The 136,992-nt window shown below is 33.8% G+C and overlaps 4 protein-coding genes and 2 long non-coding RNA genes across 14 annotated transcripts; 4 read left to right on the top strand and 2 right to left on the bottom strand.

Annotated features, from left to right (window-relative positions):
* The first annotated feature begins 10,588 nt into the window (after nt 1-10,588).
* LOC106074548 (growth hormone-inducible transmembrane protein-like) lies at nt 10,589-18,558 on the top strand. 2 transcript variants are annotated; one of them, XM_056019022.1, is made up of 8 exons: nt 10,589-10,673; nt 12,422-12,626; nt 12,786-12,897; nt 13,737-13,878; nt 14,023-14,221; nt 14,395-14,493; nt 14,952-15,126; nt 16,399-18,558. In XM_056019022.1, the coding sequence occupies exons 2-8, from the start codon at nt 12,428-12,430 to the stop codon at nt 16,481-16,483; spliced, it is 1,011 nt and encodes a 336-aa protein (XP_055874997.1). In that variant the 5' UTR covers nt 10,589-10,673; nt 12,422-12,427; the 3' UTR covers nt 16,484-18,558. The 2 variants fall into 2 exon arrangements, with proteins under 2 accessions (XP_055874997.1, XP_055874996.1); XM_056019021.1 differs by lacking the exon at nt 10,589-10,673 and adding an exon at nt 10,884-11,015.
* Nucleotides 18,559-19,737: 1,179 nt separating this feature from the next.
* Nucleotides 19,738-36,198, bottom strand: LOC106077486 (cell division cycle and apoptosis regulator protein 1-like). The gene is made up of 23 exons (XM_056019014.1): nt 36,034-36,198; nt 33,237-33,316; nt 32,808-32,908; nt 32,632-32,715; nt 32,176-32,318; nt 31,463-31,568; nt 30,566-30,776; nt 29,632-29,983; nt 29,104-29,329; nt 28,425-28,705; nt 27,749-27,950; nt 27,186-27,269; nt 26,734-26,880; nt 26,206-26,280; nt 25,490-25,681; nt 24,448-24,627; nt 23,887-23,934; nt 23,138-23,168; nt 22,845-23,008; nt 22,210-22,366; nt 21,812-22,036; nt 20,997-21,153; nt 19,738-20,888 (listed from the first exon to the last, which is right to left on the bottom strand). The coding sequence occupies exons 2-23, from the start codon at nt 33,283-33,285 to the stop codon at nt 20,705-20,707; spliced, it is 3,399 nt and encodes a 1,132-aa protein (XP_055874989.1). The 5' UTR covers nt 33,286-33,316; nt 36,034-36,198; the 3' UTR covers nt 19,738-20,704.
* A 6,797-nt stretch (nt 36,199-42,995) lies between these two features.
* LOC129924472 (uncharacterized) lies at nt 42,996-47,587 on the top strand. The gene is made up of 3 exons (XR_008776407.1): nt 42,996-43,047; nt 45,748-46,102; nt 47,568-47,587. It is a non-coding gene; the product is annotated as an uncharacterized LOC129924472 (long non-coding RNA).
* Nucleotides 47,588-51,945: 4,358 nt separating this feature from the next.
* LOC106067969 (glutamine--fructose-6-phosphate aminotransferase [isomerizing] 2-like) lies at nt 51,946-107,596 on the bottom strand. Of its 7 annotated transcripts, none has more exons than XM_056019019.1 (22): nt 107,439-107,596; nt 107,238-107,303; nt 82,585-82,692; nt 77,837-77,938; nt 73,517-73,645; nt 73,192-73,250; nt 72,674-72,808; nt 69,045-69,106; nt 67,921-68,000; nt 66,546-66,566; nt 64,980-65,006; nt 64,333-64,444; nt 62,916-63,079; nt 61,917-62,110; nt 61,546-61,666; nt 59,787-59,944; nt 59,166-59,280; nt 57,761-57,888; nt 57,358-57,486; nt 56,549-56,587; nt 56,046-56,306; nt 51,946-53,560 (listed from the first exon to the last, which is right to left on the bottom strand). In XM_056019019.1, the coding sequence occupies exons 2-22, from the start codon at nt 107,242-107,244 to the stop codon at nt 53,516-53,518; spliced, it is 2,196 nt and encodes a 731-aa protein (XP_055874994.1). In that variant the 5' UTR covers nt 107,245-107,303; nt 107,439-107,596; the 3' UTR covers nt 51,946-53,515. The 7 variants fall into 7 exon arrangements, with proteins under 7 accessions (XP_055874994.1, XP_055874993.1, XP_055874992.1 ...); XM_056019018.1 differs by having other exon boundaries at nt 107,391-107,594; XM_056019017.1 differs by having other exon boundaries at nt 107,238-107,594.
* LOC129924473 (uncharacterized) lies at nt 70,011-72,809 on the top strand. The gene is made up of 2 exons (XR_008776408.1): nt 70,011-70,098; nt 72,098-72,809. It is a non-coding gene; the product is annotated as an uncharacterized LOC129924473 (long non-coding RNA).
* Nucleotides 107,597-111,191: 3,595 nt separating the features above from the next.
* On the top strand, nt 111,192-136,593 carry LOC106054704 (mitotic checkpoint serine/threonine-protein kinase BUB1-like). 2 transcript variants are annotated; one of them, XM_056019012.1, is made up of 29 exons: nt 111,192-111,433; nt 113,566-113,625; nt 114,202-114,346; nt 114,912-115,108; nt 115,595-115,764; nt 115,871-116,067; nt 116,236-116,327; nt 116,514-116,558; nt 118,324-118,526; nt 119,484-119,592; nt 120,274-120,420; nt 121,149-121,306; nt 121,849-122,135; nt 123,126-123,240; nt 124,076-124,280; nt 124,380-125,003; nt 125,810-125,900; nt 126,002-126,151; nt 126,798-126,892; nt 127,658-127,891; nt 128,499-128,656; nt 129,306-129,413; nt 129,504-129,661; nt 130,949-131,035; nt 131,948-132,037; nt 132,275-132,435; nt 132,766-132,955; nt 134,157-134,263; nt 135,223-136,593. In XM_056019012.1, the coding sequence occupies exons 1-29, from the start codon at nt 111,300-111,302 to the stop codon at nt 135,386-135,388; spliced, it is 4,683 nt and encodes a 1,560-aa protein (XP_055874987.1). In that variant the 5' UTR covers nt 111,192-111,299; the 3' UTR covers nt 135,389-136,593. The 2 variants fall into 2 exon arrangements, with proteins under 2 accessions (XP_055874987.1, XP_055874988.1); XM_056019013.1 differs by lacking the exon at nt 124,380-125,003.
* Nucleotides 136,594-136,992: the final 399 nt, after the last annotated feature.

Below are 136,992 nucleotides of genomic sequence, written 5' to 3'. Positions count from 1 at the left end.
TTTTTGTTGCAGTGTGATGAGTGTGAATAGCAGTGGAAGTAGTGGCAGTGTGTGTAGGTCAGTGCGAGCAGTGACATTATCCTCCAGACTCCAGTATGTATGAATTATTACAGCAGAAACAAATACCTTTCATGTAAGTTAATCCTATCATTTCCAGAACAATAAATTAAAATTTGATCTGGTCAAATTCTTGCTTGTGAGCCACACACATTTGCACTTGTTATGATGAGTCACGCAGTGTACACATCAAGGCCAGAGAAATATAAACAGGTCGTTTTGTTACACATTGGCTTCTGTTCGCCACGAGATTATACAAAGAAGAGTAAAAATTGTAGGGGAGATAATAAAAATGAAATTTGTTTATTCACATTTCCGCTACCAGAAGGCTCGACAAGAGATTTGAAAAACTATCAATAGAAAAGACGACCTTGTTTAAGATGGTATAATCTGTACAATGAATCTAATCTCGTTTTATGATTTTAAATTGGAAAATTGAATTATTTTATGTCGAAAAGAAGAGAGTCAGTTCTTTACCAATACTAGAAAAGGTTACCTGGCAATCGGTCTAGTGACTCTGGTCTATGTAATGGAGAAGTAGTATTATACAAAGTATGCAGACCTTGTCCATACCGTGTTGACCATTAACTAGCAAACACTTGCTCTTCACTTACATCACTAACAACCAATTGGTTCAACACTCTTCATGTTGAAAAAGATGTCATCCTCAAACGTCAACATGTTTAAAAACAGCTAACCAGCTCAACAATCACCCAGTTAAAAAAAAAAATATTTCGACAGTGAAAATGTTGAAAAAAAAAACACAACCTCTTCCTCATCTGTCAACATGTTGAAAAAAAAATAACTAACTGGTTCAGTAATCTAGATCTGCGTGTTTATGATGTAAAATAACAGACAAACGCACACGAAATAGGTCTCTTTTGCTTGCAGTAGTAAAGCAAAGCAATACTAGAGTCACATTTCCCATGTATGTAAGTTGATAGATCTATGTATCACCCAAGACGAATCACTCTAAAGTCTAGTCATTATTCCCTGTGTCGCTTCTGAGCCTAAGGATCCAATCCAGTGATGGGCAGTCAAGGGAGAGAGTCAATTTCCTGAGTCAACGAGTGATGATGTGGAATTGAGTTGTAAAACAAGCAGCTCGTGAAATCAATACGGCCATAAAGATGTAGCAACAAGTGAACAGTTTCAATCAGATACTCTGAAAGCTGGAAGAGGTGAAGAGAAAATCTAGAAATAACAAACTTGCCAAAGAGAAAAGAACAAGAAAGCCAAAATAAAATGTATGGAAAGGATCGATCCAAACAACAAAGAGAAAGAAATAAATGTGTTGTTTTTTTTGGTCACGTTGGTGTTCTAATATTAAATACAATGAAATGAAGCTGTAAATTTTAAGTAAATTCCCATTCAATAAGATTAAATTTGAGCAGCATATAGAGTGGAGAAACTTTAATAGCTTTCTGTTTTGTTTATTGTTAGTGTATCCAGTATATAGAAATCATTGTTTTCTTTCTCTTAAATCTCTTGGATGTTACTTCAGGTTTGAAGATACCGGTACTTGTAATTACATCTTAGACCAAACCTTTCGCGGGACGGCGGTGGGTGGCAGAGGGCTGGGTTCGAACCATCGGGACCACCGACAGTCCAGAGCGCATAGGGCCCACCAGTGGCCCAACACACGAAAAAGCAATCCAGAAGAAAAGAAGCGTTGATAAGCTTTTTTTTAAAAAAAAAAAGAGTCTATGATAATTTCTGTGCAGTTTTTTTTTAGCATTGCTCAATCACAATTTTTTTTCTTAGCACATTTGTAGCACAAACTTAAGTTCCATATAGAGGAAGTCTTAGACGTTCTTTCTATGGCTTAAAACTTATTTATAAACAAACTGGCAACTGGGAGATAAGCCTTATGAAGAGAATTAGGTGGTTCTCTAACATTTTTAAACTAGAGACTTTTTTTTCTACTATAAAACCTTCTATTTTTATAAGTACTTGTATAGCTAAGTGGCTAACGTGTCGGCCTTTCATCATAGAAGCTAGAGACCCCGAGTTTTCAGACTCCTCCTAATTTGTCCTCAACCGCTATTATACCAACCTTGAAAAAAAAAAGGTAGAAGAGTATATTTCTTTATCCGTGTGCTATTCGTACAAACGCTCCTTCTTCCCTAGTAGGCCTACCATTAGCGCATAGAAAGAGTTGCCAGAATCGGTCAGCGTTGAAGTCTCTAATTAAGATACACAATAGATACGAACGGGGTTTAATTTTCTTTTTTGAAAGGAACGTCTATTCGGACAACCAAACACAAACAACTTTTGTGCGAAGAAAATTTGTGACAGTGCACTATTTAAAGAAACAAGGAGAATAAGCCTAAGTCAAGCAAACACATCACACACTAAAACGCTCTATCTCTCTCAATTTTTATTTATCTATCTATCTACCTCTCGATAGATAGATAGATAGATAGACAGACAGATAGAAAGATAGATAGATAGATAGATAGATAGATAGATAGATAGATAGATAGATAGATAGATAGATAGATAGATCTCCATTACAGATACATTTAATCTCCAGTTTTCCCACCACACTCTGCTCAGCTTTCACGCTCTGTGATCTACAAATCTGGATCGATGGTAGATATTCATCGACAGGACGAACCGGAAATAGCCACTGCCTGCATCCCCTTCCCCTCCCCCTTTCTCAGTCGGATCAACGGGTCATCCAAGATGCAAATAGTGGCCAACAAATGCATGAGATTCCCCCAGTAAAGTTGTGCTTGGCATTACTCCCGGGCTTTCTTGTTCGTCTGGAACTCTGAGCTTGAGAGGCCGTTTGTCTGTTGTGCCGTCTGTATGTCTGTACGACACTACAAATACCAATGATGTGTTGGCTTAGTGTTGCACCTCTTCAGTATAAAAAAAAGTTTAAGCACTAATAGATTGCATATAGTATGGTTCAGACCTTGCCTGATTGTCTGATCTAAACATTATTTCACAGTATTTCACCAACAGTTGTATAATTTAGATGTTAATAAAATCCGATTGATCAACTTGCTTATCGTCTGTACTAACATTCTTTAAGGACCGCCAGTTTAAACAATTAGTTGAAAACACATAGTGCAATAAATTAATGGATTTGAAAATTAAGTAATTTTTTTTCTACAATAACGATTTAATTTCAACACATGAGAAAGATCTGGTAGTGCTGGTGCTGATGGCATGTTTTTTTATTATATATATATATATTTAGTATTGCCACAAACCCAGGGGGTTTTGAGTTTAAACCCTTCTTCGGCAGGGTTTGAAGGTAAAAAATACCTCTTTAATATTAAAAACATAGAAAATTATACACTTTGAGTGTAGTCAAAGGGGTTTTGAGTTTAAGCTCCCCTCCAGTGGAGTTTGAAGCTAAAAAAATACCTTTTCAATATTAAAAAAAAGCAAATTACACACTCTAAAATATATGAGCGTAGCCAAAAGGGGTTTTGAGTTTAAACCCCCCTTCAGAGGGTTTTGATGCTAAAAAATACCTCTTCAAATAAAAAAAAAGCAAATTACACACTAAAATAATTTGAGCGTAGCCAAACCAATTGGGGGTTTTGAGTTTAAATCCCTCTCCTACAGATGACTTTTTTTTTAAAGTTTAAAACCCCTCCAGATGGTTTTGACTTTTTAATCCCCTTACAGAGAGTTTTGAGGTGGAAAACCTCTATCTTCATATATTATTCTAAAGCAAACTACAGTTACCATGACCGTAGCTAAATGGGGTTTTGAATTTAAAAAAAAAAACAACCTCCAGAGTTTTTTTAGTTTAAAAGCCTCAACAGATGATTTTGATGATAAAACTTCCCCTTTCGATATAAAATCTAAAGCAATCTACAGTCACCTAAATCCAAGAGCGTATTCAAGAGAGTTTACACATTTCTACCAGTGGCTGGGCTCCATTAATAAAGTGCAGTAAATAGTCATCTGCCGAAATTGAAAAACACTAAATGTGGCTCAACAAAGACGGCTAAGACAGACTTTAGGAGTCAGTTTAAGTCAGTTATAGAGATCAGGTCTAAATAAAAAAAATCCTATGCCGAACTGGGAGTCGACCCCTTAGTAAGAATGTAACAGAGTGTCGCATGAGGTATGCGGGACATGTTCTCCGACAAAATGAATTACGCATAATAAGAGTTGCGATGACATCCTAGTACAACTTGGCGCCACACATTCATGGAGGTCCTCAGAGCAGGTGGGAAGAGGCTTCAGACATTACCAGATTTTTGTAGAAGCAGCTTGACGGCAATGCGCTGAACAGCAAATGTGTGTGTGTGGGGGGGGGGGGGGGGTCTTAGTCAGTAAGAAGAGTTTTTGATATAAAACTTTTTAATAGCAGGAAAATGCACTGTAGATAAATCAGAATATGCATTTTGTTGGCTTTCAATACCAGAAATAGTGCTTGGCGGCGGGGCTCCGCCCCGCGCTGGGGGAGCTTCTAGCGCTCCCCCAGACCCCCTCACTGTCAATGGTGGAGTGCCTACAATTTTTCCTTTAACTCCAGGAATAACTATTCTAGGGAACAATAAACGTCTTCCGAAAAAATGAAGGGTCAGAATTAAATAACGAATATGTACACACACACACATACATACAAATAAAAAAAAATTTGGGGGGGGCGGAGAAAAAAATCCCCCCAAACCCCCCCCCCCCCGAAAAAAAAAACCTGGCTACGCCCATGCTTAGGTTTAATACGTAGATCTGTTATTACCGCTATATTACATTATTTGACAGAAGATCATAGCATAGATCCATGCAATGGTGTATCATGGTCTGGTAATCATGGACTTGGCGGTTAGTGTGGCTTGGCTTAAGTTATGGCAAAAGAAGCAGCATTTCAGACTACAACATCCTGAGCAAAAAGTCCAGAAATTTCATCTTCGTGTGAATAGAAAGAAAACAGTCATGAGCGTCTGTTTGTGTAATCGACTTAGTGCTAAACTTATGTGTTCGCCTTAGAACAAAACAGAACAGAATGAGTACAACACATGAACCGTAAACTGAAAATGGGAGCCCTTGCGGAGTGTCTACAGAGAATGCTGACTAAGACTAAGACTAAGACTGCTTTATTGATCCTTACGGAAATTTGTTGTGATTATAAGGACTCGTTTCTCATATAAAGGCAACACAACAGAAAAATACACATAAATACAACAGACAACATAAAGAGTTCATTCAGCGACTACACACAGGTATCTTGGTGCATTTCATGTTCCCTGACCAATGAGTGGCGGTGATAGAGTCTGACCGAGTGAAGTACGAACGAGTTTTTGTACCACTTCGTTCTTGTTTTGATTGACAGCAGTCGCCCACTTCGCGACGACCTGGCGTAGTTCTGATGGAGCGGGTGGCCGTTGTCTTCCAAGATTTTTTCGATTTTTCTTAGGCATGTTTGTTCAAAAAGTTCCTTTAAATGTGGTAATGTTGTGAATGTAATTTTTGATGCTTTTTTAATGATGTTTTCTAGACGTTGCAACAGTTTAGATGAGGCGTTGCCTTGCCAACAACTTATTCCGTATGTTAGCAGATTGTGTACAGTCGCGCCGTAAAATGTCTCAAGGATCTTCTTGTTTAATTTAACTGTTGAGTTTGTATAGAAAAAAGAATCGCTGGGCTGTTTTCTTTGTCAGAGTTCCAAGGTGGTCTTCCCATGAAAGCTTGTTGTTGATGATAACGCCTAGATATTTATATGCCTTTACTTGTTCTATAGATGTAGTGTTTTTTTGCAGTTCACGTATAGTTTGTTTTTTCTTTCTAAAATCTATTATAAGTTCTTTAGTTTTTGTTACATTCAGTTCTAGAAAGTTGTCGGTGCACCAGTTTGTAAACTCTTCTATCGAGCTTCGATACTGAGTTTCGTCTCCTGAAATAAGACCGACTATGGCAGTATCATCAGCGAATTTAATGAGTTTAACTGAGTCATAGATGCTTCTTATGTCATTAGTGTAAAGAGTGTATAGTACAGGAGAAAGTACACAACCTTGTGGAGCACCCGTACATAGTAATCGAGTTGACGATTTGGTGTTGTTGACTTTAACATACTGGGGCCGTTGGGTTAAAAAGTTTAGAACCCATGCTTGTAAGTAAGACTACATCCATCAAAGCAGCATACTTTATCGATAGGCCGGAACAAGATACTGGCCCCAGAAAACTTTGTCAGTACTTTTACTGGACTAAATAGGGGTACTTTAAAACAATATGACTTCAATAACTGCAGATCGATTATATAGTTAATTAATTTATTTGAAACACAAAAACTCCAACTATTTTTGAAATAATAAGTTAAATTACTATAGAAGAAAAACTGCGTGGTAGCAAACAAACAGCTCACAACCAGTCACAAAACAGCTCGTCATACCTCTAACTCAAAAACATTCAGTTCACATCATGTGCAAGCTGTTTACATTCATACCCTGGGAATATAATGATAATAATAATAAGGCTTGTCTTCGAGTCCAAAGATTAGTGAGGAGTGCAGTATTTCCCGTGGCTGCGCAGCCCCAGCTGTGACCTACATATTTTGCCACATCCAGGGCAAGCATAACCATTATCCTCAGATGGTCGATTTAGATTTTTTTTCGCCGTCTGCGTTTGTCCTCGGCAGCGCATTTTCTTTTGGTTTCAAATGTGTATCCCGCGGCCTTCGTGAGCGACCTCCAGCTGTCTCGTTCTGAGGCCGCGTGCAACCAGGTGCCCTGTTCTATGTCAGCCAAGGAAAGTTGACGCCTAAGCTGGTCTTTGAAGCGTTTCCGTGAGGCGCCTCTGTTACGTCGACCATCGACCAAAAAAGACTACCTTTGGCATACGTTCGTCTCCCATACGGGTTACGTGCCCTACCCAGCGTAACTGCCGGACCATAAGAAGTCCCACTATACTGTCCATACCGGCGTTAGCAAGGACATCGCTGTTTGTAGTGAGGTCTTGCCACCTTATGTCCATGTGAATAGATAGACAAAGGGATATAATTCTTTCATAAATAACAATAAAGAAATAATGTATCCAATCTCGCCATACTTGCTACTGAAATTTCTTATAAGGCAAAAAAAAATAAATAAATAAAGAGAGCTGTCTCATAATAGGACTGCTTGTCTGAACATCTCATAATAGGACTGCTTGTCTGAACATCTCATAATAGGACTGCTAGTCTGAACATCTCATAATAGGACTGCTAGTCTGAACATCTCATAATAGGACTGCTTGTCTGAACATCTCATAATAGGACTGCTTGTCTGAACATCTCATAATAGGACTGCTTGTCTGAACATCTCATAATAGGACTGCTTGTCTGAACATCTCATATATAAGGACTGCTTGTCTGAACATCTCATAATAGGACTGCTTGTCTGAACATCTCATAATAGGACTGCTAGTCTGAACATCTCATAATAGGACTGCTTATCTGAACATCTCACAATAGGACTGCTTATCTGAACATCTCACAATAGGACTGCTAGTCTGAACATCTCATAATAGGATTGCTTGTCTGAACATCTCATAATAGGACTGCTTGTCTGAACATCTCATAATAGGACTGCTTGTCTAAACATCTCATAATAGGACTGCTAGTCTGAACATCTCATAATAGGACTGCTTGTCTGAACATCTCATAATAGGACTGCTTGTCTGAACATCTCATAATAGGACTGCTAGTCTGAACATCTCATAATAGGACTGCTAGTCTGAACATCTCATAATAGGACTGCTTGTCTGAACATCTCATAATAGGACTGCTAGTCTGAACATCTCATAATAGGACTGCTTGTCTGAACATCTCATAATAGGACTGCTTATCTGAACATCTCATAATAGGACTGCTTGTCTGAACATCTCATAATAGGACTGCTTGTCTGAACATCTCATAATAGGACTGCTTATCTGAACATCTCACAATAGGACTGCTTATCTGAACATCTCACAATAGGACTGCTAGTCTGAACATCTCATAATAGGATTGCTTGTCTGAACATCTCATAATAGGACTGCTTGTCTGAACATCTCATAATAGGACAGCTTGTCTAAACATCTCATAATAGGACTGCTAGTCTGAACATCTCATAATAGGACTGCTTGTCTGAACATCTCATAATAGGACTGCTTGTCTGAACCCTCCTAATGAGAATGATGAAGATGACAAAGTATGAAATTCGGGCAGTACGGCTGAAAAACTAAAGGGTAGGGTAGGGCTACCAGCCTACTTCGGGGCTACTGCCTGCTACGACCTTCAAATAAAACAAAATGTCGGACCATGCAAGCAACCATATTAACACAGCTGTATCAATATATCAACATGATATTGACATACTCGCCATCGCGAAGTATACCATGAAAACATGGAGGAATCGCATATCCTCGCATTAATGTAAATAGAATTTTCGGTTGTCATTTATTCTTGACCTTTGGGGATTAATTACATTGCAAATGTGTCACTGAATCTAAATAGCTAAGTTTAATAAACAGAGATGGGTTAGGCCTAGGGTAAAAATAGATCAATAATGTCCCTTAAATACACTAATAATAAGAAGAAGAGAAAGAATAAAAAAGCTACCATTATTGACATCGACGTACCACTATCTCATCATTTATGAAAAACTGTGTTGGAAAAACAACGAAAATATGCGAACCTAGAGATTAAGCCATAATTAAGCGTTTATGGAAGTTATCTAAAATAACAATATACCCATTATTATATCCGAGGGGATAATAACAACTGATCTCACAGATAACTTCAAGGCCATTAACATTCCTAGGAAGATGCTCGTTGCCTGTCAGAGGGCGGTACTGCTGCAGACCTGCCACATCACCAGAAAATTCCTCAGTGGAAACTGATAAAGGGACTAAGATGAATTTTGTTTCTCTTTAGCGAAACTCGACCCTGGCAGCGCCAGAGAATGAATACTCGTTCGTTTCTAACATAATAATAATAATCTATATATATAAAATTCTCTTCATGGCTCAAGAGTTTGGACACCAAGTAATGGAAAGATCACTCTTTTATTTCTGCAAGTTGGACGGACTAGAGTTGCCCCACAAAATTGTTTCGCGGTGTCCAGCTTGGATAGGGATACGGATAATAAGTGAAAATTAAGTGTTTGTATTAGAAAATATAGGCCTATTCGAATTTGCATTTTATTCATTCTTTACTACGCACAGAATTACTATACGAGCCTTGCGTGTAGCGAAGTCATACATTAGATCTATATCATGAAAATTCTGTTTCCTACATAGATCACGCTCAATAGCAAAAATTAACAAATGTTTCAATCTATCTTTGAGAATTGTTGACCTCGAGTAATTCTTCATTAGTTTGAGGCGCCAGAAGCATCTTTCACTAGATTCCACAATTACGTGATAATGACGTTTTTTGTTTTAATCACGTGTAGGATTGACGTTTTCCATAATGAATGACACCCCAAAATTACAACTTTTGTGTATATATTTCAGGAGATTTGTATGAGTTTTCAAAAGATTGTAATAAATGTCGGATATTTCCAGGACTTTTTCGTATATTTTGCAATTTCGGGAGATTTCCAGGAGCTCCTTGTAAATCAGGAGGCCGCGGGAAATCTGTTATAAGTTATAAAATGGTTTAATTTAATAATTTATACACCTAGAAGTAGCGCGGGTCCTATGAAAGTGCGGGGCACACTGCGGTCGCATAGGCTGCAGTGGCCTAAGGCCGGCCCTGCAAAATAGCGGCGTATGCTACGCCGCCGGTCGACTAGTAATAAATAAATAAATAAAAAGCTGCCTACAAAAGCTGCCCTAAACATGAAGATCAAAAAATAAAGTTAAAATGTGGGCCTTTTGATCGAAAAAGCCAAATATGAGAGAGGGAGGTTCCGGCCAAAATAAACAATACCGGTAATGTCAGGTATATTACATGAGAAAAAAAAATCAACGGGCATAGCCGGTAAGTAATGGAAATCTGAATATAAATACAAAATACATGAGCATCGAATTGGCGACACAATACCACAGTGACAAAAACTTTTGTTTTTGCTAATGTCAAAACCGTTAGAATATATATTAGCCTATATATAGGCCTAGTTTTTGTTTGTTTGTTTGTTTTATAATATGGTGTCTTTCTATGAAAACTAAATAAATACCTTACATATTTATTTTTTTTACAAAAATCACTTTAGGAAGATTAAAAGGTAGCTGTAGCACTAAAACTTTGCAAACTTCAAAATATAATGAAATAGGAAGATTCTCTTTTCTAGTTTTTGAGATTTAAACGTGACAGGCGAACAGACGTACGGAGAGAAGTTATTACGTCCTACGAATTTCATGTGTCATTCTAGTCATGCATACTAATCGATGCCTTAAACTCTGCTAAGTCGTTGGTTTTCTTAGCTGATTGAAGCAACCTACAATCTAGATTTATTTCATTTAAAATTATTTTAAAATGTTCAAAACAAACGTATTCACATACGAATATTTAATCTAGAAATTATCTAGATCAAAGACAATGACGCTAGAATAGAAAAACTAGAACCTTCTGGAAAGTCATTCCTAGTTTTGTAATACCAGTTTCGTTTCAAGGTAACACTTTTCGATATTTCTACTTTCTGTTTGGTCACAAAGTCAATACACTAACAGTGAAATAATTCGATGTAAGACTAAGTAGATCTACAAAATGAGACTTCTAGATTCTAGATCTAGACTAAAATAGAGATATTGTCCATAGATCTACCTAATCTAGATCTATCCTTTTGCCTTTTATTTCCACTTTTAGATTTTGAACTTTACTAGATCTAGACTCCAGTACTAGATTACGTGATAAAATAAATATAACTAACTACGCACTAACGCAGATTTCATCATTTGTGTAGATTCTACTGAGACTACTGATACTACTGTCACTGACTGTGTGATAGTGATACTGATTTATGATTTAGATTTACTCATACTTACTGATCTAGAGTAGAGACTCTGAGAGTTATAGTACAGTAAAGGTATTAAATTAGACAGAATTTCTCTATTTCATGAGATGACTCAAAAAGGTTCTACTTCTAGTAGTAGATCTACCAGCCACACATTCAGTGACATTGTATTCAATGAATTGTGTGCATTCTTAGTTCTAGATCTAGAATCTAGTTACTAGTAAATAGTTACTGTAGTAGACTCTTCTGTCTAGATCTAATTTAAATTTTGTTCTTTAATATCTTTTTTATCTAGAGTCTAGATCACAAAGATTCTAATAAATCTAGTTTTCTACATCTATCAACATCATCAATCAATTCAATATGTATTTTAATTTTACAATTATATAAATACTAATAACAGACTCTAGATAAACATCTAATCTAGAATAATCTAGATCTATATCTAATTAATATTTAAAAATTGACAATAACTTTTAAATCCTTTTTATTATTTATTTTAAGTTTTTACAAACTCAATTACATTTTAAACTAATTTCTTCAAAGATCAGCGAATGGATAGCGATGTTACAAGTTCCGTTGACACGCCCACTTTTTCAATTTAAAAACTGTTTCCATTTTTTAGAATGTATTTGATGTGTCTCTGAAGCATGCGAAAAATTAAACTCACTAATTGAATACTTAATTGTAATAGAGTAATTATTTTACATATATATGTCAACCAATGATTGCATGACGCGAAGTAACGTCTGTATTATATAAGAAAAAAAATGAGATTGTTATTAAAATAAATCCTTTTGGATTTGGGAGGGGGGGGGGCGAGAGGTACTTAGTGCTACAAAAATTCTAGAAGGGGTATGCATAGATCAAAAGTTTGATAACCACTGATCTAGATTAAATATATACATATAGCCTGCGGGCCCTAGTTTGCCTATTATATTTTAAATAAAGTTTAAGCAAAACATCTCTTTATACCTTCCCTGAGAAAAGCTACTGATTTTAAAAATTGGACAATAAATGATCTAAATTAGATGTATAGTTAAAAAAAATTCTTATCATTCGAGCTCTCACTCTCTCTCTCTCTTTAAATAAGAGTAGAAACATTATTTTCAATCAAATTTAGACTTCTTAGAGTCTAAATCAACTAAAACATCAATCAAGGTTTATTACAACCCTGGACCTACTGTATACTTTCCTGGTTCCCTTTTTTCGTTGCAAATTTTCAGAAATTTGTTTTGGTAAATCTTCATCAATTCAGTTTAAACACATGGAGGCAGCTATTTGCAATGGCTAGTCTGAAAGTCTCACCACATTTCGTTAGTTCTTGTAGATTTTCATGTGATTGTTCTTCATAGGGTAAAAATTTTCTCTTTATTTGGTTTTACGTTTATTGGAATGCTGAGCTGACAGTCTGGTGGTGTTAAGATGTATATTTCTTTGAAATAATTTATAATAACTTGCAATATCTTTACTTTCAGCTAAATATGATGCTCCTAAGTCGACTAGTTTGTGGCAAAGTCCCTGTTAAAGTTGTCTTGTCAGGGTTAAGCCGCCAACCAATTAAACTTTCTGCACTTAACAACAATGTTCGACTGTATGTGTCAGAAAGTAAAAGCGGCATTGGGAGGTATGCGAAGAGGAAGACACTGAAAGAGTCATTGATGTCCCCTGCTTCTGAAACACGTGAGTTGATTGCTCTTTCAGTCCTAAAACAATTTATTATTAAAATGTGGTTTTGTGAGAATTTAAATAAATCTGCAAATATTTTTTTTTAAAGTAATAGCTAATTATTTATTTTTGTTGTTGCTTTGATTCTTATTTTCTTTTTCTTTTTTTTTTCAGCTTTTAACCTTGGAAAAGGTTTAGTAGCAGGTGGTGCAGTGGTTGGCATTGGTGCTCTTTGTTTTTATGGCTTGGGTTTGTCCAGCTCACCAGGTGCTTTGGATAGAGCTGTGTGAGTAATGTTTAGTTCATCTCATTTTATTTGTTGTTTTTAATTTGGTAGTTGTTTGACTTGGTAGCAGACTTGTGAGATTTAACCAGAAATTGGGGATTTTCCCCCAAGTCCATCTTTCTATACTAGGTTTAAGTGGAATCTCATTTGCCTTTTGTAAACCATGAACTTGATTTAAAAAAAAAAGATTGACATCATGGTGGGGTGTGTGGCAGATTGGCATATAGGGCTTAGCTACCAATCCTGCTAGTAGGCTTAATATCAAATTCCAACTTGTGTTGTGTTTGCTGAACACCTAAAGGCAGTATGGAAACATCCTAAGATACCACTCCCCCACAAAAGAGATTGGATTATAGCGCACTGAATATGTTATTGCATGAAACATCTGCTGCACAAAAGCAATTTTTAAAGATATATATATATATATGTATATATATATATAGTACAGTAGAACATCAATAATCCAGATTAATTGGGAATAGGTTCTGTCCGGATATCCCATTGTCCAAATAACCGAATTCAGAATATTATAAACAGTCCTTTTTACCACATATATATAGAAAATTCATATGTGGTATCGCACCACACATAAACATAAAATGTAAGTAAAATATACAGGGGAACAACATGTTATACATAATAACCTACCTTTATGGAGAGGAATAATCACTGATCTTTCGCTGCACCAATGTGGATCTACGTGCTAAAGGCAGCCCAGATATTTGGCATTCCCGATAACTGATGTCTGAATAAAGGTTTTACTGTATTTAAAAAAAAAGAGTATTTTAATTATCATAGTAATAAATATTCTGTTTATTTTTTTGTTTTGTTTTGTTTAGTGTTTGGCCCCAATATGTAAGGAAGCGCATCAGAGATACTTACATGTACTTTGGTGGAAGTATTGCTGTAACAGCCCTCGCAGCTGTAGCTGTTAGCAGAAGTCCAGCTATTATGAATTTTATGATGAGCAACTCTCTCTTAGTAAGAAAATATTTTATCATTATTTTCATTCCTATTATTTAAAAACAAATGTGTATATTTGACTATTTAACAAATTAATGCTAAATAAGCATGCTAGGATCTTGAATCTTTGTAAGTCTGTTTTCCTACAATTGTCTTCTACAGTCTATCGGTGGTACTATTGCTGCTATGATTGGAACAGGTGTGCTTTGTAGGTCCATTCCTTACAGTCCAGGATTTGGGACTAAACAAATGAGTTGGTTGCTGCATGTTGGCGTGATGGGAGCTGTTGTTGCCCCTTTGACACTTCTGGGTGGCCCCTTGTTGATGAGAGCTGCCTGGTACACTGCAGGTGTTGTAGGAGGTAGGCTATTCTATTCTATTATGCAGTTAGTCTAATTCACAAGCATTTGGTCATTTCCATGATTTGACTCTCTCCACATACTAATTAATGAAGTTAACTAAGTTATCAGACTTCATCATGAATGCATTGAAATAAATAATCTATATCCATATAAATTTTGTTTTCACTTCCAGGCTTGTCTGCTGTTGCCGTCTGTGCTCCAAGTGAAAAGTTTCTTAACATGGGTGGATTACTAGGAGCTGGACTGGGTGTTGTCTTTGTTGCATCACTAGGTAAATCATGCAAAATTTGAATCAGTTATAATTTTACAAATTAATTATGACAAATCTTACTGCTCCTTTTGCATCACTAGGTAAATCATGCAAAATTTGGATCAGTTATAATTTTACAATTTAATTATGACAAATCTTACTGCTCCTTTTGCACAATTATTCCAATGATTCATGTAAGACTTTTTTTTTGCTTCATTTTTCTTAATGCTGCTGTTTGACCTATTGCAATGTTGTTAGTTACAACCATCATCTCTTAATACAAGATGATCCATACAACTAAATATCTCTGCAGTAATATTTACCTTAGCCACATGCTAAATGGAGACTTAGCATTTTCAAGTCTCATATACAATCTCAAAATGTTTTTTCATTCATAGTTTAGTGTTTTAAATTATTCTCATTGTGGACAACATTGACATAAAACTTTGTTATTGAGTCACTTTTCTGTCTGTCTGCAGGTTCAAGCTTCTTCCCACCAACCACTGCTCTTGGTGCCAGTTTATATTCAATCAGTATTTATGGAGGTCTGGTACTCTTTAGCTTGTTTCTACTCTACGACACACAAAGGGTGATCAAAGCAGCTGAGCATCATTCAGATTCCTATAGTGGACGCCCTTTTGACCCAGTCAATGCGTATGTATTAATATTTAGTTATTCCTTTTCATTAAATCTTGAGGAGATTTCCTTGTGACCTTAATTTCAATTTTAAAACCCTAAATTTATTTTTAAATCGTTTACTAATTAGCTTTCAGTTAATCTTTCTAAACTAAGAAAGGTCATGCTGAAAAACACATTTCCAGTGTGAGTTCTTGCATGTTTTTAGACATTGGTACAAGCACTCATCTGGTCACTATTTCAAAAAATTTAAAGTAGAACAAGACTACCCTGAGTGTTGGGCTGTCAAAAGAAAGCTAAAAATATTTTTGTGTTTAGTGCAAAAAACAAAATGTCATTTGAAATGTTAAACAAGTGAAGCCTAAATAAAATGCTTTATTTAGATGTAAAATTAAAAATGTATTAACTCTTTTTTATCTCTGTAATTATTTTTCCACGTTCTGACAGAATTGTTTATTTTTCACATTTGTACATTCTACCCTGTTATGATTAAACTTCAATAACATTTTTGTTTGTAATCAGAAAACATTACTTTTGGTATAGAATTATAGGAGAATGCATGCACTTTTTATATAACACAAAGTTTAAAAAGCAAGAAATTAATTTAATTTAATAAGGTATAATCAATGATGGTATAGTTAATTAGGAGAGAAAGAGTTAATATACTAGGTGTTATAAAGCAGTGGGTTTCATTTTTAAAACATTTAGTAGCAAGACTATTCTCTTACATATACTATTGAATACTAACTGGCTTTATGGCCATTTGAGTTGTTCAATCCTTTTTACAATATTTGTATTACAATATATATTTTTAAACTAGATACTGCAGACCACTTCTATCATCCATTGATGTGAGGGCTTAGGGTTGCATTTCTGGGCCTTTGTATGTGGCTTGGAAATTTGAATGTAGCTGAAGACTGTTTTTTCATAGCATTTTATTTTGTCACTTTTTTTACCTGGCTAATTTGATGGTTTCTGCTATTCTGGCACCAGTGCATATAGCACAGTGCCATGGAGTTCTGTCACTTGCTCTAGTCTTTATGCAGTCTGTATTGAAAACTGTCAAGAACAGAACATTGTTTTAGCCTGCTTATAAGGATCATGAAATTATTTCTAAATCCTTATAGTAGCCACTTATGTCATAGATTGATATAGTCACTTTCATGTCATAGATTGATATAGTCACTTTCCAGTTGAATAGATTTCTAAGATTAGTTGAGGGGACATTGTTCTTGATTTTCTATCCTTAAAGAATTGCTCATAAATGTTCAATGTTTTTTTATCTTCCAGGAGTATCAGTATCTACATAGATGCCTTGAATATCTTCATTAGGATTGCTATGATGCTGGCTAATGGAGGCAACAGAAAGAAATGAAACTCTGGAACGTGTGAAGTCCCCAATTATTGATTGACATGATGCTAGCATATTGACTTGTTGAATTTTGTTTCTGTATTCATCATTCAACTCAAAGACATCTGGAATCATTCACAAAATGTAACCACTTTGTGCCACTTGAGATACAACTTACTGTAAATAAGTTGTATAGGATCAAATTGGTTCAGTTCAATGTTTGTAGCAAAATCTTCCTTATCAGTACCATATACTATGAAATTGTTTACATCTGTAAAATAAAATCCTGTCAAAGAATTATCTTATTCAATCAACCAAAATGACTATGTATGTTGTTTCCAGTTTGTGAGATTCTTTGACATTTTAAATAATGAAATTTAGTTTGGTTTTTTATTTATATTTATTTATTACACAATTTATTTAGAACATAATATTATTATTCTATTGTTGCTTATTATGATTAATTTCAATACGTTACAGTGATATACAGTGAAAAAAAATTGTACAAATATAAACTATATGTCAAGAATAAAATGAATGATTTTTTTTTTTTAATTTTGTTTTGCAAATATTTTTTTTTTGAGTTGAAGTTTGTGATTTTTTTTTTTAATTGTTAAAAACTTGCTAGCATTTTAGTTTACTACGTGTGAAAATTTACTTTTTTCACTTGGCAAATATTTATCCTTTATGGGCAGTTCCTTTTAGTATAAAGTTGACAAAACTTTTCATTCAAGACTCACAATGAAAAACCCTATTGCTGGTGTAAAGGGAGGGGGGGGGCATATCTAATTTAATTACATTTTACATAAAACAAGGTTACAAAGACAGTTTGTGTGGAAACATAAACTCAAAATCAACCCCTGAAGTGGTCCACCCAGGGAGGTAAAAAGGCAGGTTTCAATATTTTTAGAAAGAATATCAGAATGAAATTCTATCAAAGGAAAATAACAGAAAAATTGAGAAAGAAGGTTGACAGATCTTGTGTGGTGCCCCAACGATTCAGCAGACCAAGGGATAGGTGAAGGTGAAGTTAGATGTGAACATGGCCTAACTGATTTCATATAATGATTATCTTATTGATCAAATTGTTTTGTATTGTGTCAATCTCTTTTCAAAGCCATATAAGAAAAAACATTCTTGGTTAAGTGTCCTTCAGATGCGATATCACCCTGCAGGTTACACCATAAAATGAAAAACTACTTATTTATTTTTGTTTTAAATTGTGTTCTACTTATATGCATATTAAATAAATTTTTTTCTCTTTAAAAAAAATTTAACTATTTTTTAGTAAATGAAGTTAGTTGACAGAATTTACATAACTTAGCAATACATCTAAAATCATTTGCTTAAATGTCTTAAAAATGTGGTAAATAGTAATCTCCCTTACTAAATAGCCTCCTATGTTTGTTACCATTAATAGTGAATAGTTGTAAAAATGTATTTTTATGAAAAAACTGCTTGCATAGTTGATTTTAAAAATTAAATTTTTCACTTTCAGAAAAGAAAAGAGTAGCCATTGAATCAAAACTTTGAAAGGTCTAAAATATCATAATATCGGATTTTCAATATCTTTTCTAGTTTACGAGATAACGGGACGGACTGCCAGACATTTCACACAAAACTAATAGCGTCTTTTGCCCTTTTGGGGGCCGCCAATAAAAATACAATTAAATGATGATAAATGTAACTTTGTCTTATCTTCAAGTTATTGCACAATTATTTTAGAATAGAACTTAAATAGTTTTGTTTTATTTATTTTTGTTGCTAATGTAAGCCAATGAATAATAATAAATCTAGTTTCAGTACTTGGATGAAAAACAAAGAGAATTATGTCTGAAATGATTGACCATGCACAACATTTGATGTGTATTTTATTTTTGTATTGTCAATTGGAATATTAATTTCTTGAACTTGAATATCTTGCATTTCCCAAACCTGAACAAAACTTTGAATTGGTTTCTCCCATGACTAGATTGTATACATTCAGGGCAGGTTTACAAGATGAGTATAGTTTCTGTGACGCATAGCTAAAGATGGTGTTTTTTGACCAGCATAACGACCAAATCACTTTTACTTTTCCTCAACTAATGTCAGGTACTTATCAGGTCAGAGGCGCCCTAAAGATCCCAAAATAAAAAGTCCCAGCCTTTACCAGGATTTGAAACTGCCCCCCCCCCCAACACACACACACACACCGGTTTGAATGCCAAGCACTTTTCAACTGAGCCAGTTGTTGCCCTACCATATTCCACAATAATCCAGTTCTTTAATAGTTTTTAACAATTTAGTACTAATAAGTGTACTGTATCCAATATACCTAGCTGACTTCCTTGATAAAGAAATGCAATTATTTTTAAAAATCTGTTTTAGACATTTAATGTATTTTGTACAGAAGACCTGTCAGTGAAAACATGTTGCTTGATGGATTTGAAAAAAAACAACATTAAAAACATAAAAAATACTTTTTAAATAAAAAAACAAACCTTAATCAAAGTGTTAATTGTATCAATTAGTTTGGAATTAAATTTCTAATAGATCTAGACCAACAACAATAAATCTGTGCGATTGGAAATATTTTTTGGTAGGTTCTGATCTTATCTATCTAGACAGCTTTGTCAAAATTAGTAAATTTTTTCTTCGTCTTCCTCTAAATTGTCACCGAAAACCAATTTTTTCATAATGCAAATAGTCAGTGAATTGAAAGAATCTATAGCTTCCTAACATTTTTGAAACATGGCTTAGAAAACATTTGTCCTGTAATATTTTTTTTTGTTAGAGATTGCATCTCTTCTCATTGTTAAAGATTGTTGATTGTCACAGCACAACTTTTCAAACTGAAATAAAAGCTGAGGCAGAGATGCACTTTCAGTTCTGTATAGTGGGGGGGGGGGGGGGGGGGGGTCAGTTAACCCCCCCCCCTCTCCTGGACATTTGGATTTAGTTAATACCAAAAATGGATTATCCTGTGACCATGACCTGTAGGATCTTAGCTTCAAATATTTTGGGGAAAAAAAATTGAGTTAAATTCAGAGACTTTCATCAAACAAAATGTCCTTTCCCATTAGATTGCTTGCAGTCAGTTGTAAGTCCACCTCTGCTTTCCTCTACATCTCGTCCTATCCCAAAACTGTGTTATCAAGTAAATAGTGCAGACAGGTTACATTTGTTTAAAATCTTAACCAGAAGACTGGTCATTATTTCATGACTCATAGAAGTAAGCCAAAAGATTGTAGATAAATGCCTATTAAATGCTCATTATTTTATCACACAACCAACTATTGAGTTCATAAACTTCATTTATTGTGATTTGTTACAATAACCTTTTTTTTTTATACAAGACAAAAATACTGTATGAATGCCAACTAAAAAATTTTAAACAACAACAAAAAAAAAAAAAAGATCTGTACAACTTCAACTGTCAGAAATATTACATTTAAACAAAATTCAAAAGGAAAATTTCTCAATCAAAATGCTGATGTGGGATTCATTGAAAATAATAGGAAGTTAACTTTCTTTCTTAAAAAAATAACCAAAAAACACTTGACTCATGCACAAAGAGAAACAACTGTTGAAATTAAACATGAAAATAATATGAATTACTACCTATTGGTAACAAAGTTTCTTGGTTTAAAAAAGCTCCTTAGGTGGAACTTCCCTGCCACAAGTGCAGCATGATGCATCCATACTAACAGACCAGTCTTAGTGCTAGTTTCTATGCATTACTAGAAAGGTACCTACGCTGGTTTCCATTTGGTACAGGTTCTAGTTGGTCAGTAACTAAGAATGGCTAGTAATTACTAAGAAGTATTATTGGCCAGCTACTGATATATTTTATGAAGTACTTGGGAATGTGGTGGTTACGTGGCCATGCCAGCACAGTGGTAAAGCAGTTAACTGGTTCCAATAATAATGAACATTGTGGTTTTTACCAAGGCTTTTTGAATGTTCCTAATTCTACCTAGCTCTACCCTGACATCTGCTGTGAAAGGTGGTTGGCCATTGTGTTGAACATATAAAATCTTCATAAATGGCTGTCCACAGACTTTTAAAACTCTTTACATTTTCAGTTTTCAAAGGGAAAAAGATGCACATATAGATCTAGGGCCTGAATAACATTCAGCTAATATCCCTATGAGCATAAACTTTGAAAATAACACCCACACATTTCAAGGTGGAACATTGACACACTAACAAAAGAAAGCCAAAAAACTCAATGTTTAACATAAAAGTCACTCAGTTGCAAATTCAATTCTCCATAGTTTCCACTTTGATCTCTTTGTCCTCAGTCTGTTTCTTAATCTCCTTCCTTTTATGCTCATCAGATTTTGATTTGTAGTCATCTCCCTTGGACCTGTGCTCTTCACTTTTCCCTTTGTCCTCCTTGTTCAGCAATGTGTTGATGCTGTTTAATGCATTCATCATGTAGGACCTGAAACAGGACAACAAATCATTGACACAATTAAGTGTTGTTGTTTTTTTTTCTTGACTCTGCAACAATTTCTCAACACTTGACAGACTGATAAGAAATGCAACCTACCTCGACTCAACAGCTGTTTTATGCCATTCTCTGTTGAGAGAATCTGCTGCAGAATATAATGACCTTTCTTTGTCCAGGTCGCTGCGCACTTTACGGAGATCATGTTGGAGTTTTGTAGTGGTGTTGCCCTCTTCTACTAAGTTTGATTTAACAGTTTCTGAAAAAATTAATTCAAATGTGTATGTAATTACTTCTAGTGCCGGAAGGAAAGCTAGATGTAGAACTACGTAGCCATGTGAAATACTTCACTCCTCCTTATGTTCAGATACAAAGCCAAGGTTTATATATTGCTTAGCTTATGTACTCAAATAATCAAACCCATACATTTTTTTATTTGTAGTGTAGTTTGGTGCATTATAATTAATAAAACCATGGCATTAATAAATAGTTGTGTTAAGAAGCAGAAGAAAGTTCATGTAGACTGACTCTGTAACAATGGGACACTGAGAATTCACTAAAATAAGGCAAAGGATTTATGGTGACTGGAGAATAAGAGCTTGCCAATCAATGCCATGGCGGTGAAATAGAGAAAATGTGAGGTTAGAAATGCAAGCTCAATAAATTAATACTAGAGATGTATCCAAAATGGTCCACGAAAAAAAGTTTCTAAACACCAGACAGTAAAAGAAAGGTGAACATTCCTAGAAGAGAAAGAAGTAAAAATGGCAGTTCAAATCTGGAGAACTTTGCATTGTCCTACATGAATGATGAGAAATAAACAAGTCTCTCAATAGAAAGAAGAAAAGCAATTTTTTTTATTCATTTCATGCTTGCGCTGATATTTGCACTAACTCAAGGGTTAACAAAAGACTTACCCAACTCTCCAGTCAGACCCTGTAAATTCTTCTCTAGAGCTGTGCGAGACTTTTCACTTCTGTCTAGTCTTTGCATTAGAGATTCTATGTCCACCAGAGCTCCTTTGTAGTAGACAAAGTTAGGATTGTCTGCGTCGCTCACTGTTGAGGAAGCCGCACCCTGTCCAGTGGGTTCAGTTTTAGTTCCAGACAGTTCTAACAGTTTACGCAGACTCTCTTTGTTGCCTAGGTTAATTTTTTAAAATAAGGTTTTGGAGATTAGAAGTTGTAAGGAAGATTTTTTAAAATACAATCAGCAAATGAATCAGAGGACTACTAAAATTTAATCATGGCAGATCAAACAACAAAGATTATTTGAAATGTGCACAAGATATTTCTAAGGAGAAATAAAACTGCACCTCTTGCTAAGAGTTCGCTGTCAGGTTTATTCGTCTGATTATTTTCTGACTCATCCATTTTGAAAATCACCACTCCGTTGTCATCCACTTCAGCATCAGTAAGTTGGCGATATTTAAAACTTTCTTTCTGAACAATTTTTTGCAGAATTTTTTTAATCTGAGGGAAAGCAAACAGCAAGGGATAAATGTGATTATAATTTAAAGAAAATCAATGCAAATATGTTTAGCTTGAAAAATAATTAAAAAAAAAAAAAAGATTCAAATGTGTATAATTTGAATAATAATTTTTATAAAAGAAAAATGTTTAGTGTTTATTTATAGGTAAGTGCACACAAACTTTTTTCCTCCCAAATGTTTTTAATTGCTTATAATTTAATCTTGAATAGTCTTCCTTTGGAATTTTTTTTTTTTTTCATTTTCAATGTGTTTTTACCAAAAATGATATTTCTAAAGACAAGGGGGCTAAAAAAGTGATTTAATTTTCCATAAAATGTAAACATTAGATAGTGAGCTCATGACAACTAATTGATATGTTTTATATACACATTATATATAGATTAAGTTTTGTGAAAATATGAATAACTATCCAACAAACTACATTTATTAACAAAAAAAAAATTTCCAAGGTTGTGTACCTGGGCCCGAGACAGCTTAAGTCCAAGTGTATGGATAATGTCCTCAGTGTCTTTGTCAGTCAGGTAGCCACAGTGGTTTTGATCAAAGTAAGAGAATGCCAGGAGCAGCCCAGGGTCAACAGTCTTCATCTTTTTCTCCTCATCTTTCTTCTTTTTCTTGTCATCTTCACAAATAACATTCACATAATAAAAACAAATCTTGTCAAACTTCAAAACTAGTTGTTGTTTTTTAAACTAAAGATTGTTATTACTATGACACAACAAGTTTCAAATACAAATCTTCAAATGATTACCTCTATCTCTCCTGTCATCATCATCACGCTCCTGGTGGATGGGAAAAGAAAGTTGGTAAAGACACAAAGAAACTGTTTATAGCAATGAAAGTTTTGTTCACGTTTCATTCCTTTTGGTCTCAAAAGATCATTATGAATTCAGTGATAGATATTCATTCCTTTTGGTCTCAAAAGATCATTATGAATTCAGTGATAGATATGGTTGAATGAAACAGTACTCATGAGGTCATTTGAGATTGATTAATAGTTTTAAAGTATTTTTGTTTATGATAATCAATTGGTTTTAACAAAAATTATCCAAATATTGTTTAATATTATGTTAGAGGCGCGGTGGCTGAGCGGTAAAGCGCCTGCTACCGAAACGGGGTCCGGGGTTCGAATCCTGGTGAAGACTGGGATTTTTAACTTCAGGATCTTCGGGCGCCTCTGAGTCCACCCAGCTCTAATGGGTAGCTAACGTTAGTTGGGGAAAAGTAAAGGTGGTTGGTCGTTGTGCTGGCCACATGACACCCTCGTAAACCATAGGCCACAGAAACAGATGACCTTTACATCATCTGCCCTATAGACCTCAAGGTCTGAAAGGGGAACTTTACTTTTTTTTTTTTAATATAATGTTAAACATTTAATGAAACTATTATGTGCAAATATCAATTATCAGGTTTGATGAAAGAATGTTTCAATGCATGTAAGTTATGTCATTTGTTTCTTCAAGTCATTGGAATGATAGGTCAACACATGTCTCCCATTACCTCATCCTCATCACTGGCATCATCATCTCTTCTGTCATCTCTATCATCCTGAATGGGGATAAACAAACAAAAAAAAACTTTACAGCTTTTCCTGACATACACATTAAACATGAGACTATATTAAGAACATATGCCAGCAAGACTGCACTAGAAGATAGAAGAGAGCACCTGGATGCAGGCAGCTTTGGAACAAGACAGCTGAAGATCACTGCCAAGGACATGTGTAGACAGCGAAAAGAAAATCTAAATTGACCACCAGTGGACCATGGTTATTTCTGCGCTATGTAGGTCGCAGCTGTGAATGCGTAGCCACGGGAAATACTGCATTCCTCACAAATCTTTGAATTCTAAGACAAGCCTTATTATTATTGTATCAAGAGTGACAACTTTACTGCCTTTTCTTGACATACATGATGGGACCTTGAACTTGAGGCTTTTTTTTTAAGATTGTGGGTTACATGATTTTTTTCCCCAAAAAATTTTATAACAAATTTAGCTATTTCAACGACCCAACCTTTGCACCTATATCTATAAAAACATTTCTTCTGTCATTCTACTTACATCACTTCTGTCTTTGCTACTTTTCTTTTCTTCTTTCTTATCTTTCTCCTCCTTATCCTTTTTGTCTTCCTTTTTCTTCTCTTCTTCTTTCAGTGGTGGGGCACAGGCAATAGATTTGTATATTTGAAAGCCAAAGTCCCTCATTAACATTTCATTGAACAGCTCAGCAAACAGGGACACCTGAAAATTATGACAAAATTAATAAATATTTTAACTGACTCAGTGTCTGAAGTAGGTGACCAGATCTATATAAAAATAACATTATCATAATAACAAAACAAAATCACAAAATCAACATAACAAATGTATGGAAAAGATTGAAAAACATTTACTACAATAATATCTGATGCATTTCATTTAGCAGCTCTATTTATCAGGGCTTAGGGCTTGCAAAGACCTTCCTTCAGGGAACAGTACCAGGAAAATGAAGAAGATGCAGAGAGAAAGTCAACAGAAAGGAATGGACAGGCCTGTCATTGAGGGAGATTCTGTCCAAGGCAAAAGAACGAGAGGGATGGAGAAGAACAGTCAACAGATCTTGTGTGATGCCCCAACAGTTCAACAGATAGGTGAAGGTGGTGATTCAGCAGCTGTGCATCATGGACTCTTTCATCTTAAAGCTTTGTGGTCTAAGGCAAATAAAGATGTAACTCAATATATACTTGGAAAAGAGTTAATTAAACCTCGACCATATATTAGTACGCTAACTTTATTACTTAGTGTACACAAAAAAAAAAGTTTACTATCTCCTTCAAGTGGAAGTGTCCATGGCCCACATTCTAATGACTGTATTATGTGGCAAACTATATGTACCCATAATTTGCCCAAAGATGACAGGTTCCTACAGAATTGGAATAGGAAGCACTCATGAAATTCAAATCCTGAATAAAAATCCAAGTCTCCAACATGATATAAAACCAGCATCTTCGGCTTGGCAGTCAAGCATTCATTTAACAAAGCTACAATGTCCTATTAAATTAGTTTCTGAATACTTCTTCGAAATAATAAACACACAAATATATTCAATGAAAGACAGCATTACCTCAAAGGAATGTTCCTTATTGTCTTCAGGTCTATAGTCCAGTAACAAACTAAGTGACATCACAGAACAATCAAACTTGCCACTTTTGGCAGTTGGTGATGGATGAACCAGCACAGAGGGTATTTCTGGTAGTTTGTAACGACGTTCAAGGATAGCCTTTTCTCTCTTCTCTTTACGCAGCTGCTCTTCATCCTAATCAGATTTAATAATAATAATTGATAATTATAGCAGAAACATAATTTAGGTTCAACGTTCTTTGAGAGAACATTAAAAAAAAAACAACAGAGCATTCAAGAAGGTAAACTAATCTCTAGGTAGGTCTTGAGGTTTTCCTAAAAAAAAAAAGTGAAGCATGTGGTCTATTGAGGTTTTTCTTAAGATCAATGTGGATCAATTTCCAAAAGATCAAGTTTAAAGATTTTTAAAAATACAAATAGACATACATGTTATGACCAAAGCCCAATATCAGACCATTCAGGAAGTTAAAAGTTGTTTAGCAAAAACCAATTTTTGTGCAAGCTAAGTACAAACAATATACATTAGTCTATCTAACAATAGACTATCAAAATATAATAATAATAATCTTTATTATCCCTAAGGAAATTTATCTTACAATTTGTGCATTACACCAAATAAAAGATTATAACTATAGAAAAATATTCTGCACCATTTCAAAATGCACTATTGCTGACAAAACAAAAATTATTTAAACTCACTTCTTTCTTCTTGATGTCATTTTTTTCCTCATCTTCATCTTCATTTTCTTCTTCCAATTTCGAAGCTTCTTCTTCCTGGTAGTTGATGAAGAAATAAATAAAACTGTGACTTAAACATATAAGTAGATGCAAATGATTCATTTAGAAACATGCTTTGTATGTTCACTTTCCAATCATTGAGATTTGCTAATTTTATAGTTGAAAAAAAGTAAATATCTTCCTTTTCAGATTAAGTCTATAAAACTAGATTACATGACTTGTGAGCTTAAGAATTTTAAGCAAAAAAAAAAGACTGACAAACTGAGATAAACAGGTCATTTGTTTTAAACTATGTTTGTAATAGAATGAAGATATAAAGTTTATAAAGTTTATGACATTATTTCTAGAAAAAAAAAAACCCCGACATCCTAGTCAAACTTTCTGGAGGGTAACAGCAAAATTTAACTTGGGAACCAGAATTCAAAGCACTTACCAGACATCCAAATAATAGAGCCTACATATTAAACTGGATTTTAAAAAACAACTTACTGCTGCCTTCTCTGCCTCAATTTCTTTTCCTTCTTGTTCTTTCTCTTGTTCCATTTTCAAAGCTTTAGCAAGTCTCGCAACCATTTGAGACTTTAAACCTTTAGGGGTTATATTTCGGAGTTCCAACTCTTTTCTCAGTTCACCTACCTATAAAATTACATGCAAACATTGTACAGATGATTGGCTCCTTAATAAACATAGTCTTTTTAAATAGTGTCTGAACCAACAAGAGATGATTTTATAAATTCCAAACCAACAGGACACTATTAACTCTTCAAGCCAAGACATTTTTACCAACAAATAACCAAACACAATGTTTAATCAAACAAAAGGTTATTAAATAGTATTTGACTAGATGAGGTTACAATATTGTATCTTTCTAACCATCTTTACATCAAATCAAATATAACTAACACAAGACAGACAAGAGTTCTGAGCTAAGGTCAACATACCTTCATCACTTTTGGATCAAGAGTTGAATAGTGTGAGGGCTCTGCTTTATCATCAATTCCCTGCATCTCACTCTCTTCCTCTTCCTAGACCAAGGAAAAAAAAAATCAATGTCAGATTGTGTTGACACTAAAACTTCCTATTATACACATACATGTTTATACAACTATCACCTCTTACAAGCTGGATACATCCTTGCTCTCTTGAGAGGACATATTAAACACATAGTAACAGACTAAAAAGCTCTAGATAGATAAGGTAGAAGACATCATATCTAACAAAGAAACTCTCTGATAAAAACACCAAGGCTAATCAATTAAATGCAGGGCAATCTGGTGCTAAGTTTCTGGCTTCTAATGGCTCAACCCATCTTGAAGACATGGTAAAAATACAATTTACAATAGTTATCAATGCAACAATTATCCATAAACTGGAAAATTCAATTGTTATAAGAAAAAAAATGTTTCTTGCAATGAGATCTTGCTAGAGAGGAGAGACCCTTCAAGTTTATCTGTGAATGGTAACATGGAAAGTAAAAAGGGACAATTGCTAGTATAAACAGTGCCTGTTGCTGAGCAGTGTCTGGATTCAGTGTCTGCTGGAGCTGCTTCTGATAGGCCGCCTGGAGGGAGTTCCACTCCAGACGGGTTGGGTTGCAGGTCCAGACGTCTGGTAAGAAAAGGACGACAGTTTCCACCCGGGCGGGCTGAACCCGGTCTTTGTGCTTACTCTCTGGTCTGAAGTAGCGAATCTCTGCAAATCGGTACCTGTCAAACAGATAGATATGGATGGGCACAGAGGGTACAATGGCAATTGCCAAATTTTAAAATTAAGTCCAGGAACAATGAAGGGGCTAGGAATGAGGCTCAGACATGGACCACAGACAAACAAAATAGACAATGACATTAGAACAATAGGTAACAGCACACGAAGTGATGAGTTCTGGTTCTGCAAGTAGAAGCTTCAGATTGGCCTCACAACAATGGCAAAGTTGTGCAGAAACATAGACATATTGAAAACACACTAATTTTGTCATTGAATGATACATCTTAATGATGTTCACACTAAATACAAAGAACTATAACAAATAACAGACACATACACATTATGGTGATCTTCCCTCTTCAATAGAAGAACAAATACTAACTGCTTAATAACACTTAGATAAACACAAAATTATTTGAGTTACAAATAAAAGTTTCATAAAATAACGGAATGACCTAAAAAAATCATGAGCATACCACTGAGTACATGAGCTGAGATCTATTCCAGTCAGAGCCTTAGTGGTGCGAATAGCTGTTTTGATGAGCACCAGTGGATTTGTGTGAGGATTGGGGCCATCTAATGAAGGAGACCACGGTCCACCGATGGCCATGGGCTCATTCTTGCCACGGGTTCCTACAAGAAATTGTAACAATCTGGTTGGATGCTGGAAATTTTCAAAGGCATCAGGAAGATCTTCAGCAAGGCAGCAGGACTTTTTGTACAGCTCTTCTTCAGATGGACTTGCCAACAACATAACCTGTTTTAGTGGAAAAATATTTCTTCTGAAAACATTCCTCTCCATTCTGTTTGACTCCATAGAGGTATTAAGATAGCAGACACAATGAAAACAAAGTCTTTTCTTATACACTATGCTGAAATAAGCTTTCTAGATCTGGACTCAATGTAAAATAAAAAGAACAGCCAATTTCCAGGTTAATACTAAAACTAAACATTATAACTTCTAACAAAGTTTTCACAGTAATATTAAACTTTAAAATATTTTTCTAAGTCACAAACAAGCTAAAGAAAATTATAATTAATAATTTTTTCTTATATTAGCAGTTGGTATTTTAAGCACATAGAGAAAGTGCCCTGAAGTTCAATATAAACAAGTTTGACTGTAGTACAATGTACAAAATACTTTAAGAAATTTACCTTAGCACTAAAAAGGTGATCAGTGTCACCTGGATCCAGTACAGCTGTCACTGGCTTGATAGGGGGCACATCTTTGTGCATGACATGAAAATTGCAAGCCTGGCCAAGGGTGAAAGGTCTAGTCAAGGGGAAGTTCTCCACCCAGGAAAAGGAAGCGTGGAAGAAGTCACTAGGTATGTACAGATTGGTGTATTTGTTCTTCAGTGACACCACACAAGTATCTTGGCTGTTGAGAGAGATTAAATAGAGATAAAGATAAATCTTAATTAAAGAGATTTGAAAAGTATTTGTATAAATTTTTACTGAAGAGCTTTCTCTTTTTTTACTTGAGGAATAATTTACTGTCAGCTTTCTAATGGCTAATTTGTTGGTTTTTATTTATTTTATTTTAAATATACTATTCACAATTTAGTCTTAAAAAATTCCATGTTAAAAGAGATAAGGATGAAATTGAATACCAAGGTAACTTATATAAATTATGACAGCAAACACAATAGCCATTAATGATTCTAGAGAACAAGTTCTTACGCGTCTAAAAGAATTTTCGGCACTTGAACCACATATCTTGGTGGAGGTCGAGGTACTCTCCTTTTAGGAGGAGGACTGCGAGGACTTCTAGCCCGTGGAGGAGGTGAGCGTGATCTTTTTGGAGGAGAACGGGATCGTTTCACTGGAGACCGAGATCTTTTGCGCCTCGTGTCTCTTCTCTCACGCCTCTCCCTTTCTCTACGATCTCTCTCTTTTTGTGTCTCACCAGAAGACATACTTCCCACAGTCATGCCTCGTTGATCTTTGTTGGACATGAGATTCCTAGGCATAGGATCACCCAACAAACCAGGACCAGTGTTGATTCCAGAACGATTCCCAGAGTTGAACATACCTGAACAAAGAAACGATAAATTAGCATTAGCGATGACTTTCAAACTATAAAAAACAGATGGGATTTTGCAGAAATAGCAGAAAATAAGAGGAATCAAACCATTAATGTAAGAGAAATGCAGATTTTAACAAACATCCCACATTTGAGAATCATTTATATAGAGTCAAAATGCATTTACATTAAAGTTTAATTACATTTAACCTTTCATATGACATGGGGGCATGGTGGCTGAGTTGTAAAATGCTTGGCTTCCGTACCAGGGGTCTCGGGTTTGAATCCTGATGAAGACTGAAATTTTTAATATCGAGATCTTTGGGCGCCTCTGAGTCCACTTATCTCTAATGGGTACCTGACATTAGTTGGGGGAGAAGTAAAGGTGGTTCGTCGTTGTGCTGGCCATATGACACTCTCGTTTACCATGGACCACATCATCTACCTCTGCCCTATAGATCGCAAGGTCTGAAAGGGGAACTTTACTTTATGACATGTAATGTTAGCATTAAAGTGTATCCAATTAACACACAAAAAGGGACACAACAAATGTGTCTGTAAAGAAAAATCGATTACTATTGAATGACATACCTCCACTTTGAAACTTGCCCATCCCCGGCATGAGAGGAGGAGGGCCTTGGTTGCTAGGCAAGTTACCCATGCCACCCATTAGGCCAGGGACTGCCATTAGACCAATGGCCTGCTGCTGTATGGCTTTTAATTGTTGCTGTTGCTGCTGCTGGTGTTGTTGCTGATGTTGTTGCTGCATTGCCATCATTTGATTTCCACTCAAGGCATCATGCTGAATAAAGGAAAAAGATATCCACTAATTAAAAAAAAAAAGTTGACGTGTATCAACAAATAAAAACTTAAGCATTGATGACCTAGAGTCAGGGGAGTTGTATAAAAGGGGTTTCCATTTATTAAAAAAGGATGTGTTTGAAAACTAACAACATGATAAAAAAGCAACAGAAAAAAGAATACTTTTGAAAAACAAAGTTTATCTAAATGAAAGAGATGCTAATTACTGCCATTTACTAAAACTTACATGCTTTAGTTCCCTTTCTGCTATATAAAACAAAATTAATTAATTAGTACTAAATGATGAACTAATTGATTATTTTTTGGCTATTTATTCGTGTATGAAAAAAATCTCAACTTGATCATAGAATGGGAAGTGGGAGAAAAAATGTGTCAAAACGTAATAAGGAGATTTAATCCATGTATATATCCACATCTCTCATTAAGTAGCATTTATTTCCCTTATTTCAATATCAAAGAAAATAATTGATCACCAACAATTAATTAACTAATTGTTTCATTTTTTTTATTGATTCATGTCTCGCCAGGTTCAATGAACAATTGTGCAAAAGTTTTAACTAGATCCGAGAATGGCAGATGGGAGAAAAAACGTGTTCAAACTTTTTACCATACAGAGTGAGTTGATAAAAGCTTTGTAAAATTAACTAATTTACTTGGCATACATACTAGGGGAACAACTCGGGTAGCATTCCATTTGAAAGGCATGTTAGCATTGTAAGAGGCTTCCACAAGGACTTTATCTCCAACCTTGGGTAGCATTCCTTTGACACAGCTGAAATAAATATATTTTTTGCATTGTGTCACTAACAAACAAACATGTCTGATACTTAAAGTTTTATTAAAACTGCATCAATACAGTGAAGTAAAAATGTTACAAGTGTTATTCTCTATACTGATGACATAGGGCTATCAAACACTACTAGGAATTTCACAAAGATAAATCTTTCAATCATAATTAACTCTTTCTCTCTGTAATTATTTTTCCACGTTTCCACTGCATTTTTCATTTTGCTCATTACTTTTTCACTTCCCTGTTAAGCTTCAACCGATTAAGCTTCAATAACGTTTTTGTTTGTTATCAAAAAATGTTGTATTTGGTATAGAATTAAAGGGGAATGCATGCTCTTTTTATATAACACAAATAAAGTTTATAAAATTAAACATTATTATAATTTAATGAGGTCAAATCAATGATGGTATCATCAATGGGGAGAGAAAGAGTTAAAAAGGAAGCTTACTAAATACATTTGTTTCCATGAATAGTAAAGATAATGCAAAAATTAAAGGAACAAAAGAGAAAGCAAAACGTTTAAAAAAAAAAAAAAAAAAAAAAAACAGCACATAAGAAAGCCTTTAATTTCAACATTTTAATACTGTACCTGACTTGAAAGAACACTTCTTCATCCACAAAACCAAAGTTTTCATGCATCTTTGTAACATTGCCAGTGAATGTCCTTTGTTTCTGGTTAGGGACAGCAGCAGCATTGCCTGGTGGTTTGATGGGATAGCTAACAGCACCAACCTTACACACAAAAAAATCAAGAAATTAACATTATTTATCAAAGATACAGGATGTGAAATGATTAGCATTGCTCTTAAACATAATTCAACAGAATTCTTCATGAACAGTTTTATGTTGATTTGAATGGTGAATAACTCTTCAAGCGTTTGACTACAGTATTTAAACATGATCTCTGGTCCTTTGACTGTGGTTTGGACCATAATAGATGGGTACAATTAAAAAGGTTATAGGGTTTAGGGGAGAGAGCGTGAGTGGTGGCAGGTTAGAGAAAAATATCAATCAAAATACTAAAATGTATAGTCATTTATTTTACCTGTGCATTATTTCCAGCTAATGAAGGTTGCATAGGGAGACCTGGTTGGGACAGAAGAGCTCCTGGGGCGGCTTGTAAATTGGCCTGAAAACAAAATTATCAATATTTATATAGAGAATGTGTTTTAAATATCTAATTTGCTTAAAACAAAAGTTTACAGACAAAAAATGTCTTACTGGAGGTCCTATCTGTTGTTGAGCAAACTGTGTCTGTCCCTGATTATAAGGATATGCTACATTGGGTTGCATGATTCCAGCAACACCTTGATTGCCATAATCTATAGCAGAAAGAAAAAAAACAACACAATGTTAGCTTGACAATCTTTCACTTAAAAAACAAAATGATTAACTTTAAAACATTAATTACCAAATGAGCCATTTAGATCTATAGCACTTAAATCTATATCATTTAGAAATAGAACAAGAAATTAACTTGCCAGAATTAAACAATATTACGTCACATTTTATTTAATTCAATACAAATGTAGCAAAATAAACAAATGTGTGAATTAATTAACAAAGGTTATTAGATTTTAAGACATTTAAAAATAAGTTCATTTATATATTCAAGAAATCACTGTTTGTTTCTGTTTAATAAAGTTTTACCTTGCCTTGCCCAAGGTGGATTTTTATTACCACTAAATTGATTATTCATCTCTTAATGCCTCAAATTTGAACAAGAACATCTGAAATTAAAATGTGTACAAATAGCCACAGTTCAATGCTAGAAATAATAAAAAAGACAATAGGAGTCTGAAGATAATGGTTGAGAGTTAAATATTACATGGTTATAGTTGTGATCTGCATATTTCATCACACCTTATTCAGAAACAGTCTTTGCATTACTCTTGTCAATGTTTACACATGTGCAATTTGGTCATCTCTCAAGCAGTACAGTTAACAACTAAGCATTCTCGTCTAACCCCATAGCCATTCACTTGGATATTATTTGTCTTGACATTTTATGTCTATGCAGCACACATACCTTTGGTGAAATCCTTCTATTACTTACAGAGATGCTTTCAATACAACAATCATGACTCAGAGATGTACAGATGGATTATGAAAACACTTCCTAGTGAATGTTAACATTTGTCAAAACATTTGAATCTTTCTTTGGATGTCCCATTCGAAAGCAGCCAAAAGAGCTGTCGTGTAGTTGTCAGTTTCTCTCAACAGTTAAGAGTCATGTTGATGAAATATTTTTCTGCCCAGATAAATATATACATAGCTACTATATTACATGAATGACATTTAGTTTGGACTGTAATTTTTATGAGCCAAGTTAATTCCACTCTCTAGTACATGAAATTGTTTTCTCTGAGTAATAATTCAATAGTTTAATGATAGATATCACTTAAGTGTGGTCTAGAGTCTATTGGAAGACTTCATTATGTGCAAGGAATCCAAAGTGAATGCCTTCATCCATCCATCCCAGTGGCGCTACAGCCCATAGAGGGTACCGGCCTGCTTCAGCACATCTCTCTATTGTGATCTATCCTGTGCTTTACGTCTACATGCAAGAACTTTCAGCCACTATAGATCCGCCTCTACGTCCATTTCCAGCCATAGGTCATTTTCCGTTGTGATCAGTCTGACTTTTCATATCTGTTTTACTAGTTTTAGCTTTTGTAAATATATTTTTATATAATTGGGTTGTTAGCCCTGCTGCCCCTTTCAGCATAAATGATTTAGATGTGTAGTATTAGATCTAAATGAGGTACTATCAAAATAATATGAATAGTCTTGTTTCAAAAAGCTCCCTTTAGAACTCTAGACTCTAAAGAGAATTACTAGATCTAGAATTAAGTTTAATTAACTGTAACTGTAAAGTAAGTTCAACAGTTTGACTTAAGTCTTAGTTTGAGTTTTAATTGCAAATCTAAAATCATAAATTCATGTTGATTTATGATGATAGCAATTTAGTCTTAGTAATATACTTCAATTAAGTTCAATGACATCATAGGTTCATACTCATACTTGGTCATACTACTCATAGTTATAGTTAAGTAAGTCGTTTATACTATTCGGACACCTTCAAAGTTTGACTTTGACAGTGCATTATTTGATAATGGTTCGACATAGAAAAGAAAATGAAGTATCAAAATCTTCTTTAGTTTAAGGAGAATAAGGATGACTACTTATATTTGTACCCCTAACTTTATTTGTTATTATATTTAAGGTCAAAGAGGCCTTGTGTTTTCATTTAATTCAAACAAATTTGACCCACATTACTTGATTCCGGACACCATAAATTTATTTCACACAGTCTCTATATTTAGGCATCAATAAATTCAGATTTTAATTCTATATTAACGTTAACTAAATTTTAAGATCCCCAGGCATAGCACCTCACATGAAATCATTAAAAAGATATTTTCAAATTATGAATAAATACCAACACAAAAAATAAAAATATGAACACACTTATTCTACCAAAATTAGGTCTCTGGGATAGTGACTTCTACACAGACTTTTAGACTTATTTTATGTTTGCATGATTAGATGTGTGTTGAATGTTTGTATTTTTTGTTTATTAATTTAATACATTTCTAGTACAGATGATCTTTTGTAGTATAGTACAGGTTAGGATAGCCATTGTTGCCTAAATAGCTGAATCCTCTATATATTCTCTCTATATAAATCTAAAAAAGATCTATCTAGTAGGTCTACTCTAGATCTAGGCATTTAACTTCATTCAATGTACCAAGCTCACTCCAAACATTAGCCCATTTATTCTCTATAAAAAAAAAAAATTACATAAGATCATTAACATTGATGTCTAAAACTGGCAGTTTGAAATAAATTTTGGTAAGAAAATCGTAATATAATTCAAACACCCTATTAATTTTTTTTTTACATGGAATCAAACAACTTGGGTTATGAATCAAATAAATCAGCTCTAAAAACAGAATAAATATTGCCGGGCTCATTGGCATAGACTTAGCCAACCAAAAAATATAGTCTTAACCCTAGGAAGAGGTTAAAGTTAAAGTCATCCGGGTAACATAGGAAAAAACAACACTAACAGGAAAAAACAACAACCTTACACATTTGAAATTCCTTTTTCTTACTTAAAAAGACAGCTAAATGGAAGGAAATTGGGTCAGAATCACTGGAAAATGCCTTAAATGGACAAGCACATTTATTATGATTTATACAGCACGCTAGATTCATATTAAATAATAAATAATTAAATATCAAAATAAAGATTTAATTAATGACCACAAAAACAGCGAGTGTCTGAATTCATGTAATGTTCTAAAACTACTCTCTCTAGTGACTCTAGTTATCACAATGATGTGACAATATTGTTAAGTGCCACTTAATTTTAATAAGTCATATAAATAGTTATAATAGTATATTAAGGTATAATATAATATATACTTTATTATATACTCACTAAATACAATCTAGATCTATTAGTAATTAGTAGTATTAGATTATTTAGATCTACTGAGATCTAGACTTTGTATTTAGATCTAGATCTTGAATGTTTTATATGTTATATTCAATCTGACATCTAGTCTATACTCTAGTCTAGATTAGATTATAAATCTAGACCCCTCTAGATCTAAAATCTAAATTGGCCCTTGACAGGAATTAAATTACATCCCTTGGCTTGCTTAATTTAAACTCTTTTTGTGTATATAGCCACTGTTTTCAAAACATTTTTTATTCATTATCAAATAATTAATATAATTATTATAATATCGCTTCTTATATGTTTATAGTTGTATAATTATACTAGCATTACCCACCGGCTACACCCGTTGATTTGTCCCAGGCCCCAGGCTATATATTGTTTACATTGCCATGGACCCCTTCTTTTTTTCTTACATATAACTTGGACCGGCACGTAAATTCGAGTATCACTTAAAAATCCCCCCCCCCCCGAAATCTCCAGATCTCTATATTATATTCTTCTGCTTTTCATTATTTTGAAATATTGGATAAGCTCTATGATATTTTTTGGCGTGGGCCTCTTTTTACATTTTGCAAATCGTAATGTTTATTTTTTCACTCTTGCAATAAAACTTTTCGCATTTTAGCAATACCCTTTTTGGAATTATATTCTTGTAGGCCTAGGCTATGTGATACGTTACATTTATATAGGCCTGATTGGAAAGGCCCGCTTTAAAAAATGCCCTCCCAAACACACTTCTAACCTGTAAATTCAATATTAGGCCTACTTTTCTCTCCTTCCAACCTTTTCGCTCCGCCCCCCGCCTCCCATTAAAAGCTTGAAAGCTTAAAAGCTAGGCCTAATTGGCATGGCCCGCTTATAAAACACTACCCCTCCCTACCATATGGGCCTACTTTTACCAGTGAATTCGATTGCAAATCAACTAAATATTAAATTGCCTCCATCCCTCTCCATGTTACCCATTAGGAAATATAGGCCTATAGTCATACATACAATCTCTAAGTATTCAACATAGGACTAATTGATAATTTTTCAAAAGGTTTAGATAATAGCCTAGCTAGTAAGCAAATAGATGCTATCTTACTAGATTTTTTCCAAGGCTTTTGACAAAGTTCACCACCATAGTTTGCTTAAAAAAAAACTAAAATATTCTGCATTAATGGTCCATTGCATCAGTGGATTAAAGATATTCTGATAGGGAGAGAACAAACTGTAATAATAAATAGCTCTAAATCAACACAAATAACAGTAAACTCAGGCGTACTACAAGGAACAGTCTTAGGTTCACTACTATTTTTAATTTACATAAATGATTTACCAAATTGCATTAGTTCAGGAACAAAATTCATATTATTTGCAGACGACTGCATAATATATAGAACAATAAAAACAACACAATAAGACACAGACAAAATACCTGGTGTTATAATAAACGAAAAACTGTCATGGAATCCCCATATATTATTAATGAAACTATTAAAAAATCAAACAAAGTTTTAGGGTTTATTAGAAGAAATTTCTAAACATCAATTAAGAACATAAAACTGAAATGTTATTTAACCTTGGTTAGGCCAATAATAGAATACGCATCCTCTGTTTGGGACCCCCAGGGGCGTAACTAGGGATTTGGGGGCCCGGGGGGATTGACCTCTTTGGGGGCCCCTTGCATTTTGACATTCGACATATGACATGAGATAATGTAAGCAAATATATATAAGCCCAAAATCAAATTGGTTCAGTATATCAGTAAACTTAACAAAAAAATAATCATGAAGACTCTTTTAATGAATATTGCCGTTGTTTATTAGTTTAATAATGCACAAGTGACAACTCTCAATTGATATCGCTTCACGTAGTGCATTCTGTGCATCAAAGAAATCTATAACAACATCTACATCGATACTTTCTAGTATTTGTGACTTCACTGACAATAAAGCCATGATAAGCCTTTCTTGCGTCATTGTGCTCCTGAGATAGTTTTTGATGAACTTGAGCTTTGAGAATGATCTCTCACATGACGTAATGGAAGTGGCCTGAGTTAGCGGTATTCGGAGGAGGTTGCAGAGTTTGAGCACACGTAATTACCATAAGAAGCCTTTTTCCTAAATATGTCTATTGGTGATTGTATTACTGGTTTGTTGATGAAAAGTGCTCGTGCATCAATGACATCATTGAAAAAGCGATTTTCCATTTATTTCATCATACAAACAGGAAAAGTAGCACAGTTTGTCATAAGCGTGTCTTCATCTAACAGGTGTCTTGGTTCAAGAAGAACCCCAAAGGTATCCATTTTCTTTCCAGCCTTTGGAATCTGCCCATCATCTCCATATGAAATCTGTCCATCACTTCTGTCGCAACACGTTTGAATTGCAGTTCTATTGACAGTCCTACATTAGAACTCAACTTCCCATCAAGTCTTTTCTTTCTTCTGGTTGTTTTGATTACAGGGAATCCATAGTATTCACTACCTTCTTTTGCTTTTTCGATGGATTGGGTTTTTGTCAGTTTCTCATCATTTTGCAGAAAGCATGAAAGGGTGCTAATTTCTTTAGCAGCTTCCCGTATATGCAGTCCAGACTTTTGTAGTTTCTTCTGAACTTTATTAATTGGGCGCAGGAGCTTTGACCAGAATTCAAGATAGGCAAAAAATTCTTAATTTTCCACTGCATGAAGAGAAGATTCTGTGCTAATATTGTATGGTATTACGTCATTGTTGGTTGTTTATGTTTTGTGCGAAAGCAAAAGGATTCAGAGCATACAAAAGTGGGAAAGATCCATATCTCGTTATGCTCGAGTATAGAAATACTCCGATAAGCGGACTGCCGTATTCACCATCACAACTGCTGACGAGAAGACTCAGGGAATCATTCCAACTGATCACAAACTATTGAAACCATCGGTAGCTGAAAATGCAGAGACATTACTCAACGAACGACAGATGAATAGCAAAGTGAAATACGATGCAAAAGCTAGACTACCTAAATATTATTCTGTCGGAGAGTTCGTCTAGGTCAAACATGGCAGAAAGTAGTTGTCATAAAAAAAAACATTCAGCACCCAGATCTTACATCATAAAGACAAACGATGGAGAAACATACAGAAGAAATCAACGCTTTTTGAATAAGAGTTTCGATGAAGACATCTCTGGGTACTATGATACCGATGGAGACAATGAACTGCAAACTGTTGGAACAAACGAAACAGACAGTTAGAGACCAATGTCTAGAGAACTTGTTGTGCCAGTCAAGACAACCAGAAGTGGACGAATAGTTAAAGTTCCTAGTAGACAGAGCCGGCCTTAGGCCTCTGCAGCCTATGCGGTCGCAGTGGGACCCGCGCTTTCATAGGCCCCGCGCTAATTCTAAGTACTAAATTAAACCATTATAACGTAAATAAATTAAGATTGTTTTCGCGATCTCCTGATTTTCCAGGGCCTCCAGGAAATCTCATGAAAAGGCAAATATGCGATAAAGTCGAACTTTTTTTAAAATTTATTCAGATCTCCTGAAGAATAGACCAAATTGACATTTTGGGGTGCCAATAAATACAAAGTGGCATTGTGAGCTTTCATTTGATAAAAATTTATTGCAAAGACGAAAGTAGGCCTATTTTCAAAATAAAAAAAAATAATTTTGACATTATGCTTATCCCTACCCAGACTAGGCACCGCGCGATCCGTTTCGCATAGGGCCCCGCAAATACTAGGGCCGGTCCTGCTAGTAGATATCACTCTTAAAAACTTTAAAAGGAAGGGTGTGATAATAACTTCAAAAGGAAGGATGTGTTAATATTATATGAGATTACGTCATTGTTTGATGTTTATGTTTTGTGCGAAAGCAAAATGATTAGATGGAAATAAAAAAGGAGTTTCCATTGGAATGAGGAAAGATGAATAAAGGGGTAATAACTCGAGTGTGAAGTTTAATTCTGAAATTATAGACGCCAAACCCGAATAATGGACTATTTTCGCATTATTAAGAATAACTTTTAGATCTGTTATACTCGATTCTGTAAATTTTGCTTCAAGGTTAATTAGTGTAGCCATAAAATACTCGCCATTTAGATCTATTATTAGTAAAGGTAACAAGATAACTGGAATTCGCTGTATATCATGCAGTTTTATTCGTGGCAACAAAGTTTATAATGTAAAACCAACTTTAAAAAAACTTTGATCTCTGTGGGAAAAAATATTTTTAAAAACAATGTCAACGTACTGATAGATCTAGATCTAGGTTTAGTCTTTGTGATAAATTTAATCTATAAATGATGAAAAAAAAAAAGACACCTGTTGACACTATTTGTCAATCAAATATATTAATTTATGTATTTACAAATTTATTTCGGACACCCATTTGGGGGCCCCCCCCCTAGGTGGGGGCCCGGGGGGATTTTAAAATTCTCCCCCCCATCCCCCCCCCCTTAGTTACGCCACTGGGGACCCCTCAACTCAAGAAAACATTAAGAAACTGGAACAGACACAAAATAGAGCAGTGAGATTCACATTTGACTAGAGTAACACCTTTAATAAAATCACTAAATTTAAAAAGCCTTCAGGATAGAAGACTTAAAAGTAAAGTAGCAATTATATATAAAACACTGAACCATAATCTTCAAATACAAAAACAAAAATTTAATAAAATACTCAGAAAGACACAAAGATAAAGGCACATTCCTCACCCCATATGCTAGGACAAATTTGTACAAATACTCTTTCTTCCCTAGTGCTATTAGAGCCTGGAATGGGTTGCCTGAGCTAGCCAGGAAAACCAGTGACTTGGCAGAATTTAAGTCATTGGTTAATATGCATGACTGAATGCATGACGCGTAGGACGTAATCATCTTCTTTTTTTTTTGAAGTAACGTCTGTATATAAGATAAGATAAGATGCTCTTGGAATTTGGTGACTGTAGTTTGCTTTAGATTTTAGATTACAACGAAAAGGGAAGTTTTATCATCAAAATCATCTGTTGGGGGGTTTAAAAATAAAAAAATATCTCTGGAGGTTTTTTTAACAAATTAAAAAAAAAAAAAAACCTTAGCTACGCTCATAGAATATGGCGACTGTAGTTGTTAGTTGGTTTTAGAATTATATTGAAGAGAGAGGTTTTTAACCTCAAAACTCTCTGTAGGGGGATTTTAAACTCAAAACCATCTGGAAGGGTTATATACGTTTTTTAAAAGGCCTCTGGAGGAGGGGGTATTTACTCAAAACCCCCCTTAGCTACGCTCATAGCATTTTGAGTGTGTAATTTGCTTTTTTTTATATTGAAGTGGTATTTTTTGGCTTCAAACCCCGCTGAAGGGGATTTAAACTAAAAACCCCTTTAGCTACGCTCATAGAATTTTGACTAATTTGCTTTCTTTTATATTGAAGAGGTATTCAAAATTCAAAATCCCCTTAGCTACGCTCATAGAATTTGGCGGCTGTAGTTTGCTTTAGAATTATATTGAAGAGAGAGGTTTTCAACCTCAAAAACTCCCTATAGTGGGATTTTAAACTCAAAACTATCGGGAGGGGTTTTAAACTTTAAAAAAGATCTCTGGAGGAGGGGTATTTACTCAACCCCGCCCCCCTTTGGCTTAGCTACGCTCATATAATTTTTTGTGTGTAATTTGCTTTTTTTTTTATATTGAAGGGGTATTATTTTGGCTTCAAACCCCGCTGAAGGAGGGTTTAAACTCAAAATCCCCTTAGCTACGCTCATAGAATTTGGCGACTGTTGTTTGCTTTAGAATTATATTGAAGAGAGAGGTTTTCAACCTCAAAAACTCCCTGTAGGGGGATTTTAAACTCAAAACTATCGGGAGGGTTTTAAACTTTAAAAAAGACCTCTGGAGGAGGGGTATTTACTCACCCCCCCCTTCTTGGCTTGGCTACGCTCATATAATTTTTTGTGTGTAATTTGCTTTTTTTTTATATTGAAGAGGTATAAACCACGCTGAGAAAAAAAACAGGGGGGGGGGTATTTACTCAAAACCCCCTTTGGCTACGCTCATAGCATTTTGAGTGTGTAATTGGCTTTTTTTTATTGAAGGGGTATTTTTTTGGCTTCAAACCCCGCTGAAGGAGGGTTTAAACTCAAAACCCCTTTGGCTACGCTCATATCATTTTGAGTGTGTAATAACACATGTTCCGGAAGCTCAAAAAATTGGAACCAGTGAAATCTGCCCATTTGGAGTATCACCAGAAAATGCCGACCACGTCCTCCAAAACTGCTCTCTCTACCAAGAGGCCCGTATAAGACATTGGCCCCAAATCACCCCAATAGAAAGAAAACTATATGGAGAGCTCCCTGATTTGGAAACCACTGCGCAGTTCATCTCATGTATTGGTCTAGTCATATGAACACTCCAACATAACAATGAGAACGATGAAGAAGAAGAAGAAGAGTGTGTAATTTGTTTTTTTTTTAAATTGAAGAGGTACTTTTTAGCTTTAAGCTACGCTCATAGAATTTAAAAAGTGTGTAATTTGTAATTTATATTGAAGAGAGGGTTTTATCGTACATTTCGGAGGGGGGTTTCAAAATCAAAATCTTCCTTAGCTATGGTATTAGAATTCGGGGATTGTCGTTTGCATTTTTGTTTTGTTTTATAAAATAGGGGGTTCAACTGCAAAACCCTCTGGTAGGGGGTTTTAAACTCAAAACCCCTTTGGCTGCGCTGGAGCAAGTGATGGTTTATTATTAAAATCTCACCAAAAATAAAGAAAATCAAAGCAAAAAATCAGTCAATAAATTCCGATCCCCTCCATTTCGGGAGGGTTTGCCCCCCCCCCCCCCCCCGGCCGGCTACGCCCACGAGATAAACCACATGGATAAACATTCCATTAAATGAAAAAAAAAGCGAAACTTAAAAAAAAAAACGAATTTTTCTGTTTACGCGTTGTTTTGGATAGCACAAAAGTAACTTCCTTTTTGTTGAAGTTCCGGTTGGAAGAGGTTGGTTTCTTATGGATTTTGAAATAAATTCTCAATCTATTCTAATCTAGTATTTTAGCGTTTTAAAATTACTCACTTAATTGTTGTTTTAAGTCTTAGATGAATATAATTAGAGCTGCTTCTTAAAACAAGACATAATTCATTTTCTAGATTAGGATTATCTAATTTAGAAATAGATCTAGGTCTAGCTAGATTTTTAGTCAATTTACTATTTAGACGTCTATCACTTGTATCAGTGGCTTAAAATATATCTCTATTGACAGTTATGTGTAATGTAATCTATATGTCAACAACCAGCATTTTTGCTGTTTCTTTTTTTAACGCTGCTGTCTATAACAAATCGTTTAGTCTGGATCCTACAAATACGATTGTTTTTTTTTATAATTTATAGAGAATAAAAGGATTAAATGTAGGAATGTTACAATTTTTTTCAGAAAAATTATTTTAAGAATCTTCTTGACAGATATGTTGTAGATTTGAATGAGCCTTCTAAATTTATATGAATTATGTCTGTATGATTCCTGGTTGAAAGAAAATAAATTTTTTATGTGTGCTTGTCCTTATCATAGCAACCAATGGGCACGATGTGAGGAGATTTGAATGTGTTGAATAAATATGCTTGCCATTTCTTATATATTAAACAACTAGTCTAAAAACATGTTTCAAAGGAAGGTTTATTGTTTTTAAAATCTCTGAACACTAAGCTGCTTATTATATACCCATTAGATCTAAATCTACATCTATTTCAAAATGCGTAACTGCAGAAATAAATCAATGTCAGCCATTTTGACATCATTTCAGTCTAAGTTTTTTTTAACTGCTATAATAATTCAACCTATCAGAAAATTATTAGATGTCACATGACCAATCTGACCAATCACTATTATCTTGGCATGTAAACAAGATGGCTAAAATTACAATGGTTAACAATGGCCTCCAGTATTAGATTCAACTGCTAAATATAAAAAAATTAATAGCATCCAAAGTGCTCATTATTATGTGAAAAGTAAAGCACTGAAATTTAGCCAGAAAAATGCTCTACAATACTGGAGAGTCAAAAGGCGTGGGAATGTTGAGCTTCTTAAACAATACACAGGGAAATCGAACCTTTTTTTTAAGTCTAATAATTGGTAACCTTCTACTCCACGTGGGAAAGCGTAATTTCATTCCCGGAAGCCATTTTTATTGGTCAATCAAAAACTATAACTCTTTTACAGAGAAGTATTCAATTAATAGGTTAACAAAGTGCGCCTTTAAGGTGTGTCTAAAAAATGTCAGAAAAAAGTCGAAACAGTTTTTTGATTTAAAAAAAAGGGGTGTGTCACCGGATATTGTAACATCGCTATTAAATGGGCAAATGTTTGGTCAGTTTGGAGAGAGCTTGATTATACTTCTACTTGATACATTGAATAACATTGAATCAATGAAGTCTTTGAATGAAGTTAAATTTTAAATGCCTAGATCTAGACTATTTCTAGAGTACTTTAGATTTTAGATTCTAGACTAGATTAGATCTAAAATAGAATCATTAATTACAATGAAATATGATGAGGTAGTTCTGAATCTCTGACCTACTTTGACTTTTTTTTATAAAGAGTCACGTGACTGTGGTCTTGTACATGGCAATAATGGCAATATCTTCCTATGATAAAATGTAGACCTAGAATGACCTAGATTTAGTCAATTTAGTGCTAGCCTAGATTCCTAGATCTAGTAGACCTACTAAATAATCATAAAAATTAGTGAATTATTGTAACATATTTTTTATTACTTAAACTAAAGGGAAACTCGGATGGTTTTTCAAATTTGAGTTATTGACATATTTAAATTCTGCGTAAAAAGTTGTAATAATAAACATTTTACCATTTTGTATTTAAATGCTTAGAAACATTTATATTTAATAAATTAGTCAGTAAATTCTTGACATCTAAAAAAAACCTGGGGTTCTATGAGATTTTGTTTTAAGCTAGTTCATACGTCACTTCCCTCAACAATACTGAAAGAAAAACTAGATTTGACCAATCATAATTCATATCGCTTCATTCTTACAGTTAGCTGTTAGGCTTAGTGACAGCCTAGTCCAGAACTATGATACAGTTATATATATATATACATACATGTATAGATAGATCTAAAAGCATTCATTAGGATAATCAACTCGAGAAAAAGAGTAACATTTTCATCAAAGCCTAACTCTGTCCCAAGAAGTAAATAGATTGTGTGTCTGAATGATTCGAACAAACTGGTCAGTGTAAGGCTAGTCGAGACTATGTGTAGTCGGTCATGACAAGACAACCAAGCGATAGTGTTTGTTGTGTGTTGAGTGGTCTGGTGAGAAAATACACACTGCCGTGGTTAGTCAAGCATGTAAATCTACTTTTAATACTAATTTTTCTTTGCTTACAATATCCTAGATCTAACTGCTTAGACCAAGATATATTTCTTTTACGAGAATGTAAACTTTGCTGTATTGTCTCCTGTTATACAATAAGTCAATAGATTAAAACGCACTTGTGACGTCACATAGAAACCCGGTGAAAGTCTGACTGTTTTGGATGCGCAGGAAAATTACATCGGAAAAACATCAATTTCTAAGTTATTATTGCAAAAAAAAAAAATCATATATTCATTATCTGTTAATCAAAACACATATGTCAAAAATTGTCAAAACTATCGTAGTTTCCCTTTCAAGATGTATAGATTTAGACTAGATCTATTTTCATGTTTAAATTTCAATGAAATCAATGAGGTCATTAATGTAAACAACACACTCACGTGACTGAGAAGAGATCCGGAACTACCCCATAATATAGATGTAGATCTAGATTCTAAATACGCAGTCATCAGTCAATGTGACAATGCCGATGTTGGGTCCAACGACCAGGGGTAAATAAACAACACAATAGACTTGAATAGACTGAATGTAACAAACCATAAGACAAGATAGTTGATTTTTTTTATTAGTGTTGAATTTTTGAGAACTTAGGGATTATCATGTATACTACTAGTATCTAGGACTTGAAACTACACAATCAAAAATTGTCTTAAAAAACATCAAAGCAGTGATGACATATAGAACTTGCCCTCTCTTACTTGTCATAATGGTGAGGAGTTCTTTTGTGTACTCATCTGAGCTTTGTTTAGTTGTGAGAGTAATTGATCACAGAACCTATTTCTAGCTACACACTTTGCACTAATTCAATTTATTGCCAATCATGTATGAAAAAGAGGTTGAAAGTGTTTGATAATTAAATAGGAAATTAGAATGTCACCGTCTTACTATAGAAACTGTATATAAGGGATTTAGTCTTCCGTATAGTTTACTTGCATATGTCCTATGAATATGATAGGTATGACAGGTTTTAGACAAAAAAAAATATGTTTGTCCAAAATTGTGCAATAAAGAGTTACACCATTATAGATAAATAATAATAGAGTTACACCATTATGATAAATAATAATAGAGTTACACCATTATAGATAAATAATAATCAGATTTGGGGAGAAATTTCAATCTTTACTAGCTTTTGCTATTACAGTTTACTTTTTGACTTAAAATCCACTAGTTCTAAATTGACTAAATAGTAAGACTTTCAATGGCTACACTTAGGGGAAAATCTTTTTTTTTTAAGGCTAACCATAAATCTTTTTTTTTTCAAAACGATTTCCAGTGTTTGTCTTCAGCTTTATTGTTTCGATTACTTGATTTTGATAGTACAAAGCTGTGATGACATATAGAACTTGCCCTCTCTTACTTGTCATGATGGTGAGGAGTTCTTTTGTGTACTCATCTGAGCTTTGTTTAGTTGTGAGAGTAATTGATCACAGAACCTATTTCTAGCTACACACTTTGCACTAATTCAATTTATTGCCAATCATGTATGAAAAAGAGGTTGAAAGTGTTTGAAAATTAAATAGGAAATTAGAATGTCACCGTCTTACTATAGAAACTGTATATAAGGGATTTAGGCTTCCGTATAGTTTACTTGCATATGTCCTATGAATATGATAGGTATGACAGGTTTTAGACAAAAAAAAATATGTTGTCCAAAATTGTGCAATAAAGAGTTACACCATTATAGATAAATAATAATAGAGTTACACCATTATAGATAAATAATAATAGAGTTACACCATTATAGATAAATAATAATCAGATTTAGGGAGAAATTTCAATCTTTACTAGCTTTTGCTATTACAGTTTACTTTTTGACTTAAAATCCACTAGTTCTAAATAGTAAGACTTTCAATGGCTACACTTAGGGGAAAATCTTTTTTTTTTTTTTTTTAAGGCTAACCATAAATCTTTTTTTTCAAAACGATTTCCAGTGCTTGTCTTCAGCTTTATTGTTTCGATTACTTGATTTTGATAGTACAAAGCTGTGATGACATATGGAACTTGCCCTCTCTTACTTGTCATGATGGTGATAAGTTCTTTTAGTGTACTCATCTGAGCTTTATCTATATATAGTAATAGTTGTAAGAGTTTACATTGTCTAAAACTTTTATATTTTTATATATATATATATATATATATATATTATTTTTTTTTTTTTTATTATTTGACAGGAACACAGATAGTCATCATGGTAAATACTTTATTATTTGAATGTCCTTTAAACTATAACTACTTAATGAATTCTCTTCAATACTGATTATTTGAATAAAAAAAAAATTACCTACTTATTTATTTTTTTTGTTCAGCCTCAGCAGATCCATGAAATAAAAGATTTTCTTCTCACAGCCAGAAGAAAGGATGCTAAGTGTAAGTTAATATCTGCATTTTTTTTTTAATCTTTAACATCTTCACAGATTTGTGAATATCTTGACAAATATTTATTGCAAAAATTATTATGTATTCTCTTAATCTAATCTTAAACTGAACCTTAATATTTATAATAAAAATAATTGGCTTAAAAAAAAAAGAGCAATGATGACACATAGAACTTGCCCTCTCTTACTTGTTATGGTGAAAAGTTCTTTTTTGTGTACACTACTGAGCTTTTTTACATTTTAACTACACTAGAGAATATTTTGACTAATGATTATGTTAAATCTTGTGGTAAATAGTTTTAAACTGTTTTAATTCATTGGTTACCTCAAATGAAATTAGACAAAAAAAAAAAAACTATTCAGTGTTTCCATAACATAACTTTCATTAATGGTTTATTAGAAAGATATGGTTAATATCAAATATTACAAGCACTGCAATGTTTCTGGAGCTATACAATAAACTGTCACATAATACTGGCATAGTAGTAAGTATTTATGTGCATGCTTAAAAAAAAAGTAGATGCCAAACAATGGTATATCATATGTACATTATTAAAAGTCAGAAGCTAGTAATGAAGTAACACAGATATAACAACAAATTTCTTGTTTTTTTTTTTTGAAACAAGATTCACATTTAAAAACGACACATAGTTAACATGACCTTCCGACACTGGACACACAGAAAATAAACAACTTAGTTATACTACACGCGTCAATTAGAAAAAAAACGTTTCATCTATGATTTTTTATTGATTTATATATGTATATATAATTTCCAGCTGTTAAGATCAAGAAAAACAAAGACAATGTGAAGTTTAAAGTTCGTTGCAGTCGCTACTTATACACACTTGTCATTCAGGATAGAGAGAAGGCAGAAAAATTGAGGCAGTCTCTACCTCCAGGTACTAATTATACTGATGCTTATGCATGCAGTTTAAGGATTGAATTTTTTTTTTTTTTTTTTTTGAGCTTGAATAAAACAGATGAGAGGCTTTAATGGCTGTGAAACATTGAGGGTCACAAGATAACCTGAATTTCCATCTAGCCTGGTCTACTCAAATCCAATCTAAGATGCTACTTTTAAACCTATTGAATATGCATGTGTGCTGCAAGATTTTCTCTTTACATTTGTACTGTGCATGATTTTGCAACTCTTGAGTTGAACCTTCAATGTTGCACTATCAGGCTTGCTTTTACAGTTACTGGTACTTAAAATTTTTAGCTTCTGAATGTTTTCTAAATATTTAAGGCTTGGGCTTTGTTTATAAGAGTTAAATACAGCTATGCTAAGAGTCTAAAAAAACAACAACAACAAAAGCACTGCCCACAGCATATTTAGAAAAGCTTCATAGAAATTATGATGCCATTTTTAGGTCAGTGTAAAACAATAAATTGCATCATTGTATTAGAAAATACTACTATTACTCCAGGAGCTCCTTCTCATATCTACACTTTAAGCCTCTCAACAAACTAGATATATAGTTAGTCCATCGTGGTTTGATGAAGACCACTTGTCATCCAGGGTGCTGAGGGCTTTGCACTTGGGTTTATGTTTTCAATGAAGACTACTTTTGTCGTTGTGCTGGGGTTTGTGAATGTTTGGCTGCTCACTGGGGACGTTATTTCAGCTGGGGCATGTGTCATGTCTTGCTTTTTTCTCTGATGCTTTTCTTCTGCCAGCGCTGTATTCTTGTCCTCTGCTATTTGTGTGCCAGTTTTTTACAGCACCACGCCATGATTCAATACCATGTGCTTTCGTCTCTCAGGTGGCAGGGTCAATGCTGAAGCAGACATGCCTACAGTCCCGCATTATGCGGAACCGTCCCGCAAAAGCATCAAAAAAGCTCACATGTTCCGCCGTTCCGCATTCACGATTTTTTGTTCCGCCAAGTCTGAATTCCGACACAAAAAAAAAAAAAAAAATCGCCAATTTTTCATTATTTATTAATAATGCGAAATTAAAATACTGAATGCAAAATAAAATATATATAGGTCTGTGTTTATTGTTTACATTTCATCTTCTCCCGGACCCGGTGTGTCCTAAATTTACGAAGATAATGTTGAGCTAGATCATAGTAGATCTAGACATAGATCTAGATCTAGTACTCTAGGTCTAGATACTAGATCTATTCTTAGAATCTAGTTAGTGCTTATAAGCCAAATGTTCCATTCAAATCCCTTTCTTTTTCCGACAATGGCTCTACTACTAGTCTAGACTAGTCACTAGATGAGATCTAGACGTCACTAATAGATCTAGTTAGTAATAGGATAATACTCACTATTCAAGTGATTATTCTAACACTAACTCAACTGGTTTCTTAGGTTTCTAAGTAATCTAAGAAAATGATTTTTAAAAAAATACGTTATTAAAGACCTAGATCTAGACCTAAATGTAATTAATTAACTTCTAAAAGACACACTGACACAGTAACTGAGTAAGGTAAGGCTAAGGCCTAAATAAGGCTACAGTATAGATCTAAATCTACTATTCTACTTAGATCTAGAGTCTAGTAGTATTATTTAAATTATTACTTAGTCTAAATTAATTATTAGTTTATTTTCTAGATCTAAAAGTAAAAGTAGGAATAGCACTAGATTTGACGATGATACTAAATCTAGATCTATCTAGAAATAGACTTGGAAGGTGATACATTATTAGATTAGATTCTAGATTTCTATGTATCATTATCATTATGTAATAAATTTAGTTCTCAATAAGTTGAATAAGTCTATAGATCTAGACATTAATATTTAGATCTAATCTAGATCTATAATATTATTTTTATAATCTGTGTTCTTAGACTTAGAGGACTTATTAGATGTAGGTCTAGACTAGTAAGTCAAATGTAGACTCTTAAATTATTTTAGATCTAGAACTAGAGACAACATCTAGAGTGATTAGAGTAGAGCCCTAGAAAAGGATAGATAATCAAGTAGATCTAGAATAATCTAGATCTAGTCAGTACTAGTAGTAACAAATAAAAATAGATATAGTAACATTTGAGTCTAGGTCATTAGAATACATTTTAGTTAGAATTCATCATTTAGGAGTTAGAACTATTGATTTCAAACAAAGGACATAATTATGAATGAAAGGTTTTCTTACTTTTAATTATTAAAATATTTACATCTAATTTATAAGAAGCAAACTAGTATTGTTATTTAAGTAATATAATTGAAGTTTTATTTATATTGCGTACAGTATTGCTAACAAACGCGTTTATGTTCCACATTGGGGCCCAAAATTCCACATTTTTAACCTGAGTGTTCCACATTCTGGGTCTTGGGGGTAGGCATGTCTGCTGAAGGCTTTCAGCTTTGAGGGTGTCCCTGAAGTGTTTACTTAACAAATTTAAGTAACATTGATATCCCAATGAGTTACATCTAATGCCCTGTTTTTGATAGTATAGTAGGTATGGAAACATTACTAAACAAATGTGCAATTTTGTAATTTCTGGACTGAAACATTTTTGGATTGTTTGTACTATCTTTTGATAGTAAAATTGTAATAAATGACTTATTATGTAAACGAAACTGTAATTATTACTGTTCACTAATTTCTCATGTTGGCACAGGGTTTATAAAATTAGTTAGTTGATTTCAGGACTTTTAAGTTCTGTATTAACACTTTCAGTGCGGTGTTACTCTCAGCAAGTAACTTGGTATATAATTTTAATTTCACTATCTTTTTTTATGTTAAACTTTTTTTTTTATTATTATTCTCCGGATATGAGTTAACAAGTGGAACATTAGGGAGCCATTTTTTTTTAGTACAATTTTCCACAGATGTTGCACGTCTTTGACAAAAATTTGAGTCTCTTTTAGAGCTAGTTGTTCTGTGGAATGTTAGTTAATCTCTTGTCAAATACGCTTTCCCCATCAGATCAAAATCCCTGGTTAAGAGTGTTGTGATACAGTACTTTTTTTGTGTGTGTTAAATTGCATATATTTATGTATTCTTAATTTCAATTTAGGCAGGTACTATAATTATTTTTTTTCTTTCTCACCTCCAGGCTTGGCAGTCAAAGAATTGAAGTAGAATTTTGTTTAAAAAAAATAAAAAATAAAGACTTGTTATGGATTTCATTGTTTTTTTTTTTGTTTTGTCATTGTCTGTATTAGCTTGCTTTTTTATTTTTCTCTTAAAATAAATAACAAGTCAAACTCTTTCAAGTAAATATTTTATAAATATTTATTGTCTAATAGTTTACCTATAAAGCTTGATGTCCCCAGTGTACTTGCATGCACCAGATTTTAAAAGTACACACTAGTTGAGCATATGGTGTTTTCTAAGTTACATAATTAAAAAATCCCAACCTAATACCTTTAAAAAAAAAAATTAAAAGAACTTTAACAAAAGCTTTTAAGGACAACATATCACTTTAAAATAGAAATACAAGTGATTAAAATTAAGCATTAACTGATTTTTTATATCTTGTAATAAATTTATACATGATGTCAACAAAGTATAATATAAACATTCAATTAATTTGAATTAACAAATTGAATACTAATTCATTGATAATGTGAACATTATTTAAAATGAGATGATTGCACCAGCATTTTGAATGGTCTCTCAGAGATTGTTAAATAATGATTGTTATTATCACAGATATCTCTGGGTCTATGTCATGGCACAATCACTTAACAATGTCAGCAGCAGTTCTGAATAATGGCTTGTGGTAAAGGACAAAGCTAATTTTTTAATAATCAGATAAAAAGTTTTTAAAAAAAAATCTCAGATCATTTCAAGGTACAATGAGTTTCGACAAAAACATTTTTTTTAAAAAGTCAAAATCTTGGAGATTACAAAGGAATGTTGTGTACAATACACATTTGGTGATATTGTCAAATCTGCAACTAAAAAATATTCTGTAAGAGATATTTTAAATTGTTTCATGATTGTAAGCATCATGCCCCTCCCAAAGAAAAAAAATCTAAATAGAGTAATGGAGGCTTTGAGTTATTTATACTAATATTAAAAGAATTATGAAAAAAAAAATGTTAAGTACAAACTATTTTCCCACATAATTAAAATAAAAGTACAGTATTAGATGAAAGCACAAATAAACCAATCATTTAATTTAATATGTACACAATGTTGATAAATCATGACAACTCAGTAGTAACAATATATATATATTTATGTATAAATATAATTATGTACAACGAGTTTTTTTTTTTTTTTTTATTTATAAGCAACCAGGAAGAACATTTCATTCCTAGCTACAATTTATCTTCAAATCAACAAACCATCTCAACTTAGGCAATAAGCTAGGAACTAAAGCTTTTTCCGTTTATTCTAGTGTAAGATAAATGGTTTAAGTAACCAGACTAATTAGTGTATCTGTAAAATATTTTTCATAAAGGTTTACAGTACATATTTAAAAGCCTCATAATACCTTTACATGGTATTGGGAGAATGTGTACATTCTAACAAGTACAGCTATGGGGCAAAATTTGTGTGTTTTAGTACCCAGGTATCAGTACCGTATACAAAAGATTTATCAAGAATATACCATCAATTTATTGAGAATCCAGGACATATTAATAACCATCTATTATAAAACAGTTGTAAAACAATTTTGTCCACTTTTTTTTTACACAAGAAAAAAATTTACCAAGCTTGAATATTTGAACAATTAGGTCTACCGGTACTTAATAAGAAAATCTTATTGTTACTTGGCCCACATTGGCTTGCTTACAACATAGTTAACTTACAAATAAGAACAACAAAAGGTGACTTATTCAACTGTAACTGACTTGGCCAGATTTCTTGGGCAATCAACCTGTTAGGAAACAGCACAAGAAACAAAATTAGCAACCTAAATTTACTTTAAATATATTACTGATAACCCTATATCTTTTGTAGACAATCATAATGCTGTTATTTAGCAGTCTCTAAATAAAACTTAACATTGTCTTAAAAGAGTAACTTAATTCTATAAAGACTTCAACTACCAGTACTTAAAAAGATTATGTAATTATTTTTTAAATTTCTTTAACATGGGAAAATAATTTCACTTTTAATTGAAATGTTAATTACTTAAAAATATTTCTAAGGTAACTAAATAAATCTTAAATTTCTAAGGTACCAGTAACTAAATAAATAAATATCACAATAAATATATACTGGTAACTGTACTGTATATATTTAAAATATGGTATTTAAAGGTAAAAAAACATTTGCATTAGAAAATAAAATAATTAGTGCAATAGAAAAACTAAATGTGTGTAGAATTATAAAAGTTGAACAACAAAATGAAGTCAAATATCGAATACACTGAAATGTTGAACTTAAAAGCTTATGGTAGTTTTTATTCTTCTTACATCATATCCTCTTAATACAGCTATATGATAGGAAAGGAGTTGCATAGGGACAACAGCTAAAATTCCCTGAAGGCAGTCCACACTGTGGGGTATATCAATGTACCTAAATGCTTGTTTCTGGGTCTCAAAATCATTCTGGTTACAAATGATTATAGGTCTGCCCTAGTAATTAAAATGTAATAGATAAAATAACGAGAACAATTAGGATGGTTTCTGGTGTCATGACATACGGTAGGACAAAGTAACATTTTTAACCCTACAAAAAATTTAAATAACTAAAATACCTGGTATAGTTAATGATTTTCACTAGCTTATAAACATGGATAATAATAATTTTTAAAAAGTGATTTCATGGAGTTGTCAAATGTTTCTAGACCTGATATGTCTACTACTTGTGCCATACATAAAGTTGAAATAATTTGCTCTATATATTGTTTTACTTACTGGCCCATTTCACAAAAGCAATAAACTGAGTAGTGATACATAAATAATGAATATACTAGCCTTGCTATAGCAATTATCTAGTGAAATAAAAGCATTGTGGATAAGATTATTAGATTAAAAAATGGTATAAATTTACCAGCCCAGCTAGTGCAAAAACAGGCTAAGAGATATGCAAGGATAAGTCAACATTTAGCCGCACTGAGGTAAAAAATTTGTAATACCAATAGGAAACATACATTATTTCTCAACATAGCACTTGGTCCATTATGGCACCAACTTCCTGAAGCCCTTGAAAAAGGTTTTTGGTTAAGCTGCGAGCCAAAATTACACCACTTCTTTCACTACATCTGAGGTAAAGCTACAGCCCCTAATGCATTCTTGTGTGGGTCAAATGCGGCATGGTCAGGACTATACGGATGAGCCAGTACTTTTAAGTGTTCAATGATTTTCAGGTTCTGGTACACTTTCACAGAACTTTGTTCTCTTTAGTGCAAACAGAGTGAAGAGCAGCCATGATACTTTCTCCTTCAAATGACAATGGAACTAGCCATGCATGCATCATCTATTGTTTATGACAGTACTACCAACATAAAAAAAATATATATACCCGGTAACCACTTTGAGGATAATAAATTACTTACCCTCATATTCATAGTGGTACCGGCATTGTATAGATTATTTCTAAAACTAATACTTAATTCTCAAGTAATAAGCCACCCTACAACCACCAAAAAAAAAAAAATCCTTGCCATCTCCACATTTCAGCATGAAGGTTGATAAAATTTGGCATGGAAAGCTTTACTTTTTTTTTTACTGGTGTCAATAGCAACATAATGAACATGTTACAAATGGTGACCTTACCTACTGTTAATTACTACTACAGTCTATGCCTTATGCTAGTTAATGAATTAATTAATTTAAACCCCACTGGTGACAGTGATCATGTCTAGTGCTTTGTAAAGTACTGATAATGTTAATTTATCTTTGTGCACTCCAAAAAAGATCAGATGTGCAGACTAGCTACTTTCACTTTTTAAGAAATGGTCAAAATCTTGGGTAAAAAAAATTTAAATTAATTAGAACTAGACATGGTTATGTTGCAATTGGTTTTTAGCTCTAAAAAGAAAGTTAAATAATTAAACGTGCACCAGGATTGTACATTAAAAAAAGCTATTGATCTCTTGAAAAAAAAAAGTAGAATAGAAAAAAGAATTAAGTGACAATTATATAAGAAGAACATTTATTTGACATGGACCAAAAAATATATATAGAGAGAGATTAAACATAGTTAGTATGTAGAATATGATTAACCAGACAATACAACATTAAATAAGCTTCTAAAAAGAACAGTAGGCCTAACAGAATAAAAAGCAGGCATCAACCAATACATGTTAAGCATAGAAGAGTGCAGCAGCATGCATCAAGCAGAAACACAGATACAAGTGCAGACAAAACTAAAGCAAAGCCTTGGCTATGATAACTAGGGTAATGATGCCTTACATCCAGCTTTCTCAACTCTGCGATATGCATGGACAGGAGCTGCATGGGTATGACTGTGAGAATACCCTGAAGGCAGTCAATTGTCTTAGGCACTTCCAGGGCTCTGGATTTTTTTAAAGGTTTAACAGTAGTTTTGGGTGTGTCCTCATCTCTGTCTACACCATTGATAGCTGGGGTGGAATCACCATTGCACACAATTTTATCTGATTCACCAGTCAGATACTCTCCATCCCCAGCGTTACAGATTATAATTGGAACACCCTGAACATACAAAACAAAAATAGCATGTTGCCAGGTTTATGCACATCTAAGAGTGAAAAATATTAATTTAATTTGGTTTAGAGTAAATTTCCCTATTAGAAGGATAACAGATTTTAAAAAAATTAATTAATTAATACTTTGTAAATATACAAAATGATTCACATTTTTAAAGGGCATGAACCTTTCTAAAGTTCATCTCTTAATATAAAAGTAACTAATGACCTAATTTTATTGTTACTCACATGTCTTGCTTTAACTTGCTGTAAGGCATTTTCACATTTCTATATTGGCAGACAAAATTATAAACATTAATATTTAAAAAAAGAAATTTTCAATTTGTATTAGAATAATAATAATAATCTTCATTGTCCGTAAGGAAATTTGTCTAACAATTTGTGCATTACACCAAACAAAACATAATAACTATAGAAAACCAAGATGTACATTCACACCAGTCTCACTCATAATTTACATGTGAAAAGTTTATATCAGATTGTTTCTATTTAATGATTTGATTGCCAGGGGTACAAAAGAGTTTTTGTGTCTGTTTGTATTTGCTATCAGTGTCTTGTATCTCTTTTGTGATGGTAAAATCACAAAATCCTGACACAACAGTGATTTTTTATTTCTAGAATCCTTTTAGCTTTTTTATGAATGTTTGTCTCAAACAGCTGCCTGGTGGGGGTTGTTTTTGCCAATTACGATCCTATGGAGTTTATTTTTATTTCATCAGAAATAAAGTAAACCACTAAGGATTGCTATTTACATAAGATAGAGCACCAACAAAAATGTTGTGTTTTCAGCTTATAGTATTAAAATCCACCTTAAAGAAATATTTTTGGAAAATGTGGCCACTAGATCTTATGCATTCTTGTAAACAGAATTATGCTGTACTGATCAATAACAAGCAGATGTAAAGTATGGACTAAAAATAGAAACACTTTTTAACGTGAACATCTGCAAAAGTAATTTGATTTTTAAGCCCATAGAAGAAAAAAAAAGGTGAAGTCTTACAATCATAAGCCTACACAAATTTATAAGAAAAACTTACAGAGAAAACATTATCTCTGGTGCAAACCATCAACACTGGCATGGCTGCATCAACCAGTGCTAATGGGCCATGTTTCAACTCCCCCGCCATGATGCCTTCAGAGTGCATGTAGGTCAACTCCTTGATTTTCTAAAGAAATGAAAATTATTCAACCATAACAAAATCAGCATTACTGACAGACACAATGATAAAAAAATAACCGTCTAAAAATGAAAACAACTCTATTTCTAGATTGAGTTTAATTTTAAGAAAGTATACTGCTGTCTTCTGCTAAGATTTTTAATATACAAAATATAAAATAAAGTATAGAATTTAAGCCAACACCAGACATATATATGAGTGTGGAACAATTAGCAGTGTTATAGAGAATATCCATACATTTTTTTCACATAAAAATACCCACCAGAGCACCTTCCAAACATGTTGCATAGTTATATCCTCTGCCCATGACTAGCAGAGACTTCTCTTCATAAAGTTCCTTGGCCAAGTCCAGAATTTTGTCATCCATTGTTAGAACTTCCTTTATCTGCTCTGAAAAGTGAAAAAATATTTTCAATCATAAGACAAATTGTAAACTTCACAAGACAAAAAGTTTAAGGAAAAGAACTGAATCTGGCCAACTCTTGGATACGCTGAAAATGTACCGGAAATAATCTTTTTTATTCTTGAGGTAATTATGTATTTTAAGACACAATGTACACTTCAATCTCAGAGATAAACTGTGTGCATTGGACTTCTTGTTTTTGTTGAAGGAGCTCGAGGTGAAATTCTCTAATTACACTTAGCTTTTCTCTACATACTAATTCTTTCCGTTCACCTATCACTGAAAACTGCACATAATCCTTAATCTAAACTATCCTTTTCTTCACATGGACAGGATTGATAACCTCTTTCAAGTCACATATTTTTCATTCACACATCCCACCTCTTAAATGGAAGATAACAACATATATAGAAGCGCACTTATCCAGACAAAAAAAACAAACAAAACATTTATAGATTATGAATTAAGATCCTGTTGTAATCCATTTTTCTTAAATGTCATCAATCTTTCTTGTAAGCTGTATAGATTAATAAAAAAACAACAACAACAACTCATAGCTAACTTAATTATTCTAAAAGTTGAATAAGAAGTTTAAATTCGATACTAAATACAAACACATTCACACAATAAAAAGTACATACCAGTGATAGTATTATATTTTTAAAACTTTTGACAAAAGTATTTTTTCTTCTTTGGTTTTTATCAAATTTGATACAAAAAAACAAACAAACTGAGGCTCTCAACAAAAAACGTATTTGTTAATCTAGGTCAAAGGAAACATTTGTCATAGGCTTGCAAGCTACACAAAACTTTGTTCAAACCTTTACTTAATACACATTTTTAACATTCTTTTGTCATTGTAAATATACAAAAATTATAACTTAAATTATAAAAACCTGTAAATGTTTCATACAGGTACTTTTTAAAATTTGGATACCATTTACTGCCAGTTGTCCCCTTAATGTTAACATAAAAGCACTCAGGACTAATTGCTTAGTCTAATTTATTTGTATGCACTTTAACCTGTCAAACTCAAGAAAATGGGTAGAAGAAGGAGTAAGGAAATGTATTAGTATGGCAGTCTATAAGGACTCTAATCTGTCCTCCCAGCCTAATAGAAATGTAAAAAAAATCTGACAAACATTTACAGAATAAATATCCTTTTTTCTTTTAAAATGGAATTCTAAAATAATGCTGACACACTCTTGTAAAGTTGTAGATTATATGCCCAAATCATTCAAGCATTTAGGTATGTGAAAAGTACCAGGTATTTCTTTGAGTCCTCTAATGATTTCTTTTCTTCTGTTCTGTAGAGAGATTCTGTCTTCACTCATCATCAGACCAAACAAAACTAGAGCAATGAACTGACTTGTGTAAGCCTAAAGCCAAAAAGAATAAAAAAGAATCTCAAATTATTAATATATCACCATAATAATTTTAAAAGATCTTCTCTGATCTAAATTATATTTTTCCTTTCATTAAAAACAGTTACATTTTATTGACACTTTAAAACCTTTTTTTATCTAATTAATTTTTTTTTGAAATTTAAGAGAATCTAATTTTAAATAAATACATCTTGATAATTATTCAGATGTCCCAAAAATTTAGCATATTCCTAATTCCATATGTCAGGACTTAGTAAATATGTTTAAAAGAAATACTAGTGTTATTGTAGCTCAGTTAAAATTTCAAATAAGCGGAAGTGCCCATTTCTCAAATTTAAAAATTATCAGTATAATTATGAGCAGGGAACATAACTATTTTAAATAATGAGAAAAGTCTGTAATCAAAATTTACAAAGAACTTAGAAAACAAAAGATGCATTATTTGTAAATGTAGACAATAACAAAAGTGCGTTTTAAAATGTTAACTAGTGAATCCTCACCTTAGTACTGGCCACACCAATCTCTGGACCAGCATTGAGGTGAACACCACAGTTAGACTCTCTGGAAATGTTAGAGCCCACTACATTGGTAATGCCTACAATAAGGGCACCACGCTGTTTGCAGTAGTGAAGTGCATTCAGGGTGTCAGCAGTTTCACCTGGAGGAAAAAAGGAAGTCAACTATTGATCTAATGTTATTAGTGCAGACATAGTAATGTAATGAGGTGTTTAGACTATCAATGATGATGTACTTTCTGAAAAGTCTCAATTATCTCAAGGCCAGGGTGAATAGAAAAGGTTATTACATAAATCAACCAAGTAGAATCTTATTACAATGTAAGTATTCCTATCACTATCAAGGAATCTCTCTTGAAATTTTACCTTCTTCCTTAATTATTATTATTTCATTTTTTAAAAAGTTGTATGTAAGTTATTAAGGTCACTGAATTTTACACTTTAAATCCAATTTGAAAATTTCCTGAACTTAAAATGATTTGTCTATGACAATTGTTGAAACTGTTACCAATGCAAAGAGTAAACTTTTATTAACATAGGAAATTATGTTAATTAAATTAAGCAATAATCACATATGGTTAGAAAAAGTAAATGTTGCCAATGCAAAGAGTTAACTTTTATTAACATAGGAAATTATGTTGATTAAATTAAGCGATAATCACATATGGTTAGAAAAAGTATATGTTGATAATTTTTTGTTTAACTTGCGAGATGACTGATAAGCACCTGGGATCTACTGCACTTTTCAAGAGTACTGTCACAGTCTCAGTTGACATTGCATGATCTAATATTCACGTCATGTTAAGAGTTTAAAAGACACATGGAATTCCTGATGTAGAAAACAGGAAGTAGAATGAATAAAGCTGACTTTGAGTTCAGTCAAGTCAGTGAAGTCAAGTGGGATACTTTGGACCGTGTGGTCAGTAAAGTGTTATCCTCTGTAGGAGGCAGTCTAGTATATTTTAGTCCGCAATGGACAATAGCGACTTAGAAAAGTCTGTAGTAATTGCAGTTAGAAAGTAACTTGTGGGCAGTTGTTGCCAGTGGTCTTTTCGATACATGTATTAGTTAATCTATATTTCTGCACTGTGTTTCCCGCTGAGATGCGGACGTGATTTGCAATTAACGCATTGGATATATATTTGATATCGCTGTTGTGCGGATAGGATTGTTTATTATTTCTTGACTTGTAGCACTAACAAGGAGTGCAGTATTATTATTATTGTAGTAAAATAAACTTTATATTTGTCTGCTGAAATGGACTTAAGTCAGTTTATAGTATTTGTCTTGTCAAGAGTACTTCAGGAGGCAAGAACCCAGCATTACACCACATTCGCATTCTGCAAAGTTACACCATTTAACCTACATTTACAAGTACCCACCAGCCAGTTTTAGCAAGTTGTAAAAATCTAGTGCCTGAAAGGTCAGTCTAGTAGATGTTGTGAAACTGTTTAACAGGCAAAGGAAACTTCCTATTTGTGTCTTAGTACCATTGGGATAATTAAAAATCTTTAATTAAATACTGCAGTCTAAATGTTGCACAATCATGAGATTAAGATATTTTTTTTTATGTCATTTACATTGTACAATATAATAATCTGTATGATTGAAATAAAAAATTTTCATCTAAAGGTGTAAATGAAGAAAAAAAAATCTTTGAATACATTAGATTTATCCCCTGAATAAGATTGTGTATACTGTATTAATGAAAATCAGCATGTAATTCCAAATTGTTCCAACTGACCAGATTGACTGATGAAGAAACAAACATCATCTCTGAATATTGGTGTGCTTCTGTCAAGGAAGTCACTTGCAAGTTCTACCATGACTGGTAGTTCTGTCAATTCTTCAAGGAGCTGACGAGTCTGAGGAGCAAGAACATTTTTTTTTTTACATATAAGAAAGAAAATAGTGGTGAACAAAATAAAGATAGGGTTACATCCTATCAACTTATTAACTTTATTTAAAATTTGCAACAAACAATTTTATTAACATATATTTACATGTTAAAACATAATATTACTACAATGATGATAAAAATATTTATGCATTTAATAAAATAAAGGAAGGAACATTTTATTGGATATATTAAAAAATATACATGTTGTAGCTTACTGCGATGGCACTGTGATAACTGGTGCCACAGGCTATGAACAAAAGACGTCTGCAGCGCCTGATCTCACTCATATAGTCCTTGATTCCTCCCAGCACTACAGTCTCCTTCTCAAAATTGACTCTGCCTCTCATTGTGTTCACCACAGATTCAGGCTGCTCAAAGATTTCTTTCTGCATGAAAGTTTTGAAGTTTCCTGAAACCCAAAAACAAATATAAACCTCAATTACAGCTTTCAATTTAATCAATGTATTTAACAATCTTAATTCTATCTTGCAACTGAAAATCTGCCATAAATAAATGAGTCCGGCTATCTTATTTTGTTTTCAACTTTAGACAAGAAAGTGCAAGAAAGGATCTTGCTGTTATTCTTAAGATCCTTCTCGGCCATCACTGCTGAACCACATTAAGTCTCTTTCCAACCTCTATGGATGGCTACTATGTCTCGCTTGCATATTGGGCTATTGTGTTGATGAATGTAATGAGGAGGTGGATCTGGATCATCAGGCAGATTGATTTGTTTGATCAGATAGTTCGTAGTTTTCAGAAGAGGGCTCCTGCTTTCCCCATGTGACATACACAATGTGATGTGCATCTCCATTGCTTTTGATAAGGCTGCCTAAATAGGTTAACTGCTTTATTTGTTCAAGCTTTGTACTCCCAATGCTGGTGGGGGAACTTGAAGCCAATACACATTACTTTGGTTTTATCAAGATTTATAAAGAGGTTGATTTTGAATGCGTCATTATCAAGGCTCTCCATTATCACTTGTCTACATTTACTTGTATTCCCAAGTAGTGCTATATTTTCTGCAAACTCCAAGTCCTTCAGTCGATTTGATTCATGTTATGGGATACCGAATGCAGCCTGATTCATTTTTTTTATGACTAAGTCAATGACTAGCATTGCAGAACTGAATTATTCCATCATCTGTTCTCTACAAATGTGCTTAAATCAATAAATGTACCTTCCTCCTTCAAAAATAATGTTTGAAACTTTACCTTTCATGATTTGTTCAATGGCTATCTTTAGAGTTGTAATTTCCCTAAAAGTTTTTTCATCCAAGGATCTAGTGGCCTGATGAATGTTGAGTGTTCCTTCATGTACCTCAGCCACATCATTCTCTTCCAAGAATATGACTTGGTCAGTATGTTCTATGATAGCACTGCCATGAGAAGACAATAAACAAATGAAATTATGGTCTGGTCAGAGTTTTTCATGATAGCATTAGGTTGGTGTAATTAAGTAATAAATACATTAACTTATAAACTATATAATAAACATATTAACTGATATTTCCATATAAAAACTACATTCCAGTGTTCATATCCTAGTAGAAACATTAATATCAGGATTTTAGAATCTCCATGAGTGCAACTAGATTTTATTATTAATTGTTGGTAAAAATACAAGCAGGTTGTGTTAAAACACATTACACCCTTGTCAATCATCATTGGCTTTGGAAACTTCTGAACTTCCCTGCATCTGACACTTTTAAAACTTCTAATATATTTCCTTTTTTTTTTTCATAAACTAAAACATGTAAACCTAATAAGTTTTTTTTTTTTTTTGGTTTTGGCTAAAGGAAAAAACAAATAAAAATATTCTTTTTAACTAAAAATCACATCTCATGGATCTACACATTGTGATAAAGTGAGACCTAGTAATACATGAAGGCCTATAATACTAAAAGACACAAACATGACATACTGAGGTAAAATAACATCTCAACTAAATGCAAATGAACTACTACACTGTAGATGCATTCTAGTGTTACATATTCTTTATGTCAAATATTCCTGGGTGCTTGCAAATAAAGAGTTTTGACTGCAAAATGTGCTCTTCAGAATAAAAGCATTTAATGCTTTCAATCCAAGGCATCATATGTACATTGGTGCATGAGCTATATATCATCTGTCTTGCTTTCATTACTCTCAGCAGCTGTGATAGAATGGCAGATCTTCCTATTTGACACTCAAATGTATCAGTTTTTTTTTGTTTTGTTGATCAAGGTCTTTGAACTTTACCTTTACAGACTTTTTTGTTTTTAATTTAAGTCTGGCTAATTGAACTTGGAAGTATGTGCAACAAATTTGAATGCTAACACATTTTAAGCTTTGCACATTTTGAGCAGTGATGCATTATAAAGGTATGTTCTATGCAAATAAAAATAGATAAATTTGTCAAAGTCAGTATGCTAATAAGCAGAATTATTCTATTCACTCGTAACAAATTATGCAATGAACTTGGCAGTTTGTTGAAAGTCAGGCCATGTATTCTCCTTCAGAATGTATCAATGACAGAGCAAATCATGTATTGAAAAGAGATAAGAGGATTTCATTGTATGAAAACAAATTTGTAAAATCTTAGGCTTAATGGATATGTTTTCACCAACAATGTTGAACAGGAACACAATACCTGGCATCTGAGGCGAAGTAGTATTCAATCTCTTTGTGAGGCCCTGTAGTGTGGTATTGTGTCTGCTCTTCAGCACGACGGCCTTGACTACTGCCTAAGAATCCACGATGATCTAAAATACAAAAATTAGGACTTCGTGAACTTCAAAAGCAAGACAGAAATGAAACAAAAGTGAGAAATAATTAAACTTTGAAAAGAAAATCTCAATATAATATTTTTTTGTTTTGTTTCATTTTTTTTTTATAAAACTCTATTGATGCTAGGATGAGAAAATGTTTATGAATAAATTAATGTCCAAAAAATCAACAACAGAGTTGTTAGCTCACTCGGAAATCTTTATTAATCCAAAGATTTTGAAAATGTTCAATTTTTATTTTGATATTGTTGTTAAATTTAATTTCATTGTCTGAACAAAATAAAACATTGCAAACAGAAGAGTTACAAAAAGTTGATAATTTTAGCATCTTACAAAAAAAAAAAATCTTAAAGCTTCTACTTGAGTTTAAAAAAATGAAAATGAGTCGTCTTATGGATTGTATGGTGTATGAAGAGATTTTTGTTAAATGTCCAGCACTGCATGCTCCCATAACTAGTAATGATTCTATAACCGACTCCATCATTAAAATGTTTTAAGTAATTTGCCTTACAGTCATTGGTATCAGTTGAGTTTAGAGCTTAAAATAAAAATGTTTCAAAATGTTCATTTCAAATAGCTACATTTGAATGTTTTATAATAGACACACACATAAATATAAATGAAGGAAGGCATTAGGAAAATATAAAATACACATCAGATGTTTATATATTTACTTATTTTCAGATAAAATAATGCAGAGTACAATATTGTAAGGAAAATCAAAAAATGTAGTATTGGTAGCAAAGAATTTTTTAAAAAAATTTCTACGTTTTGTTTTTTTTAGTTAGTATTGTCACTTCTTCTATTACACCACTTGTAATAGTTTGATCAAAATAAAAATGATAAACTCTAAAAGATTTTTTTCTAAAATGTCTTTTTTTAAAAAAAAAAGCATTTTAAATTTCAAAGGGAAACCACAATTGTAAAAAAAAAAAAACAAAAAAAAAAAAATTTAAATTTTACATTAGTTTAAAAATACCATACTTTCAGGTAACTCCACTATTAGGTAATACTGCATAGTAATCATACAGATTAGCTCTTTGCAGGAATGCTAAGTTCAGAGGTTTAGATATTTGTCATAAACGTTTAGGCCTTAGGGACCAAAAGTATTAATGCTTCAGCTCCTGACAGTTTTATTCAATTATCAAAAAGTGAAAAGAGTCTATGTATAACTTCCGGGATATTTCACTCATTTAACAAAAGAATTACTTTTTAATTATATGTATTTACAAATATGTAAGTTAATTGTAAGATTATTTCAGGGATAAAAATATACATTTAGATTATATGATCTAAAACAACAATGAAGCATTTATTATTTTAAAAGAAAAGTAATAATTAAAAGAATAATGTAATTTATACAAGTTTTGGGTATACATTTCTCCCCCCATCCCCTTTTTTTTAAAATTAATTTTTAGAAATCTATATCTAATTATTATAAAAAAAAATCTCAAGCTCTGAGACTCCAATGACTAGTAATTTTAAGATCTGAAACTCTTCACATCTCAAAAGACATGCACAAGTAACTAAGTGAGTTCTAACCCTTTCCACAAAAAGAAACTACATCTAGTTGGCTCAGAGTCAAGAGATTTTCAGAAGAAAACAAAGAAAGATATGTTAGCATGTTTTGTTTTTAAACTGAGGCCAACATTATCTACTTAAAAATTGATCTAAAAATGCTTTATCTAAACCTTTCTTTTGTATCAATGTGAAAAGCAAATATTGGCAAAAAGCTTATTACCATAAACTACATTTAACAAAAAAGCTTTAAAAGGTAATAAAAAAAAACAGGTTTCTAGAAAATTATAAACTTTCAAAGCTGAAATGTAATTTACTTAGGTCCAAACCAGCGCTAAATATGTTTGAGTAAAAATATGTGTTCAAGTTGCTTTTCTGACACATTAAAACTATTTGTGTGCCAAAATGAATTAAAATATCAAACAAAAGAAGTTGGATAAAACATGTTTTAGCACTGGTATTGAATACTTAATGCATTATTTAAAAAAATGACAAGTATTAGTGAACTAGTTTGGTAAGTTGATTAAAGATAAGAAGAGATACTGGGTCCTTCAAGTACCTTCTTTAAAGTCTGTGAAACCTGGATTTATTGGATAAGCACATGTTGTTAACATACTAGAACTACTTCTATTACAATATCATAGGTTAGAGATTAACAGTGGTTAAATAACAGTTAAACAATATTATAATTTAGCATTATTTCTAAGTAACAGTGTTTCTTTCAAAAACTCAGAAATTGTAGAGGAATCAAACCCACTAAGGAGAAGCAATAGTATTTCAATTGATTCTCTTTATACAAAAATTAGTTTGAAACTATTGTATGTGTTATCAATGTCAACAATTATTTAAGACGTTATGTCTCCTTGGGCCTATACCATAAACAAAATCTGTTTTTTTGTTAAGTTTATTTTGTTAAGATAAACAAAATACAGCCCAACCCCCATCCAAGGTTTTGTGAATATTTCAAAGCTTCGAAAAATTACTTTGGCAAGAAAAAGCTAATGATGACATGAAACTATTACATTTCTGAGAATCACTGAACTAAAATAAATATGTGAATGATGCCAACTAAACTAAAAATGTTAAATAATGCCAACTAGACTAAAAATAAGAATCAATGCTAACTAGACTAAGAATGAGAATCAATGTTAACTAGACTAAAAAGTTACATGTGAAACAGTTTAAAAAGATTTGTTGCAAGCATTATAGACCATGAGTCTGACTCATTCAATCTTTGTTTGAAAATTACAAAGTTTTCCAAGTGGATTTCATGGTGTTTTAGAGAAGCCCAACACGAGTTCATGACCTTCAAAGAGGCTCCATTACTCGCTTATGACCTTTACCGGAAGAATTCAAGTTAAGCTCTTAATTCTCAAGAAAGTGTTGCAAATGATTTGCAAAACAATTTTTTTCCTTGTTGGAATAAAAATAATTTGGCACTTCAGCAAAAAGAGACTAGAAGCTAATAACTGCTAGGAACTGTGATATCCTCAGTGTTAACTTTTGAAATTAATCAATAAAATATATTTTAGTTCAGTGAAAAACACTGCAACTCTCTAAAGACAGATTTTCAAAAAAAGCATCACCCAGGACTTGTACATAAATTCAATATAAAAAATCTGAATTTAAAAATATTTGCATTTTCAACTTTGAAATAGTACTGGAATAAAATACTTGGAGGCCTGACTAACAGCCGGGCAACTGATAACATTATTCAAAGAGAGTGTGTCAGGCAGAATGAGAAACAAACAATAAGAATATAAAATGACCATACCATTATTACCAGTATGGAAAAGCCAATTATAATCTCACAACCTTTTATAAAACTGAATATAATATTACAACAGAAAAAAACAAAAACATTTGAATATTGAAAGAGCACCAAAGGACCAAAAGAACCAAGTGAAATAAAAAAGATAAAAAAAAATCTTCACCTTTGTTAAATAAAACTGGAATATGATCTGTGCTGAGCTTGTTCTTGCTTTTCACACCTATGATGAGTGGGCTGCCCCTTCTGAAAGTGAAAAAATGGAAGTATACTTTTTGTGAATAACTTGAAAAAAAATCTGTTTTCTATTTATTTCAAACTATTATGGCTGGACATTCAATCAAAAATAAATATCTGTACTCATGAATTCAGGCTCAGATGTAAAACTTTCAGTTTAACAGAAACTTAACACTGCCTACTGTTTTCCTCTACTAAACAAAAAAAGTTGTACAGGCACCTAAGCCAGTAAGTTTTTGGAAGGAAGGGCTTGTTGGCCTAGGCTGGCTACCAACCTAGTAAAAGGTAAACTCTGAATCCAAACATCTGCTACACCCTGAAAGAAGCTGCAAAGCTGTTGGTCCCCAACACTATTGGGTATCTGCCATTCCTTGGGACACATCAGCTGTGTGGAGAGGGGGGGAACTGCTGTGTGGGGGACATAGTTCTGACCATAGCTAATGCCCAGACTTTCATCTCATTTCTATGAAATGAACAATAGTGACTGGAGGCCATATACAGCAACCCTAGTATGTTTATATATTAAATATAAGAATAAATAAGGAGGCATGGTGGCTGAGCGGTAAAGCGCTTGACTTCTGAACCAGGATCCGGGGTTTGAATCCTGGGATTTTTTATTTCGGGATCTTTGAGCGCCACCCAGCTCTAATGGGTACCTGACATTAGTTGGAGAAAAGTAAAGGTGGTTGGTCGTTGTGCTGGTCACATGACACCCTTGTTAGCCGTGGGCCACAGAATCAGATGACCTTAACATCATCTGCCCAATTGACCACAAGGTCTGAAAGGGGAACTATTCTTTGATTGAATAGTATTTAAAAACTTTTGTTATATGTTACATGGATGGAAGAGACGTTCATTTTTTTTTCATTATTGTCCATACAGAGCTAGCCAAACATGGAAGAGACATTCAGTACTGTCCATACAGAGCTAGCCAAACATGGAAGAGATGTTCATTAGTGTCCATACACAGCTAGCCAAACATGGACATTCATTAGTGTTCATACAGATTTAGCCAAACATGGAAGAGACATTCATTAACAAACATTTACTAACCTGGTAGTAACAATGTCTCCTGGGTAATGTTTACTGATTACTGCCAATGCAAAAGCCCCTTCCTAGAAAAAACAACAACATTAGAAATGTAAAAGAAAACATTTTTTTTTACCTCCACTTTTATTTGTTTGCTGAATGGTCAAATGCGAGCGTGATAGTAAACAAATATTGGGAATGTTTTTATCTTCATTACCTAAACAGACCAATTTCAACTATTTTGATTGTTTTTATGTTTTTAAATCATAATGCTTTCAATGGAATAAACCAAAATGTTTATTTTTTTAAGTTCTTGCACAAATATGTAAATGGTCAAAGTGAATCACAAGTAAAAAAAAATCTGTTCTTGTTATTTGTGAAATTCCACAATAAGTTTCCTGATAGCTTTTACTTCATCCTACTGAATAGATCCAAATATTGTAATCACATTGCAACCAAATATCTTGGCTACTGCATGCATGTTCTTCAATGTAATTTTTCATCTGGTCAGCAATGTGCACTAAGCATGCTTTAAGATTGAAAGTTATGCTAAACAAAAACAATTAATACATATATTTCCAATCACATAAATTTATTATTTTTAGTCTGGATCTATTAAAAATTAATTGCATGATTGGTTCAACATAATTGAAGCAGTTTAACTCAATATAAGCTTTGGGTTTTTTTTTAAAGTATTTTTTTTTTAAATTAGTTTATTTTAGTAAAACCTTTGCCTATGGAGAACACTTCTACTTTTCTATTTCATGTTTGATTTAGTAGATTAAACTAGCTTGAAAAAAAATAATCGTCAAGTTTTATAAAAGTTTGAAACATGTGCCTAAATAAAGAAGAAAATAGAAATTGAAATGGAAAAAAAACAACAGTAACATAGTCTCAAAATAACTGAAAGGATTGATCAAAATGTCACTAAGTAAATGCAGCAATGAATGCATTGTTGAATGTTGCAACTGTAGCTAATATTTTTTTTCTACTCGAGGTTTACCAGCACTGACACATCATTGTGTCTATCTCTCTAAGAGAGAGAGAGAGTGTTTCAAGGGATATAGTTATGGCTCAGGTAATTACACATGGGATATACTAAAACTGTGATTTACTTAAACAATCTGCGCAATACATACACTAACACAAGTATTGAGGGACAGCCTTTACCTACTTATACACACAAATCAATAACTAAATCAATGAAAAAGTAATAAAAATGTAAGACTTTTGCAGATGTGATATATATTTTTTTTTACTTTTGATATTTTTGTTATGGCTAGATATCAAGTTTTTTTCTTCTTTTTCTTTTCCTGAACTTTTTTTGTTACTATTTAATTCAAGTGTTAAACATTTTTAACAATAAAAAAAAAATCAAACTGATAGAAGAAGAGATTTTGTGTGTTACTCTTGTTAAGGAAAAAAAAAAGATGAGTTAAAATGAATGCCTATGAGTTTTTTTTTTCTTCAAGTTTCTAAGCTATGAATAGTCAGCCCTTGAAAACAACTGCTACCAATAATTTCTGATGAAACAGCCCAACAAAAACAAGCACATTTCTGTTAAATAGCCAAAATACAACAGCTTGTACAAATACAAAGTAACAAAATTTTACACATAAAAAGTCCAACTGAGGATCAATATATATACATCTATATGCCTACATAGGTACACACAGCTGTTAGGGTCTCCAGGTCACTGTATACTAGACTCACATGAAGGGGGGCACACTTATGACTAGCCTGCCATGTCTTCAGAAGACAGACTTTTAAATCTTGCAGTAAACAAGACAAGTAATTTACAGCTTAGTCCATAATACACTAAGGGCTTTTGAGGTTGAGTGAAAAAGGGGGGCGGTAGTAAGACACCAAGTCATCTGACATTTCCTGTGACATGCGAAGTAGAGGCACTTAAAAACTAACTTACATAGATACAGACATATGTCAGAAAATCAGCCAAACAGTTATTTAGAAAGGCAAGTTGAGTCCCAGCCAAAAAGCTGTGACACAAATACACACTAGGATCAAACTTTTGGAAGTATGCAGCTAGCCAATGCAGTCTGTGAAGTTCAATTCAGTGGGGTTTACAAGTCTCTAAAGCTTCCCCACAAAAAAAAAGTGTACATAGATTCATCATATAGCCCTTGAGAAATGTGTGGAAGCCTGACTTTTAAAACTCTCTCTATAAAGCATTTTGCAGCTTCAAAATGTATGCCACAATAAAGTACTAATTGAAGGTTCACTCAAAAATTGAGTGAATGAAGTTGTCATTTAGGTTTTCCCCACCCCCCTCTTTTTTTAACAAACAGAAAGAATGTATAATCCCTTTTGTGCTGAGATCAAATCATATTGCATGTAGCAATGCATTTAAATATGAAGCTCAAGTGATCTAGAAAACCAAAATACATTTATCTTCACAAAGGAAGAGAATATTTTGTGCGAGAGAACTATGAAAGGTGGTAAGGGAAAAGATTTAAAAAAAACAATTTTTAGCAATAAATTTATTTAAAAATCAAGTAGGAAAATAATTATCTTTTGCACAAGAAATTAGACAAAATGTGCAATAAGTCAAAGTGAAGAAAAATCCATTCCATTTGGTGGACATAATTTAAGATTCAGTGTTCTCCTAACTATATTTATTTATCTATTCCATTTGATAGACATAATTTAAGATTCAGTGTTCTCCTAACTATATTTATTTATCTATTCCATTTGGTGGACATAATTTAAGATTCAATGGTCTCCTAACTTTATTTAGAATTCTCTGTATACTTTTAAGAAGTACAATTGTTGATGAAAATTTAGTATAAAAAAAATAATGCAATGATCAATTATCAATTTTAAGCAGATATTTACTTCTTTAGATTCCTTAACCCTTACACTGACTGATTTCTATCATTTAAATATGATTTTACTGTAAAGCCAGCCATATGCTGCACAAGTGATTATTTTAAATCAGTGAATACCTAGAGGCTTAACACGATGAAATAAAGGCTTTTATGTTAAAAAAATTAAGATCAATACGTCTTCAAAAGAGACCGCAAATAAAAAAAATAAATATGGATTTTATTTATTTTCAGACACACCAGCTTTGACATCTATTAACTTTAAGTAATTGAGGACCTAATTGTGTATCAAGTGAAATGCTGTACAATGTTTTGATATAAGTAAAGCACTTCTGAGTCAGAATTGTATTATCTGAACAAAACATAACCATGCTAATTGACTCTGCTAATTACAATGAGAAAAGCAAAATGGGCTCTTAACAAACACAAGAACTGAAATAAGATGTCTAAGAAAGGCAAAAGCAGTGGGAATGAAAAGGATTGTTGGTTGCACATCGATGAGTAATTTTCAATGAAAATATATTGATTTAGACAATGATAACAATGTCACTTAAAGACACTTCCGAGGACATACAACAACAAATGCTTGGGATTCTGATCAAATTAGAAGATCAAGAAATACTAAATGTTATTGCATTTCATCAAGTCTCACATCTTGAGAGAGATTCTTATATCAAGTTTTCCCCCTAACTCTCAGGCATCAGAAGCACAAGACAAACTTGTACATTCTACACTAGCTGAATTTACCTTTTTTTTTTTTGCTAGCTAGAGTGTCTATAAACTTAGCATACATAACGCATTTAAACTGACCAGTTGGGCCACTGTAAGCTCCACCAGTTCTCTGAACTTGATCTTCTGCTCTTTGTGAGTGTCATACAAATGCTTCATCAGCTTGGCAATGACTTCTGTGTCTGTTTCAGTCTCAAAGATGTGACCATTCTGTGTCTGTGGACAAGGCAAGAAAAAAAAGTATCAGTGAGCAGTTGCTTGAAACCTTAAATGCTTACATCGAAACTAACTTTTTTAAAAAATACTTTTTTTTTTACAAAATTTACATGTTCACAGTTTTAATAAATTAATTAGAATTTTTTTTAGCATCAAATGAATAAAAAGCCAAACAATGACCAAGATAATAAAATCATTTTGTCAGATAATATAAAAAATATTGAAAGTTGTAGTTTAAAAAAAAGTGAATCTATCATATGTGAATCAATGAAATTCAATGCATATCAAATAAATAGCAATAATAATCATCATAAGATGATGGATGAATTTACACACAAAGATTAAGACAACTTGTAGACATAGAAAGTTAAAAAGAGGCTTACCAAAAAAGATTTAATATCCTTGTAGTTGGTGATGATGCCATTGTGTATCAAGGCAAATTCTGAAATATAAAAAACAAACTAAGTTAAAGAAAAAAAAACAAATTCTAAAACATAAATATCAAAAAAAGCTATAGAAAAAAAAACAACCCAGAAAAAAAAGAAGATGACTTGATAATGTATATTGGTTTGTACAAAAACTAATTCTCATTGGAGTCTATGCTGAGCTCTAGTTAAGGCTACACATTAAATGTTTTATTTTAATTTTACAACAAATACAAAATTTCTGTAAACGCCACAATACATAAAGATTAAAGTCAAGACTGACCATTGTTGGGATCAGATCTGTGAGGGTGAGCATTGGTTGGGCTTGGCTCACCATGGGTGGCCCATCTGGTGTGAGCAATACCCACATGAATGCTGTACTCTTTTTCAAAGTTGATCTCATCTTTGGATTCTAATCAGAACATAATCAAAAAGTGCTACTATTGACACAAGTTCAAAGATTTTTTTTTCTCTAAGCCAAAGAATGCAGCATTAATAAAAAAAATTAGATAAATATGAAAAACTTAAAATTTGAATAAGTAATTTGAGTTGATGATAAATATACAAAAGTTACTTAAAATTTCTAATGCCAAAGAAAAGAAAAAGCATCATTTGCAATTCATATTATTTTTTACATAGAACAGCTACATTTTAGTAAGAAAATAAAGCACAATATGTAAGAAGTGACAGGCTTTCATCTTAGAATCATCTACTTGAACCATAGTCATCCTAGGTCAAAGAAATGACAAATAGTGTATTACTATTCAATGCCAGTAATTGAAATGTATTCTATAATTATGCTACTCTTTGGGAAAATCTCTTTCCATATAGGCATATGTCAAATAACAAAACAGACATTGATACAGATATCATATTTCTCATTTCTCCTAACTGATTTGTTATATGAAAGATAAAGTGTTTCACTGTCAAAGTTAGGGTGGTTGATCATTGTGCTAGCCACATAATATCCTGGTTTACTAAGTGCTAAAGAATCAGCTGAATTTTACAACAGAACTCTAGATCTAGATCTATTTGGGATTTCCCTAGTAACTACTTGTTATCTGTTGGGTAAAGTTAAGGTGGCTACTGATTAGTCATTGAGCTGGCCTCTTAGCATCCTGGTTGAAATGATCAGTCATTTTGCTGGCTTCAAAGGGTTAACTATTTGTCACAGAATCAGGTAAATTTGCCACCGTCCTTCATAAAGCATTATTCTTTTTTATATATTAGATTATTTCTTAGTGGGGCCAAATTTAGAAATAAATGGGCTGTTTCAAGAACAAAGTAGTAGCCTATACCAAGAAAGCTGACAAATGAGGCAATAAAAATTAAAATGACAACTAGATGTACTTTCCTCTAGATAAATATAGACTGTTACAGGCATGTATATCTAGATCTATGTTTATTTATTGTTCAATACCACATGGAACAATGATGGTGAAGTCTTAGTTATTATGCTCAGGCCATATAGACTAGTTGTTTTTTTTTCTAAATCTATCTGCATAAATATAAAAAAAAAAAAAAAAAAAAAAAATTTGGGACTTTCACTAGTTGCGGCATCACTAAAAGATCATACAAAATTCTAGGAACACTTGTCTAGTGGGCATTGTCTCTCTCTGTGGCATTTTACTTCTGGAGAGACGATCTTTTCTCTTTGCAACTTCTTGTGTGACTAAAGAGGCCAATCCTTGATACACAGCTGCGATCACAGGTTGGGCATATATAATCACCAGGCACCGTTGCATTTTCACCCTTCTTTCTGCTTCTGTTGTGTATGACATCTGCAATCTGTGACCCTTCCCTTATGCTCTCTCTCCATGTGGATCTGTCCAGTGCCACCTCTTCCCAGTTGCCAGTGTCAATTTTGAAGAGCTTGTATACTTTACATAAAGCTAGATCTATGGTGCAAATATAAATCTATTTTGAATATAAACAAGGAACTAAACGTATACTGTTAAAGGGTTATTAAAAAGTATTTTGGGGCATTAGAATCTATCTCGGGTTATTAAAAAGTATTTTGGGGCATTAGAATCTATCTCGTCTGCTGTACTGGATTGGTATATGACATCTCCAGGCCAGGATTTTTTAAATCTTTTATTTTACATTGGTAATAAATAAATGGAAAGTGTAAATAAACGTTTAGTTTTATTGTTTGATTGGCCTATATTTTAAAATGAAATATTACTATCTATCACCAATCCCACACTGGAAGACATTTGTTCGTTTTTACTACTTTAGTGATCTTACTTCAAAACACAATCCAACATGGCAGTGTCCCACAATAGGTTTAAATATAACGTACAGGGAAAGGGGGGGGGGAGGTAGGCCTAAATGTAAAATGTGAAAATAATCTCAAACCCTTATTATTGTTCCAAAACGCCCGAGGTTTATTCGTTAGTGTAATCTGAGATCTAATTTTAGAAAAAATTAAAACACATTTATAAAAGTCATTCATTGGTAAATATTGAATTAATCAAGCCACATCATAACCTAATAATACAGAAGACGCTGGAGGATATGTCTCACCCAACTAAAAATAAAACTGATATAAGAAACTAAGACTTGTGATGCAGACATAGGTTTGAAGAGAGAATATCGATATGTTGACGTCAAGCGCAAACATAGTAAGGAGGGGATGGGGATCTAAGTCCTCGTCAATGGACGTCTTAATCCGCAGTAGGCCTACAAGGCAACACACACAAACAGGCAGAGTATAGCAAAAAGATCTCGCTTATAAATGTAACAGCGCACACCATTGGATGAAACATTCGGGAATGTGTAGATGAATTGTTTCGAATCTATTGTTGAGTTTCAAATGCTACATTTTTAATTCAGATGGTCGTTGTCTTTCAAAAGTGAATGGTAATTACTGCCTCTATTTGTTTTCCAGTCTTAGAAGTTTTGTTCTTTTTTTTCCCCATCTATTATTTTGCCTATCTCCTTTTGAACACATTAGAGTAGAGTCTACCGGTACTGTTAGGATGGGTGGAACTGGAACTCAAAATATCAAATCCCAGTTTTTTAAAAAAATAATTTTTGTTTGGATTGGGATGGAAAGATATGGCGAGGTCTTTACGTTATGATGCCATAGAGAGATGGGACATCGTCCACTGCCTAAAGGACAGAACTAGGAAGCCAAACTAGTGAAAGATGACAGAAGGGACTGAACTAGGAAGCCAAACTAGTGAAAGATGACAGAAGGATCTGAACTAGGAAGCCAAACTAGTGAAAGATGACAGAAGGGACTGAATTAGGAAGCCAAAATAGTGAAAGATGACAGAAGGGACTGAACTAGGAAGCCAAAATAGTGAAAGATGACAGAAGGGATTGAACTAGGAAGCCAAACTAGTGAAAGATGACAGAAGGGATTGAATTAGGAAGCCAAAATAGTGAAAGATGACAGAAGGGACTGAACTAGGAAGCCAAAATAGTGAAAGATGACAGAAGGGACTGAACTAGGAAGCCAAACTAGTGAAAGATGACAGAAGGGATTGAATTAGGAAGCCAAACTAGTGAAAGATGACAGAAGGGATTGAACTAGGAAGCCAAACTAGTGAAAGATGACAGAAGGGATTGAATTAGGAAGACAAAATAGTGAAAGATGACAGAAGGGACTGAACTAGGAAGCCAAAATAGTGAAAGATGACAGAAGGGATTGAATTAGGAAGACAAAATAGTGAAAGATGACAGAAGGGACTGAAAGAATGAAAGAAAATCGTGCCAGTCCATTGAGAGGAAAATTATCTTTTAAAGTTTTTATTATGGAAGAAAAAACACACAAAAGTGCTAATCTTTATGTTGTCGCCATTTAAAAACTGTCCCAATAAAACTGCATCCAAGATACAGCTACATTAACTCAAATATTAATCTCTCACTCTATGCCAGTTGTCAGTTCAACTATTGAACAACACCTAAACTTTACACTGGAATAATAACGGACCATCTGTAAGTCAGAATGACGCAATAAGCTATACAGCATTTCAAAACGGTCTCTCTTGGCAAGGGAGAGTACTAGTGACAACAATTAAGGCTCTCTAATGTTAGCCCACAATTAATTTCATTTGATGTATGTCGATACTTGGCCGTTGGTTAGCAGATCCAAACAGATAGTACAAAGAAACCGGTGTAGCTGTATTATATTCTAAATGTACAACTTGAAATAAACTCGAAAAAAGTTTCTTTTTAAAAACAAAAACTGTATATAACTTCTATTTATATACACAGTTTTAAATTTCAATATAGTTGTAGTTGAAGATCTAACTCGCTACAAATACACGTCTTTCTGTCACTCGCCTCTCACACGTTCTTCTCTCTACAACGTTCACACCTGTATTTATTCATCTGAACTGCGACAGACCACCTCCTGATTTCATCAGGATCGATTTAGCCTACACAACCAAACCCTTCCATAATTTTTGCTCATGGTTGCATCAGAAACACGCACATACACTTCATAACAATAACTTGTATCTAACATATTACATACGTTACTTCAAAAAAGAAGATAACAAACTTAAGGTATAAGAAATAATACGGAGACAAAAAAACAACAACACAAACACACACAAAAAAAACACACACAAAAAAAGCAGAGAATGCTTACCTTGTACAAGTTTTTCAAGAGCGGCAACTTTGCCAGTTTGTTTGATAATTTTAATTTCACAGCCCTTGTCGCTGTCAGAGGAGGACCCTTCAAATGCAACACCTGAAAATCAAATTTGGCGATCAGCATTTATCTTTAGTACAACCATGACATAGATCTAGACGTCTGTTCCATCTCCCTATCAACAAAAGTCGTTTCCTTTTTCAAATCTAGGGCCCACATTTGAGTTTCACACTATGGACACTAGCAGAAATTTGCTTTAGTTCTCAAAACACTCACCACACCCTATACAGCTTATATTTATTTTTGATGAAAGATTTGTGGCAATAGAAACTTAGTTAATAGTAAAACATAAGACACGTATCGCTAATATTGCATGCAGAGATACATATGAATATTATTGTATTTTTGTGTCAATTACAAGCGATAGTAGTAAGCCTAGTGAGAAACGATACAAGAGGATTGCAGTTTTTGCACAGAACACACAAGACGCTATTAGTTTTGTGTGGTATGTCCGTCCGTCCGGCTATTTAGATCTAGTAAGGGAGATGATTATTTACCATATTTTTAGCACATTTATGCAAAAGGTTTTAGATTTTTTTTTCCAAAAAAAAATAATTTTTACTGTTGTAATGCTAAATTAAGTAAGTTCTGTTATACTAACTACTACATTTACAAAAAATAATGTTTACTTTTTTTTTTTAAAGAGAAAAAAAATTATTTAGTATGCATATATGTGGAACATAATTTCAAACAACAATTAAAAAGTAGTTTTTCATATTATCGCGTGAACGGCAATGCTGATCCACGACCACGGAACTCTGAACTAAAGGAATTGATTTGTTTGTTTTTTTACGAAAAATTTTTTTCTTGAGGTTTTCAATAAGAGATTGACCCTTTACAAAACAATTAGATAATCATTATAACACATCAGTTAGGCCATGTTCATATATAACTAAACATTCACTTTCACCTATCCCTTGGTCTGCTAAACGGTTGGGGCACCACATAAGATCGGTCAACCTTCTTTCTCCATTCTTCTCTGGCATTTGCCTTTGATAGAATTTCATTCTGATAATCTTTCTGAAAATATTGAAACCTGCCTTTTTACCTGACTCAGTGGACCACTTCGGAGGCCGATTTTGAGTTTGTGTTTCCACACAAACTGTGTTTGTAACCTTGTTTTGATGTTTTTCTTGTTTTTAGTTTCGAAAGTAAAGTAATACTTTTGTTTTTGGTTGAGCGGAAACAAAATGTCGGAATCACGATTGTCTGTGATGCTATTTGTTTTTCAAGACGAGGCGGATGGACACAAGTTTTCCCTTGTTTACACAAAGTCATAAGGCAAACACATGTTCGAAATACTATCTCTCTCTACAGTCTCAGTGTAGTTTTGTATTGGTAAATAAGAGTTTACACGTGTTCTTTGTCAGAGTAGAACTTTCTTCTATACATTATTATTTATTTATTATTATTTCTATCGCGGAATTCAAGTGTCTTTAATTAGGTCAGAAAAAACTTAGAACATTCGTCATTTTATATCTGAGTAGAATAGCATGTGCCATTATCTCGGTTTAAGCTTCTAAGCGCCTTTTTTTTCTGTTTAGGTATTATTTTTTGTTGCTTGAGGGAATGTTTTTTTTAAATGTTACACAAAAAAATGGAAAGTATGTACCTGTGATGATTCACATGACATAACTACTAACTAGAGTTTACATAAGGTAAGACCAGACAACTAGGCCTATATACATCTACTGAGTCTGTAATGCCCCTATGGTATATTGCTAATGGACACTGGGCTCCTGAGTTATAACTTGACATGACATCACAGGCGACGATGACACCAAAAATACGTCATTCGATATTCAAGCATGATTTCATGCAACAAGATGACATCAGATTTGACACAAGAATACATACAAGGTCACATAGGAGATGACATTTGACTCAAAATGGACATGATGACAACAGATGTGGCATTCACCGCATGTGCGATTACGTCAGGTTTGGAATGCAACATGGGTCACAAAAGAGACCAGTAGCCAACGTGAGTCACAGAGTATAGTCAGCCTCTATTTGTTAATTAGGTAAATAAATGTTGTCTTAAATTAGCTAATAAGCAAAGAAATAAGCAGACAGTTCTTGTTATCAACGCACACACACATTTACAATGTCAACAAAACATCAAGATTGTCTTTCCTGATGTCAGCTACCTCATCAATTATGTGTGATGACATATAAAGCTTATTGCATCACTGTAAACACTGTGGTTATATTTGACGTGTTGTCACGCTATGACGTAATCATATGACCACACTTTGGTAGCATTCCTTACCACCGAACATGTCGGGACATTCGGAAGGCGTCGTCATAAAGTAGAGCAGTTGTCACCGAACTATGACCCGTTACGCGTTGCTATCCAGGCCCATTCAATACTTCTGCTCACAGTGCACAGGGAAGCCTCGATTCACGTGGACTTAAACATTGTTTGCGGGGATGCAGTGACACAAGTGTCGTGACATATGACATGCAGGCTGGAGAAGGTCGGCACAGGGGCCACTGACGTAGACTTTTATTGGCACATCTTTAATTTGAAATTTTGCTTTAAAAAACAACACATTCAGGCCTACTCGTACTTCTAATCATCAGAGATCTATATTCGACTATAATTTGGACATACCGGGGAAAATGTGCTATATTTATTGTGGGTAATCATTCTTGTATGAATGCTTTAAAATTCGGAAAACGATCAGCTTAACATTATTGAAAGCCCTAGGCCATTTCTGTTTATGTTCTCTACTCTTTGGTTTTGTATTGTTGTGTTTGTTGGAGTAGTCTTCCCTGACTTTGTGATTGTTTTTGGTTGCGTCATAAGACTTTAGATCTAGAGACCAGCTAATAAAAGTTGTCGATTGCTTTTCGTGTTAACAATTTCAATGACCAAAAAAAAAAAACAACCTAGGCCTAGTTTAAAATTTACTCTTTATGCACTAGGAGCAGGTGGTGGCCAGATAGAGGTCTTTTTGTATTAGATTCTATACTTAACCTAGATCTACACAGCGATGGCAGATTGCAGTACCATTGCTTGTGTGTGCTTATGTATATATGTATGTTTGGAGGAGAGGGGGGGGGCGCCATTTACCATAAAACAACATTCGACTAAGCGGGTAAGGGCTATCTCATTTCAGAGGCGTTACTTCTGCACGGCCCTCACAAACAATGCAGTTCCAACTATTTGGTTACACCTTTGATTTATGAACTAGGGTCTGGCCTTCTTTTTCACAGTCAGCGTGTCATAGTGTGTCGAGCTTAAACGAGAACACTGAACAACACACATAGAGACAAGACTGATACATGTCAACAAAGCTGAAGCTCTACCAGGCAAAGTGCTCCCAGCACATCTACATGCGTGAACAATTTGTCGAAGACTTGCTAAGAAATTCAATGTCTCAAACAAAATCAAATGTCTGGAAAGGATGCACGATAAGGAAGCCGTCGATCTCCCTAGAAACTGTAAGATTCCAAGTAATGTAAGCCAATGTCTCGAGAATTGCTGCTCAGTTTCGCTAAGACTCCTCTTCAAACGTTAGCTTGTTGACCAGAGAGAATAATTCAAGGGCACTCTCAAAACTATTTTGAGACTGAACAACACTAAATTACGCTCCCTGGAAGACGGCAGGCACAGACTCCTGGAGTTCTGTATAGTGCGCACTCAGATGCGGCGCAACTGCGCAAGACACAGTGGACGTGGGCGGGGCCCTAAACGTGAACGCCACACTAACAAAAAGAAAAAAACTCGCCATAAAACAATAACACACGTGAAACCAAATTTGAAACTCTTGCTATCCCTCGTAACGTACAATAACACAAGTAAGACTTGCTATCTGTTATCTCGGGAATTCCCCCGGTCATTGCTAGGTATCTGCCATGTCTTTTCACATTACTTCCATGCTTCACAACCGCTAGAGAGCCAATCAAAACACGCAGCTCGTATTATGAAAACATATAATGTGATTAACACATCAACAACAGGAAATCTGGCGTAGGCCTTCAACTTCTAATACATGGACATGGCTCTTTCACACTCGAATTTGTTAAAATACTTTTTTACGGTGTTCAGAGCTAGAATACAAATAAATAACAATTTATCGTGAATGACGAAGACAACAAAGGAATTGACATCCAACTTAGAACTTTTTGTTTCGTTTTAAAACAAGGGGCATACATATGCAATGTTTAGTTTTAAATGTGTGTGAATTATGGCAATACGTACAAGTCCATTGAAGCATTGCTCATGAGCATTAGCAAACATTATCAGACATACCAGACAAACTGGATTGGAAGAAAGCTTGTCAATTTATCAATACGATCTGGCTAAACACTTGACAAATAACAAGATTAAAAAACAACCTATCATTGTTAAAGAACGATTTCAAGACCTTTCAGCAGCGTCAAAAAAAAAAACACTAGAACTTCAAGAAGTGACTAGAACTTCAAGAAGTGACTTTAACATCAAGAAGTGACTAGAACTTCAAGAAGTGACTAGAACTTCAAGAAGTGACTATAACATCAAGAAGTGACTATAACATCAAGAAGTGACTATAACATCAAGAAGTGACTAGAACTTCAAGAAGTGACTATAACATCAAGAAGTGACTAAACATCAAGAAGTGACTAGAACTTCAAGAAGTGACTATAACATCAAGAAGTGACTAAAACATCAAGAAGTGACTAACTTACTGACATACCTGCAGAGTCGTAGCCTCTGTACTCGAGTCTTTTCAAGCCATTAATGAGCTTCTGGAGGATTTCCTTTCTGGTGGCAGGCACTTGGTAATTCAGATAAGCAAAGATACCTGAAGGGTAAAAAAAGTGAAACATTAAAACTAATTACCAACACCCTAAACACATTTCTGAAATCATTCGCCAAAGTAAATACATCATTAAAAAGGTTGAATTAGACAGTCACTGTACCACTGAAGCACGGAACTTCAAATAGAACCCTTGAACAAAAATGTATTTGGAATTTTAGAAAAAAATCTATTGGGATATTAAAATATTGAATAATAAATGCATCGTGAAGCGATCAGAATACAGTTAAGTGGTAGATTCCATACAAATTAAAAGTTTCTGAGAATCGAGCAGCATGGTGGGTCTGAATGTGGAAAGAGTGAATGTTGTGATTCTGAACGTGGATTAAGTGGAAAGACTGAAGGTGATTATATTTAATGGTGTGATACTGTATGTGGTCATATTGTATGTGGTTAAACTGAAAGTGGTGAGTCTGAATGTGATGGCACTGAATATGGTGAGTCTGAATGTTGTGGTATTGAATGCGATAAGTTTGAATGTGGTGGTATTGCATGTGATAAGTCTGAATATGGTGGTATTGAATGTGGTGAGTCTGAATGTGGTAAGTCTGAATGTGATGGTATTGAACGTGGTGAGTCTTGATGTGGTGGTATTGAATGTGATAAGTCTTAATGTGGTGGTATTGAATGTGATAAGTCTTAATGTGGTGGTATTGAATGTGATAAGTCTTAATGTGGTGGTATTGAATGTGATAAGTCTTAATGTGGTGGTACTGATTTTGGTGAGTCTGAATATGATGGTATTGCATCTGTTGAGTCTGAATGTGGTGGTATTGAATGTGAAAAGTCTTAATCTAGTGGTATTTATTTTGGTGAGTTTGAATATGATGGTATTGAATGTGTTGAGTCTGAATGTAGTGAGTCTGAATGTGGTGAGTCTGAATGTGATGAGTCTGAATGTGGTGAGTCTGAATGTGATGAGTCTGAATGTGATGAGTCTGAATGTGGTGAGTCTGAATGTGATGAGTCTGAATGTGGTGAGTCTGAATGTGGTGAGTCTGAATGTGATGAGTCTGAATGTGATGAGTCTGAATGTAGTGAGTCTGAATGTGATGAGTCTGAATGTGATGAGTCTGAATGTGGTGAGTCTGAATGTGATGAGTCTGAATGTGATGAGCCTGAATGTGATGAGTCTGAATGTGGTGAGTCTGAATGTGATGAGTCTGAATGTGGTGAGTCTGAATGTGATGAGTCTGAATGTGATGAGTCTGAATGTGGTGATTCTGAATGTGATGAGTCTGAATGTGATGAGTCTGAATGTGATGAGTCTGAATGTGATGAGTCTGAATGTGGTGAGTCTGAATGTGATGAGTCTGAATGTGGTGAGTCTGAATGTGGTGAGTCTGAATGTGATGAGTCTGAATGTGGTGAGTCTGAATGTAGTGACTCTGTGGTGAGTCTGAATGTGATGAGTCTGAATGTGATGAGTCTGAATGTAGTGAGTCTGAATGTGATGAGTCTGAATGTAGTGAGTCTGAATGTAGTGAGTCTGAATGTGGTGAGTCTGAATGTAGTGACTCTGTAGTGAGTCTGAATGTAGTGACTCTGTGGTGAGTCTGAATGTGTTGGTGAGTCTGAATGTAGTGACTCTGTGGTGAGTCTGAATGTGTTGGTGAGTCTGAATGTGATTGTATTGAATGTGGTGGGGGAAGATGAAAGGAAGTGTGGAATTTGTTTTTCATAAAGATGTTGCTATGTCTATATTTAATCATTCAGAAAGGAGACTACATCTGTGGTGTATAAGAGTCGTTCAATTAATAGATGATGTACTCAGTAGCCTAGACGTTAAGATGATGTACAATAAAGTGTACATCTTCAAATATTGCGTACAAAGCAATATGAGAGCAATATATGTAAAATTACAAGAGGCTGTCAATCACTCATGTATAAAACAAAATACACAAGTATTGGCGACATGGTTATGTTAGTTACTGTAGTGTCTACTTAGGATTACTCAAGAAACTAGGCACTTCAGTTAATATCCCTGGTGACGAAAGTGGCCCGAAGGTGACGCCATCACATCTCTCGGCCCCACCCAAACACTAAAGAAAGATACTCTACACCCTGTTTAGATAATAGTGATCTTCAATTAATATACTGAAGAAGGTTATAGCAAAGGGAAGTAAGGCCGCATCACATCAGAACAATTAAGCCCCTTGAATGTCATAAGCAGAGTCACTTAAAATCTGTCTTTTCGAACTTTCTCAAAAAAAATGTTTACAATTCTTTCTCATGTAATCTTTAAAGTAAAGCTACCTCGTCAGGCTCAAGTGACATTCTACAGAGTGCCAGCCAAAGTATAATAACCAAGTAATAAAAACTATCTTTCCAGGTAGGGTGAAAACATATGAAGAAAAGGGGTGGGGGGTAACTATAAAAGTTAGACAATGGGGGATAAGCTTGTCAATCGTAAGAAACTTTTTTTTTTATTACTCTTGAAGTTGTCGCTTTTTTTTCCAGGAGGAACAAAAAGTTAGAGTTTGAGTTTAGGCACATCGGCACAATTTAGGCCATGTCGTACCCGCAAAAAGTTAGTAACAAATGTGTGTGTGGATATCTGACCATATTACTGGGACACGCTGACTATAATGTGGGACTATAGAGTAAGCCTTACCACATTACTGGAATACATTGATTGTATATGAAACGAAGCACGGCACTATGAGACATATAGGTAGAATTGTATATGAAACGAAGCACGGCACTATGAGACATATAGGTAGAGTACAGCACATTACTGGAACGCTTTAATTTATATATAAAAGAAAAAAAGTCACTTTATGCATACTACACCCGTTATATAGAACGCCCAATTCCAATATTTGGTTGAATGCAAACATACAAATAAAAACAATAAAAATCTATTTTTATTCCTATGCCAAGTACCTTTTGTTTTTTATGACCTGTTATTTATTTACCTTCTTCTCGTTTTTACAAACTCTGTCTGGTAAAAAAGTTTGAACACGTTTATCCCCCCCCCCCCCATTCCCTGACCAAGTTGAAACTGCACAATTATTCATTGGAATAGTCAAGAACAAAAAAAAAAAAAAAAAAAAAAAAAAAAGAAGAAGTGAATTAATATTTTTTTATATCGAATAAAGAAAATAACTTCTACATTATTGAGAAACATAGTTGTAAATGCGGAGCTCTTTCAATTAAATAAGTTTTGTTTTGTTTTTTTAAAGGAATATACTTTTCTTGCTGTTTGTTTGACTGACAGTTTCTTCTAGTGTACCTTCCAGGAACATTAGAGTTGACCTACTACTGTCACTCTCTACCAAGTTATGCTTATATACTTCTTACAGATGTCAAGAACAACTGAAGAAATACCAACGTAAAAAAAAAACTCCTTGGGGGATTCAAACTCGGAAAACCTCAATTCGAATGCTAAAAACTCCAGCTCCGCCACCACACCCCTCAATTGTCAAGTAATGTTCCTGGAAATGATTTCATCATGGTCAAAAAATGTGATTCGTTTGCCGTGTCGCGACCTTTCTTATCAACTAATTATTACTCGTGTTCAAAGCAAATTGCTTTTAAGTCTAGAGCTTCTCGACGAGTACTTCTCAGGGGGGCGGGGGAATAGGGGTTGGCAGTGGGGACAATCAAATCCATTAGAAATTGATCTTTAAAATTGAACTCGAGGTAAAATCGTATGGCGTGTTTCAGAACATAAAATGGTGTTTAATTTGGCTAAGGTAATAAACAATTCGTCTCTATTTCGCTCGTGAACATGTTAAATAAAGTTATAATTATGATAGTATTCTATATTAAAATGCTACCCAAGAATTATTACAAACAAATTAATGAAAGTCTTTTAATTCACAAAAAAACAGATCATTTTATAAGAGAATGAAACCAAGAATTTTCCATTCCAACAGACATACGCCAGGCGCTCTTAAGGAGTAGGACTTGAGTTTGAAAGGTCTCATGTTTGCTATTTTTGTCCCTACGATTCGCTCGGGGGTGAATCAATATTTCCAGTTGACCAATTCTATAAACAGCAGGTCAGGTGTGACATTGTCTCCGATGTTGGAAAACCTCAGCGGCCAGGATCACATGACCCAAACTTTAGTCTACTTTAAAGACATAGATCTGCATCTAGATCTAGGCCTGCCGCTGTGCTAATCAACCAGTAGCATTAGGACGAAACCACGTGACCCAGTGTTTAAGGAAGTAAAGGGATCTTATATTTTACATTGGTCGCTTGGTGCGTATTAAAGAAAAGGGGGGGGGGGTGAAAAGTCTACTCAATGGAATGTATTGGGGGTGGGGGGTGGGAAGCAGTCTCAGGCGTGAGGGTCGAATGGTAAAGGAGCAAGGAGTTTGAATCCCAGTGAAGACTGGGGACTTCGGGAGCCCTAGTGGGTACCTAGCATTGGTAAAGGTCAAGTAAATGAGGTGGATCATTGAGCTGGCCACACGATACCCTCAATAACCGTTAGCCTTAGAAACGCCTTCCTTACATACCACGGAACACGAACTGAGACTTAACGTGTTTTCTTTTTCATTCTATAGATTATGGCCATTAGAATCGTGTATGCTAAGTTCGATTTCTTAAGTCAATCAATAAAAAAACAACATTGTTTCGATCTTTTAAAGCAAAAATCTGGAATCATGCTACTTCTGCAAGGACATTAGAGCAACATCATATTCGAATATCTCGTTTCGGGCCACAAATGCCTTTTTTTTTTACCGTCATTACACAGCGGCAGATCTACTTAATGTTTTTTAGACGTAGCGCGCGCGCACATTCTTAGACGTATCCTGGCCCAACATTTGTCACCGCGAGTCTGATGAAATACCAACAAGTCATGTGACACGTGTAGTGAACACACTGTTGCTGGAGCACCACTGGAGCGGGTATTTAATACTGAATCAAATGTTCTTAATTTGTTTTTTTTTTATCCAAACTCTGGTCAATACAATGTAGAGCATCTGTTAACACGGACACCTCAAACATGAACAGACTTCAAGGAACGGAACGTATCAACATCTGGCCCAGGGAGCCAGTATTTACATCTCAATGTTTATAATAGAAAAAAAAAATACTGTCGCGAATAGATATATAGTTCATTATAATAGATCTATATTATTCTGGCACAGCGTTTACCAAACCAGTGGATCGCTACCCTGTACCGGTATAAATAGTAGTAAAAGTGAATCAGTTACACGCCAAATGTGTCACTAAGCGACCAACATTGTATGACGCAATCGCCGCAATTGCAATCGTCTGCCACTATTTCCAGCACGTTGTTGTCCTGCTGAGCATGCGCACCAGTGTCCACTTTCAAAATCTATATATATATATAATTCTCTTCATGGCTCAACAGTTTGGACACCGAGAAGGAAAGAAAAGATCACTCTTTTATTTCTAAAATCGGACTAGAGTTACCCTACGAAAAAAAAAAGAGGGGGGGGGGGTAAACAAGTAGTATTCAGCTGTCACTAAATAGCAGGGCCGGACTTAGCCATTGTGACCAAGAGGTCATGGAAAGATCACTCTTTTATTTATTTCTATCCCACGTAACTTTAACGGCGAAAAAGAGGAAGGGGGGGGGGGGAGAACAAGTAATCTACTCTGTATTCACCCGTCACTAAATAGCAGGGCTGGACTCAACCGTTGTGGGGCCCTATGCGAAACGGATTTCGCGGGGCCAAGTTTGGGTAGGGATACGGATAATAAGTGAAAATTAAGAGTTTGTATTAGAAAATAAATTCGTCTTTGCATTTTATTCATTCTTTACTACGTACAGAATTACTTTACGAGCCTTGCGTGTAGCGAAGTCACAGTATATCATAGAACTTCTATTTCCTACCTAGATCACGCTCAATAGAAAAAATTACCTAATGTTTCAATCTATCTACGAGAACTGTTGACCTCAAGTAATTCTTCATTAGTTTGAGGCGCGAGAAGCTTCTCTCACCACATTCCACAATTACGTGTATTGCATATTACCGTTTTTTTTTATCGCGCGTAGAATTGGCATTTTCCATTTTGAATAACACCCCAAAATGACAATTTTTGTCTATATATTTCAGGAGATTTGTAAGAGCTTTCAAAAGATTTTAATAATTTCCGGAGCTTTCTAGGACTTTTTCATATATTTTGCAATTTCAGGAAATTTCCAGGAGCTCTTGGTAAATCAGGAGGCCACGGGAAATCTGTTATAAGTTATAAAATGGTTTAATTTAATAATTTACACCTAGAATTAGCGCGGGTCCTATGAAAGTACGGGGCCCACTGCGGTCGCATTGGTTGCAGTGGCCTAAGGCCGGCCCTGCAAAATAGCGGCGTATGCTACGCCGTGGGTCAACTAGTATAAAATAAAAGTGAATAAAAAAGTATTTTGGTCAAGGTTTACCGATAAACCAACAGGAAACGTGTAATATAACTTTGGCTTCTGTTTTGTGCGCCATCAACAGAGAACAACGGATACACAGACAAATAACTGGGGAAAACCTTCACACACATTAAGATCTGATATATATATATATATATATATATATATATATATATATGCAGGCATTTTGTAATATTTGAATAAAAATGCAAATATAAAAAAAAAAAAGGAAAATCTTTTATATTTGAAAGTACAAAGCTGACACAGTGTTTGCAATTCTTAATCTAAGGACCACATTCAATTTGAGATTTTCAGAAGCCGTTAGGAAAATTATAGGCATACTTTAGATTGCACTGCATGAAATTGATCAGTATCTTGTGTATGACATAGGATTGTCTATCACTGTGACCTAGTACACCTGCAGTAAGTCATTTCATCAAAGGACGGAGAGGAGACAAAGACAAAAGGTTAATGGATGAAGACGTGTGTGGAGTCTAGGGACTGTCCATTTTTTTTTTTACAAAGAGTGGAATGGGAATTACTTCCCTTGTGCAACTTTATATCTCGAGCAGTACATTGTACAAAGCGTAAATGGTAATTACTTCCCTTGTCAATCTAGATTATATCTCGAGCAGAACATTGTACAAAGAGTACAATGAGAATTACTTCCCTTGTGCAGCCTGATTATATCTCAAGCAGAACATTGTACAAAGAGTATAATGAGAATTACTTCCCTTGTGCAGCCTGATTATATCTCAAGCAGAACATTGTACAAAGAGTACAATGAGAATTACTTCCCTTGTGCAGCCTGATTATATATAAAGCAGAACATTGTACAAAGAGTATAATGAGAATTACTTCCCTTGTGCAGCCTGATTATATCTCAAGCAGAACATTGTACAAAGAGTATAATGAGAATTACTTCCCTTGTGCAGCCTGATTATATCTCAAGCAGAACATTGTACAAAGAGTACAATGAGAATTACTTCCCTTGTGCAGCCTGATTATATATAAAGCAGAACATTGTACAAAGAGTATAATGAGAATTACTTCCCTTGTGCAGCCTGATTATATCTCAAGCAGAACATTGTACAAAGAGTACAATGAGAATTACTTCCCTTGTGCAGCCTGATTATATATAAAGCAGAGCATTGTACAAAGAGTATAATGAGAATTACTTCCCTTGTGCAGCCTGATTATATCTCAAGCAGAACATTGTACAAAGAGTACAATGAGAATTACTTCCCTTGTGCAGCCTGATTATATATAAAGCAGAACATTGTACAAAGAGTATAATGAGAATTACTTCCCTTGTGCAGTCTGATTATATATCAAGCAGAACATTGTATAAAGAGTAGAATGAGAATTACTTCCCTTGTGCAGCCTAGCCTGATTATATCTCAAGCAGCACACACCTAGTGAGTAGAGATAACACCAAGCAACCCATGCCTCTGTTTCAGAGTAAGATAAGTGCGGGCATAACAACGAATTTAATGACAAACTTGTTACGCACTGTCAGGCAGTGTCAAATCTAATTAGAGAGCAAATTAATCCATTCGTTGTACAACGAAACATTTTTTTTTTAAATATCTCCACTCCAAAACTTTTATCAGCTGAAGATATGCAACAATAAAGTTCTCGTTACATTGTAAAGATCATGGATTATGAACAGACATTTCACAATGACACCAGATTGTCATCGATCATTTAAAAAAAAAGGTTTATAATATATCTTTTTAATAGCTGGGTTCCATTTTATTTTGGCAGATTAGTAGAATAAAAAGACCCATCATATTTTTTAAAAATTTTAGACCGATTCTGTAAGTATATTTCATGAAATCATATTAGTACAAGTATAGCAGGACATACATCTGTAAAAATGTTTCTATTTTTGACGAAAAAGAAATCTTTAATAAATAAAAATGTTTCCCAAAAGAGAAAAAAAAAACATATAAATCTAGTTGTAAATACCCAGCATTGGAAACACTGATCATATCCCTAACAGGAACAAGGAAGTAATTCAACCAAAACAATATATGAAAGAATTTTAAGAGACTCAGAGACACATCTACGTAACACTTATATTAGAAAACGTTACATGTGAACTTTACTTACACTTAAGCACACAAACAATATATCTTTTTTTTTAAACTGATATTTTCACATTGTCCCAGGAACCAGGAAGCTTCTTCAAACAACTTCTAGACCCAGAGAATATAATCAAGGAAACACAGCTCAGGACCCAGATTTGTTACAAAACGGTTCAGATAACAGCCCCAGCATATAAACATGAGTTAACATAATACGAGTAAAAGTTAGAACAGTATAACAAGAGTTTACTTCAAGGATGTGTGGTCTGCGTGAGGTTTGCATAAGCTATTCGTGAGTTAAAGAGTGTTGTACATGAACATGAGGTTTACATGTGTTCAGTATGATGTTCATATGTGGCGTACATGAGGTTTATGTGCGTGTTCTGCATGAGGTTTATGTGCGTGTTCTGCATGAGGTTTATGTGTCCTACATGAGGTTTACTGCATGAGGTTTATATGTGGTCTACGTGAGGTTTATGTGTCCAGCATGAGGTTTATGTGGTCTACATGGGTTCAATAAGGTCCAAACGAGAGGTCTAAGTGCTGTCTTAACGATTCAGTTGTTCAAAATTACATTTATTTATAAACATATTACTGATTAGACAGCATGTAATTAAAAAGGAATATTATTCACTACTATTTGTTAGCAGCGTCACAATCAGTGAATCATCATTACTTATAATAATTTTAGTGAATTTAATTTGTATGTTTTTATCAAGAGGCCCAGCCCAGAAATCAAACCCAAGTTACCAATCCCAAAAGCAAACTACACGGAAACAAATGTAAAATTCAAATGTAACACATACATTAGTTTCCTGACCCGTTCAATGTTACAGATGAGAAGAGAGATTATCTTGAAACACAATCATAGAAAGACAACAACAAAAAACTACTCCACATGCAATTATGTATCTTCAACATCTATTAAAGATCGTCCCCAATGTTGTCAAGCTCGTGATTTCAAGTTTAGGTCCACTGCATGCTGTCAGTGTGATCGTCTCATTGCCAACTCGTGGATCAACAACCCACTCCCTCGTGGGGAGGAGGGAGTAACTCTCAACAGCAAAACGCTTTTGAGCTTCACCTATCAATCCATTCCATCAGTCCAAGTCTTGACCGGTTTACAATTATTTCAAAAAAAAAAAATGTGTACACAATACAATTGTTAGGTAGCAGTATGTTTCGAGCGTATGTCAAGAAGGGGAATGGACCTCATTCACCAATCGTAAACAAACAACATTTAGCCACGTGATTCTCTATATCTTCTATACAAATTATGTAATCCATAAAGGCTGTCACGTGATACGTATTTTTCCATTGTTTTATCAATATTATGACGTGGCTAAATGTGTTTATTTACGATTGGTATTGCGAATACGACCAGCGGAACAGATCCTTCGGGCACGCTTCCAATACTGGGCGCCTTCTGGTTTCTTACTTTAAAATTTCCTAATGCAGCAAAGACTAAAGAGCATTAAATAATAAAACACATTTAGTAAAATATTTTTAAAAAAATTGAACGCACTACAAAAAGAAAAGAAAAAGAAATTGCATAGAATAAATAAAAAATATAGTGAAATATCTTCGACAACTACACATCATCACTTGTGTTTATTTTGGGGTGACACAGATGTCATCGGCTGGTGTTATTTGCTGCATTGAGTCTATTGATGCACTGACGACTGAAATCGCTATGGGAGAAACAGAATTCTATCGGCAAGCTCTTGTAACGTTTTCAACTGTGACGGCTGACACATTTTTCGGATGATCTGCATCGCCTAGGTTGGCGAAGGTTCCCAGAAAATGGCGAACCTTTTTGTCAAAAAAAAAAAAAAAAAGATCTATATCTTTAGGTGTCTGAATTTTTCAACCTTTGGTAGCAGGATCTGTCACGAGTCGAGTCTGTGAATATTTCGACCAGTTTCTAGAAGCTCGAGGTCAAGCCAGTGCTATCCAGCGTAGACAAGTTAATTTTAGGTATCCAATCAAAGAAAGGGGTTAAGGAAAAAAATAGCACACGTCAGCTTCTAGAAGGTCAAAGTTACTAAAATAATTATCTGAGAAGTTTCCATGATTCTAGAACACCCGATTAAAAAAAGTATAAATTAGGTGAAAGTCAGTTAGACAGGGTCCTCGCTTAGTCCTCACTTAGTAATAGTTTGGTAGAGTAATATTAGCGGGTCCATTAATTAAAGTTTTATTAGTTGAAGTTGAAGCTTACTTATTACTAAGTGAAGTTTCATGTATCTTTAAGTTTTATTTATGAAGTATCAAGTCAAGTTGTTATTGAATTGAGAAGTTAATTTGATGTGAAAGTTGAAGAAGTATTATTAAAGAAGTTTGGAAGAAAATACAGAGATGTTTCTTCACTTCATTGAGTTATCAAGTTTGATCATATAATCCTCGGCCTGTTCGTCACAGATCATTATGAAACTGTGACAAATTATTAATAAGTTAATTTATTCACTTGAAAATTTAGCATATAGGGAAAACGGTGGGAGTGTTTTTATTTTAGGTAAGTCTAGACTGCAAGCAACATGAGTAACCATTTAAAAAAAACAACAACATATTCTTTCATAAGGAAACAATAAACTGCATCCTTGATAAGTTGTCGTTTTTTGTTTTATTTTACCAAGAAAAGAGCAAACGTTATTTTCAAAGAAATCTGAATTGAAAGCCCTAACAGGACTCTTGTCTCGACGCACAGGTGACGGTAGGTTCTACACTGGATAAAAACAACACATGTATTAATGACCAAATAAAATTAAAAAAAAAAAAAAAACACCACTTAAAGATAAATGAAGAATGACGAGGAAGGCAGTGTCAAGGTCAGGTCTGAACGTGTGTCACGATTGTTGTTAATATAATACAAGCCATTAGGTTCAAAGGTCAGTGTTATCAACACTGTTCCTCCTTCATATTATCAACTCTCATAACAATTATATACCATAATACTACTACAATTTGTCCTTCATTCACTCCCGGGCTATGTCCCGACAAACTGGGTATAAAAAGGGATGCCACTCTAAAGGCTTGTCTTCGAGTCCGAATATTAAGAAAGGGTGCAGCATTCTATACGTGGGACGCAGACCCAGCTTTGGCTTACATATTTTGCCACATCTAACGGAGTCAATGCCTTTGCCAAGGGTTAAAGCAACTTCTTGTTTCTCCCCTTCGCTTCGTTTCCAGCGTTTGCTATTCTTTGGCTGTCCAATATAGACCAATGTCCAGCGGCCTACAATGTGATTAGACATAAAGATGAAAAACTATCCAAACCATAAGTGTGCACGGAATAGACTAGGACGAGCTCACTAAGAAACAAAATGAAGGTAAAGAATCTCAACTCCAAGGAGATAGGCTCCCTTACTCATGATTTCCTAATGTGAATATTAGTTAAGTAGTTTCATTCTAATATTCCTCCAAATATAGTAGATACATATCTGATACGACTAACGGCTTCTCTCCCCTTTAAAGATCAAAGACTTTAAAAAAATCGCTAAAACTTGTGATAAGTAAGTGAAAAAATTATGAGAACCACGGTGCACTCCTATACTAAATATTTTAACCGTGTGTACATGACGAAAGAAGCCAACGAAACGGAGAGACGGGAACAAATGATGCGAAGCCAAACAGATCTAGAGTTCATACATAAACCCAACAACGCCAAGGTGCAACACAACCAGAGGCATAGAAAAGTTATAGTAACGGCGGTATGAGACGAAGTCTTTGAACTAGACTGTGTTTACACACAGACGTTAAGCTGGTCAGAACCTACACACACTCACAAGTCATAACACGAATGCTTCACGAAGTTATAAAAAAACACAAGACCAAAAACAATAAAAACCCATTTAAATCCAAACTCGTGGAATAAAGTGCACGTACACATGTCTTCGAGCGCAACTTCCTTCAAGCCTCTGTGATCTTTACCATTCGACTCATAAGACATTGACTCTCCCAGACCCATGGACTAACCAGGGCTGGACGTCGCTGCGCAGTTCATAGCAATTTTTTGTCCCCGCTTTAAAGTTTGAACTAAGACACAAAAAAAACATGCCAGTACTTGATCCATCATGAAATAGATTTTTTTTTTTTCATTTTCCAATCAACAGCTTTCCATTTTTTAAAGACACAAATCATGATGGAATATCCAATAGATATATTTAAAAATTTAATGTGTAAAAGTAAACTCATTCGCTATTTTCAACTTATTATTTTGGTATATCCCAAAATAGAACTTTCTGCTTCCCGAGTTCACACTTTCCCTACATTCCTGAATCCTGACTGAATCCCAGGAACAATGTACGTACACTACGCTCTTGTTGGATATCAATCTTACGTCCAGATCTACAATGTTTGTATTGTTATTTAATTCACACTCGAATGGAAACAAAACTTCTGAGCAAGCCGAGTTGCTTCCCATACAATATACAATTCAAGACAACAACAAACAACACACAACTCAGCTATTACGCCTTCGAGACAGATCTAGATCTAGTGTCAGTGTAGAAACATCAAGACAATTACAAGATCAATGACTCAGAATAATTGTCTACAGTCACTGTGAGTCACAGGAGTAGGCTCTAAACACAAACAAACGACTTCATACAGATCTCATGGTTCTCTTGAATAGATTCTGCTCGTCATACTATGCGGGTGAAGATCTTAGACTACACAGTAGATCATTCTAACTTATACAGTGCATAATCTTGTACTGTAAAAACCTAGTGCCAAATAGCTTGCAAATTAAATAACTTTTTAAAAAAATATATGGCTACAAATAAATAGAATATAAATACATGATTTGGCTGGAACATCGATCAAAAGTAATACCAATCAATCATTAATAAGAAGCTATAGGCCAAAATTTAAAACTAACTGTATAGTTTAAATGGGAGGGGGGGGGTGGACTACTTATCAACTGATAAGAATGAACTCTTTCTCTCCTAAGTAACGATACCATCGTTGATTTGACCACATTAAATTAATTAATTTTTGGTTTTAGAAAGTACAGCTTTGTGTTATGTAAAAAGAGCATGCATTCTCCTATAATTCTATACCAAAAAGTAAAACGTTTTCTGATTACCAACAAAAATGTGATTGAAGTTTTAATCATAACAAGGTAGAATGTACAAATATGAAAAATGAACAATTCGGTCAGAACGTGGGAAAAATAATGACGGAGTTGACGTCTGTCACATGATAGATCTAAGACCCACATCTGGAAATCTGTTCCAAATCTTTCCATATTGAATCAGATGCAGGTCTACAGACGTAAGAGCGTCATGTCAAGGCACTTCACAGCAGTACAAATATGGTCTTCAACGTAACTGAAACTCCGCCTCATATAAAAAAAAAAAAAAGATGATGTAATTATACTTGGACAAACGTAATATCAGCCTCCTGTTCAAATACATTTCATTTGCACTGAAGGCTTGTACAACACTGTACTCGTCCACTCGCTTAGTTTGAGTTCGTAACGATTTGCCTGGTAAGACCCGTTTTCAGGGATAGGATAGGATAGACTATGCACATTATAACCGATTAAATAAAGCCCCCCCCCTTCTTTTTTTTCAGAACTTGCGGTCTATGGGGCAAATGATGTAAAGATCGAGAGTGTCATGTGGCCAGCATAACGACCAACCACCTTTACTTTTCCCCAACTCGGAGGCGCCCAAAGATCCTAAAATTAAAAATCCCAGTCTTCACCGAGATTCAAACCCGGGACCTTTGATTCGGAAATCAAGCGCTTTACCGCTCAGCCACTGCGCATTATAACTGATAATTTCACTTAAATATACATGCATAGAGTACACGATACAGTGTACCTGAGAATTGCACGAATATAAAAAGACAAATACTTCTTATAATGATTTCTGATTCAATCAGTCTGCAAAGATTTGGCTCATTTGAAAGTTGTCACAACCGTAATTCATTATGTATCAAAATATATTGTTAATAAACATTAATTTAGAAATGGTTTGTCATGTATTGTATTAAATAGATCCGAATTCCACGAGTTTTATTTTTAAAAAAAGGGGAATCCTTCATTTTGGATCCAGTTTGTCCTTTTCTTAAAACCAACGGCATTGAAGTTCAATGTTAACGTCTTTTTAATTATGTTAGTTTTTGAACCAATGCTACACATTACTTATTCCGACTCGGTGTCGTGTCCAGGGATCATTCATTTGAGAAACACTTCAGTCTACAAAGAGATCATGGGATAAAAGAGCGACGCAATGTTTGCAGACTTGCAGACGTGACGCGGGCGGACTGGCCTTTGTGTCCTGCCTGGGTCACATCGGACCTTGAAGACAAGCAAACAGTTCTCTAGACACGGATCAGCAAGGATAGAGTCGGCTAACAGACTCAACATTTGCCAGGTTGCTTCACAGGCGGGAAATGAAAAAGGTGAAAGCTGTGCCGAAAGCACCTGAGATGGCCGTCACAAATACAGAGAAAGGGGACACAATCACTTTGGTGTGACATGTCACTCCAAGGTCATTGCCCTTGTATGCACCGGTCCAGTTGAAAGTAAAGGGAAATCATGCCAACTCAGAAAAAAAGACAGAAGTAAAACTTGGAATAAAATAAAGAGAAAACAAATCAACGTCCACCTGACAAACGTATTTCACAAGTTAAATGGTTAAGGTTTGAGCCAACTCAGTTATTGGTCGAGCAGCCAGCTATTTCTTTTTTTTTTATTTGAATGAATGTCCAAGACTAAAAATAAACTGATTTCTTGTTTAATTTGTTGGTCAATTAAAACAACAATTTTTACAACTAACCTTTCACATGAATTTTTTCTTTTAATACAATCTACACATACAAATTAATAAATAAAATACATTATGAACACGTTTCAACGCGATCCGTATCACCTTTTACAATAATCATCATACAACTTCAAACTTTGAGGCTTACCGGTAATTGGAATAGATTTATCCTTCAGCTGCATTGGCTAGTCGTCTGCTAGGCAGTGCATAATTTCACATTAGAAATCTAGACTTTTGATCTGTCCATTGAATGTACGAATATATTCCTCTCCCTTTATTTTGTCTACATAGTGCGCCTTGCTAATGAAATGATATTTTTCTTTCTTAATGCGTTTCACATTGTTTATAGGAAGGAATGTCAAGGTCAGAGCTTGTGAAACGGCGCACTGCCTAGATGTGTGTACATGTATTAGATCTAGTTCATTTCAGCAACTACTGGTCATTAGTCGAATACAACTTGTTCTAGGAAAATACAAACACATTTCCTACACTTGCATGTGTATAGGAGACGGGGGGGGGGAAGAAAAGGGGGTTAGAATTTGGACAATAAAGTTGACTCTAGAGACAGTACTAACCCCTCCCGAAATAACAAAAAAATATTCAACCCCTCCACTAAGCTATTTACGCGTCTTCATTAAAAAAAATTAATCAGCGAGCGAAGTGGATCTTTCACATTCAAATAAATAATGAGAATCATTAGCGTATCTTCTACATACAAAGAAAGCTGTGAATCGGTGCAGTTTCTACATTAAACGAGAGATGTCAGTTATTGGAGGATATTCTACGAGCCAATAAATAATATGGATCAACTGTGGATTTTCTATAAGTATATAGATCAGTGATCCTTATTCGTGGATAACACTTTAAATAATAAGGAACATTTTACAAAGTAATAGTGATGGTATAATTTTGGAACTAAACGTTATTATAAATATTTAATAAATAATAACTATTTGGCATGTCTTACTGTGCTCACATGAGAGTATTAGTATTTTAACATCGGCAGGTCCCTAGATTAACAAAGGGGTAATGGAAAAACAGACAGAGGCTTCATGTTAAAGAGATGATTTGTATAGATAAGTGAGCCAGCACAAAAATACATGAAGTTGTTGTAAGCGTCAGCTGGTGTTTTACTAATGAACCGAATGTGTACATTGATTGTTCTAAGATAATGTGTTTTTATTTATTGTTTTACAATTAAAGCTGATTTGCATTTTAAATGTTAGAAGATAACATCATAAATAAGTTACAGGAAAAAAAACAAGACATCCAAACATATGTTTTCCATGTTTTTGTTGCAATATTATATATAGACTCTACATCCTAATTCATAAATTAGATATAGTTGTTGGGTAATTTCAATTAAAATTATGAGAGGGATGACATGCACTTGACCCTGGACCTTTGCCCTCTCGCACCAAAATACAAAGAAATGAAATTATACAACCACCTTTGAGTACAGCCAACCATTATTTCTGTTACTATGCCCTCTTGTAATATCCGACACGAGAATCACAAGATCCTGTTGGAGAACCACTGTCATTCAAAGGCACATACAGTCTCCATCCCCGTACTCTGGGAGCAAGCTTATCATATTATCTTATCAATTACAGACGCTCCTTTCAAGGAGAAGAGGAACACGTCTTACGCGTATCCATGTGTCAATCCAGCCATGAATGATCAGCAGAGACTTACACTCTGCCAAGTCGTTGGTTTTCCTGAATCTGCCCCGTTCCACACATTAATGACTCTAGGGAAGAGACAGCAGTTGCGCGAATATGTCCTAGCATATGGAACAAAAAAGTGTGCTTTTATCTTTGTGTCTTTCTGGGTATTTGATTAGGTTTTGTATTTAGTAAATTATGGTTCAATGTTTTATGTATTATTGTTGCTTTACTTTTTATTCTTCTGTCCCAAAGTCTTTCTAAATTTAGTCATTTTGCTAAAAGTGTTACTCTAATCAAATGAGAACATTCGTTTGTTATAAACCTCAAGCTTACCTTAGGAAAGTATTTGTTATTTGCGTACCAATCCTATACTTACACTGAAACCCACACCGGCTGCCTACATTTCTTAGAGCGAGACCTCCACTATATTTTAACTTTGGGGGCAGCCCGTCTTTTAAACCCTGGACTAATTATAGGCACACGCGTTTCATATCTAGCCCTACCTACTTTGCCAAAAAAAAGATTACGCCCCTGTCACACAAATAATACTAATGGCAGCGGGCTGCTGTCATCAGGCCCTCCCCACACGATTATTAAGACATAACTTTAGGTGGCGGACTGGGTCAGAGGTGACATGTGTAGTTGGCATAAGAAAACTGACGAAGTCAAAAGAGCCACGCCGGCTCGTGGTGAAGATGTATTTGTTCGCCAGGCAATCCGGGTATTCAACTGCACATTATTAAAACGTGAAGATTAAGGCAGTGAAAAGAGAGAGAGAGAGAAGGAAAGGGGAGGGTAAAACAAATATATGTCAGAGATGAAAGAAAAAATAGGATTGGAAAGTGTGACGTGTTCGGGGGGTCCTGAGTACAGCAACGGTTGGGCGATTCCCCGCCAGCTACTGCATTAGAATACGAAATTTGAACAAGTACAGTTTGAGCTGGAGGGGATATAAAGAATAAAAATTCAATTATTGAAAAAAAAAAAAGAGTTAAGTTCAATAATGGCCATATCTGATAATGTAAATGAATACGGCTCAGTGTTCAATCTGAATAAGAAAAGTAGTGCATGCACGTTCAATGACCCAGATGGGATTCAAACCAAGGAACACCAAAGTATAAACCACACTAGAACTCGTGAGCTGATGTCTTACAAATCAAGTGATCAATGAATGAATGCTTTAAGAACTGCCAATCGCCCCGAATGTCGGCGTGAAATTCTATCCCATCTTTTCCGTCTTGCTGCAGATCAAAACTTTTTATTTCATTTCGTGTCAGCTTCAAGTTCAAGTTGCCAATGACTTTTTGGGATGCCTCCAATCTCTAGCCTTCAAATGGATCCAAGAAAACAACCAATGGATTTGCTGGTTTCTTAAAAATTAGGTTATTGTTTTTTTTTTTACTAAGCTTATATTAACTCACACGGTATGTTTGTCTGTCTGTCTGGTACAAATGTTGTACCGTAACACGTTATTTCTCCCACTTCCCATAATCGGATCAAGTTGAAACTTTATATAATTACTCATTGTCCCTAACAAAACATGAATCAATAATAATAATAATAAAAAAGAATTAATTAATTAGTGGTACCGTAATTAATTGAATTTGTTTGATACAAAAAAGGGAAAACAATTTTACAGTAGTGAGATACATTGCTGTAAATTTGCAGTTATTACCCTTATATAAGCTTTAATTTTATTAAACTTTTTTTTTTTAATTTCGTATGTTTTAATAATGTCTTTACTTTACAAGATTAGACAACAGCGATGAAGAAGTAATCTCGAGACTTCAAACAATACTCTAGTTCACCAAATTTCTTTAAAATGAACAAAGTTCAATGACTGCTTTATCTCGACCGTCCTCCCCCCCCCCCTTTTTTTTCCCTACTCTTTCCTCCTGACGATGTCGCTTTAGATGCATGATGCGAATATTTCGAGTCAATGCAAAAAGAAATGTGTCAGTTTGACCCCGGGAGTGTTAGGGACATTCAGTCTGCGCTGACTGTGACGTCCTAATAAAGGATTGCCACATATCGATATACGATAGTTTTCTTGTTTGTTTATTGGACAATCACAGTCAACCAAAATATCACAAGTAGTTTGTTAGACAATCACAGTCAACCAAAATATCACAAGTAGTTTGTTGGACAATCACAGTCAACCAAAATATCACAAGTAGTTTGTTGGACAATCACAGTCAACCAAAATATCACAAGAAGTTTGTTGGACAATCACAGTCAACCAAAATATCACAAGTAGTTTGTTGGACAATCACAGTCAACCAAAATATCACAAGTAGTTTGTTGGACAATCACAGTCAACCAAAATATCACAAGTAGTTTGTTGGAAAGAAAAGAAAAGAAATACACCTAAAGACGCTGTACGAGAACAACCAGTAATAAGATCAAAACCTAAAGACGCTGTACGAGAACAACCAGTAATGAGATCAAAACCTAAGGACGCTGTACGAGAACAGCCAGTAATAAGATCAAAACCTAAGGACGCTGTACGAGAACAACCAGTAATGAGATCAAAACCTAAAGACGCTGTACGAGAACAACCAGTAATGAGATCAAAACCTAAGGACGCTGTACGAGAACAGCCAGTAATAAGATCAAAACCTAAGGACGCTGTACGAGAACAACCAGTAATGAGATCAAAACCTAAAGACGCTGTACGAGAACAACCAGTAATGAGATCAAAACCTAAGGACGCTGTACGAGAACAACCAGTAATGAGATCAAAACCTAAGGACGCTGTACGAGAACAGCCAGTAATAAGATCAAAACCTAAGGACGCTGTACGAGAACAGCCAGTAATAAGATCAAAACCTAAGGACGCTGTACGAGAACAACCAGTAATGAGATCAAAACCTAAGGACGCTGTACGAGAACAGCCAGTAATGAGATCAAAACCTAAGGACGCTGTACGAGAACAACCAGTAATGAGATCAAAACCTAAGGACGCTGTACGAGAACAGCCAGTAATAAGATCAAAACCTAAGGACGCTGTACGAGAACAACCAGTAATGAGATCAAAACCTAAGGACGCTGTACGAGAACAGCCAGTAATAAGATCAAAACCTATGGACGCTGTACGAGAACAACCAGTAATGAGATCAAAACCTAAGGACGCTGTACGAGAACAACCAGTAATGAGATCAAAACCTAAGGACGCTGTACGAGAACAACCAGTAATAAGATCAAAACCTAAGGACGCTGTACGAGAACAACCAGTAATGAGATCAAAACCTAAGGACGCTGTACGAGAACAGCCAGTAATGAGATCAAAACCTAAGGACGCTGTACGAGAACAACCAGTAATGAGATCAAAACCTAAGGACGCTGTACGAGAACAGCCAGTAATGAGATCAAAACCTAAGGACGCTGTACGAGAACAACAAGTAATGATATCAAAACCTAAGGACGCTGTACGAGAACAACCAGTAATGAGATCAAAACCTAAGGACGCTGTACGAGAACAACCAGTAATGAGATCACGGGAATCAATACGTAAGGGCGCAGAATAGTGTATCCAAAAAAAAAATTATATAAATACAGTGGGCCTATATATCACTGTTATAACAGAAAAAAATATACCTATAATTAACACTAGTTAATTAGCTAATTTTGTTTGACTGATTCGTGTTTTGTTGGGTACAACAATTAATTGTGTAAAGTTTCAATTTGAACCAAGAATGGGAAGTGGGAGAAATAACGTGTACAAAGATTGTACCAGACAGACAGAGTGAGTTGATATAAGCTTTATACAAAGAGTGAGATGGTTCGTTTAATTTTGAAACCACGCCATCAAGATCTGGACACTTAAACACAGGGGGGCACGGACGTCTAAGCTAAATGGAAATAATTTGTGTGTATTTGTAGATAACAGCAATCACAATTAAACGGTCACACACACAAAAACTCAAGCGACTGTCATGAACAATCCAAATCACCTTCAGTAGCTGGAATCTCATGCCCGCATACATTGACGTTGCCCAACACCCCCTCCCCTCCCCACACACTTTGTGTTTAGCTTTGCCGGCAATCAAAATGATAGACTATGATAGACAAGTATAACCTACCCACTAGACAAGATTTACGTCAACTCAAAGTACCTGTCATAAAATACGTGGTGCCATTCCAGGAAGTTAAGGGTGAGACCTATCTACGATAAGGGTCACGCATGGCAAAACAATATCACTCTCTAGCTGTGGTACATTTTAGCAGAAAATGAATGCCGCGTTCTTGTTTTTTTTTTTATTCCGCCTTCCGCATACAACTGCACTATTACCAGTGGCTTGACACGGTTGTATATATCTCAATAAACACGCCAGCCGTTAACTACTAGTGGCAGTACTTTCAATTTTCTAACTCCCTAACAAAGCTGTCTGTGACAAAACTCAAGTCAACACTATTCTCTACAGTGCACATTGTAACATCTAACATATAGTCTACATACATTATATCTACACACATACACCCCACAGGCTACATGCACAGAACTATCGTCATGCATATTCTACAGAGGTCAGGTTTTTTACATTTCGACAGCGAAACCTGCCAACTTATTTTGAGCCCATATATGTTTCAAGAAACTAAACCCGTTGTCATTGTTAGGTCAGAGAACTGGATAGACATCTATAATCCCATACACATATATTGTCACAATTAATTTCCTTTCCTATAAACTAGGCAGAGAATACGGATAAGGACACTTGTTTATTTATTTTTTTTTTATTCTCCAGCAATGCCACAGCGAGGCTCCGACCATTCTAGAACTTCCTCATTCATCACGTCATGGTTGACAAAATTCATGACCGTTTCTAATCTTTGCAATGGGAGAAGGGGAGGGATCATATCTTAATCAGGAAGTAGCCATTCTATTTCATGATACAATAAACCCAGAAAAACACTTCTGATATCTTACCCACATACAAACGTGTAAGTATTAATTTGGGGATTAACAGATAATGCACACACACACACACACACACACGATCACGCAGCTAAAAAAATTGGTACATTTCTTCTAACACTTAAAAAATAAACATTTGAATAATTGTGTGAGTGTGTCCAAATAAATTTCTAGTTTCTAACAGAAACCAAATGTTCAAGTGACACTGTTTGGTCAGAGAAATAGGTCACAGAAATATGTAAATAAGGTGTTGCCTTACAAAAGCCCCCACCCCCACCCTTTAATGATTATACTTTTGAAATCTTAAAAGAAGAAAAAGAAAAGAATCACAGAATGATAATAAGCAGAAATGAATCAAAGTGACAAATGATTGTGTGGTAATAAAAACACACACTCTTTTACAAAATTAATAGCTAAAATGTTCATACGATAAATTGATTTAATAAGGGAAAGACCTGCTTTAAATTAAAGCTCAGAATCTCTCAGCTTAATATTGACATTTGCTCAACTACATGCTGCATTAGAGGATAGTTATTTAGTATTCTTAGGTAGCCTATGAATGAAAATATTTTACAATTGAAAATAAAGAAGTCCAAGGGAATGTAATCTTGCTGATTAAAAGACCTAAATACACAGCAATAAGTGGAGATCATGACAGAGCATTTGCTATCAACTATGAATCAATTAGACCAGCAGCCTATTCTGATTGAATCCTTTAGAACTAAAATTCTGTACTATATTTAATAATGATCCAATATGACCAGCTAGCCTATTGTTAAGACCAAAGTAATGCATGGTAAACAGATTCATGTTCTATAGATGGTGAAATCCTAAGTTAATAGCTAAAAGTATTTTGATTTTTAATAATTACAAAATCTTATTTCTTAGAAGAAAAAAAATGTTATCAGCAATGACAATTTATTTGACTATTTGTTGAAACTGAAAACAGGAACCAATCTAACTATTATTATATAATTTCAATTGAATTGCAGCCCCCATCTTGTATGTGAAGCAATTTAGTAACTTGTTATTGCTGATAAAAGTTAATGGTAGTTTCAGTAGGCTTGACAGCCATTAAATGAATCATAAAGTAAAACTTTAGGTATCAAGCAGAAGTAGCAGTAGAACAAATCTTCTAAATACGTATGTAGAGCTAGCAAAATATTGACCAAAACTAGTAGTGTTCAGGAACAATCCATTATACATGGACAGAGCCACAAACTTACTGAAATTTCTGATTTCCAAACTCAGCCTTCACCTACAATTTATTTGACTATTTGTTGAATTCACTTTACAGAATATCTAGATCTACCTCAAAACTAGTCTAGCAATATTACCATTATTACCATGCCATTATTGAAATAGCCTAAATCATTGTTAATTTAGATTTACATTATTTTTATTCAATTCTTGACAAATTATTATTTTGGGCAATTTAATTATTATAGGGATGCTAGTCTATATCCTATAAATTAAAAAAAAACTTATTTTAAGGTAATTAAAATGTTTGGCAAGATACTATCACACTAATAGACCTACTTAGGATCTGGATCTGCTAGTTATCTAGTACTAGCTCTATATCTAATCTATATATATCTAGTTTCTAGCTCTAGATATCTTTAAAACTAGATTATTCTAAATCTAGATCCATACATCCTTAGTGCTAAATGACTATAGTTATAGTACAGTATAGTGGTAGGTATAATGTCATGTACTGTAACAATTTAAGTTATTATATTTCTGATTAATTAATGAAGAATCTATAAATAATTTAACAAGATTTTTCATATTTGATAATTTAAAAAAATGATCTAGAGATCTAAAACTAAAACTGTTTATAAGTAAGTAATTTTTCTTTATTTCATGATTTACTTGTACAATTAGATAGTAAGATCTAGGTATATAGACCTACTAGTATTAATAGTATTATATGGTTATAGACTCTACACTATGAAGAATTCAGAGAAAGAGCCTTAGCCTATATAGTACTAAAGTCTGTTACTAGAGCCAGAGGTCTATTCTTTATATTTATATCTATAATAGGGCCTAATTATAATATATATATTAGATGACCACATGATCATTTTGATCTCTATATTGACTAGATCTATATAGATGTTTTAGAATTAGATGGTGGTGTAAATAGTCACATACTAGCATAACTAGATAATAATAATAATAATAATAATCTTTATTATCCGTAAGGAAATTTGTCTTACAATTTGTGCATTAGATGATATCCATGATCATTCATAATCATAATGATATTATTTATTAGATGTCTAGATTTAGAATATCTAGATCTAATCTAGTAATCTAGTCTAGATCTTCAAAGATGATCTTGTAATTCTTCATGTAGAATCTAGAATCTAACACTAGATCACTAGATCTATATCTATAGACTATAGAGACAGAGTCTAGATCTAGAGTTAGACTCAGAGTCTTTAATTATAAATTATAATAAATGATGCAGATGATGATAATAATAATAATAAATTTATTAATAATTTAACAAATTACTAGAATAGATTTTATAGATGATTATCATTATTAATGATTATTTATTTATCTTCTAGAGTCTAGACTAGAGATAATTGTAGATAGATTAGATCTAGAAATCTAGATGTCTAGTTTGATCTAGATCTATCTATACTATAATAGACCGTAAAGATTTAGATCTAGAGTTTCCAGTGATAAGTCTAGTCTACTACAGAGTACAGTCCTACTTTAGTACTTACCACACATTTTCAGTAACGTCTCGGTTTAATTGAAATTCTCACTAAATTTCAGCGTCAGTAGCAACACTACAAATGAAATAATCAATGTTATTGTTACAAGTTACACACAATTTTTATTTCGAATTATTGTCTATTTTATACTATAAAGCTTACAATGAATATTCGGCAACGTTTCAATTGAATACAAATAAATAAGCTCACAGTATTATTTTTGTAGGGATTCTGATTCACTAACTAGTCTAGATCTATAATAGGACACGGTCGTAAGAAAAAATGGTGCAACTTTTATAGTTTAGGATATTTATAACATTGCCACGTCTTCCTGGGGGAGATCCTCGTTGATGAACTAGTTGCTGTCAACCGTGTTTTCTTTTATTCCCCCCTGCAAACCTATTTGTGCAACCTCTGAACTTGTTCGTTTACTTCCGGTACCTCGCGTGACGTAAGATGACGCCGTGTTCACGCTCAGGTGCGAATCAGTTATAGAAGGTAGATAAGATTCCATCCTTAGCTTTCATGCTAATATTTCGGGATAGTCACAAAGCCGGATTCGAACCAAGAAATGTCTAAAAATATTGTTAATTGATAAATAAATCTATTTTAGTCTCGTGGGCGTACGTCTTATCCTTAATTGTTATCCCTTTACATGTAGACATACGTGTATATAATCAATTTCAATATTATTAATATCCGTAATCAAAAGACTATCTAGATCTAGACCTAAATTTAATTTCAAGACTTTATTATTTAGGCTCCTTGCATGGCCTTGTATAAATGATTTTCACAATAATAAAAGACAGTTTTTAATGTAGATACGGATTATTTACCATATTGCCGGGCCTCCACAAATACACAGGCCCGAACTAATCATTTGGATGGGGGCGGTCTTTTTTGTGGGCAGAAATAAATATAGTTTTGAAAAATTTATGGCTTCTGGTTGCTTGAAATTTAATTTAATTTCAATAAAAAAAAATTTTTTAAAACTATTACCTGGTACTTATGGCAACCAATTACTGAAGGATTAAGTAATTAAAACTTAGAGACACTTCAGGACAGAAAAAAAAAGTAAAGCAGCTATAATACATAAAACACTAAACCATAATTTACAAATAGAAACTCAAAACCTAATGAAATACCCAGAAGGACACAAAGATAGAAGCACATTTCTTATTCATTATGCTAGAACAAATTCGTACAAGTGTGCCTTCTTCCCTAGTACAATTAGAGAATGTATTAGGTTATTTGAATCAGCCAGAAAAACCAACGACTTGGCAGAGTTTACGTCATTGACTCGAATGACACATGGAATGCGTAGGACGTTTAATTATTATTATATATATTTTTAAAGTAATGTCTGTAATATATGAGATAAGATAAGTGTCCTGTGAACAGAGTGTGATAAAGGTTGTCATTACCGATGAGGATAAGAGCTTAAGACAAAACGTTTATTGTTGACCTAGATCTAGATCTGGCCGGGATAAAAGATTTAGATCTGGCCGAGAAAAAAGATTTAGATCTGGCCGGGAAAAAGGATATAGATCTGGCGGGATAAAGGATCTAGATCTGGCCGGGGTAAAAGATCTAGATCTGGCCGAGTAGCCTTTCCAAGAGGTCATCAAGAGGAATAGTCGTGCTCCAGCTGGATGACTGCCTGGTCATGTGGTATGCTCTCTGGCAGGAGCGGACTGGGTGTCGAAATCGGCACGGAAATTTCTATACAATGCGGCCCACAAATTGTATGCCATGTGATGGGCATCCAATCATATCTGTCCTCAAAAACATCGTGTAAAGTTTAATAATGTATTGAAAGTATTTTGCTGTATAAATAATTTATTAGATGATTTTGGAACTATACGATAAGCACTAAAGAATAAAGTATAACACAGGGAATTGTGAATCTCTTATAAAGGTACAAATGCAATAAAATTACAAAGAAAAGCTAGATGATCGACATCAAACAATGAAGCTGCCTTATCTTATCTTATATAATACAGACGTTACTTCAAAAAAGAAGATGATTACGTTCTACGCGTCATGTATTTGGTAATGCATGTTAACCAATGACTTAAATTCTGCCACTGGTTTTCCTGGCTGGCTCAGGCAACCCGTTCCATGCTCTAATAGCACTAGCCTTTGTCTTGAATTCTGCTAATGTTGTTACGCTAACCATAACAGCATCCTAGAGACACCATTTAAGAGACAGATGATGATAAAAATAATTTTAAAAAAATTAAGTAAGAATATTGTATTTTTAGTTATTTATTAATTACACGGAATTGCAAAAGACTTAATGAAAGAAAATATCCAGTTTATAGAATCGAATCGAAGTATGTACCTTTGGTATGGCAAGTTCATGTTCTACGCAAAAGTGCCAAACGACAATCAATGTAATCAAAATTCAAGGTTACTTATATATTATACGCACTTTAAATTAAATTTATTTCTGAAAGATAAATCTACAATATTTAATTCAGTATTTTGACAATATTACTTTAACATGTATAACTTTAAATGAATAAATATATTTTATATGTTTTAAAACATTACTAGTAAAAAGAAATAGTACGTTTCTTGATAATACTATATTTGACCTAAAAGTGCTAAATGTAGTAATACGTTAACAATTAAAAATAGATGACACCATTTCCAACAGTTATCTACCTTCTTGGTCAAGCGGTTTGCGCGCTGGACTGTCGTTTGGATTTATCGATGGTCCCGTGTTGAAACCCTGCCCGCTTCCATCCTCCGTCGTCCTGCGGGAGGTTTGGACTAGGAAGTAATTATAAACTATCTTCAACGCTGAAGGAACATCCGAAACATGTAAAACATTTTACATTTCACAAGTGTTAAGACCGATAATATTTTAAATATTTTCAAAGTATTGTTTCGGTAAATGCTATGACAACCTTAATGCAATTATTCCAATTCCAAGTTTGATCACACTGTAATTATCTTTATTTAAATTGTAACTATTTGATTTATACCTTTTACTAATTAAAAAAAAAATATATTTGAAAAAAAAAGCCAAATAAAGAGGCCAATAACCCCCCCCCCCCCCCCCCCAAAAAAAAAAAAAAAAAAAAAAAAAAAAAAAGAGACAGAGCCCCCCCCCCCCCCCCAAAAAAAAAAGAGTCAAAAGCCCAAGGATTCCTAGGATGTAAATAGCTCGACAATTGACGTCAAAAGCTAAAAAGCTGAGGTATCCTTAAAAAAAAAAAAGAAGAAAAAATATTGTTTATGTTTTTTTTAATTTTATGTTGTCCAGCTAGCTTTAATTTTCTTTGGATGATCCTATCTGATCTGGCCTTTCTTCGTTCTTTATCCACCATGACTTTTAACAGTCAGTCATGTTCCACAATGTGACCAACCCGTCTCTTCACAGTATTGAGGAGTTCCCTTTTTTTTTTTTTTTTTTTTGTCCAACAAGAGTGTTGATTTGTACAGTCCATTTGTCTTCTTTTCCTGGCATTTTTTATCCTAGCAATTTTCTGTAGCATTTACTCTCTAAGTATTGAATTCTTCTTTCAGCCTCGGCTTTCACAATTATTGAGGAGTACAAAGACCTTTAGACCTTTAGCGAAGAATACAGCTTAATTTTAGTTGGAAGCTGATGTTACTAGAGCTCTTCCAGATTTTCCACAGTTTTCTCCAACCATCTATTATTTTTTTTACCCTAAGTACTTAGATATCTATACGAGTCAACCTCTGTTGTTTGGTTGTATGCAACATCTCATACTATCTTCACCACAAACTAAGGATCTAATCTTTAATACTTTAATTATTCCACTGCTCAAGCAAGGAAACTTGAGAAAAAGCTAAAATTCTTTATACTTATTATACACGTATTTTAATTAATGCTATTATTCGAAGTTAAATAACGAAAAATTAATAAGCCGATTTGTTTCCCCATTTGCGTACTAAAAATACCATCCAATCATCGCGAATCAGGTTCAGTCTAATGTCTTCTATTGTTATTCGAACAAATCTAACAGCGGCATATTTAATTTTTTTTTCAAGTCTTAGATTCTTTACTTCTTTTTTGACTATATCTACCTAAATATAATGGAACAAGAAGACCACGAATGGGAGCTTAGTAAAGAAAACGTCCAGCCATTAAAAGAAGGACGTTCTATGTCCTTTCTTGCGGCTGCCCTGCACTCGGATCAAGAGGAACATACATTGAAAAATCAACAAAAGTAAATAATTGACTTGTATACTTCTCACTCAAGTGTATAGATTCTAAATGAGACTGAGATACTCATACTCATCATACTGTGAATGTGATATGTCTAGACTAGACCTAGACCATTAGTAGATCTAGATAATTTTTTATCTATATTAGATATAGTCTAGTCATTTATAGATCTAGATCTACTACAGTTGAGTTACCTACACCATTATTATTATCATTAAGTTAAAGTTAACTTAGTCTTAGAGTGTCTTAGACTAGACATTTGTAAGTTGTTTGTCAGACTAGATCTAGATCTAGTAAAGTCAAGTCAAAGTAGTAATTAGTAGAATCTAGTTTCTAGAACTTAGAAGTACTAGAACTAAGTAGATCTAACTAAAATCTAAATTGACTAATATAATGGATTCTAGAATGGAAAGAATTATAATCCAGAATTCCATTTCCAGATCAGAGATCTAGATCTAGATCTAGAATCTAGATCTATTATTAAATATAATCTATATAATAGTATATAATCATATAATAACTATATAATTTATTTATATATAATATATAATCTAGTATAGTATAGATCTAGATTCTAGAAAGTAGATCTAGAATCTAGACTCAACTAAAAAAAAAATGTTTGCAAAATGTTTTACATATTTCGGATGTTCCTTCAGAGTTGAAGATAGTTTACTTCCTAGTCCAAACCTCCCGCAGGACGACGGGGGATGGGAGCTGGCAGGGTTTGAACCCTGACCATCGATAAATCCAAACGACAATCCAGCGCGCAAACCGCACGACCAGGCAGCCATCCAACTTCATGACTTGTCTCAAGACTTAAACTCAAATTACTGTTGTCTGCAGTCAAATGTAGTGACTAGTGTAGACTGTAGACTGTAGTCAGTGTAGTCTGAATCGTAGTCTAATCTTCTAAGTCTTTAGTCTGTCTAGTCATATTAACCAACTTCTAGATTAGAATCTTTTATTTAATACATTTTATAAATCTAATGATAGTCTAATATAGATTCTTAAAATGACTTTAGTATGAATCTAGATGTTCTAGATGCTAGACTAGGTCTATTTCATGATCCAGCCTAGTCTAGGTACTAATTTGAATAGTAGATCAAGATTCTTGCTATATTAATTATTAGAGCATATAGATTATAGATCATAGATCTAGTCATTTAAGTCATAGATCTAGAATCTCTATAATGTTTTTGGCCTCCTTCAGTCATAGAACGATTATTTATGGTTTATCTCAAACACTTTTTTATGTGACTGTGGAGCCCTATTTTGGATAACACTCCAGTCCAAATATATCGCAGGTTAAGGTGGCTTTCACTTTGGTGATAGAGGAGCCATCCATTTTTCGTGTGGTATGCTTTTCTTCCAGAGCTGAGGCCCATGATTTTTCACTGTCCATAGCTTTCTTGGTCATCGTCTCTCTCCATCTAGTGCAGTCTTGGGCTTTGTCTTCCCAATGGTTGGTATCAATATTCACTGTTTTGAGGTTTGGTTTTATTACATCTAGGTAACGGAGGTGGGGCAACCATTTTTTTTTAAAGCCATGCGCAAGTTACCTGTAAAGAGAATGACTTTCGTGATGCGATTGTCCTCCATCCGGCAACATGTCTGAGCCAGTGAAGGTGGCGTTGTTTGAGGACTGTAAAGATTCTGGGAAGACCCGTTTGCGCAAGGTTGTTAACGTCAGAAGTGGTAATGGTTTTAAGCCCATCATTACCTAAAAAATCTTCCAACGGCACACGTCTAAAATAGCCTCTGAAAACCAGTTAATTCCTGGCCTTCACGTGTGGTTTAGATACTAGATAATGCAGAGCCTACTGAGTTACATTGTAGGTTGCACAGTACATGATACTACATGATATAGGCATGTAGACTTGGATTGTAGAATGTTGAGTTGTTTCTCCTTGTATCCAGGTCTAATAAGTTATCTGGATTAGTCTTATTAAATTATATCAGACGAATATTAAAAATATCAAATGTTACATCAATAGAATAGTGGATAAATTGAGATTCTCGACCCATTTTTTAAGTATGATTATTTTTTTGTTAATCATGTCAATTTTTATAACATAATAATGCAATATCTTTTATTGCTTCTAATTGATCCAATGATTTTATTTATTCTTGCAGTGAATTTGAAGTAGAATTACGAACGTATAGTGGTGATGATCCATTTGATGTCTGGGACAGGTGAGTATACCATTTAGCAAAGAATTTAGACCCTTGTCCACCTTCTGCTGCCATTCTTTACCTTGCTTCCATTACATGGCTGTCTTGTCATGTCGTATGTGCTCTTGATTGTTGTCTTGATGGTCTTGGGTTCAAAACATGCGCAGCGCCATCAAACAACAACATAATGAGGAGTTTATATTTATAATACACGTGTGAAACAAACAACAACATATAAAGCAACCTAGTTACTTGTTTAATAATGGGCATTGATATTAGGATAGTTGACATTAGTATAAGGATAGTTGACATTAATATAAGAATAGTTGACATTAATATAAGGATAGTTGACATTAATATAAGGATAGTTGACATTAATATAAGGATAGTTGACATTAATATAAGGATAGTTGACATTATTTTCATTGAAAATGTTTTTTTTCATACTATTGTTTTAAGTGACTTTATGTTGTTTTTTTGTTTCATTCATAGTATACAAACATTACTATTACCTTTATTTTGTCTCTTCTCTCCAACTGTCCCTTACACTGTTTCAGAATTTATCAGCATAATTTTCTTTCTATACATATCTTAAAGATATATCAAATGGACTGAACAAAATTTCCCAAAGGGTGGCCATGATGGACAACAGATTACATTGATAGAGAGATGCCTTCGAGAGTATCAGACAAATGAGAAGTATTTAAACGATGTGCGGTACATTCGTTTATGGACAAAATTTGTAAGTTTGCTTTGTAATTATTTGTGATAAATATGTTAAGTGACTTAAATTGACATTTATTTTATTTAATACTGCATGTTACTATTTTGCTGAAATCTATGCAATTATAGACTGTGTTTGTATTGTATTTAAGTAGTCATTTTATTTTGTACATAATCACATTAAATTGACATTTATTTTATTTAATACTGCATGTTACTATATTGCTGAAATCTATGCAATTATAGACTGTGTTTGTATTGTATCTAGGTGGTCATTTTATTTTGTACATAATCAGAATGAAGACCATGTTATTAATGTAAGATTACAAGGGAGGTTCTCATAACTCTTAAAAAAATATTTTAAAATAATACCCCCACCCCTTCCCATAGACTTAAAAAATTATTATTTTTTAATTTATTTTATGTTTTATTTTCAAGCTTTTCTGTTTTGATTCAGTTTTTTTGTTTTTTTTTCTCTCTAATCCTTGTTAAGGGAACAAATCCAAAAAATGTAGTTTTGTTTTTATTTCACTCAGTCAAAGCACAAAACTAAATTTCAGTTGACCTGTTTACTATGTTTTCAGGCTTGCTACTCTGATGACCCAGTAGATGTGTACAAATATATGTATGATAACAGCATTGGTTTGGGAGTGGCCTTGCTCTATGTTGAATGGGCCTCAGCAGTGGAAAGAAAAGGTGACATGAAGTCAGCAGATCAAGTATACAATAATGGCCTGAAGCAATGTGCACAGCCAAGGGATCTCTTGCTACAAAGACATCAGTATGTATTCTCTTTGCTATATAGTCCATTCTTCACAATGTATTAAATGTGTAATCTGTTTTTCATCTAAGATTTAAACATAAAATGATAATGGAAATTTCATTTTCTTTGCATTAATAGAATTATATATTTTTGAATATTCCTCTAAAAAGTCACACATAACTGCTTTCCAAGGTTTAGCATGAACTAGTTGTTCTCTTTATCAGCTTATCTTCTTAGGAGTTCTGGGTTTTCTTCTTGGGTATTTTTAAAATAAATTCTGAATCATTTTTTTTCTTTATACCTGTGAAAACATGTAACAGTCCTTTGTCATAGTCATAATTTATGGTTTTGAATTATTCATGTAGATGTTTAAAATAACTAATTCCAGTGAACATCTTTTTTTTTTTTTTTTCGCTGTTATGTTGATTTATTTTCAATAACATGCATAATAGTGCTGCAAACGTAGGAAATGTACTCTTATTAAAATCTGGCTTATTGTTGTAGACAATTTCAGAGTAGAGTTGCTAAAAACATCCGTCTCCAGATGGTGGAGAGTCGAAACCCAGGACTCAGCTTGGATGAAAATGAAGAGAAAAGAATAACACTAGGTCGACTGAAGCCTAAAGGAGCATCTCGTGGCGTGGGGGTAACCAGAACTGGATCTGTTGTCATTGGTTAGTTTTTCTGTATTTTTTGGGGGGAGGGGAGGGGACAGGATTAAATCAAAGATTTAATGGGGAAAAAAATTAAAAATGTATTTCCTTATTACTAATACCACAGGATCAGCTGGAAGTCTGAAAGATTCAAGAGCCTCAGTGTCTAAACAATTACCTGCTAAGGGGATTCCCATCTTTTGTGATAGTGAGAATGCCTCTCAGCACCAGCCATTGCCAACTCATGAATGGCAGTCCTTGCCAGTCAAACATATAGACAATGTTGAAAATGAGAAGAAACCCGGAGTCTGGTCCAATGCCAAAGTATTTAATCCAAAACATTTTTTTTTTTTGATAAAAAATAATTAAAAAATCATGTTTATCAGAGATAGTTGCTAATTAAAAAAGTTTTTGTCATTTATGTGTAACATTTTAAAGTTTGCACAAATTGTCTCTCAGTGATTGTTCACTATTCAACTATTGATTATTTAGGTGAAACAGAAGCCAGGTACAGTCCCAAGTGTAGCCCAGGCTTGTCCATTTGAGATCCATGTGGACCAAGAATCTCAAGAACAGGCAATCATGTAAGTGCTCACAGTTCAACTGTAGAAAATATCCTTGTTTCCTTACCATGAAGTGTTTTTTTTTCTTTGGACAGTTCTCATAAATGTCTACAAAATAAATAAATAATCAGATTTTAAAAATGATTTTATTAAGCAGTCAGACCTGTTTTCACATTGTACATCAAATTAAATATTTTTTCTTTACAGAACTCCAAGAAAAACAACAATAATAAGCCACACACAGCCACTAAGGTAATAGATTTAATAGTCTTAAAATATGATTAATGCATTGTTATTCTTCACTTAGTTTGAATGGCCAGATGTTTTGTTTGAGCTGAAGATCTTTCCATCTTGCTTGGACTCAAGGTTCTGAATTTAATTGGAATGTCAGTTAATGTCACCTATCTGTTCCCACTTTGTAGCAATTTTTGTTTTTATAAAGAATATGCTGAAACATAAATAAATGTTGAAACATAATAGTTGAACTGACTCAGTAATTTTACCATGATTATGAAATAAAACTTTATGAAAAAGAAAAAGAACCATTGTGCCATAACCACACTTATCAACTGACTCCCTCTTCTTCCTCTGTATATGTAAAATTTTCAGCTGTAAATAACAGGTAAGAGGTCTGCCTGGATATACAACATTGCATGAGAGGTTCTGTCAATAATTGATAAAACACAATATTTTTTTTTATCATGAACATTGTTTTTTCCCCCTGAAAAAAAAAGTTTTGATAATTTTGACTTTTTCATAAACGCTTTTTTCTTGCGAACTATGAATGGCTGTCTGGTTATGTTGAATGAGATTGGAACATGCTGTATCAATGGTTCCGCGGTTCAAACTTTTCTGGCTGAAATCTCCTGCAACACACACATTATAATATTAGTGATATAACAATAACTACACATCAAACTTAAATACCAAATCAAATGGAAAAAAATATCATAACTTATTCTTTATGTAAAAAAAAAACATTTGAACACAAACATACATACAAAACATGTAACAATCTTTTTTAAAGACAATAAAATGAACATAAATAATATGACTAAAACATTTTTCGGCCATAATGGCTTTGCTAAACCATCCTGCTTCATGCTGCCTTGCATTGGGACATTAGGTTAGAATGATAGAGGATTCAGTACTGTCCTTGTGAATCAAATGTTTTTATTTTCCACATCTATAAAATCTGAATAACTTAATTTTCATAACTTCAAAGCTTCAACATAGTTCTAGATATATTGAGTTAAATTTTGAATTTGACCACTCTTCAGTAGACCAATATAAGTCTGGATTACAAATGGGAAGTAAACAAATGTTTATGTATTTAATTAAAAGAGGAAAAAGTAATGGAAAACATAAATCCTGTTATTAGTAAGTTTGTAGTCTTTTTTTAATGTTCCTGGATAATGTTTTGTTTCAACTTTGAGTAATATAGCTGAATCCCAAAATAGGGTTAAGACTAGTAAAAAAAAAAACGATTAAAAATCTATAAGTAATCTATAAGTAAATTATTCTAAACCTGTGGATATATTAAGCGCAGTTGACTTCAAGAGATTATCTATACTATTCAATCTTAAGAGTTTGTTCTAGCAATAGTTGTTGTTTTTTTCTTTTAAAATGTTTTCATGATTTTTTCCCTATTATGTCATCATCTTCTTTCCCTTGTGTTCCTCATGGAACATAGAGTCTCAGTAAAAACATGCCTCTCTCCACGTTTTTTTGATAATTTTTTAATGGCTTTCCAGCTCTTTCCTGTCCTCTCGGCTTCATCTAGTACACTGCATTGCCACGTTCTTTTTGGTCTTCCTCTGCGTCTTGTGCCCTGGGGATTCCACTCTAAGGCCTGTCTAGCTTTGTTGTTGGTATCTTTTCTAAGACCAATCCATCTCCACTTTCTCAAGATCTGCACCTCTATATTTTTTTGTCCACTCATCTCCCACAGTTTGGTCCCTATTCTGTGAAGTTCTATATATCTGATTTGTTGGGTAATTGTATCGTTTGATTGTAGCTGTCACAAAGCACCCAAGACAGATGTACTAAGCAGTGTCAGGCCACAAGAAAATAAAGAGCCTAGCAATGAAGTTGTTATGTATCAGAAAGATAAAATCTACAATGGTCTGTCTGAGTTTAGCTTTGAGGAGCTTAGGGCCATCAAGTACTGGAAGGAGAAGAAGGAAAGAGAGGCAGAAGCTCGGAGACTTCAACAAGAAGGTACATGTCTATGTAATGAGTAAAAAATGTTCAGTTGAAATATATAGGCTAGTGCAAAGTAAATATCTTTTAATCCCCACTGAATACATACACATTTCTACTCAGAAATAAAAATTAAAAAAAGTGACATAACAGAACGCATACACCTGTAATTAAAATGTAAATAATCAAAACGTAATAATGTTTGATTTAATTTGAAAATAAAAGGGTGTATAATTTTGTGTCATTAAAACTGTAAATATAAATGCTAAGTGAAACTTAGTGCTGAAACAGTAAATGATGGATAAACATGGAACATAGATAATTACATCACTAGAATTATATATTTGAGAGTAATTGGTGAATTTAATATGACAATAAAAGCAAGCTATGACTAGAGCACAAACCAATTGACATTTTGACTGCAGTGCCACCTAGGGGCAACAGTATTTAAATATTGACTTTTTCTAGAAATAGGATTTAATTCTGTTATGACTTAGTTTGAAACAATGAAAAATAAGTCACCAATTCCCAGGACGCCACTTTCACTCAGCAGACTTCTTGCTGAAGTTCAATCCAATTATAGTGAGTCAATAATCCAGATAAAAGAAATAATTTTACAATAATCCAAAATCAAATTTGCATATCTCAATCCACTAACACAAAAAAAATGAAAACAATCCTCGATTGAGAAATAAAAAAAACTATAATGTTCCTAAACATGCTAATACACTCCAGAGGTCATTTTACGTCGCCCTCTAGCATAAACAAATATCGAATTATTTCCCATGTGGACAAAATAGTAAAAGGGGGGGGGGGGGGGAACAGGTTTACAATAATTCATTAAATAAAATTATAGCATCTTGATCTGGATGTGTAAAACAAAATAGCAGGCTTTTTGTTGATTTTTGTGTTGTTGCTGTGTCTATAGTATTTGAGAAACATGTTTATTTATTTTTTTTACAAAATTGAATCCAGAGGAGCGCAAGAAGACAGAGGAAGATTTGCGAAAACAGTTAAAAGAAACAGAAGAACGACTGGCTAGATTAGAAGCCATGATCCCAATGATGGCAATTACAAGAAGCAGGTGTGTGATCTTATTGGGACTCAGTTACATTGACATGCTATTCTTTAATTCTTTCTCTCCTGAGTGACAGTACCATCGTTAACTTAATTTTTGAGTTTTTAAACTTTACTTTGTACAATATAAAAAAGGCCTGCGTTTATCTATACCAATTATAACATTTTCTGATTAAAAGAAAACCATTATTGAAGTTAATCGTAACAGGCTAGTAAAATACAAATGGGAAAAATGAATAATTCCTTTTGAACACGTAAAATAATTATGGAGAGATAGAGTTAAACAATAACAATAGTTTTGATTTAATTTCAGTGCATTACGTTTCACCAGGAGACATTCATAAAAACTTTGTATTTCTATCTACTATGTATACTTGATTTAAAGATACATAGTTTTTTTTTTACATTTTATTGAAGTATATAGTCTAACGTGCATTTAAACTTTCTTAATATTTCTAATTGATAGAATTTTAAAAAAATTAAAAAAAATAAAAAACAATATTTTATGTACCAATGAAGATAAGAATTGAAAAAGAATTAGTCCAACTCATATACAGCAAATTATGAATGTAAACACCTCTAAAGTTAAGCATTCATGTTGTTTGTCTCCAATGGTGAATATCTCATTAATACTTTGACCAATTCATAATAGTTTTGTGCTGAAAGTGCAGTCGTTTTTTGTATTCAGCTTACCATCAGACGTCCAGGTCCAGAGTTCAATGCAGGCCGTTGTACCAAGTCAACCTATCGTGCATGTACAAAGACAGCCATCGTCTTGTGAATCATCCCAGATTGCCTCAGTAAACACTTCCTCATGCAGCAATGCTAGTGCACAGTCAGTTCCATTTACATCTTCTATCAGCTTGTTTTTTACTAGACAATTTTTTTTTTTGCTTTCAGTAATATTGTCTGACCTAATTAAACCACGGGCACGACATGGCCTAAATTGTGCTGATGTGCCAAAAACTAAAACTCCTAATTAAACCTGTAGTAAATTAGAAAACAACCCATATATAAAATTTTATTTTTAGTTTGATAGTACTGTAAAAAAAAATATTTGCTCACAAATAATTTTTTGTATTCAGATTTTTTAATGGAAAATAATAAAACATTATTGGATTTAAATTTTGTCTTTAACAAATAAATATGCAATTGTTGCTTAGAATAAGCCAAGTGTTCAAAATTTTCTTTTTTTCTGTAAAAAAATCTATTTACTCTGATACATTTTTTTTTAAAGTGAAGTTATTTTATAACTTATCCAACAGACAGAGTTAAGTAGAGCATGTTTATTAGGCCTTACTCATAGTGCCATAATCAAATGTTTACCATTTGATGTAAACAAAATTAACTGCTAGCTAAATATTCTCCAGCTATCAAATAAGTTTTCTTTCTTTAGATGTCAATTTTTTTTGTAGATTTATGTCAGATACCCATAGTTATACTAGTTTAGTACCTTTTTTTAAGTTGCAAGCACTTAATCTTGAGGAACGAATCATTTTACTACAATACCAACATCTCTAGAGAGAAAGTATTGCATGTCTCATTGTCATCCTTCTCTAACAGAATACCAACAACCTCAACACCATCAACTGAATCCACCAACTCAGTGAGTGATTTGTCCAACAGTAACCAAACACCAACAAATTTATTGTCGTCCATCAGTCTACCCAGTGAATCATCATCGCTTACATCTTCAGACAAGAAAGAGGACATCAAAAAAGGTATTACCTGTTTGCATTTTAAATCAATTTAGACTTTTAATTACGCTTTTAAATTTATTGGTGGAGTACTTAAAATGTTGATTCTTTATCCTTTTTTTTTCAATTAAATTTTTTTTCTTTTTACTTTTGATGAAAATCTGTTGCTAATATTTGCTATATTATAAGATAAAAAGCAATTTTCCTACAAAAACTTTGATGTCCTAAGCTTTAAAGTAGCTGGCTGTCAAACCAAAGGTCTTAATTTCAAACATCTGTGAAAGTTAGGGTTCTTAACTGTTGGTTATGTTGGGCTGTAGTGGTAGTAGGGCCTGCATAAGGTGGATTAGGAAGGAACATTCAAAGAGGATATGGTTTATGGTATCATAAGGGTGGGCGCAGTGTCTACAAAGGGGTAGGTGTGTGGGATTTATTTTCTTAAGATGGTAATTTAACAGAGGTGTGTGTACTGTTCTTAGTTGAAAGATTGTAGATTGCTCTATGCTGGGGAGAAAGCTTCATTATAAAACATGTTGAAATCAATCACTGCTATGTTATGCTTGCAGAAAACACCAGTGTTAAAAGAACCCCCATGTTCAACAGTCTGTCCACATATTCCTCACTGACTGGCAACACTTCTCTGAAATCTTTCAAACCTTCAATTATGAAATTGAATGAAGTCGCCCATGTATGTCCAGCAAGCTCCAGCAAGGTCCCAGTAGGTCAAGCGCCAGGTGTTTCATCCCATGAACACATCAACCAATCCCAAGAAAGCTTTCATTTAGCAGCTTGCAATGACTCACTGTCCGCATCTCTTGGCAAGACACCAGACAGTTTCTCAGTCAAGAAAAAGGTAACAAGACTTTTAATAAGTTGAGACACTTTGATCTAGGTCTGGTCATCAGATTGTTTTAGGGAGGACCATTATAGTTTTATTTGTCATGCATCACATATGATGCCTTCAGTTACAATATTATGGAAATTTAAAAAAAAACAAATTTCTGAGTAATGAGAAATTTTTTACCTCACAAAACAGAAGACCTATGCAATGAGTTGTGTCACTACAATTTTATTACTAAATCTAGTTTTGCATTAAAAAAAACAAAACAACTTCATTACAGTGACATCTAGAGTTTTTAAAAGGCAGATATGAAAGTTTTTCATTGCCACTGGGCACTCTCAAACATGAGTTTAAATTTGATCTAGTCAACTTTTTCTTCATGAATGTTAACATAAGTTGTTCAAATAGAAAGAGAATAAAAAGAAACAAAAAAATTCTGTACAAATATATCCCTAATAATTTTTTTTTCTTCTTTTAGTGCTATTTAAAAGTCACAATAGATAACTTAATGTCTAGTAAATGATTCTAAAATGTTTAGGGTTATAACTTGCACTCTTAATATCCATGGTGAACTGATTAGAAAACAAATCATTTAAATCCTAATAATAACAATTGTCATGCTTTTGTGCCTAAGTCAGAAGAGAGAGCTTGTCAGGGAACAAGCCAAGAGAGGAGGGCTGACCAATGTGTTTGAATATATGTGTAATTAAAAAAAATGTGTTTATTGCTAGACCTTGGAGAGGTATTGATGTAAAAGAACACAATTTAGGAATATTTAGAGAAAGATAGAAGGTAAAGAAGCTTGAAGAAAAGTCTAACAATGATGTAAAAAATTCCAGTCAAGTCTCTATACAATGCTATGTAAGGGACTTAGAGCTAGTATTAGGGTTCCATTTTGGAAGCTAGCCAAAAGTATATTTCTGTTATGCTCTACAAATTTCTCTCTTTCTTTATATACATATATATACATATTTATACTATAGTGACATTGTTCCTTTGCAGCACACAGCTCCATCCCCAACAGTTTGTACAAAAGAAGCGATGCAGTGTGTGATGGGTATGTTCAGTGCACCATTCAACAATTCTGGTCTATCCACCAGTTTAGAAGAAAGTAATGGTGAGACCTTTTTTTTGTTTGAACCAATCTGATAAACTTTATTAAGTTCATTCCTTGGTCATGGTGACAACTATTTTCATCAACCAGAGGCACTGGGAAGTGCAGTTTTATTAACTAATTGAATGTTTGTATCTGAACCTGACTGAAAAATATTTCCTTGCATAATTGTAATGCAGGAGAAATAGAAACCTGTTTCTAAGGTAAGTGGTTTCTGGAGGTGTAATCTGGTTAGCACAATGAATAAAGGAGATTAACTTACTTCAAGATGCCATTGGAATTGTTTAATAGTTAAAAGACATTTCTGTGGCACTTTGCACATTTGCCCTGTGGAGAATTAAACGACCAAAAAGTATTTAAAAAAAAATAAAAGCTTGGTTTTGGATTTTTTATTTTATTTTCTCTATATGTTTGTATATGATTGACAAAGTATGGTGGCTGTGTGGTTAAAACCAAATCCTGGTAGAGGATGGTATCTATTTACTCTGGATCTTAGGATCTCTTTGATTCACCCAGCTGTAATCTGAAATCTTTTGGTAATGTAAGCGCAGTTAAGTCATTTGAACAATGGACTACAGTAATGAGTGAACTTTGACATTATCTGCCTCTTAGACCTATGTGTCTCAAAGGGAAACTTTACATACTGTTAACTTTAAGAGCATTTCATATATTAGATTGACCATTCTTTCTTCTCAATTTTTTATTGTCTCAAGCTTGTTTAATAAAAAAAAAAACTCATTTATATAGGTCTGTGTTAATTTCAAGATTCTAGTCATAAAATATTAACTTATAATGTGTGTACTGACAATCCGAACATGTAATATTTTTATTTCATTAGTGTCTGTGTTACATTCAACACAAGGGAATCCCTCTGTTGGATCCAGAAGACCTCTGGAATTCATTGATGATGGTAGTAGTGCCCCTCCAGTCAAAAGGTTAAATCTCAAATCAGGTCTACATTCAATAACTGAAAAAGGCCCTCTGATGAGTGGTGCTCATGGTGGCTTGCAGATATATTGTGACAGTGACATAGATAATAGCCAGTAAGTGTTCTTTCTGTGTTAAGTCTGAGAGATTGTATTTAAAAAAAACAAAATATCCCACAACATATTATATCTTATTTTTGCCCATTACTATCATAGGCAGATAGACCAACATGTACAGACCAGTGCTAGCAAATCTTTGCAAGTGTCTGAAGATCAGCCAATGCTCACAGCCAGCACAAAGAAAGGTTTGCAAGTGTATGAAGATCAGCCAATGCTCACAGCCAGCACAAAGAAAGGTTTACAAGTGTATGAAGATCAGCCAATGCTCGCAGCTAGCACAAAGAAAGGTTTGCAAGTGTATGAAGATCAGCCAATGCTCACAGCCAGCACAAAGAAAGGTTTGCAAGTGTATGAAGATCAGCCAATGCTCACAGCCAGCACAAAGAAAGGTTTGCAAGTCTATGAAGATAAACCAATGCTTGCGACCAGCTCAAATAAAGGTTTGCTAGTGTATGAAGATAAACCAATGCTTGCTACCAGCACAAAGAAAGGTTTGCAAGTGTATGAAGATAAACCAATGCTTGCTACCAGCTCAAATAAAGATTTGCTAGTGTATGAAGATCAACCAACAATGCCTAGTACTAAGAAAGGTTTACAAATATACCAAGATCAATCAAAGTCAAGTGCATGCAACAGTTTACAGATATATCAAGATCAACCAATGTCCAATGCCCTTAGAGGTTTTCAGGTTTATCATGAAGGACAAATCACAGAACATGTGTAAGGCTTTATTGAATATTTGTTCTAACATTAGAAAGAAACTTTAACTCCGTAATTATTTTCCTCTTTTTGATAATACAATTTTTTTTGCTCATTTGTATTTCACTTCCCTGTTAGAATTAAACTTCATTAACTTTTTTGTTTGCTATCAGAAAATGTTTTATTTGGTATTCAATTGTAGGAGAAAGCATGCTCTTTTTACACCACGCAAATTAAAGTTTAGAAATCCAAAAATCGATTTAGTTTAATGATACTGTCCAATTTTTTTCTGTTTAACTATGAATTACTTACAACTTTGACACAGTTTGATATCAATCTATCACTTTGTATTTAACAAAACAAAATTAAAATAGCTCTTAAGTATTTTAACATGATGACTTGTTTTTTGCTTGTATTTCTGCTTAGTATCTCCTTTAGATAAGTTTTTATTTTGTTTGTATTTCTACTTAGAATCTCCTTCAGAGAAGTCTTTATCTTGTTTGCATTTCTTTTTCCCTGAGCACGTCTTTCATCTCTTGCTAAATATAATCTCAAATCTTCATCTTGCTGTGAAGTCATTAATTCCTCAAAGACATTTTTCTGTTGGCCTTGCTTCATTAACTTTCTCTGCTTGAAGTTTTTGAGTTTATCACCCATCATATCTTTGCCAAGTCATTTGACCCCTCATCAATTTTATATTAGGCTGTTTTTACGACCTTCTTCTCTAAATGTAATTATTTTGAATAGAAACTCATTAATATTGGAAACACAGGCACATGTCTCTCTATCACATGTAGCAGCTTTTGCTTTTACTTTTCTGTTTCAAGCTTGGAATCTCGGAGTGTTATGAAGACTGTTCGGCGTGGTCTTGCATTTGCTGGTTCTGATGATTTAGAAATGGTCGAAGACGAAAGAACTGTATGTATTTTTAAAAATGCTTTTTATAGTTCAGCTGTCAAGAATCATGGAAACTGTAAGCTTTGTAACTCTTTTGATTTTTTTTTTGATCTATCTTGTAGCTGCAGATAAACAAAGACTTTACAATCATGGGCCAAGCTGTTTCAGACGTGACTTTAGCACCACTGGAGAACTTCACTATGCACAATAAAATTGCTTCCACTCCTATAGCTGGTCCTCTTTCTCCCCTTGGTCGTGAATTTGACTTGCCAGTAAGTAAAATCAACGTATGAAATATGGTAAAATATTATAGGTTTTGTAAGTCCTGTCCAACTTTTTTCAATAGTCCTTACCTGGCTCATGATTTAAACTGAGACATTCATGAAATGTAGAATATAGAAGCAAGTCTACTTTCTTAACTAACATGACAGAAAACCAATTATTTTTTAAAAATAATTCCACTCTTGAGAAATAATGATGCAAATGTTTTATTCAAAGAAATGAATCAGTTTTTTTTCTACACATATGAGGGATAAAAATATTTGAGAGTTTGAATCCTGTCTCTTGGGAGATTATATTAGCTCTAAAAATTCTTTCTAAGTCTAGAAGATTGTTTCTTGATACTAGATGGAAAATTTAAAAAAAAATCATTGAACTGGCCACACAATATTTTAGTAAAATTTGGGGATCTCCCAACCCAAATATCCTTTAAGGCAGTAAGGCATGGCAGCGTGAGGGTTCGAACTTTGGATCATCTGAAGATGGCAATCGATGACAGTATGAAGCACATACCACACAACTAGACAGCCTTCCTTATAGGACTAGACAAATGTTTAAGGGAAGTCAGTTTATCTGTCTTATTAACGTCTTTCTTGACCAGTAGTCCACTATATCACTGACATGTTTTCTACTGTGTAGGGTATGACTGTGGAGTTCACGTCTTCAGCTTTGGTTCCTGTAGCATCTCATACCAGTGAAGGAGAACACTCTACGTCTGGCGGCAACCATTTGAGGTAATAAGGAAATTCATGTGTTGATGGTACACATGATTGTGTTACTAATAAAAAGTAGAGTGCTAAGAGTTCTAGACTTTTTAATGGCATTTAGTTCTTCTTGCTTGTCAAAGTCTTATTAATTGAAGTTGCTTCAAGAAAATTCTAAATTAAAAAATTGACTTATTAGTGAGTTTCTAAAATTATATTTTTTATGATATAATAATGATAATAAACAAGCAATTGAAAAAGAAGACTTTTTAAAAATAAAATTTATATAAGGGAAAGAACCCTTAAGTTCTGCCATTTATGAAAATTATGAGGATTTTCTCCCTTTCTGCTGTATAAAGCAAAATTAATTAATTTGTATTAAATGATTAACTAATTGATTAATTTTTGGATTGATTTGTGCATTGTTATTGACTGAATAATTCTGCAAAATTTCAATTTGATCAGAGAATGGGAAGTGGGAGAAAAAATGTGTCAAAACAAAATAAGGGGACTATATCCATACATATACATATACACATTTCTCATTAAATAGAATTTATTCCCCTTATTTTGAAATCAAACAAAATAATTAATCACCAACAATTAATTAACTTATTGTTTAATTTTTTTGATTGATTCATGTCTTGTCAGGTTTAATGAATAATTATGCAAAGTTTTAACTTAATCTGAGAATGGGAGAAAAAACATGTTCAAACTTTTTACCAGACAGACTGACAGAGTTGATATAAACTTTTTAAATATACATAATATATAATCACCAAAACTTTTATTTAGTCCTATCATGGAAGGCGGAGAGTCAGGGAGCTCTGAAGAGTCAGCTCAGCAATCCCAGGCAACAAAAAGTAGTGAAACCATGAAAACTGAGAAACTGGCTTGCACTAGGCTGGAGTCACTTCATGAAGAACAGAACGAGTCCAGAGAACAAAAGAATGCTGTGCAGTCTGCCAGAGAAACATTACAACACTTAGTGGTGCTGAGAGATCAGGAAGATGTTTGCCACTTACCTATGTAAGTTTGACAGTTTATCTCATTTGTCCCTTGACTTGAGAGGTATGGCTGCTGTGGCGGTTTGCATTAACCAAATCTCACTGTTTGCAGCTGTCCTTAGCAGAATATCCAGAGAGAGGCTGGCCCATTCATTTTATTTTGTTATCAAGGAAGACAGCGTCAAAACATTTTAATTTCTTTCTGTGTAACATATTCATTGATATAGTCTCCAGATTTGTGACTGTTGAGGAAACAATAGTTTTAGTAGTCTCAGAGTTGTAATTTCAATTCTTTTGACCCAAAGTCTGGTAGATAAACTAGAAGGAATTTTTCATATAAAAATAACAAGATCAGACCTTATAAAAATTTTACTAATGTATTGAAATAAATATTTATTCAAGAAAATTTTTAAAAAATATATTTAATTTTGATACTACTATTTGTTAGGCTTTTTCTTTCAACATATTTTTTTAAAACTTAATTTAAATGAATGCAAGTTGAGTATTTGAAAGTAATCTCAGAGTAATCTGTTAATTTCAATGATGCAAGTCTCTGTATTCTAAAATATTTTATTTAACACATAAATTTACTTAAATCTTCACAAAAGTATGATCTTATTGTTCTCCAGTGCTACAAAAGGAAATAGACTTGAAAAATCTCTACTGGATAGCTCCTGCCACCACCACATTGACACCACAGCCTACCTGAACACAGAGGAAACATGTGATGACTTATCTAAATCTATAGCTCTGGACCCAAGAGATCCTTTTGATGAGAACACTATCGGTAAAAACTCTTGTGCTTCATATTTTAGATTTTTTTTTTTCTATTGTCAAGATCTTTCTTCATTTTCTTCTGAGGGTTTCCAAACATTAACTTTACCATGACTAGCAAAGTAAACAATACAGACACAATTTTGGAAGTCAAATCAATAAATATAAACTGTTAAAATAACAAGTTGACAGCACACCGAATTACTGGCATACAGCCATATTGTCATCTGAAACAAATATCAACAGGCGACATATTATCAACGTGTTGCATGATTCTTAGTGGCAATAAACAAAATACAATGTCTTAATACAACTAGCTTATTTCTTGAGGAAAAATAAATGGATGGATCACATTCATTACAGTTACAGTAGGTAAGTAGTAACAACTTTCCAAAGGCCTGTATCTTATAGGGGACCAGTGCTAAACTAAACGCTGTATTTAAAGTTAATTTCCAAAGTTCATGGCCATGACACAGTAGGAAATGATATAAATTGTAGATCTTTCAATGTAAGAAAAGAAAGAAATGTATAATAATAATAATATTTATCCCCCACCTTTCCCTTCTAAAACCAGACAAAATAAGATGCTAGGTAATGAGTGCAGCTTGAGTTGAAAGGTCATACTGTGTGAAGTCTAACAATGCTCTCAATTATTTCCACAGCTCAAATTCTAAATCAACTTGAGCCTCCATTGTCTTCCTACCCAAACTATTACACCAGTAAGACATCAATTCCACCATTGGCTAGAAATTCAGTTTTTAGGAAACCAGGTATGTCACTAGTGGATGTTTTTTAATGATCCAATGCAATAAATGTACGAGCGTTCTGTTGTTGATTTCATTCTTTTCTTGTCTATATAGGTACTGATGAAGAATTTTACATTAGGGAAATGATTGGTGAAGGTGGCTATGCTACAGTCTACCAGATAATAGAAATTAATATGACTTTGAGTGACACACGAACACAAACACTTTCATTAGAAGAGAGCTACAGTAAACCTGAGATCAAAGCTTTGAAGGTAAAGTTGGAAACTTACTTGAGCAACTGTTACCTTTTATTTATCAGTTGATTTTAAGTTTATTTTCTTTCAGATGGCTTGGTTTTTAGGTGTTTGTTTTTTTCTAAATCCTTTTATTATCCAAATATCTGGGTTTTAAATTTTTTTTTTTTTCAGCTTTTTATTCTTCAGATGTCTTTATTATTATTAATCAATTTTGTATTATTCAATTTAATAACTTTTTAAATAAATCTGTCATATTCCAGTCTAGTCGTATCAATCTTTCTGCCCTGGATCTCCTTTTATTTATATCATTGCTCAGTGTGTAAATAAAAACATTCACAAGTAATTAATTAATGGCGATGTCTTTGATTCCGAAGATAAAGGATGAGTGGAGTGATTCATATGACTATGCAAAGCCAGTTGCGACATGCATATTTTTTCACATCTGATGCAGACAAAGACGTGGTCGCAGGGGGTCTATTAAAGTTTTCTTTTTATCTTCTACACCTGTCTTCTACAAGGTGGGTCTCAAGTGTGTGCCCCACGGTCTATTACAAAAGACATTAATAATAATAGTAATAATAATTCAGGTACCAGAAAGTTCTGTTTAATTTTAATTATTAATAAATCCATTACGTTCTGAATAAATAAAAATATAACTATGTTCTTTGTTGGAAAGGTGTGACTGTCCAACATAAAATGTTGGCCAGAAAAAAAAAAGGATTTTTAGACTTAACTTTACTGTTAATGCCTATTAACAGAGCATTTTAAGATAGATAATTTTTATTGGTTCAATCAAATGGAAATTTTGTTTGACTACAATTGACCCCCTCAGCGTAACTACTGTAATAATAACAATATAGATGCAAATGCAAACAACATTCACACACGAAACACATACACACTCATAAATAGCGCCTTATGACTTCTTGATGACGACAGATGACCTTGTGACACTCTGAGGTCAAGAGTCTAGATCATTAGAAAGTATTTTAGATTAAATAGACACATCACTTCATTTCATGAATCTTTGGATTTTTATATGAAGATTATACAGAAAGTTAGATTCTATCTTCTCAATATGCATCGGACACAAAAAATGTACAGTGGAATTTTTAAAGAACTTTTTTTTTTTTATTGTTGCCTATTAATCAGAATAAATATATTTTAATGCTTGTATTGCAAACAAAAATGGGTTAGATATTGAACACATCTTTCAGCAGACAGATATTTGTGATATAATTTTTAAATACCTTTTTTAAAAAAGTCATTTTAATGTCTAAAATGTAACTCTTTTTCAACCAGGTTCAGTCTCCTGCCTGCTACTGGGAGTTTTATATCATTTGTGAACTGAGGAAAAGGTTGACTCAACTGAAGTCTCCAATGGATGTTGTAAGTAACATTGACACTTAGATCACTGTCACCTCACAGATCAGACAGCAGACAATACCCAGAAACTAAATTAAAGATCCTTCTTTTATTTTAATCAATAAAATTTTATTATAGTTGGTAATTGTATTCTGAAAAACTACTTTGCCTGTTTATATTATAAATTTTATTTTAAATAAAGTTGATATTATTTCATTTTTTTAATCCTAAATTTTTAATCCACGCATCACATTCAAGTTGGAACAAAGAAGCCATTCCTTATTGTGACTGTAATAAATGAGATCATCTCTTTAGGTTGTTACGAGTTTAAGAAAAAAAAATCTTTTTTTCATTTATTCTGACAATCAGATCATGCACACTTATAAGGCACTAAGTTAATACTTTGAAATAATACATACCGAGCATTCTTTTGCGATACAGTTCTCTGTTAATTTGAATCATTTTAAAACTAGTTCCTCTTTTGTTATCATTTTTGTCAAGGATTGCACATTCATTGTCTTAAAATGTTATAACAAAAAGTTTAAAATTAGCAGTATTATTTCTTAAACTCTACACAAATATTTCAACAACTTCAATTATTGGAATTAAACAATTGCAGAATAAGAAGCGTATTGTTATTAGGATCTGGGTTAAACTTAGATTATTTTAAACACAAACTGTTCCCAATGAGATGACTGTAGTCTATCCTATTTTATATCCTCAAAGTATAATTCAGCAGCACAACTAATGTTGAAAGCCAATAGAAACTAGATTGTCAGAGCAGCTGCTCAACAAGTTGACTTATTACCTTTCTTTGTATCAACTTCACACGCATCTTTGAGATTGTGTTTCCTATATGTCTGAGGAAGGGGGGGGGGAGGAGCTTGAACTAAGCCAATTATTGAGATTTAACTACAAAATATTAATTTTTCTCAGAGACCAAGTGTAATTGAAATCTACCAGTCTTGTTTCTTTCGAGATGCCAGTGCTATGATCATGGATTATATGAATCAAGGCTCACTGCTAGTAAGTGATAAAAGCAAAGTCAAGATAACATTTTATCATTTATGATTATAAAGTAAAGTATCATATGATCTTAATGGATATCTTTCATTGCAAATATTTTTTTTTTCATCACAAGATTAGTTTCACACATTGTTAGTACACCATATTATTTTGACTACAGTGAACTTGAAGAAATAATTAGATTGACCTTTCATTAGTTTCAAGAAAATGATTGATTTTTTTGTCTCCTGTATCTAGGACTTGGTCAACAAATACAAGAACGTCCCAAGTCTTCTGGCTGAGGTTGAGCCCTTTGCTGTCCTGATGACTGTTGAGCTTCTTCACATGTTTGAACAAATTCACAAGTGTGATATCATACATGGAGACGTCAAGCCTGACAATTTCCTCCTCATGAGCCTGTATGTTGGATCAAAAATGATCTAAAAATTTATTGACCAAATTGTATTTTTTTTTCATATTTAATTTTATGTGTTTTTAATGTTTTGTTGTTTATCATAAATGTCGGAATAACTCTACTTCTGTCTCATAATCTTTGGAGTCTCGAAAAAATTTTTAACCTAACTTTTATCACGCAAGACAACAGAATTTTGTGTTGCCAGTTACTACTTTGGGCTTGTGTGTTCTCTAATCAATGACCAATTATAGATTTTAAATTGATGATTAAGTCTTTCTGTTTGTTCTTCATCTTTAAACTTTATTTCTTGAAGCATTTCAAATATTTTTTTCAGGCCAGATGTTAAAAGAAGTACTGATCCCAAAGACATTTTTGGCAACAAACTCAAATTGCTGAAATTGATTGACTTTGGCCAGAGTATTGACATGAGGCAGTTCAAAAAGGGCACAACCTTTACTGCCAAAGTAGTCACTTCAGGCTTTCAGTGTATAGAGATGAGGACAGATAGACCATGGACTTACCAGGTAATCATATTTTCATTATCATTTTTCTAGTTTCATCCAGGTTGTTACTGATAGTTTCGGTTTAGTTAACGTCAATGACGTAATCATCTTCTTTTTTGAAGTAACGTCTGTATTACATAAGATTATATAAGATTAACGGTATATTAAAGAGCTACTGGTCACTGTAAGGATCATATTCAGACCTGTACCTGAGATGAACTCCAATTGGTGACAAGGCAGGGAGACCTAGGTCTCCCGTAGTGCCCTGGTAAGGAACTCTGCTGTTTGGCGTAGTGCCTCATAGCTTCCATACAAACATAGTGAACCACTGGATACGTCTTCCCGCAGCTCGCTGAGCCGCAGACACTCTTGCAAGACATGCGCCACCGTCTCTTCTGATTCCCCGCAGTGTCGGCAACGGGCATCAAAATTTGGCCGGAACCGGGCGAAGTACGCACATATGGGGCAGTGTCCCGTACGCCTCTCGATTTGGGCGACGCATGTGCTGACTTCCCTGGCAGTGTTGGAGTCATCCCAGGATTTCAACCATTTGTCATGTACCCACTCTCGTATAACTGTGGTAGCCTGTTGGAACGTCCTTGGTGACTCGAAAGTGGGCACGGCCAGCGCTCCTTCTCATGCTAGAGCATCAGCCACGGCATTGTCCCTCACGCCGCAGTGCGAGGGCACCCACTGCATAAACATGACAGCTCCAATAAATAGGCGGATGTTATTTGCGGCGCCTAATGCCTCTTCCACCAATTTGGACTTTCCCCCTAAGCCAGCCATGGCTTGGAGGCAGGACTGGACTCCAGACCTGTACCAGAATAGGCTAGAAATTCATTTTAGCCTAATCTGCTCATGCAGTTTTTGGTACTATCTAGAAATATACTTCTGAAAAAAATGTTTTTGTTTGTTTAAATCTATAGTTGTACTAGTATGTAAATGTTCACAAATATATTGAAAGAATGCTTGAGCGGATCAATAAAATGGAAAAGATTTATTTGAAAACTTTGTGTGAAAATAAGAAACATGTATTCTTTTAGTGTCAAATAATTGTTTTTAGTAACACCCAAAATATTCTGTTAATTTATAGTTTGGACTCAGGGTTTTAATTTTCTTAACTGTATTATTGAAATTTTGTAATAGCTCTACACTGTAATATTCTGGTAGTTGCAAATTAGTTGTTAGATGTGACCTGTGAACAATTCACTCTCTTCAGACTGATCTATTTGGTTTGGCTGGCACAATCCATGTTGTTTTATTTGGATCCTACATGAATGTCTACCAGGAGCATGGGGTATGGAAAATGACTGGTAACTTTGTCAGGTAAGTTTTATAGGGAACTAGACATAGTTTACCCGTGACCCGCTGGTCTTTATTTGCGTATCACTGTCGATATAGTCACTGAGAGTGTTTTGTAAACAATTAAACGAAATAATTTTTAGTGCGCGATTCATGAATGAATATCTCAACATGGCTTCGCAGCTTTTGTAAACGAATGTATTTAAAATGCTTTAGAAAACCAAATTTGAATGTTAATTTGATCAAAATATGAAATGAATGGACTATAGTATGTTCATGTGTTAAAGTATAAAACTATCTGTGCGAAGAGAAGTTATATCATCTTAGAGTTGAATTAGAGTTTTAGACCTAGGAATGGAAAGATGTGTAACATTACGGTATTGTCTAATGAAAGAATGTTCATCAGGAAATCTGTAGGCACAGATATAAGGAACTAATTTATGTAAAAAATGCTTTTGAAACACAAATTTGAAGGTTAATTTTATTATATAATGAAATCAACTATCTGCGCAAAGTGTATTTCTTAAAATTATATCTAGATCTAAATCCTTTTGATCTTTTCTCATGTCAACATTGTAAACAAAGCCTAGATCCATAAATACTATAGCTTTAATAGAGTCGGACAACTTTATTTTTTTTTGAGGGTCTTAAGTTTGTTCTACGGTCTAAGTTGGTACCCAAGGAACATTTCTGCCAAATTGATCAAGATTGGTAAAACTGTTTTGATTTCTATATGGGGACATACATACGCCTCACATTCTACTTTATATATTAGATATTTGTTTGAAATGGAATAAGTAGTCTATAATAAGATAATATTGATAAGAGTGTTTTATTGATCAATAGTGATATTGATCATACATTAAGTTTTGCTTTGAAATGTCACATCTAAGTATTGTTTAATCCTTTTAATTAGCATAATGAAATGTTTTAAATGTTGACCTCAGTTCATTACTTTGATATTTAAACTATAATCACTGCAGGAAATGGAATGTTGCCTTGTGGAAGAATTTGTTTTACACACTCCTGAATATCCCATCATGCCATCAACAACCAGATCTGGCAGAACTCAGAAAACCTTTTGAAGAATATTTTATCAGCAAGATTGGACAGTACACAAAATGGAGAATAAGCTTGGAAAAAGTTTAATTTTTTATTTTTTTTAAAGATTTTGAACTGCATTTTAGAAAAATAAATTCCAACAGTCATATGCCTCACTCCAGATACTGGAACAGGATTGATTGAATGCTAGTGTGACTTACATGCTAATGTGAACTTAATGCTAATGTGAGTTAAACTATACATTAGTTTGTGGAAGTTCTGCCAATCAAATTTGTGTACCTTTGTACACAGAATGTCAGTTGTAAAAGTATGACTTGTTACAAACTTTGTACAACAAATTTATCTCCATTTACATTCACCTTTTTTTTTATATACATTTGTGTGTGTGTTACTTCTATAACTGACTGTATAATGTCCTTCATTTACTTCCATAACTGTACTTCTATAACTGACTGTATTATGTCCTTCATTTACTTCCATAACTGACTGTATTATGTCCTTTATTTACTTCCATAACTGACTGTATTATGTCCTTTATTTACTTCCATAACTGACTGTATTATGTCCTTCATTTACTTCCATAACTGACTGTATTATGTCCTTCATTTACTTCCATAACTGACTGTATTATGTCCTTCATTTACTTCCATAACTGACTGTATTATGTCCTTCATTTACTTCCATAACTGACTGTATTATGTCCTTCATTTACTTACATAACTGACTGTATTATGTCCTTCATTTACTTCTATAACTGACTGTATTATGTCCTTCATTTACTTCTATAACTGATTGTATTATGTCCTTCATTTACTTCCATAACTGATTGTATTATGTCCTTCATTTACTTCCATAACTGACTGTATTATGTCCTTCATTTACTTCTAGAACTGACTGTATTATGTCCTTCATTTACTTCTATAACTGACTGTATTATGTCCTTCATTTACTTCTATAACTGATTGTATTATGTCCTTCATTTACTTCCATAACTGACTGTATTATGTCCTTCATTTACTTCCATAACTGACTGTATTATGTCCTTCATTTACTTCTATAACTGACTGTATTATGTCCTTCATTTACTTCCATAACTGACTGTATTATGTCCTTCATTTACTTCTATAACTGACTGTATTATGTCCTTAATTTACTACCATAAGTGACTGTATTATGTCCTTCATCTGGTCAATACAATTTTTTCGCAAGTATTTCTCCATTTGTGTTTTATATTTAAACACTTGGTTATAAATCATGTCAATATATAAATAAAAGATTTCTTATTTGTCAAATTGTTTTAGAACTGAAGTTTCTTCTAGAACAAAGCTAACTCTAATTTAATATTTTATTTCCTTGTTTTCTTTACCATTTTGTCAGTTTCTTAAACTATATTTTTTATAACTAAGAACTTCTCAATAAACAAAAACATATTGATGAAAAACTTCACCAAAACATTTATCCAATCATAACTGTTCTGAACAAAATCTGTAAAATGCTAAAATATCTTCATTTACTAACTTCTAGTTGAAAATCAATTCTCTAAAAAGTCTTTTAATTCTTTAACGTACGCATTTCTGATGTAGTATATTTAGTTGAAAATAGAATCAGTAGAAATTTAAAATGGTTTCTTTATTGCAATGTGGCACTTTGAGGATTAGGATATTATTACAAATATATAACAATTATAATAT

This window comes from Biomphalaria glabrata, chromosome 2 (assembly GCF_947242115.1).
Source record: "Biomphalaria glabrata chromosome 2, xgBioGlab47.1, whole genome shotgun sequence".
In the NCBI taxonomy this organism is placed as follows: Eukaryota; Metazoa; Mollusca; class Gastropoda; family Planorbidae; genus Biomphalaria; species Biomphalaria glabrata.
This window is presented reverse-complemented; position numbering and strand designations above follow the sequence as displayed.

Coding starts and splice junctions, on each gene's coding strand:
- LOC106074548 (XM_056019022.1), top strand. CDS start 12,428: ATGATGCTCCTAAGTCGACTAGTTTGTGGCAAAGTCCCTGTTAAAGTT. Junction 12,898..13,736: donor GGTGCTTTGGATAGAGCTGT/GTGAGTAATGTT, acceptor TGTTTTGTTTAG/TGTTTGGCCCCAATATGTAA. Junction 13,879..14,022: donor TGATGAGCAACTCTCTCTTA/GTAAGAAAATAT, acceptor TGTCTTCTACAG/TCTATCGGTGGTACTATTGC.
- LOC106067969 (XM_056019016.1), bottom strand. CDS start 98,099: ATGCAGCTGAAGGATAAATCTATTCCAATTACCG. Junction 72,809..73,191: donor AGGATATTAAATCTTTTTTG/GTAAGCCTCTTT, acceptor CCTTGTCCACAG/ACACAGAATGGTCACATCTT. Junction 57,889..59,165: donor AGGACTCAAAGAAATACCTG/GTACTTTTCACA, acceptor TTCACTTTTCAG/AGCAGATAAAGGAAGTTCTA.
- LOC106077486 (XM_056019014.1), bottom strand. CDS start 33,285: ATGAATAATCAATTTAGTGGTAATAAAAATCCACCTTGGGCAAGGCAA. Junction 32,909..33,236: donor TCCACCTTGGGCAAGGCAAG/GTAAAACTTTAT, acceptor TTTCTGCTATAG/ATTATGGCAATCAAGGTGTT. Junction 32,716..32,807: donor AACAACAGATAGGACCTCCA/GTAAGACATTTT, acceptor TTTTGTTTTCAG/GCCAATTTACAAGCCGCCCC.
- LOC106054704 (XM_056019012.1), top strand. CDS start 111,300: ATGGAACAAGAAGACCACGAATGGGAGCTTAGTAAAGAAAACGTCCAG. Junction 113,626..114,201: donor CCATTTGATGTCTGGGACAG/GTGAGTATACCA, acceptor CATATCTTAAAG/ATATATCAAATGGACTGAAC. Junction 120,421..121,148: donor TGCAGCAATGCTAGTGCACA/GTCAGTTCCATT, acceptor CTTCTCTAACAG/AATACCAACAACCTCAACAC.